General features: G+C 32.5%; 2 protein-coding genes across 4 annotated transcripts; one reads left to right on the top strand and one right to left on the bottom strand.

Moving 5' to 3' along the window:
- Positions 1-68,314: 68,314 nt before the first annotated feature.
- Positions 68,315-105,559, top strand: LOC127715241 (RNA-binding protein 41-like). The gene is made up of 6 exons (XM_052221264.1): positions 68,315-68,448; positions 98,001-98,168; positions 100,160-100,352; positions 103,292-104,026; positions 104,527-104,674; positions 105,357-105,559. Exons 1-6 carry the CDS (start codon positions 68,375-68,377, stop codon positions 105,443-105,445), a joined length of 1,407 nt encoding a protein of 468 aa, XP_052077224.1. The 5' UTR covers positions 68,315-68,374; the 3' UTR covers positions 105,446-105,559.
- Positions 105,560-106,472: 913 nt separating this feature from the next.
- LOC127715238 (uncharacterized) lies at positions 106,473-133,637 on the bottom strand. 3 transcript variants are annotated; one of them, XM_052221257.1, is made up of 16 exons: positions 133,395-133,637; positions 122,117-122,332; positions 121,583-121,680; positions 120,469-120,612; positions 118,137-119,916; positions 116,876-116,969; positions 116,494-116,655; positions 116,018-116,179; positions 115,369-115,407; positions 114,202-114,333; positions 113,359-113,493; positions 112,188-112,355; positions 111,576-111,911; positions 109,280-109,373; positions 108,734-108,890; positions 106,473-108,362 (listed from the first exon to the last, which is right to left on the bottom strand). In XM_052221257.1, exons 1-16 carry the CDS (start codon positions 133,467-133,469, stop codon positions 108,234-108,236), a joined length of 3,921 nt encoding a protein of 1,306 aa, XP_052077217.1. In that variant the 5' UTR covers positions 133,470-133,637; the 3' UTR covers positions 106,473-108,233. The 3 variants fall into 3 exon arrangements, with proteins under 3 accessions (XP_052077217.1, XP_052077218.1, XP_052077219.1); XM_052221258.1 differs by lacking the exon at positions 115,369-115,407 and adding an exon at positions 115,065-115,097; XM_052221259.1 differs by lacking the exon at positions 115,369-115,407 and having other exon boundaries at positions 133,395-133,636.
- Between the last annotated feature and the right edge of the window lie 1,272 nt (positions 133,638-134,909).

Here is a 134,909-nt window from a genome sequence, read left to right as displayed (position 1 = left end):
ACTTGTATATGCAGTTGCATCATAGCCTGATTCTTTACATTGCTTATTCAGCATTAACAGCAACGCTGCTACATTGTTGCATCGTCCTAGGCACGATACTGGACAGGTATAACTAGCATCTAAAACAGCACCACTAATTGATGACAATGTTATGTGCACAATTATGTGCTCTTTTCTCATAGATGCATCAACTTTCCTTTTTATGTAATATAAAACTGAATCTTTGAATTGTCCTTTATATTTGTTACACTTCTTTCTTTGACATATTGTTCTCCTTTTGTGATAGGCTTTGAAGTCATGTGTGAAAAGTCCGTATCCTCCTGCTTCCGATCTTCTCATAAAAGAACCACGCTCTCGAGTAAATAATGGTATATATGACCATAATTGAAATTGGCAGGTATGGGTCTAGATGGAAAAGATTTCCATCCTAATACTGATTGGATAACTGGTTGATTTGTTTTAACACTTTCAGGTTTTAACTTTCCAAATTTTATACCGTACCACTTCCCTTGATCAATGTTGATATCAATTTAATCTACTAGTAATCTGCCGGACTTGATTACATCTTTGCATCTGAAAACAAAAAAATGCAATTTACAATTTTGAACCTTTAGAATGTAAATTCTTGTATTAATTGCATATTAAAGATCGAAAACAAATTATGTTGATAGAGACTTAAAATAGGCTCACTTCAATCGGGAAAAGAGAATCAGTAATTATAATTATAATGGGCGTAAATCTCTTATTGTCAACATTGTTTGTCCTCCAATGAAATATGATACCCAAAATGTTTGTCAACCAGGATAATCGATCATTAACTGTCATTCTCTCAGGTAAAGAGGTTGGCAAATGACAAAAGAAGAAGGCGTTGTTTTCGGGGTCACTCACCTTTTTAGTAGTTCAGTTGGGTTTCCCGATGATTTAATACCTCTGCATTCTAACCATCGTTTTAGTTGCACATTGTCGTTACTTTGTAATTGATTAATGTCAATTTTAGCCCCTGGAACATCATCAGCGGTAAGATCAATTTTTATAAAATCTCGTGTGGAAGCCATTATTATTGTTGATTGTTTGCATGAACATCGACCACGAGACCGAGACATATATTTATGTGACGGGGTTAAACATTATTGCTAGCACCTAACCCTCCCTTAACATGAGACAGTGGTGTAACAGCATAATATAAGAAAAACTATAGAATCAGTTGAAAAGGCCTAGGGCTTTTTCATCAATAAAAATATATAAGAATAAGGAATCGTGCTTTATATTGCCTTTTAACTTTTTTGATTCGAGAGTCAATAATGAGTCTTATGTAGACGAAACGCACGTCTGGCGGACTAGACTTTAAACCTGGTACGTACGATGAGTTTATCCCCATGACGGATATTGATCTACTAGAACTAATGAAATATATTTGAAAAAAAGTTGCCCACAACAGGACTCTTGGTGTTTTCTCTTTATGTAAATAATAATTGTATACCCCTTCTTCTGCAATCTAGCATCTGGACAAATAAAATAAAAAACTTTACTAATATATAATATAACAAAAGTAGCAATGGTTCAAAGTAATCGAGACGACCTGAAGTTTTCTTAATGTCAAATCTATAATCTCTTTGTCTGGTGACCACATTTTGTGAACAACGGTATGAGCAACGTTGGTTGAAAATCCAGCACGAGCGAAAATATTAGCGAAGCATCACAATTATCTAACCAAAACTAGACATCGGATTTAGATTCCTTGCTAAATATAACTGTGTTGTCCATGAATCTGGATGTGGTAATCTGTTTTAATATATTTCTGCTAATAATTTTAGATATGTTCCCCATGCTCGACAAAAAAGTAATATTCTTTCTTGTTATCGTAGATAACTTCCAGACTGTCAAAGAATTTTTGATTGCAGGTGGTTCTTAAAATATTTTTTACATCTGTCAAATTTTATTGTTGGGTTTCTAAAGAACAACAGAAACTATCACAAAGAAAACCTAACCAAGAAAGTGTTTTATTGGGCTCCCAGATGCTTTTGACTTTGTTAATGAATAAAACCTCCTGATAAAAGATCATTTCTAACTTAAAACCTAATAATCTAGAAGACTATAAAAGGTGTGAATGAAGGCGTCAAGCCTTTATCTAAATACATATCTACCTTTTGGCCTAGCGAGATCAGTGTATTACTGACGGCCTTAGAACTTAAAAACAAAATCCAATGCGATGGACAACCAGAAGGTAGAGCACAAAATTGAAATACCAAATTACAGAACTTTCATGGAAATCTCACATATTTACTGTGATTTTTGTGTATTTCAATATGTTGATAATCCGATGTCAAATAAAATTTTAACATGAATGTATTGTTTTGATTGATTAAAGATTGCTTAACGTCCAGTTACAAATATTTTATGCATTTCAGGACGAAAACAAGTTAACCCAAAATACAATAGGTAGGTTCTGTAAAAGGTACCGACCGGGATGAAGAGCGGGAAATTAGGACTGCCACTGGAAAATAAACGTATACTTGATAGGGACATAAATTGAGACAGGCCACCTACGGACCTCTCATTAAGTTGTTGCAAGGTTTCTTAACGTGCAATAATGGTAAATATTTCATGTATGTATACGACGAAAACAAATAAACCATTAATATAATTGGAAGGTTCTTAAATAGAGGGTCGTCCAGAATGATGGACGGAATTTGGAATGCCACTTGAAAATGCGCTTTTATTGGATAGACACAGAAATTTAGCTTTGTAAAAGGCAATCTACGGACCACTCATAGATTTGTTGCAAAGTTCCTTAAAGTACAGAAAGCGTGAACTCTTTCTACACGAGGTATTGGATTTAACGTCTCTATTCTGACTGGAAGTGTATGCAAATTTATACATCCCGCACAGTCTTATGGACGAGGGTTTTATTGCCGAATGGAAGACCAAAAGTGATAATATTTCTATTACCTAGTCACTATTGGGGGTAAAATATGAATCCATGTTCTGTCATAAATTGCAAATCCTGAGGCACGCCATCTAGTTTAAAGGTTTACCAACAAACCATGCTGCTGGGCACATGTTCGGGGATTTTTACAAAAAGCATGAACCGACATAGTTAGAGGTTGACAATGAAAGGAATTTGTAACAGCCCCTGTTATAACAGGATGTTAATGGCGTGTTCGACAAACTAAGCATGCAAAAATGGCAGAACAAATATTTGAAATAACTGAAGACGGAATGTTAAAACATTTAATTATATAAACACTTAAAATAACATTTAAAACAAAACTGTTGGCTTACAAAATGTCTTTCCAAAAAAGTTGTTTTGTTTTTCAAACTGGTAGGAAACTTTTATTAAATGAAACCAAGTGTATTCATAAGTGTTTAATCATGTTCATCAAGCTGATTGATTTCTTGTTGAAGTAGGCAGTTTGAATATCATGGGAAAATTGTAATCCTAGTGACTTCCCCATTCGAGCGGTAATCATGTTTCCTATCCGCCCCGAAAATACACACCAGCTTTCCGAATTGAGATTTATATCTAGGGGAGGTTTTCGTATGTGTGTCACTCCGCCCATGCTAAGGCTCATTTACTCCTCTCGCATTAAGACAAGAAATCGTTGCTTTTCCACGCGTTTTCTCTTCTTTTTTTTGCTCGATATTCAGCTTGCCTAAATTTTGTTGCGTCGTCGGCATATCCGTTAAAGGGTAGTCTGTGTCTTCTTCTGCCATATCCTATTCAGACTTATCCGCAATACGAATAATTGCGATCCTGAATCAGATGTGGATACTGAAAAAATCCAAAGATCTTTTACATTACATACTATCTAAGAATATTTCATCCTGCAATAGTATTAAAACATTTGACTTTTCTACACTTTACACAAGTATTCCCCATTCCAAACTAAAAGACAAATTGAAAGAGTTGGTCCTGCTTTGTTTCATAAAAAAGAATGGCCAACGTAGATACAAGTATCTGGTCTTAGGGAGGGATAAATCCTACTTTGTAAAACATCACTCTGATTCTAACAAAAAAATTTCTGAAACTGACATAATTAAGATGCTTGATTTCTTGATTGACAACATATTTGTTACGTTTGGGGGACGTATTTTTCAACAAACAATCGGCATTCCCACGGGAACCAACTGTGCATCTCTTCTTGCCGACTTGTTACTTTATTCATATGAGGCTGACTTCATACAGGAACTTCTTAGGAAGAAAGAAAAGAAGTTAGCAGTATCCTTTAACTTTACTTTCCGCTACATAGATGATGCTCTCTCACTAAATAATTCAAAATTCGGTGACTATGCTGAATGCATCTATCCCATCGAACTTGAGATAAAGGATACAACAGATACAGTTAAGTCTGTCTCATATCTTGACTTACATCTAGAAATCGACCATGAGGGTCGGTTGAAAACAAAACTTTATGACGAAAGAGATGATTTCAGCTTCCCAATTGTGAACTTTCCATTTTTATGTAGCAACATTCCAGCAGCGCCTGCATACGGAGTATATATCTCCCAGGTGTTACGATGAAAGTTGAAATCATTCCTTCGTAAATTTTACGGACGCCATCACGAGTTGGTTGACCGTTACGGAATATCCGTTTCACAAATGATATCGGATATGATCATAATGTCGTAACAACAACCCCTTCCCCTTTTCCCGAATGTAATCCTACCGAATTAGACTTATTACCGGGTTTGTACTGACATGAGCAACACGACGGGTGCCACATATGGAGCAGGATTTGCTTACCCTTCCAGAGCACCTGAGATCACCACAAGTTTTTGGCTGGGTTCGTGTTGCTAAGTCTTTGGTTTTCTATGTTGTGTTTTGTGTACTATTGTTTGTCTGTTTGAAACCCACTGGATGTAAACGTCTTCAACATTAGTTAACCTATTACAAAAGCGTACATTTGAAAATGACCTTTTCTCTTTAGCACTGAATGGAAAAAATATCACGTACTTGTATAACAATATTAATTTGACATATGTTAAACATATTTTTCTTTGGAGATAAAACTCATAACAACATTTTGAAATATTTCGTTACTGCAGTTTATACAAGGGGGTAGAGATACCAGGGAAAGTCAACACTCACAAGTACACTAAAACACAGAGTACCTCGGCTAAAATGACAAATTATGAAAAGACAAACAATAATTTGAGAAGATACACGGAGGTCCTCATTCGATCTTCAACGTTATTCCATCTTGAATATAAGTGTAACATTAAGATAATTAAAAGGAGAAATATTACCTATAAAAAAAATGCATTAGCACATGGGTTATAACATTTTTTTTTTCTAATCGGATATAGATTTGTTCCTAATTTTTGTAATTATTTTGTTACTGTCAGGCAATGGAAGATATCATATTTTTTGCAGATAATAAAATCTCGGCTGCGTCAGAAGTTAACACAATGAATAATGTTAAATCAGTTGAGCTTATGTCAATAACAGAATCAGATCGTTTAAACAATTTGTTATATGAACAGCCAGAAAAGTTTGACGAAAAACAAAGTACATGTATGATTTAAATAACTATTTGAATAGTAACCACGTGCAAATATCACTTTTGTGTTGTTTTTATTTATTTAAAAAAAACTGATCATTCATCAACCTGCCAGATATCGATGTGGTAAATAAAATATTTTTGCAAAAACCAACCGAAGATACTATAGCGCAAATTTCTTTCAAGTATGCAAATTACTTTCTGTTGCAAATAAAAGTTTCAAAAAGCATTTTTAAATTTTTGCGTTGATCATGTCCAAAATTCCGCAAACGTAACTATTTAAATGTAGTATAGATTTGTACATTCAAGTCCTGTTTCAAATCCTTGTGGTTACGTTTGTAACTTTTGTTTATACTAAAAAAATTATATTATGACTTCTACTTCGGACAGAATATTCGTCAATTAACTTTTTTGATACACTGATATATTTCTGTAAAGTTCATTAAAACTGATCCATTCTGATATTTTAACTAATTATTTTTTGAAAGAAAACATGTTGATCTTAACCTTTTCCCAAAATTGATGTTCATTTATAAATGTAAAGAAAAGACAAGAAAACAAGTACCATTTCTTCGTGATTCCGGATTGTCAAATAACAACACTGAATAATATATAAGGACACATTTGTCAAATTGATAAATGAAGAAAAAGCAATAGGGTAGATACTTAAATTATTCTTAATCTTTTGATGGGTCTGGCGTACAAAATCAAAAGTTTGTTATCTTTGTTTGTATAACAGTTGTGAAATTTCCCTATCAAGAAAACCACATTAAAACGAGTTTTTCAGGATATAAACACATTGTTGGATGTTGAAAACTTACTGTAATTATTATTTTCTCCATATGTTTCGCTAAAAATGAAGTTATTTTCTTAAAACGTTACGGACAATTCGTGGCGATATACACATCAAACTTGCACAAACTTGAACCAAATAACTCCTTTATTTCGTATTCATGATTATATATGATATTTTAGTTGTTTTGGGTTTATTTCTGTAGTTGCTTATTTCTATTTGATATATTTTTTTCTTTACTCTCATAAATATAAAGTTTGGCAAAACAAAACAAAGAGTCAAAACTACTAGTTATTATAAAACTAAAGTAGTGCGTTTATGTTGCGAAACTTAGATATTAAAAGGTTCTCATGTTAAACATTGTGACAAACGGGTAAAGCTAAAAAAAAAAATAACGGTATCCAAAGAAAACTTATATTGTTCTCCACAATTTAAAAAAGTTTGTATATGATATTGGAAAAACTTAAAGTTTAATTAAGCTTTAGAGGTTATAGATTTATCGTGTTTATAAATTATGCTAAGAAATAAAAAGAAAATTTTTTACCAGGTTGTTTGTATCATTTTCTCGTGTGAAATTACCTACTTTATGGGCGTTGTAAATTGCATATGGATACCAAAAAAAGTCGAAAGATATTTTATAGTGCATACAATCTTAGTCTATTTCCTCTTACAATAGTATAAAAAATAAAAAAAATCAGTTTACTTCTTTACCAGTTACACTAATATTTCGACAAATTGAAATAATTAAATGTTCTGTGTAGGTTTTTGAAGACAGTTGTTTGTCTTTTCGTTGTTTTTCGAGATTTTTTTTGCCATGGAATTGTTGATATTGCATGACTTATAAAAATTTTGGAATTGGTTCACTCATAATTTTGGCCCTAAAATTTGTGAATTTTTTTTTTCAGTCCGAAATTTGTCGAAAATTTGATAAAAACAATGTCCAAAAGTTTCGCAGCTGAAAAAGATTTTTACCAATTATGTCATCAGTGACGTATTTGTTACGTCATAATGTAGTTGATTTTCGTAAAATCTTGATTTTGTGCAGAATTCTGCAAAATATATGACAGTTTTCTGCAAAAATTAACAGTGGCACCATTCTTCGCCAACAAATATATTTGCTTACAGCTCTTTTCATAATGCTAGCAAGACAAAGGGTTGTTTGGCTTGCTTGCTTTGTTTGTATCAATGTTTGCTCAAGCATTGTAATTAAGATTGACATCTGAAAACAACATAAAAAGGCGAATTTAAACTTGTATACATTATATTTAAATTTGATTGGACATTGTATCAAATAATAAAATTTATCTAATACACAGGTTTAACTCCGCCTACTTATATTGTTACAAATATCATACATTTAGCAATACATACACATTAGATTTACATTGATAATTGAAATTAAAAAAAAAATCATCTACAAGGCCGTTTATTGGGGTTTCTGGCTCTTTCTTTTTTTTTTTTGTTCCAGCTCTTTGTTTTAAACCTGCTAGTTAATGATACCCATACCCCAAAAAATGACATATGTTTTATACTCAGTGTTACTGTTAGTATGTTAATCAATTTTTATCACATCAATACAAATCGTAAATATTTCATATATTTTCATAATTTCATAATACATGTACTTTATCGTCATCATTATTTGCCAATCTTTGCAAGAAAAATAAATGTATTAACTCCCTTTGTTCGATTCTCCCCTGAGGCATTATTTTGGATAGTTACCTATTGTAAGATTATGATTTGTTAATTACACTAGTCATATCTGTTTAGATATAAGAAGATGTGGTATGAGTGCCAATGAGACAACTCTCCATCCAAGTCAAAATTTATAAAAGTAAACCATTATAGGTCACAGTACGGTATTCAACACGGAGCCTTGGCTCACACCGAACAGTAAGCTATAAAGGGCCCCCAAAATTACTAGTGTAAAACCATTCAAACGGGAAAACCAACGGTCTAATCTATATAAAAAACGAGAAACGAGAAACACTTATGAACCACATCAACAAACGACAACTACTGAACATCAGATTCCTGACTTAGGACAGGTGCAAATAAATGCAGCGGTCTTTTTCGGTCATATAGCTCTTCAACTGTTTCTTTTCTTAAACATTCATGACTATTAAATATTCAACTTTGAGCGTTCCTGATGATGGTAAATCCAGGAAAGAGCTTCGGACGCATGCAATTTATAGGTTGCAATTCTGTAAAAATAGACAATGCAATTTCCCATAGGAACTCCCTTTGCGGCTAAAACTGTGCCACTTTTACTATGAAGTTTCGTGAAAAATTATATCCCAGAACGGAAAGTTAATATGCACTACTATTTTATTGAAAGGTCAAAATATAGGGCTGTGCGGCATATTTTCAACATTTATATGCCCTCAACTTCTAATAGTTTAAACTTAACTAAAATTCTATACTACCCCAACCTCCACGTTTGGACCTACCTCCTAAGAATTAAATTTTAGGCGCTACCATGTTTTTCTATACTGGTAACATTCCCAAGTTATATCTCTATGAGATGAAACACAGAGATCATATCTGGGAACCAGTACGTTAACAAATTAACATATCTATGAATATTATATATCTCCCCAAAATAGGCGTGGCTTGTGAAACAGCTGTATTTACAAAGTGCAACCTATACAAACATTTATTCAAATAGAAAACTCTTGAAAAACACTTTTTCTCACAACAATACTTATTTATCAGAATTATAGCCTTCAAGAAATCACTGCATATACTCTAACTTTTCTTTTTCAGTACATTTTATACCCCCACCCTTGTTTCAATTTTTTTTTAAATTTGAAAACAAGACTTTAATTATTGTCATCTTACCCTATGTGCATGTTTTCTGACATGAAATGTCTAGAACCTGTCTGAAACTATTCTTATAAAAAATATTAAAAGCATTTCAGAACAATATAAATGTAAAGTTTAGTAGTTAAGCATTCCAACATTCAAGATTATATAAAGTGTCCAATCCTGCCTTTGTCTCCAGTCCACATCTTACTGTATGCCTATTTGTCAATTAAAGTTAACAATTTCTACCTCAAATGGTCAATGTAGAAATTTTCTCACAACAATATCATCTTTAACCATATATCTAACATAATTTAGCTAATATATGAACTAGAAGTGTTTAAACAAAGCCATATTTTCAAAAGTTGTATGTATAAAGTTACCAGTCTAATGTATGACTTCACTAAAAGTTGTATAGAACTGACTGCTTACATCTGTTTTTTTACATAATTTTAAAGCACATTTATTGTTTTCTATTCAAAAGACCTTTAAAATAATAAAATCATAGCATTTATAGGTTAAATAATCTGATTTGTGACCAAGGGGGCATGCATTTTTCTGGTTTTTTTTTAACATTGGGGCCTCATATATGCTAAATTATTCTGCTTTTTCTGTGAATATGGAATATTCAGTACATATTTAGGATAGAACACACTATTGTTAGTTTTATTGAGGTATTTTTGTATTTCTAGCTTGTATTTTTTTATGCCGCAGTCACAAAAAAGCACATTCAGGTGTTACGGCTTACTTTTTTGTTATCGACAGAACAAAAAACACCCCAAAAACAATATTCAGGAAGGACCTATGAGTGTCAATGACTGCGAAGAGTAAATATAAGCACTTCTAAACAATACAAATTATAAATATGCATACATTTAGAATTTAAATTTTGAATTCATGCCTTTAGGTAAACTAAGCATACTGTAAACTGTGAATTTATGCTGAGTCATCATAGTTAAGTCTCAGGATATTCTCAAACTTCTTGAAATATTCATAAAACTTTGTCTTTGAGTTAATTTCATTTAAATCTCTGAGGTAAACCAAATTTGGTGAAATTCTATATGTTCTCTTTTTTCGCCCTATATAGGTTGCAAGTCTGTAAATATAGACAATGCAATTTCCCATAGGAACTCCCTTTGCGGCTAAAACTGTGCCACTTTTACTATGAAGTTTCATGAAAAATTATATCCCAGAACGGAAAGTTAATATTCACTACTATTTTATTCAAAGGTCAAAATATAGGGCTGTGCGGCATATTTTCAACATTTATATGCCCTCAACTTCTGAGAGTTTAAACTTATACTAAAATTCTATACTACCCCAACCTCCACTTTTGGACGACCTCCTAAGAATTAAATTTTAGGCGCTGCCATGTTTTTCTATACTGGTAACATTCCCAAGTTATATCTCTATGAGATGAAACACAGAGATCATATCTGGGAACCAGTACGTTAACAAATTAACATACCTATGAATATTATATATCTCCCCAAAAGAGGCGTGGCTTGTGAAACAGCTGTATTTACAAAATGCAACCTACAAAGTGTTGTTTTCCTTTTGATCATGTTGTTAGAATTATGGGACTTCAACCATATGTAGCTTATTTGGGAACATAAAAACTTTATGAAAACTTCTCTTCTGAGACCATATACTAGTATTGGATACCTTTCATATTTAGTGAGGAAGTAATACTATTATGTACCAATTCCTAAATGCACTATTTGTCTACATTTAAATTAAAGTGCCGAGGGGATATGCGAAATCAAATATGGGAGGCAAAGATTATGTGTTTAGCTGCGCTCCTTCGATCAACTCCTTCATTGTTAAAGGCTAATATGCACAACAAGGACATTAAGCTAAAAATATAAGGTCTTTATTGTTCAACTTCTGTGAATGTTTTGACAAATGAAAGTTAGTACCAATTTATGATATTGACATCACTGTTGTGAATTTCTTCATTAAAAAAATACTGTTTTTATGGTGAAAATCGAAAGAACTATAGATTTGCCTTTTTTTCTCTTTCAGATGTCTCAAAGTATATTTTTGTGAGTGGTTTACGCTTTTTCCAAAAGAGAACATATTGTTATGTTAAAATTTTACTAAAGACCACAAGTAGAAAATAAAACATTTCTTATGCGTTTATAAATCAAAGCTTTTATTGCAGATAAACTGAATCTCACATGAATGTCAGCCAATTAGCCCTTTATCAGTTCTGTCCAAATGCAAAGCAAGAGACCATAGTTTGGTAATGACTAATAACTAAACATTGATCATCTGGTGCACATTTATTTCATAAGTCCATAACGGTCAGTAGCAACTCCAACTTTATCATGGAGAGCTCTTATATCCTTAGCTTCCTTGTCAGAAGCATCTTTCTGTCAGGGAAGTTATGAAACACAAGCCCTGTGACATATTTACTCCACATAGAAATGCTGCTGATTCAATGACACGAAGAGTTCACAATGGAAAAATTGAACTCATCTTTTTGTACAGAAATTACGGTATCAAATGACTTCCTTCTCAATTATTTCTAGATATAAAGCAAGGTATGATGCAGACGGGCCTGTATCTGGATTATCCTTCTTTTCCAGTTCAATGGGATAGATTAATGTATATTGTTTTCATGATACTTTCTTGTCGAGTGTTTTTGATTTTTGGTTAAGGTCATGGTTGACTCTATCGTTTTTCGGCATTTGGTTTATGATAACCACTTTTGTATAATTTACTTTCATATATGGACTAATGTAGAAAATGTATTCTGGATCAGTTTTGTTTGATAATGATTTTAAAAATTCCGCTTCTTCAGTTTCATTATACATTTTTATTTTCTATGTTTTTAACAACCACGGCTTTTCCATATTTTGTAACATTTTAGTAAAAGATTTTATTATACCTTTTCTGTTAATATAAATATTGATTTATTTTATTGTTGTTGTCTTTTTTGATTAGAAAGACGGAAGATACCAAAAGGATATTCAAAATCACAAGTCGAAGACAAACTGACAACACAATCGCAAACAACTATAAATTACAAAAAGTCAAACAATAGTCTACAAAACACAACATTAAACACTAACAAACTGTGGTTCTCCGTTTAATGAAGGATAAATAATTAAGCATGATAGAATTTATGCAAACTCAAAAACATGTATATGATATGGTAGCGACATTAGCGATTATTTAGAATAATTTATAATTTTGCAAACAGTAAATTTTATAAAATGACTATATAATAGATATACATGATAAAACCGAAGTGGGGACTAACTACAGAATAAAAAAGGATACATTACATTAAACAACTTAATCCAACACATAAAAATACACAGCCGAGTTAGCCAAAGCCTCAACGCACAAAGTGACGTCACATTTGAAATTCTAAAAAAACAAACAAAGTGACGTCACATTTGAATTTGTAAAAATATTTCCCAAAAATTAGATAAGGATTAGGATTGATTCAAGATTAGATTTGTTATACTGACATTACATTTATTAATAACAATGAAAATTACCATTCTTATTAATATCAAATTGTGGTAGTAATTAGATAATTAATTGTATTATCTAGCTATGTCGGTGTTTCTTCTGAATCAAACTGTAAACCAAATATATCGTATAAATTTCGTTGAACCAAACTAAAATCAAATAAATGAAGGGGTGATTAATTATCTTTATCATAACACACGAATATAACAGAAAAGACGTTAAGACATTTGACAAAATCCGACGAGAAAAACAAATATAACATCAAAATTAAATACATGAATTTGGGATAGAAAAGTACCGTGACACGTCATATAGCAATGAGGTTTCACACTCAGCAAAACAGTTACAATCGGGAATAAGTCACGTTCGGTAATTAAAAGATCAGACGACGTAATGACAAACCACAATCTAACACGTGGTAAAAATGTCCTTAGTTAGTTTGGACAAAGACACATCGTATGGATCAACCAATTCGTGATGGTGTCCGTAAAATTTACGGAGTGTCATTTTTAATCTGTCCTCATAACTTTGTTGGAGCAGTTTCTGCGTAAGGAGCACACGTTTTTTGAGATCTCAACCTTTCCCATACCTCTAGCCAATGTGGATTAAACAAACACACAGCAAAACGCACAGAAAAACTTAGCCCGAGTCCGATGTAACAATAGGTAACAGAACAAATAATCTCATCATAAATATACTAAGATTAAAATTTTACATCCCAGACGCGCGTTTCGTCTACAAAAGACTCATCAGCGTAACTTGAATCAAACAAGTTAAAAAGACCTAATTCAGTACGATGTTTACAAGAATTGAAGGGCCCAAATTCCGAAAGATTTTACCAAATACAGCTAAGGTATTCTAAAGTTATTCTTGCTTGAACTGAATGAAATAAATTGCTGTTTATTATTATACAATCTTATTTCCCTTTATTTTATCTCGCTGTAGAATTTTTCCGATCCGCGCAAATGTAGAATTATACGTAACATGAAATCAAGCAACTGCAAACAACATAAATTGGGATTCTTCTTTGCGGTTAATTCCCATTTCTATCGGTTGAACTGCAAAGATAACTGTTCTTATTTTATGTGTATCAACGCATAACAAGTATATAACGCAGGTTTTTTTTAAATATTCTGGTAGTTAAATTTCAAACTAACGGCAATCACAACTGACATTAATTTCTGACTTACAAATAGTTTAAAATTCGAGACTCATGTTCCAATTGCAGCTTTGTTTGTGATTTTGTTTCATTCTCAACTTTTCGGGGATTTGTATGCATCTTCAACAATGGGTTCTAGTTTAGTTATATACATTGTAAGTGCTGAAGTTGAGTATCTTTTTATTTACTTTACATTTTTCCCTTTATTTGTCTTCGTGCTTTTATGTTTCGTTTGGTCTTATTATTTTTAACGTGACTCAGTATTTATGCATCCCAATATCGGGTTTTGACTTTGGGCGTTCTTGATGCGGGTTGATTCTAAGGAGCGATTTGGTCCCTGAAGGTTCTTATACTGTGTTGTTTCCATTTTGTTTACCCTTGTATTTATATTTTACTTGATTTATACTTTATCGAGAAGGTATGTGCTTTATATGGCATGTACCATTCATCAACTACAAAAACTTTTTTATCGGCGTCGTTGTCAATATGCTATCGACAACAAAAAATATTTGTTGTTGTCGTGATTGTCAAATTGTCAAATTTACTATCAACTACAACTTCTTTTTTGTTGGCGTCTTTGATTTATTTGAATGTCTCTTTGAATCAATTGTGATGTATGTTTACGCAATTTTGGCTGCAAGATCCCGATTATTGTCACATTTACCTTATTATATCTGTTTTGGTTGCTTACACAATTTTGTTCATATAACGGAACTATAAACAACTGTCATAAAATTGGAAGGTTTAAATAGCTATAAAATCCAGTTTTAATCCACCATTATCTTCGGAAAATGTCTGTTCCAAATCAGGAATATGAAAGTTGTTTTTCACTTGTTCCGTTGATTGATAACTTTAGATTTTGTCAGTTTCTATGGACTTCATCTTTTTGAATTTACCTTGAAGTTTGGTATTTTTGTTATATGTTTTGATGCAAAAATTTTTACATCATAAAACAATTTTGGTTAGCCATGTAAAAAGTTTTATTTTTTTTTTTAAAACAAAGTAGAACTAATCTTTCGCTAATTACAACAGGTCATAAAATGTCCTCTGTAGTTTTTTCATCCTTTACCGTTAGTTTTCGTTGGATGATAGTCTCATAGGCAATCACGTAATATCTATTATTTTTGTACAGAGTGATAACCAATTTTACTAATCTATCTACTTTGGTATTTATGTCACCTCATTTGTAGTACTTGAACATGTAAAAGTGTGCTTCCTTTTTCTTGTCAAACATTAGACATTGCACTTAGTGATAACCATAAGATAAAGACGTCAACTGATGTCTAATATTTATCGGTATGTCAAGGTACTAGGCATTCAGTTTAAACTCCAAAGTTGATCATTAACGTAACTAGTTCAGGACAAGACCTTTTCGATACATGTTATATGATTATCAAAACAACTTTGTTTAAGACACAAAGATTCGTCGTTCATACGCGCTAGATAATATTTCTACGCGTTTATACATCCCTGGCGATCAATGTTTGGGTTTGAGCAATTCTGATGGTGACAAATCCAGAAAGCGTTTCAGATGAACGAAACTTTTAGGAATACTTCTTAGTTATTTTCAATTCATATAAAACGGTAATATGAGTAAAATAAGTCTTCAAACTTGACACAATTTTTCGAAATTCAAGATGCCAATTTTGCTTAAACTTATAAATGCAGTTTTTGGTGGGGTTCGTGTTGCTCAGTCTTTAGTTTTCTATGTTGTGTTTTTTGTACTGTTGGCTGTCTTTTTTTCTTTTTTACCCATGGCGTTGTCAGTTTATTTTCGAGTTTGAATGTCCCTTTTGTATATTTCGCCTCTCTTTTTTAAGCTCTATTTATTCCTTAATACGTCTTTGACTTGGATGCCCTTCTATCTACTTTGTCACTTGTTCCATTTTATGCTTTACCAGATACAATATCAATGTGTGTGAACCATTGCATAGTAAATACATAACATATACTACACTAAACGTAAATAGGCGTACTCTATACACTTGACGAATCGGGGTCGATATCATTTACTGCATTTGAAATCCTTATGTTTAATGATATGACTTTCTTACAATTTTGCTTTAGTTCCAAATCCTGAAATTTGAGTCATTTTATAATATAACAAGAAAAGTAGAAGATACCACTGAGACAATAATGGTTAACAAGTCCAACTGAAACCGACAGTATCATGTAAAAAAACCGAGCATGCAACAAAAACAAACACCGGCTAACAAATCTACAATAAAACTATAGACTGAGCAATATGAACCCCATCAAACACCTGGGATGATCTCAGATGATCAGCTCAGGAATGGTACGCAAATCCTGCTCCATATGTGACACCAATACTATGATGTTCGATGTCAATGGAAGACATAACCTGTAGAGGTTTTTGTTATATTATAATATAGTTAGAATATGTGGCCCTGTGTATTTTCTGAAAGAAAGAAAAAAAAATATTTGTTTTTAATCATTGTAACGATTTTTCTAATTAGGATTAAGATTGTTCCTGATTTTTACAAACTTGTATAGGATATCACAGATAAATTGAGTAGGCCATGATATAGATTTATGCAAGATTTTGCTCCAAGCTATAGGTTAAATGTTGCACTTCATAATAAATTTGAGATAACGAATACAGAGCTGATTATTTTTAATCACATTGTCAAGATATTTTGCCATTTAATTCAAAAATCAAAGTTCAAATTACAATAGTCCCTGTCACAAGAAAACAAATATCAATTTAAGAACGGAAGTTAGGTAAGCTGAAAATATTTTCATTACATCTTATAAACAGGTCATGATTAATGTATTTACTGTTCCTTTTTCATTGTTTTTCTTCAAAAAAAAAAAAAAATATTTTTTTACATATATACCTTTATTAATATTTAATAAAATAAACAAGCAAACGTTTGTAGCACGTCATGATAAAAAAGGTATTAGAAATTGCAAAATTCCACACGCTTGTGGCCATTCAGTGGCATTTGTCTTCGTGAATTATGATGTATTTGTCATGTAGGTTTACTCTACAGTATGTCCGTGCAATCTCATTTGGTATATGTAAATTAACTATGATTTTTTTGAGTGTTAAATAATTTGTTTTCAATTTTTTTCACTAACTGTTTATAAGTGAGGTTTCAGAATAAAACTAGACTGTTAACTCTTGAAAACAATATACTTTTAAATCTGACAAATATATGTTGAAATTGATGCTTACATGTTCCTTGTTTAGGTCAAGTTGAAATCATCTGGGAAAGATATTTGACTGGAGAGAAAATAATGTAAAGGGGGATAAAGTTCTTATGAGCATTCATGGAATATAGAATTAATACATTCGGAGGAAGAACAGCAATTAGAATGATGATCCTCTACTTTTTATTATGTCAATTGAGTTTACAGATGTCATGAACTATTTCAAATTTCAATGACAGTAAGAATAAGTTACATGCATTTGGTTATTTCTACTTGTCTTAATGGTTAAACATTTCATCAATTTACATAATTTGTAAAACGTATTGAGATGTACATAAAGATCCACTAGTAAACCAATTTTGATCTGAACAGCTCTTAAAAGACTGAACAATAAATCATTAAGTAACTTTCTGTTTCTGTCAAGCGAATTGTCTGAACAGTATTGAATTTACCACAGTGCATAGGTCTGACTGAAAGAACATGACTGAATGATTTATTGTTCAGTCTATTCAGATGATGTAAGGATCAAAATGACCTTTTCAGATTATGTCAGGATCAAAACGATCCGTTTCATACTAAAACTCATTTGCTAGACAGACAAAATGTTTAGTCTACAACATCTTTTGTTTTCACAAAACACTTTCAATTTAAAAAGCAAACCTTTGAAACTATATATAAGTACAATCATTGATCACTTTTGTTTAAATCCAAATGTTCAGTTTATTAAATAGATCGTCAGAATTTCACTTGATACCAGGCATAACTGTGTATTAACATGATTAAAATGTCCTTACTGAGTTAATGGTATGGTTGCTTTCTTGAAGTAGTTTGATCATCGGTTGTCCGCTTTTCCAATTCTATACGGTTTTAATTTCATCAGCAAAGTTGCAACATGGATGACAAGGGAATATTTTACACGTGAAATAACATTATTACTACAGTATTACTTGTGATATATCATAAGGATATGTGGTATGATAGTCAATGAGACATCTATCCACCAAAGTTAAAAACTAAAGATAGACAAATCTCTTACAAACAAAAAATAGACAATATCATAAAGAAGGCAAATAATTTCGTATCAGCCACTTCCATATCTCTAGATAATGGTAACACTTCGCGTCTCTGATCGTATTGTTAGTCAATTTTCCCTTTCGGTAAAGGAATATGAAATATGCATCAATTGTTAATGAAGCAATGTATTCATTTAACATAAGGAAATGCGGTAGGATTGCCAATTGGACGACTATCCAAATGACGCTGATCTAATTAACTATATGGCACCGTACGGCTTTCAACAATGAGCAAAGTTCATACCGTATAGTCAGATATAAAAGGCCACGACATGACAAAACGGAAAACAATTCAAACGAAAAAACCAACGACTGGATTTATGACAAACACATATACGAAAAACAAATATTGCATACATCAACAAACGAAAACCGCAGAATTACAGGCTCCTGACTTTACACACACACATACTGGCTAAATATGTTCTTGAGCACTCAACCTTCTCCTCCCTGACCTGGGACAATTGTGTAACACCACAACACTAAAACAAATTGTAAAAATCAGTTGGAAATGACTTGACTCATCAGATTAACAAAAACAAAAACATCTTACATAAAGACAACAGACACATAGTGTCAATCTGAGAGTACTGGCAACTACTGAAAGCTAGTTCAAAATAACAACTAGATTTGTAATTGCTAACAATAACGGATGGCACCCTTCCCCCATTGCCAGGGTAACGGCAGCCATTTTTAAATATCCAAAGTCAAAGAGTGCATTTACACATGCAAATTAACATGTTTGTAAAGTTTCATTAAGTTTGGAGCATTTTGAAATTTATGACATTTTTGCGGTTTCCATGGTAACGGCACCCATTTTGAAAATTCCGAAGTCAAACTGCAAATCAGCACATGCAAGTAACCATTTCTGTGAAGTTTCTTTGAATTTGAAACACTTTGATTTTTTTCGCATTTTTGCCGTTTCCATGGAAACGGCGGCCATCTTTTACCATTCCATAGCAAGGTGCACAACTTCACATGGGGGTCCTCATTATAGTTGAGTTCCATCAACATTGGTCCGTTCAATTCTGAGAACTAGCGCGGACAAAAATTGTGGAAGAAAAATAAGAAAAACTAGATTTGCCATTGCAAGTAATAGCGGATGGCACCCATCCCACATTGCCACTAAACTGCAGCCACTTTGAAAATTCCAACATCAAATATCTTTTCCTGACATGCCAGGTAACATTCCTGTAAATTTTCAGAAAATTTGGAGTATTTTGAAATCTTTGAAATTTTGGCTGTTTCCATGGTAACGAGAAGCATTTCCTAAATTCCAAAGACAGATGAGGCATTGATATATGCCATGGTACATATCCATAAAGTTTCATTAGGTTTTATTGAAAATGCTAAAAGAAAATACAGCTTTTATGTGTTTTCCCATAGGGTCAATGTTAAACATTTCTCCTGTTTCCATGGCAATGGCAGCCATTTTGGAATTTCTAAGTACTGTAGGTACCTTGGGGCACCACCACCAACATTTGCACAAAGTTTCATCAGGTTGGCTCTTATAACGAAAGAGTTAGAATTTTGATTTTTTTTTACATTTTTTTTGTTTCCATGGTAACCGTGGCCATCTTGCACATTCCAAAGTCAGGTGCACAACTTCACATGGTGGTCAACATTATAGCATAGTTCTATCAAGATTGGTCCATCCAATTCCGAGAACTGGCGTGGACAAAAAGTGTATAAACAGAATAAAAATAAGAAAAAAAAGAAGAAAAAAAAGAAACGAACAATAACAATATGTCACCCCAACTCCGTTGAGGGTGCCAAGATAAGAAAAAAAGAATCGTAGAATAACAATATGTCACCCCAACTCCGTTGAGGGTGCCATGATAAAAATAAATCACGCTTTCCCAGACTAAAGTACGCATCTAACGGATTTAGTGTAAAGTTGTCATTAACAGTCCGAGAAAAGCATAACTTGTATTCACTTAGTTAAATCAATTTTTACTATGAAATTAAGAAACCACCACAAACCATAAACAAGAAAATGTGCATTTATTCGAAAGAAATTGATAATAACAACATGCAATTAATTGTTGGTTATTACGTCATTTCCAGCAATCTTGTATATTACATGCATATTACATGCATGGCTACCAGTGTTTATTGATGGAGGAAATTTGAGAAGCCGGAGAGTACTACCAACTTTTGGCGGGAAAACTGTCATTCCTGGTCAATTTAGATCGGAGTATAAAGCACCTAGCCACGGTCTGGATTCTAACTCAAGACATCAGTGTTAACAGACTAGTAATAATTTTAGATGAATAACTTAGACCACTCGATCACAAAGACCAAAAGGACCAGAACCCTTTGTAACAAAACATCTCTTTTTGATTTTATTGACAATATTTATGTCTCGTGATGTATGGAGGCCAAAGAAAGCTTCTTTAACCTTTTTTACAATAATATTACGTAAGAAGTTTTCTTTGTGTACTACTTCACTGTTTTTCTTCCAGTCTACTGTTTGTCGAAATTGTTATACAGTCTGTCCGCATTGTTTGCCCTATTCATAACCTTTCCGGTAAATGTTCCAATCCACATCTTCATGTAATAGTATACATGTGTGCACTGTCTCTGTTTTACATAGATACTTGGGCAAATAATATTGCAGCATTTGTTAATTGTCTTTACACTATGTTATGAACCTGCATTGGTCTTCACCAAATGCATATCTGTTGTCTAATCACAAATATAACAAATGATTAGGTGCACAACGGGGATTGCAGTCCTACTTAAGTTGAATTAGGTGTGGTATTTTGTTCCGTTTTGTTGCTCCACTGTGACGTTCAGAACAACTTTTTGTTTTTCAATTTTACTTAAATTCATAGTATCATACATTCATGTGGGTACTTTGAGGTTATTGCAATATTTTGGTATATTTCTAAACAAATTACCAAATTATAAACGCCTCCAGTTGGCAAACTCCGCAATTTTGACAACATGTTAGTAAATTTTGAGTATTTATTCAATATATATAAATACGAATGATAATACTGTTATATGTAATGATTTTGTCATTTTTGCTTAGAGATGTACATGGCTTCCGATGTAAACAGCAACAACATGTGGCCTTGAAACCTGATTTGATTTGTAAAAGGAAACCATGTTAAAGCCTTGAAAAAGTTAAATGTATACCATATAAAGTTTTATTATTCCATTTCAAGAAGGATTTTCCACTACGTTAAGATTTTATATAAGATTATATTTTACAAAATTTGTGTTTACAAAATGTTTACACGTATATTTATAACTATATTTGCAGTTTTATGCTTTTTTTAATAACAGTTGAGCTGCTCATAACAGATATATGTTAATAGTATGTTACAAGATGAAGTGTGTGAAGATACTTGAAGTAAGTTAAGTAGTATTGAACCCGACGATTGAATTATGACATGATCCGAAAGAGTAAAAAAAGAACACGAAAATGTTAACAGATCAACTATGTTTCATGTTTAATAGATAAACATGTATATCCCCACAAAATACTGGCCTCTGTTGTGGAAAGGATGTCCTCCCCTGATTAAAGGAAATAAGGTACAATTTTACACTTCGACGTTCCTAGCAGGTTAAAGGCAGTAGAAGTATACTAAAAAGGGAGAACTCCTAAGTAACAAGACAATGCAACACTCTAGAATGGAGTATAAATCGACTGAAATCAGGAAACAATCGAGAAATAAAAAGCCACACAATACCTTCATGGAACAAACCACACAAAGGTACCAAAGTAGGAAACTCATATATCGAAATTAAGGATGATTGAAATACTGTAGATGTATACTTATAATAGCAAAATCAGCCAAAATATCAATATCCCTTAAAAAAGGTGTCTTTGTTGCTCATTCATAATAGAAATATACATTTAAGGTAAGTTCAAGTTCATATCTTCATTTGTCATTTTTCACAATTAAAGTTAAAACCAACTTGTAATTCTTGATTCATCGATGTATTATGCAAAATATTCTGACGTGAGTAAAAATTTAAGTAATAAAACTTTATAATTAATTTCAGTTTTCAACACTTACAGTGTTTGTAGTCATGATGCGAGTAAATTCATCAGCCAAATTTTCTACAGAACAGTATTTGCCTCAGCTAACAACAAAAATAGCTGTACAATCGGAAAAAGTATTGAATTCGCTCGTTAATTCAGCATTAGTTTTGGAATCCTCCTTCTTGAGTAACGATTTAAAACATGCCATTACCTCCTTATCGGATTGCTTCTCCGGATTTTCATTGGACTATGGAATAAGGAAAGTAACTTCTGTTGATCGTATTTCTACATTAAAAAATAGTTTGGATACTTGGAATCATGACATTTTTGAGACAACCAAAAAAGTAAATAGACTGTTTAATTTTCTCCATTTATTTGAATTACGTCGGACACTTGATGCATATGGCGAAGACATTGAAAATTGTTTCAATTTGTTTGAAAAATATCTTTTTGATCCGTCATCATTTAGACCATACCTTATGTCGTGTTACAATGAGATCTCTACATATACGGTAGACATTGGTAAACTTTTGAACGGTCAGTCAGCTACATTTTTCAATGGGAACCTTTTCCGTTACATTTTAGACGAGACGGGCTATTGCGATGGTACTCAGATTTCGGATATGTTTAAGTACATTTTAGGCGTTTACTCAAAGGGATGTTTGGTAACTATTGCTGCTGAACATTTAAAACTTGGAACTGATTCTGACAATTCCAAGCATCAGTGCCTACAAGTCATCAAAAGTTCATTCACCAAATTCACAACCATATACGAAAATTGCGAATTTCAAGCTTGCGATACAATTATAAATGTACTTAAGACACATAGCAATGAATCAGATGTAAGTGTTCTCAGTAATCGATTTCGTAATATATTTCCATGGTATTATTTTATTGTCATATACTTCAATGACGAAGATATTTCCAATATAGAATTTTTCGGAGAAACACTTAACAGACTTGTTTTACCTGAGACCGGTAAAGTGAAGAAAATAATAATGTGGTCACAATTTGCAAACAAATACACACATGGAGGACCCGAGTTTTATGACTACGGAATAAGGTATCCAAAGACCTTAGTTAAGGCAGAAAATAATCAAATGAACATGACAATTCAGTATACATTAGGAAGCGCGAAGTGGAGTCTAATTGGATATAAAAAATATTCCAAAACAGGCAAGATACATTCTCGTTGTGTTTCCGTAACTTCTCCAGATGATGATGAAGATGATTTTGTTATCAAAATGCCAAGATGGGAAATGATGGTTATATTTGGAAGCGTATCTTTGTTTTTCACCGCGGTTAGTTATTATATTATTAAATGTTAGATATCGTTATAAAACAAGAAGAGACTGTTATTAACTACACATCAATTCTTATGAATTTGTTCAATTGTCATTTAGAATGTTCATTACTGAAGTTTGAAATAAAAACGTTTTGATTCGTTCAAAATAGAACTATCTTATATGTAAATTATTGACGATACAATAGTTTTATTATAGGATTAAACACATTTTTTCTAGAAGTTATTGGTGTGTTAACTGGGGCGATAAACTGACAAACTGAATAAAAGTCCAAAAGGACTTTTATGTAAAGTTTGTGAGTCAGCGACCCAGTTTGCACATCAATAACCTCCAGAAAAAATGTGTTTAGTCCTTATAATTCTTAGCTCAAACATTTGCAATTTTTAATTAACAGTTTTAAGTACATTGGCTACTATTTATCATCAAATGCACAATTGACATTTCGTAACTAAGGAGTAAGCCGCCATATTAACTGTCTGAAATCCATTAATGTTCGATAAATGCAATAGAATCTAAAATGAAATAACACACACCTCAAAAACTTCATTTTAATGAGATATAATTAAAATTTGAAGCGTACAAGTAACGGAATGACTTCATCTTGAGAGTTTTCATTCGTATGACGTCAAGTTTTCCCATGACGTTAAGCGGCAAGCTTATTCATGAAATTTTATTTTATTGTAAATTTATACATTTTCGAAGCTTTGATGTATTATTTCTTTTTATTATTCATTAGAATAGAAATAACAGCTATGTATTTGTTTTGTTTTTTTCAAACTCCATTTGCTTGCACCCTTTGATCCCATGCATCTGTATCGCGCATGAATAGATCACAATGAAGGTTACGAAAATAGTTTCGGCAACATGGTCAAACGAAGTGTAAACCAAGGGAAAAAATTCTAACGGACCAATCAAATTTTAGTATCTGTAGATATGCAAATCATATAAGAATTATACGTGTATCATGTTTATCGCGTTTTCAAAATTCTGAACAGTAAATCAACTTACAAAACTGTTAATGATTTTGTTTCAATCTAATAATGGATTTAACTCATCTGTGGTACATAAGTCGGATGCTTGATAATGTCAATTACAGTTTTAAAGTTTTTATCTTTCCGTTTATGTTTCTTTAGTATTGTAAATAAAATTGACTCTGAGTTTAGCTATCTAGTTTTTCATAATGTAAGAAAATCATCAGGCCATATAATTAAAGCAGTTGCCAATAAGATAAGAGGCTCTAACGAGCATGTGGGGACCATTTTGATCTAAGTGTTTTTTCAACATTGCATACTTTAAAATAATTCACGATTCAGATATCTTGTTTGTTTATCTTGTCTTACTGATAATTTTTGCTGTTTACAGTTTTATTTTATCTATTAATCTACTATATTTCTGGTTCAAAAATGCCAAAACAAATTGTAAAAATGTCATTTAGGGATAATTATTTCTATAGGGAGTCGACCGACGATTTCATACATAGTGACAAAGTTCTGATCATTTCTCCTTTATTTTGCGCTCTGTATCTATTTTAGTTTTGAAGATAATATTAAGCAAAAACTTAAAAAAAATCGTAATTTAGGGCTAAACACCAAAAGATACGGAGTCGACCAACGGTTTCAACTATGTCGTCTTATTTATAAATCTTGTCTTGCTGATCATGTTTGAAATTTCTATCTATATATTATTTTGGTTTTCGAGATAGTAGGTAAAAAAACGTAATAACTCATAGAGGGAGTTGACCAATGATTTCCGCCATTGGACTAAGGTGTGCTGCTTCCGGTGGCGAAGTCGTCAACAATATTTTAGTTTGAGATTTGGTCAGTTTAAGGGGAACCACAAGTGGTATATCAATGGTATTTGGTATGCAGTTGTATTAGCACTAGTTTGTCTCATTTCCATGAATATTATTTGGCAGCACCTCAGTAATGGTCTTTTAAGTATAAATTGGTTTAAAGTTTGTGATTAAGTCAGTTTAAGGGGAACCACTAATGGTTATTCAATAATATTTGTTATGTAGTTGTACTAACATGTTACATCTCATATCCATGGAGATTATTCGGCCCTTTGCCCTCAACCATGATCTATTGACCTTGAAACTTTTTAGTTTAGGTGATTAGGTATGCAAAGAGTCATTCCTTGGCCCCTAGAATTAAAATAAAAGTTAACTTATTCAAGCCTTTGACAATTATGTCAATGTCATTCATGAATAAACAGGTTAATACAATCTTTACCTGTTAGTGCAGAAATATCAGTGTACGTATTTGACCTAAAATAACCATTTTACTTTGGACAAAATTTATATGAGTAACATGTACAGCTTTACCAAAAAAGACATTTGATACACATTAACATCTTTGTAAAATGCATTTTGTAGCAAAATGTCTTTTTGGTTAAAGCTGTTGTTCATGTCCAACATAAATAAAATGGTCTCAATATACGACTATTTTGGCAGTTTTTACTGTTTCCAACTACATGTAAGACGGTTGAAGCCCTAATACTTATATTTAAGACAAAATTGAAAAATATGAATACTAATGTCAGATAGGTTTAAATTAAATTGGCCTTATCATTTCTTCCATTTTCGATTTAATTAAGACGACAGTAGTTTACCTATGACCAAATCTCGTAAATTGATTAAGAAGAGACAATCAAGATAACAAACAAAAACTAAAGGAATAGCATGAACTCTAAAAGGAGAGATACCGGGTGCGTGGAGTGGGTAAATGTCTCTTACTATGCATACCACTTGTTCACTCGATAGGATAGTAGCTTAAAATGTATCTGTGTAAAGACTGCATAAAATTCTCTTTCGATTGATGATTTTAAATTTTAGTTACATGTATGGATTAGGTTTAGTCGCGTCAAAATTGCTTTCAAAATTGGCTATTGGAAATCCCTCTCTTTTGTGGCTTACAATCTATGTCTAGTGAAGGGTACTCTAATTCAAAGTAAAATGTTATTTGAGAGGGAGTATAATTTTTGAAAATGTGTATCTTACTGGACTTTCTACATAAAATTCTCTTTCGGTTGACGTTTTTAACTTTAGAAGTGAGGCGAAAGATACCAAAGGGACATTCAAACTCATACGTCAAAACCAAACTGACAACGCCATAGCGAAAAAACGAAACATGACCAAAAGACAAACAACAGTATACACAACACAACATAGAAGAACCAATACAGAGCAACACAAACCCCACCAAAAACCGGAGTGATCTCAGGTGCTCCGGAAGAGTAAGCAGATTCTTCCTTCTCCATATGTGACGACCTTTACAATACGTTTAGTTAAATCAATTGATTACACATCCAAAATTGATTTTAAAGTTGATTCATTCTAACATTTTGAAAAATAATTCTTCTGGTTTTTTTTTAAGGATATGTATAGTAGATTACTACACATGCTTGTCTTACTGATACAATATATGTAATTGAAATTTGGCATTATACCCAAAATAAAGTTGCAAAAATTACGAGAGCGAGTAAACCTTCTGAAAATATTTAGCTTGCAGAAAACAACGAAATATTGTTTTAAAATAAAATGGGATTTATTTTCAACAATCATGTTTTTAATATATCTCGTTAATTTTTATTCGAGTTCTTTGTTTCTTGATGGCCCATGAACTTTTTGTTTCTAGTTTCGTCATTTATCATTTTCATGTGAAATGTCTCTTTCAAAAACCTTTAAAATTTAATTTTGAACAACTGCATTATTTTGTAAGTGTATTTAATTCCCAAATGCTTCTAACGATACTTGAATTGAAAATCTCTCCGATAAAATACACTTAAAAATTATTAATCTTCCAATTTCTCTATTAAATTAAATAGTATACCTTTCAGTGCTAGTTCCTTTATTATTAATAATTTGTATATCTTATATCAAGAAATACCGTGTCATTTTGGGTCAGCATCTCCAATTGACATTTTTATGGCAGGATGTTAATTCATAAGATATTTAATATATACCTGTACGGAGATTAATTTTTAGAACTAATTGACGATGTTTACAATTACCTTTTCCCTTTGTAATATTTTATCTCATCAGCTTTATTGAAGAAGAAAAATGTTTGATAGAAAAGTAATCTTTTTGTTAAAATTAAAAGGGGAGAAGCAGATATAAAATAACTTAGAGCACTAGAAACTAACATAGAAAATAAAGAACACTGTACTATTTGTATTTATGTACAAGAAACGAATAAACGTGTAGGCCATTTGTCCTTTTTTTTAAAAGTCGAGCTTACTAAAGAGTAAACTGTTCAACATAATGTTTTACTCTGTGTTCTATTTAATACTGTGAAAAGATTAAATATTTGTTTTATTGTTTATTAAGATAACTGACATTTATGTAACATTTTCAAAAAAATAAACAGTAATCAAGAAATGCCTAAACCTTATTGGCAATTTTAAAAACGTTTATAATTAATTAACAAGGTGCATGCAGACAATGTGTCGTCCGTAGTTACCTCCCTTAAGTCCAACCATTATAGTTGTACATACCACGCAAATTCACAACCAGTCATGTCAGTTTAAGATGAAATGGTACTAATGGTAAGTCAGTGATTTAAGGTATGTCGTTGTTTTAGCATCTGCACGTCTCATTTCAAGGGAGATTTATTGCCCTGGTCCCTTAGTCATGGTTCATTAACTTTGAAACTTTTGCCTAGTTCACATGCTAATGTTTGTGTTCAGGTCAGTTTAAAAAGAACCACTTATATCGACGAGGATTATCTGACCCTGTACTTTCAGTCATGGTTTATTGTGTTTGAATGTTTTGCATGTTTTACATGTTTAAAAGTATTGCCCTTTAAATGTTAATATTTCCATTAGATTATCAAAATTACAAATAGGCGATACATATCTCTATCTCAAAAGTTTATTGAAACAAATCGTGATGTTGTTAGTTAAATTTATATTATCAAAACATATAAACTGAAGAAGTGCAGTTTTATTCAGAATAAAAAAAAATTTAATTGATGCAGATAATAATTTTTTTATTAATAAGACACAAAAACGGGGGATGCGGTGCGGCTTATCCTAACAAGTAATAACTGAGAAAAACAGGCACAAAAAATTAGAATATTTGAACTGCATGAGAATGAAATACATGGATTCTGGAAATGCCTCACACTGTACAATGAAAACAGGTAGCACTTGGCACCTAGGTTTAATTAGTTATAGTGCTTGCAAAATGAAATGGCAATCGTATTAATCATTATCTCATTAATCAGGTTAAGGTCTATGGTATGCAAGTGGCATACGTAATCAAACGAATCATACAGTGTTTATGTTGTTTGCACGTTGTAGTTTTTGGCAAATCCTTATTCGTACCAAACTTTTGTATAAGTTATCGGCATTTTGAAATCCTAACTAAAAGGGATAACTCATTGTCAATGAGTTTTATTAAGAATATCGCTGTCATATTTGCATTTATACATGCGGTCATAAAATCTGGAGTACGGTTATAGTACTCAGAATTCAACCAATCAAATGCTGAATTTGGTGTTTCAGCACAAATTTTGTACTCCAAGTACTAGGTAAAGTTTTAATGAAAGCAGGCCTTGGGTCTAGTAAAGGGAAAGCAGATCTCTTTCTCTAATGGCGTCGAGCTACTCATGTAAAACAACTCATCAAAGATACCAGGGTTATAATTTAGCACGCCACACACGAGTAAGTACACATTCGGTGAAAAGTCTAATTCGGTAATGTAACATTCAAGTAACGTGTAGAAAACGTCTGTATAAATATACATTTTAAATACCATAAATAAATAAATTACTCAGAATACGCCAAACTAAGCATCCTGTAGTTCGCAATGAAATATCAAAGCACGGCATATGGATCGGGATAAAATACGAATATAACAGCACAGCTCATGTAACAATCTCCAACAAATCTTTGGTTTGCATGAATTATTTCTAAAGTAGGACAACATTTTGAATTAGACATGCAATTACTCGAAAATTCGTTCAGGGAATTTTGATTAAAAGTTATATGCTAATGCTGTAATCATTTCAGTTCTTATGGTCTGGGGGCCTCGGTGGCCGAGTGGTCTAAGTAGTAACTACTGTAATCACTAGCCAGTCAACACTGAGGTTGTGAGTTCGAACCCCGCTCGTCCGGGTGCACTCGACTCCAATCTTAAATGACTCGGATTGTCAGTTTTCCTATCGAAGGTCGGTGGTTTTCACCGGGCACTCCGGCTTCCTCCATCAATAAAAACTGGCCGCCACGAAATAGCCCAAATGTGGCGCTAAAAAGTGGGGTTAAAACACCAACAATCAATCAATCAAATGGTCTGAGCATATCAGGGATCACCCGATTCTTCTCAATATGCAGCGTTAAATAGGTTAAAGACGACAAATTAATCGTAACGTCGTGAAGGCATTACGCCGCAAAATCGTATTTTTCATGTTTTTCAAACATCACTCACACTTTAATCATTACGACAGCAAAAACGAATTATTGTGACCCTAATGATTTCATTGCAAAAATCAATGTTTATTTCATTTACCTATCATATCGGCTTTTGACAGTTAAAGAAAACCTAAATAAAAAAAAAAGGCAACGATAATCGACTATGATCGGCCAGTTGGGAATATATGCGATGTCTTCCGCTAGATTCCAAGTGCCGTGCGAATTAAATGAAGATCTGGAAAGAATGTGCTGTCTGTATCATTTCAAACGACGACAGATTCTTTTTGTATCTAATTCGATTTGTAATCCTCCGCTTTTTCAAAATTTCAGATTTGAAGTCATGAAATAAGATTCCTTTATTACGATGTCATCTTCGTAATTTTTTTTTTTTTTTTTGCCTTTTTACCTTTTTGATTCGAACGTTCGTGATGAGTAGTTTGTAGACTGGCGTACAATTTTTTTTTAATCATAAACAAAATGAGTAAAACCTCATTGACTCAACTTGAACTACAAGAAAAAAAAAACATCAATTAATTTGTCTAACGATGGTTTGTCTTTATCGCGGCTTGCCATGACGACCTGGGACTAATATGTCTTTAGGGTGGTGAAACGGTTAACTTTATATTTATTTACGTTTAATATTGGTTTAAAATTTCTTTTCAAAAATACAATGTCTCTATCACTGCATCATTTCGCATGCATTTATCATCCAATGAAATTTATCTGTTGTTTTGTTATTTCTTTGTATATTTGATGATAGCATTTGAAAGAAATCAAAGATACGATCTCTAGATACGAGGAAGAGGAACAATAACACGAGATTACAAGGAAAATGTTAAAAGATTTGAAACACGCTTTTAATTTGTACAGGAATTGGCGTTTATTTTACTTTATTAAATAAGAAAAACAATACATCACAGTTACTAATCATCATCATCATCACTATCAAGGCTTTCTTTGCAACCCGAGTGCTTTTTTTTGCAACGTCGAATTGTTACTCCGAAAATTAATAAAAATGCCACTATACCTACAATGATAAGGCCAAATTCCCAAATTGGCATTTTGATCGTGGCTAGGAAGAATTTTCTATATCCCTTAATTTCTTTAATATACTTTTCAATATCATCATCATCGTTTCGCGACCTTGTGCTATTGTTGCCACGAATACATTGCGAAGATATCTTATTTTCATAAATTCTTGGTAAGTTTCCTACTAATCCAATCTGTCCACTTCCAGGGAGAAATCGTAATGTCAGATTCAATTGGTCAACATTAGATGACAAGGACCTTTGTGTATATTCAACTCCATATTCATAAAGGTTAGATTCAGAGTTGAATGGTACACTTTCATACTCGGACCACAAAATAATTTGTTTGACATATCCTGTATCAGGTAAGATAAGTCTATTTAATGTGCCCCCAAAAAACTTAACGTTCGCAATCTCTTGATCGTTAAACAGCAGAACAACGAAATGATACCATGGAAATGTAATATGCAGGTTCTTGCCAAGCTGAGTGATATCGGATTCCTTTGATAATTCCTCAATCACTCTAACCACTGTGTCACAAGGTTCAGTTTTGCAAGTGTCATAGAGCAAACGGAGATGGTTTAATGATTGTTTTATTACTTTCGTACACTCCCTGTGAACGGTATCAGATGAACCATTGTATTTTAAAGTTTCAGCTGCTACTAATGCAGTACAACCCTGTGAATACAATCCCAACAAATAATTAAAAACATCGTTTATTTTTTTTCCGTCGCAATGATCGGATAATTCAATAATCTTAGGAAACAGTGGTTTTTGAAGAAAGGTTACGGCTTCATCATTTAGAATCCTCCCTATTTCTCTCACGTTACTTATAGCGCCATAGCATTTTAAAAGACTATCTCTTTCTGATTGTCCTGCAGATTCTTGAATGAACGATAGAAAACTTTTGTAACAGTTCTCGATTTCCCTTATATCTTCTGCAACTTCTTTTTGAAAAATCGATAATTGTAGAGCATGTAAGATGTTATCTACCTTATTTCCAATAGTTTTAATTTCTTGTTCGATTATTTTCAAATTGTTATTGACTTTTGCAATTCCTCTTAGAATAGCACCTTTTTGAATAAATGCAATTACTCTTCCGACGTACGGAATCTTATCAAGTAAATCTAAAATAAGATCTCCAGAATCTGACAGATCGTTGTCACCACCCCCGAACGAACCCTTCAGTTCTGTAGATGTCGTAACAAGAACATTGAGAATACTTTGTAGACTATTTGATCCAGCTTTTCGTCGAATTATTTCGTTCTGTTGTTGATTGTGATCTCGTGTGGTAACTGGTAGGCATTCTAATAAAAGACAGAATATGAAGACCAGGAAGAACAGTGTTCTCATCTGTAAAAAAATTATATCTTTCAGTGGTAAACAGATTTCATTGACAACAATCGTAAAAACTTAGATATGGTTATGCACACATTTATAATGTGTATCGGAAGAAAACTTATTAAGATACTCATATAGAATTTCATCCTTGTTCAAAATTCATATATATATTTTGATATTAATACCCTTTATATATATATGTAACACTCAGAAACGTGTCTATCCCCCAAACGTGCCCAGTTCCCTAAACGTGTCCATATGACGTTATTGAACTGCCAAACCATATCTAGTTGCTGAAGGGCGCCAAACGTGTCCTTTTTAAGAACGCCCAATCGTATCCATTTAGTTAAAACGACCAAACGTGTCCAATCCCCCAAACGTATCCAATCCCTAAAACGTCCAATTGAAACCTAAACGTCTCCATTTTTGTGAACGCTCAATTGTGATAATATGTTGTCGTTCATAACATGCATGAAATATTTCCCACTGGACGATGTATCCAACAATCAACCAATCTTTAGTCCTATATATGCATGAAATAATTGCCACAAAATGTTAAGCAAGCAACAATCAGTTAATCCATTATTTTCTGTTAGTCGATTATTACCTCTTTAACAATAAAACGTAACATGACAGTTAAAAAGATACGAAAGCCTATAAGGGTCACAAAAAAAAAATATCTCGTAATTACGAGATAAATATCTCGTAATTACGAGAAAACTATCGCGTAATTACGAGATAATTATCGCGTAATTACGAGAAAACTATCGCGTAATTACGAGATAATAATGTTTTATCTCGTAATTGCGAGATAATTATCGCGTAATTACGAGATAATTATCGCGTAATTACGAGATAACTATTGTAATTACGAGAAAACTATCTCGTAATTACGAGATAAAAGTACATATATATATATATATATATATATAGATATATATATATATATAGATAGATATACAGATCATGATTACCCTTCCGAGGCACCTGATAAAACGCCCGTTTTTATTAGCTCAACTGACCCAAAGGGTCAAGTGATCTTTTCCCATCACATGGCGTCCGTCGTCCGTCGTCGTCCGTTAACTTTTACATAAATCTTCTCCTCTGAAACCACTTGGCCAAATTGAAACAAACTTGGCCTTAATCATCCTTAGGGTTTTTAGTTTAAAAAAATGTATCCAAAGACCCCGCCCACCAACCAAGATAGCCAAGGGGGGGGGGGGGGGGTAAAATGTAGTTTATAGTTTTTTATCTCTGAAACTAAAGCATTTAGAGCAAATATGACAGGGTAAAATTTTTCAGACGAATCAGGCTTCCCGTTGTTGGGATGCTGCCCCTGAATTGGTAATTTTCATGACTATTTTTCAGTTTTTGGTTATTATCTTGAATATTATAATAGAAAGATATAAACTGTAGGAGCAAAAATGTTCAGCCAAGTAAGATCTACAAATAAGTCAAATGACCAAAATTGTCAATTGACCCCTTAAGGAGTTATTGCCCTTTAAAGTCATTTCTGCAATTAAGTAATTTTTTTTAATCTTTTACAAAAATCTCTCTCCTCTTAATCTACTTGGCCAAATGAATTTTTATTTCGTAATTACGAGATAGTTTTCTCGTAACTACGCGATAATTATCTCGTAATTACGAGATAAAAAACTTCTTATCTCGTAATTACGCGATAGTTTTCTCGTAATTACGCGATAATTATCTCGTAATTACGAGATAAAACAATGATTATCTCGTAATCACGAGATAAAACTATGATTATCTCGTAATTACGCGATAAATTACGCGATAGTTTTCTCGTAATTACGAGATAAAAATATTTTTTTTGTGACCCTAATAGGCTTTCGTAAAAAGATGATACACATTTAAAATAAATTAAATTCACATCTTGTTAGTTACGCACACTGTTTTTTAACGTATTATAACGTTTCCTTTTAATTAATACATGTTTTTCTAACGATTATACATTATAAAGCTAGTATCAGGGATGCTTATGATACATGCAAAGTTATTTCTCCTGTTTATGTCTCTTTAGTGAATGTCTACTGAGGACATATTAACTTAGCGCTAAAAGTTTTGAGACGTTCTGGCGTTTTGAAGTGGACACGATTTGGCGAATAACAATTACCGGACACGTTTGGGGATGTAAAATCGGACACGTTTATGCGAAATGGACACGTACGGGGGAATCGGACACGTTTGAGGGGATTGACACGTTTGAGAGTGTTACATATATATACCGTTTCGATTCCTAACATCACTGATGAGACATCCGGATATGGTGTACCAATTTTTCCACCTCATGTTTGCGGTATATCATCTTTTCTGCAAGTTTATTGTTTTCTGTTTGGTATTAAATTAAAATTAAGATCCATTTTGTTACAATTGGTGATCCGTTTATTTGGCAATCGCCATGGCAGTCAGCATGATTTAAGAACATCCGTTGTTCGACCTGCTAGTCAAATGCGTTTTGTTAAAATATACTTTTTAACTTTTTTGGTCTTTTGGAAAACGTTGATTGTGCTGTATTTAGTCCCCTCTTCCAAAAACTTGTTTTGCATGCACACGTATAAAAATTGCGTTTTTTCTCCACGCAATAATAGGTTTGAACGTTGTTTTCAATTTAGACTTGTATATATATCATATATACACACGTCTAAACATGTGACAAGTTTATGACAGACTTTTTCCATCGGATAACACGTGGTTATACAGGGCTAACACCATAATATATATATAATTCGTCTCAAATTTAGCCCAACAATGTTAGATCTGCCCTCAGCGGGATTCGAACCTTAGCGTTTGTGACATCGTGGCAACACCGCCTGCACCGTGTCCAGCGCACTAGACCACTCGACCGCCTAGGCTATATTACAATACAGCTTTCGGTGGTCGATGTACTGCCTTTCCTCTTCGGCTTTATCTAAGGTTGTAACACAGTACATGATGTATAGTGGCAAGTAGATGGTGTACCTTTCAGATCAGCTATTCTGTCTGTCGTAAAGGATGATAATGTTAATTACCATGCCGCCACATCAAATTTTAATTTTTATTATACACGTCTAAACATGTGACAACTTTATGACAGAGTTTCTCCAACGGATAACACGTGGTTATACAGGGCTAACACCATAATATATATATAATTCGTCTCAAATTTAGCGCAACAATCTTAGATCTGTATAATAAAATTAAACTTTGATGTAGCAATTTTTATATGTGTGTATGCAAAACAAATTTCTTGGAAGAGAGGTCTAAATACAGCACAAACAACATTTTCCAAAAGACAAAAAATGTGAAAAAGTATATATATAAGAGCATTCCTTACAGCCAGGCCATACGAATAAAAAGGATTTGCTCCATCAACGATCGCGATATTGCAAAAAAACGACAACAAGAACTTCGCGGTCACCTAAAACATCGGGGATACAAAAGAAAAGACATTGATAAAGGTTTTTCTCGTGCTAACAACATCAGCCGAGATGAACTTTTACAATATAAAGTCAAAAAGGTCAACAGGAGGGTGCCTTTCGTGTTGACTTACCATCCAAAATTTGACAACTTATCTCACCTAATCCGCGAAAATTGGAAAGAAATCGAAAAACATCCTAAACTATCCAAGATCTTTCCCGAGCCACCTTTACTGGCTTTCCGTAGGCCCAAAAGCCTTCAAGACTTGCTAGTGAGAACTGATTTATCCTCTCAAGCAGGCTCTTCGTCTGTGGGCTCTTGCAAGGGTTGCGGAAATAAACGATGTCTGACTTGCAAACAAACACTGGTTACCCAGACTTTTAACAGCCACTCCACTGGTACAGAATACACCATATTTTGCAATGTTAATTTCAAGACTACACATTTTGTGTATCTCCTACAGTGTAAATGTGGTAAACAGTATGCTGGCGAGTCAGAACAGCCGTTTCACAAACGAATGAACGGTCATCGTAGCGACTACCAATGCAAGCCAGACCTCCCTCTCAGTCGACATTTGAGATCCCCTGGCCACACTAAGGCAGATCTCAATCGACTGACCATTACAATCATTGACCACAACTCTGCTTGGTCTAGGGAGGATAGACTCACTCGGGAAAGATTTTGGATAAGAAAATTAACAACTTTGGCACCAAATAGGATAAATGAAAAGATGTAGTTCGACTCCATGCAGTGCTTCATATTTGGGTTATATTACTTATTATTACAGTCTCTGTTTCTATTTCTTTACCTTACTATCTCTAAAATAAATCTGTTGAATATACCAATTTAAATTGCTTAATTTTTTGAGGGATGTAAAAGTACCAAGCCACGTTCACTAGTTAACCTTAGTCAAAACTTATTATTATATTTTAACGGCCGTTTGTTTGCGATGTTTAAATACGCAGACTCTGTTGTAACTACTCTACCGTTGTCAAATTTGAAATATTTACAAATTTAGATCGTTCAGTGCTGTTTATTTGGAATTCTTATTGACGCAATCGTTCTTGTAACATCATAACTGTCGTCACCGTTAAAGCTTTAGAATTGTGCTACTTCATATCGCACATTATCATTTTTATTTAAAGCATATATTTGAATTTCTGTTGTAACTAGTCATATAACCTATGTCGTGTTTAACACATATTTAGAATTGTGCAAGCGTCTTACCTGATGTTCGGTTGGACTTTTTTATTGTATAAATTTCAAGATTGTTATAGTTTAATCTAAGTAGACTGATATATGATTCATTTAACATCACATTCATATTAACTGATGAAGGATATCTGTTATCCGAAATATTTATAAATAATTACATTTATAGTTCCTTTTTTTGTTATTGGTGTTGTTGTGTACACTTTTTAGGCGTTTATATATATATATATATATATAAAACGTCTAGATATTAGTCAACGATCTTTCTTACGAGGGCACTGGATCGATACGAGTAACGATACATGTACACAATAAATAAATTATATAAACGCCTAAAAAGTGTACAAAACAACACCAATATTAAAAAATAAAACAATAAATGTAAGTATCAATAAATATTTCGGATAACAGATATCCTTCATCAGTATGTTATAGTTAAATCAAAATGGATTAACATGATTCATTTTACATCATAATTATACTGATGAAGGATATCTTTTAAAATGCACAGTTTGATAGTGAGGCTGGGTCATTGGACACATTTTTTAAAACTAAATGCCCCAATGATGTTTTACTAAAAATTCTATAAAAGTTTATAACAAAAGATTAATATGAAAAATCACAGCGAATTGAATATTTGACCGACAAACTATGATATTAATACTCTAAAGCCTGTAGATGATATTGTTTACTTTATCTTAATATTAACTACTTTCATGTTAACACATTGTTCTTTCTATTTCATAATATCTTCTCTTCTCATCACCCATATAACAAAATTTACCTAGAAGTGTTATCATTTATCAGCAAAAAGTTCAGATCTTAGCATTCAAACCAGAAAAGGACAAGATAGTACAGCGATTCATATTCCAATACAAAAGTAGTGACAAAGTATCAATTTGATGACAGAAAAAAAGACGCAGTTAAGATTTCATGCCAAATCCATAACTACAAAACATCTTCTGAAAGTGTTACTGCATCAAGAAAATTTAAGATAATGACACTTTTCCTGTTTTATCAAAACTAATCTTTCTTTTTAGAACAAGAAAAAAGATAAACTATTTATTTATTACCTCTTTGTAGATCAGATGTAATCGTAATGAGAAGCTTTCATCTAATACATGTAAAAATGGACTCAATCATCACGTTTTTATTTAACAACACTAAGAACTGTACAAGTAGTATGCGTTTGTATATGCTAAAGTGACATATTTTGAATACAAAGCGCTTTAATCTTTAATGCAATGAAATTCTGCATAACTGTATCAGTGTCATCAAACATTTGTTGACCCCAAAATGAAAGTTTTGTTCTACTTAGTTTGGAAAATGAGAATTATCAATTGGTTTTAGCTGTCAATGTAATTAATCAATATAACAGAAAGACGATTAAGTTATATAGGCATATAGGTAAAAAAAACATCTGAAACAAGTTCCTGTGGTTTTCATACATGATCGCCAACAAGAAATTGTAATACATTCTTTCAGTAGGAAAACACGACAGTATGTGAACCGTATCAGCAAAACACATAGATGAAATCGAAAAAGTATCTAACAAGCAGAAATAGATAGAGATCAAGTGTCAGCAATTTGATAAATGGACAAGGATGAAAAAGCTTATATACAAGACGAAACGAATTTTTCGAAGCCCGAAATGATCATCCTGTGTTACAAAACTAACAAACGACCTTGTAGACATAAACAAGAGTAAATGACTAAAAAACCAAACAATTATAAACCAATTGTTCAGAGAACAATTGAAGGTCTTTCCAACTCAACTTCGATAATAAAGAATTAAATTTAAATGGTGTTAGAAGATGTCACTTCTGGTTCATATGATTTGTTACTTCAAACTGATTCTAAAAATATAAGAGTTCTAGGTACTTTGTCATTAAATTAGTGTGTATAGGCTACTGTCGGTTAAAATAGTGTCACTTCCAGTTGACCTTTTTATAGTTCATATGTCTACCAACCTGAAGCAAAAGACCTACTGGTTTTATAATGAACCAGTATGAATTTTTATCAAAGGTCAAAATCTAGAACGTAAATTGACCTTTCACCTTGACCTCAGTTTCGTAGGTCAGTGATCTCTAATCGAAAGATCCCAGGTCATTCACTTGTATGGTTGAAGAGAAATATTGATTTTAAATACATAAAGGGAGAAAACTCCTATAAAGGGTGACCGAAACACTTCGACGCAAATAGGTTGAAGTTGTGCCATGTCATGAACAATTATTTGGAAAGAGTATCTTATTATTAACTGTTACGGTTTCGTTGGTATAAAGATAACAAGTAAAGTTTAAAATGAAGAACATGACCTTGACATATAACCTTGACCTCAATTTTCTCCAAATGAACTAAAGACTTCATATCAAAAGATTTTGATGTATGAATTTGTTCAACATATCACCTATGTTAAATTTGAAAAGGGAAACAACTCCCATAAGATGTCATTTGATCACTTCGGTTAAACTTAACCAAAACATCCTTAAGAGTAGACAAACAATTTGGAAAAATATTTTTGTCTATATGATTTACGGTTACAGAGAAATAAAAATAGCAAGAAAAAAGGGTCGCGAGTAGATAAGTCTTATAAGAAAAGGTGTTTGGTCACGCAGGGTGAATGGTGAAATCGTAATCAATGTACAATATCATGGGCCAAAAATCCTTTCGATATGTCTAGTAACAAAAAAACATATCAGACGGCAGAAGAAAGAAAAAATAATCAGAACAAAAGCAAAAGGTCTTTCCACCGAAAAATGGAAAGACCTAAAAAATAAAACAAAAAGAAGCTCCAGTTGGACAGGACATCTTACATACATATTACAGCCAGCAAAAAGATTGTAGGAAATGGTTATTCTTTTTAAACACCGTCAAGGACTGGAACAAACTGCCTTCGGATATCGCCACAGCCAAATTCTTGATATATTTAAGTTTTAATTAACCAACTCCTCTAACTAACCAATTCAACAATATTGTTTTAAACAGTTTTTAATGATAAGCATCTTGCCAGGAAATTCAACACGTTGAATGTGGTAAGTATATTGAAGAAGAAAGAAGAAGGAAGTAGATATTTGTACTTGTTTCTTGTCGTCCAATTGGTACTGGAATTATATACTATAGAACTTGCACACACGTTCATGTATGAACTTATCTTTTTCTTATATGTCGGTCACTTGTTTTCAACATATTCTGATGAACTGTTGAGATGTTTATTTGATATACCAAACCATTCACTTTAATTCATATACCGTAAGTGTGAATACAATATAGAGCAGTCATCGCCTTTAAAGTATGAATAGATAATCATGTTAACTGTCAATGAGGCAGGAATTAAAAACAAAACAAATCTGAAAACAACGAGTATATCATTTTAACAACATAAGTCTAGGTCAGCATATTACGTTCGTCCATGGCGGACCACAGCCCACAAATTTTGGTTTGCACTTAATCGCTTCCAGTGGATATCAGTTGAGATGTTTTTAAACAGATACGACCAGATATCCGAAAACTTATTTCCAATAGGCAGAGTAGACAGCAACAAAGTTTCTTTCTTTGGACTTTGTTACACATGTGACTGATTTAGGTACATTTCACTTCAAAATTGTTTCATTTCAAGCGATTTAAAAGGTGATTAAAGTTGATGAATGTCATGTAAGAAAGTGAAATAGAACTATTTGTCTAGCTTTTCTTTTGCAGCGTTGATAATTACCACCCACATGCATTTGTAGGCTAAAAATCTATAGATTGGTGAAAATTGACAGGATCGTCTGGATTTTAACCAAATTTAGGCTTAGGAAACATAGAGCGCAGGGTTCTACAAACGTAAGTCGTTTATTGCTGTATATAATATGTGTTTTCGTTTTTTGTTTTGTACATGAATCAGGCAGTTAGTTTTCTCGTTTGAATTGTTTTACATTTGTCATTTTGGGGCCTTTTTAAAGCTTGCATGCGGGACGGGTTTTGCTCATTGTGGAAGGCCGAACGATGACCTATAGTTGATAACTTCTTCGTCATTAGGTCTTTGGTGGAGAGTTGTCTCATTAGCAATCATACTACATCTTACTTTATATCAATATTCAAGTTAGATATGTAGTAAGTTAAAACAAACATATTGTCAAAGGATCTTATATGTCGACGTATATCTTGAATGTTTTCGGTTCTGAAATCAATGGAAATTGGATTGATTTCATTGCAATTTGAGGACAATCTAAATGTGTGCTTTTATGAAGCGATAAAGGAATGCTAATTCGTAAACTTTCAACAAAGTTACCTTTTTCCTATCTTGTCATTTTTTAGCTATAATATCATTATCATAATGGTCAATAAATTTGTATTTTAAATTTAAGTTAGAAATAGGGGCCATATTGGCTCCTTATCGAACCTATTCCCTTTTTTATCATACGAAAAACCTATGGTTAAACATCGCTGAACCAGCATTTCAACAACTCCACCTCCCCCCCCAAAGCGCACAATGTTTACATACACCATCTACCCATCTTAATAGTCCGGAATGTGATGAGAGGTAGATTTAATTTCCCCATTAAAAACACAATAGGTATATTTTCAAACATATAAATAAAAGATGATGTGGAGATTACGCTTATATACAAACACAAACTCAAACAAAACCTAGACTGTAGAGGTCAACATTAAAGTCTCCTAGTCCTTTAATACTTACTAAAAATACACGTACACACCTTCATGTGTGTACGTTGAGGTTCTTACAACATTATAACAAAAGGATATTTTAAGTTGTCACAGTTACCGGTAGTAGAACAGTGCGATAGCAGTGGACGTCATTTAGCGCAAAGTTGCTGTCAACAGTAATTCATATTCAAGTACATTATCGTTTGTTTTCAGTATATACTGTTTACAGGATTCAGAGATTAAGAAAAAAAAGGTCCATGTCATATTATGCAGTAGGGCAGATCACCTCCTTTCATGAATACTTCTGAAATCAAATCAAATTATTTATCTGTTTTTGTTTACTTTAAAAGAATCTTGGGCAAGTCGACCTGAAGACATCACGGCACGAGACAAGTCAGCCCGCCTTTACAGTAAATTTGGAACGTCTATAAAGTTATAAATCAAGCCATTTATATAGAGAGTGCTAACCGTTCTTAAAAATACACATATGTGTTACTGCATTTTTTTTGTTCATCGTGAAAATTTGTATTTCACTTACAATACTTATCAATTAGTTTAATTTACTTGAAACAAACACAATAGGTGAGAGTATAATAATTGTACTTACTATTTCGACTTCGTTTAAAATTTCGGTCTAATTTGTGTTCTTCCTAATTCTTACATTAAATTGTGATAAACAGTCAATCAATAATATTTTACATTGATATAATAAATTATCAGGGAACTGTTCATTAATACACCACTTACATAACATAGTTATATTTTACCCTTTCAAAAAACTTTGTTCGAGCATTATATTCAGAAAAATGTCTTGGTATTTATCTGAATTTTAACGATGAAAATTTCCATTTTTCAAAATATTTCTTTGCATTTTGAATCTGATTAATGTAATACAACATGCTCAAAACCCTTCCAAACACTACGGATATTGGCGTTTTTGATCAATTTGTTCTAAATAGAACACAAACTTAGGTATGTTTGGCAACTTGAATTTCAAGTTTCACCAAAATGTAAAGTCTTTTAAACAAATTCATTTTGAAATTGATGAACAATTATATTCAATAACGAAAGGAAAAAGTATCAACATGCTTTCCTTTCGAGTGGTTTGATTAGTTTGAGTAAAAAGTATTATTTAAGCTGCCGGAATAGAGATGTTTTATATATGGACGGATAGGACGTGTCAAAGAATTATAGAAGCTAACATAGCATTGATATAGTGTTTACATATTTAGTCCATTATAATATAGAATTTGTACTTACCCTGGTGCAGTATTGTAAGTCTACTGTATTGATCTTATAACTTATCTCATACTATGCAATATTGATAAATAATTGTGTCAAGTATTATAACATTGAACTTACTATCTATACTTGCATTCAACGAGATGTATTTCTAAAAATTAAGATATGGTATACAGTAATTTAAATGGAAATATGAAAAGCGCAGTACAATAGCATATATATAAAAAGAAGATGTGGTATGATTGCCAATGAGACGACTCTCCACAATAGACCAAATGACACAAAAAATTAACAACTATAGGTCACCGTACGGCCTTCAACAATGAGCAAATCCCATACCGCAGACTCAGCTATTAAAGGCCCCGAAATGACAAATGTAAAACAATTCAAACGAGAAAACTAACGGCCTAATATAGTCGAGATGAATTAAAATGTTATAATTCATTGAAACAATACATTAAAATTCAAACTCAAATATGAACGAACAATATTTGCCATTATACTGTATATATACATTATATAGGGGCATATACCACTTACTAGATATGTCTGGATGAAGGCGATTACCGATACATAAAAGGGTATTAGGACACGTATGACAAATCATGCAAATAACACTGGATTTCCCATTAACATGAACGCTCAAACCTCAACATTTGAACACCAACGATGTATACTTTAATACTTTTGACGCTATTTGACCAAATGGAACATAAATATATAATCAAATCCACCGAAGGTCTACTTTACACGAGGGAGTTTCTAATTTTATCTAAGGCGAATTTAAGAAAATTTCTTAATGCACAAAATGTATCTAATAAAACATACCTGTACCAAAACACTGACTATTGTGCTGTTGAATAATTCTGGACTAACAGTCCACCAGAAGTAGTATCAGACAAATTCTTAGATGGCGTTTGTTTTTGTAGCAGTTCAGTGTTTATGTTGTTCCGTTGTTTTCCTCTTATAATTGATGTGTTGTCCTCGGTTTTGGAATGTGACCCGGATTTGTTACAGTTAATTAACCAAATGCATTCACATCACATATTCTTAGTTTAGATAAGAAGTGTTTTCCAGCTGCTGATACTCATAGTAAAGTACTAGACTTTCAGACATATGACTTATTGTAGTCGATATGTTTTTTCATTAAACGAGCGATAACTCAAATTTGAAACATATTCCATCTAAGCGTTGGAATACAGATGTTTTGTAAGCCCAATACAGAACTGAAGTATATAACTTTTGTTTTTCCCCGGATACTTCTATATATATAGAGTATCCACAGTAAAAAATACAATGTCTAATGTAAATAAATCTAATGAACATCTACAAGGTAACGATTAAACTTTTGATATTTTGCATTAAAATAAAGATAAATAAATCTTCGAAAGGTTTGAAGTTATTTCAAATATGACATTAAAAGTTAACGATCTGAATCTCTGCTTTTAACGACTAAGTCCAAGTTTTTGTTTGGTTCAAATTTCTAGGTCGAGTTAATTTTAAAGTTCGATGAAATTAAAATCCTACTCAGATTTAAGCTATAATCTGGCAATACCTTTCTGAATTGTGGGTCCTCAATGCTCTTCAACTTTGTACTTTATTTGACCTTTTTAACTTTTTGGATTCGAATGTAACTGATGAGTCTTTTGAAGACAAAACGCACGTCTGGCGTACAAAATATTAATTTTGGTATCTATGACGAGTTTATCGTGAAAAGTTGTGACATATTAATCCCTTCAGTCATATCCTTTAGATCGAATTGATTGTTGACTTAAAATTTTAATTTACAATTTGAGTTGCAATTTCAGTTTGTCTTAGTTGAAAATCAAGTTGGATGTCGCGTTGATGTTTGCGATATACAGTCCAGTAGCTAATTGAATACCTTAGTTGTTGCAATGTATCACTGTGCGGTCTTCAAAAATGAGCAAAACAATCACCGTACATTAATCTATAAAAGACATCGGCATGACAAAATGTGAATCAATTCAAAAGAGAAAACGAACGGCTTGATTCAAGCTAAAACAATAAACTAAAAACAAATATTGCAGACAGTAACAAACGACAACTACTAAATCACAAACTCCTGACTTGGGACAAGCACATAAAATATGTGACGGAGTTAAACATGTTTGTAAGTGCTCAACACTCCCCCTAACCTGAGACAATGGTGTAGCAATACACCTCAAGAACACGCTGTTAGATTCAGATGGAACTGGTTTGACTAATCAGGTTCACTCGAAGCACAAAACCAGCTAACATAAAGACAAAAGACACAGAGTAACGATCTAAGAGTTCTCGTGCTTACTGAAAGCTAGTTCAAGCCAATAGCAACTAATGACGAAATCATGTTTGTGAGCGCTCAACGCTCCTTTACAAAATGTAACCTTAGACAGTGGTGTAACAACACAAGATATAAAAGCAAAAGGTATATATATAAAAAAAACAGTCGGAAAAGGCTTGAATCATAAATCGGCACTTACACAACATTTCTAACAAAAAGACAAAAATACAAGGTTCCTATCTGAGAGTAATCACAGTTACTGAAAGCTAGTTCAAAACCAATTCGACTAAAATATCAATCTATTCTGTACTATTCCGTTTGACATAAGTTTTCTACAAGTACAGCCAAACATGAAAATCAAACTTTGTATTTATGGAAGAATTTAGTAAGGTGTTAAGTGATTTGTGGTAACGAAATCACTGACTTAATAATTTACCAGTATTACATAGATTACGCTCATTTGAATCCAAAACGTCACTACAGACACGATCATGGCGAACAAATTGGGATATATAAAACCGGAAGACGGTGATATAGGTACATTATCGTCCAAAAAAGGAAAACTAACAATAGGGAAAGAAAAATCGTTCCTTTTGTCGTAAGTGTTTGTGTAGAATGTCTCGTGTAAGACTGAAATATTTAAATCTAAGAAAGGACAGATATTGCAGATATTTTATTCATTTAAAGTAAGTTCCTTTGATTAAATTTCGGCAGTATATTTAGAGAATTCTTGATTATTAAACGAACAAATATCATCAAGATATCGGTAATTGTTGTTGAATTTATCAATGAAATGGAATTAAAACGGGTCTTTTGTCTTTTGGTTTGGATATTCCAAACTGATTTACTGATTTTAAAAATTGTTTAACAACTGTATACTCATACTGATATCATAACATCATTTCAACAACATATGATATACTGCGGAATTAATAAATACATAGATGGATAATCCATATCCTTCGTTTTTCAATTAATGATCATTTAACATCATACTTGTCAAAACCATATGTACTTGATTTTATTGATAAGATAGATAAAATGACATGTAAATAATGAAATGAAAAAGGTAACAATTATTAGCATATTGCATTATTTAATCATTGTTTCGTCGATACCCAACCATTGCACATCATATCAACTTTTTACAAATTTGAGATACATATAAATTTTCATCAGAGTTGAATATGTCATACTTTTGTCTTATAACTTTTTTTAGGCCAACCAGAGAGTTCTACCTTCAAGAATTATTTAAATTTCAGAAGGAATAGTCTAGGAAAAATCATCATTTAAGAAAACAATCTTAACATGATTTCATTTTCGAAGAAAAAACATCCCTAAGCTTTTCGCTTATGGTTACTTAAATTATGAAATTTGAAGCACATCCTCTGATCATTGAAATCTTCAATATTTCAGTTAAAAAATTTAAATCTTCTAAACTAATATATACATTGCCCCATGTAATGTTTAAAATATAGTTGAAAGATTCGGAATACGGAGAAGATCCTAAAATTACAAACGGCAAATTACTGTACACTTCTCGATAAACAACATCGTCACACATAAGATCTATGTACTTATCATAAAAAAGAAGTACAATGTCATATATAATTGCTTCACTTAGTTCTTTACAATATAAATGGGCATAAAACAGACATTAGGACTCTTTGGCTTTCTTCGTATAAAAAATACGTTTGTTTTATTTTACCTTTCGGTTCGGTCTTTAAAATTGTCAAGTAATGCCTTCTTTATGATAATATATAACCCAATCTGTTTTTCCTTTTTGAATCCTTTCCCATTTAAATATACTCTCACAAGAAGTATTCTTAGTATTCAGATCCCATCTGGATATCATTGATTCTTCAATCCTATTGAAACACTGTGTTAGTTTATAATTCATTTCTCTACTGATTTTGTAAGACGCAATGTTCTCATTATTCATATCTGAACTAAAGGTTCTGAACAGAGTTGCATTTATGCAAGGTCTGGGCAGTTCGGACATCATAAACACAACCATCACACAGAGAATTAACATACAAGATCGTCTTTCATTTTTAGCCATTGACTTCTGACCTCTGATAAGTTTTCGTCGATTGAGAATAACTATAATGATGCATGTAGACAGAACCATTACAGTTACAGCGCTTGTCAGAATTGTTGCAAAAATAATGGGATAAATTATCAATACATACTTTTCAACGGTTTTTCCAGGATAAGACATACTACAGGATTTTTTTGTATCCGAATTGAACCTTGCCACGCTCATTCTGGGTATATGTAAAGCCATTGAAGAAGTAAAACAAACGATTTTCGATTGGTTACATAAACTCGGCTCCATAACGGACACATAACAGCTAAAAGTTTTGTATGTCGAGTAAGGTTGTCAATAGAATAGAAACCAAATGAAAAGTGTCTGCAAAGTGACTTAAACTGTAATGTAGGATGCAGTACGGGTACACTAACTCGGCCAGCTTTTTTTCTGTGATTGATATTTCTACATCGGAACCATGAAAATGCGAATAGTATATTTGTACCAATTGTGGCCCTTTTAATAGCAGACTTGTTCCGTTATTGTTCTAAAACAAACTCAGTAAAGACCCGTATTAATTCTATCTAATGGATAAATTCATCAACACCTATCGTTTTCTTGATTAATTTTTTTTGGCAAATTACTGAAAAATTCTACAAACATACCGCCAAGATTTACTCAAAGGAACTTAATTTAAATAAATCAATTATCAACAGCAATAACTGTCCTTTCCCAGATTAAGATATTTCAGTTTTACAAAAGAAACTCTACACAAAACTTTACTACAAAAGGGACGATTTTTCTTTCCCTATTGTTAATTTTCCTTCGGATCGTGATGTTCCCTTGGCCACGTCTTACGGTGTTTATATATCCCAACTAGTTTGCTATTCCCGTGTCTGTAGTGACGTTTTGAATCTCAATGAACGTACACGAGAGGCAAAAGATACCAAAGTGACATTCAAACTCGTAAGTAGAAAATAAACTGACCATGCAATGTTTAAAAAATAAAAGACGGATAGACAAACAAAAGTACACAAAACACAAAATAGATAACAATAGACTGAGAAACACGAACCCCAACAAAAGCTGGGGGTGATCACAGGTGTACCGGAAAGATAAGCAGATCTTGTATTACTTGTAAATTATCAAGTCAGGGATTTCGTTACCACAAATTACTTAAAACCTTGATTAAATTCTTCTATAGATACAAAGATTTAGTTTACAAGTTTGGCTGTACTTATTTCAAAGGAAACATCACATCATTATTATTACGGTGGTGTAGATTACCTAGTCTGGAAATTTAAATACGATCCGGGTAAACTTATCAATCCTTTAAATAAACTTATTCTGAAATGATACCAATTCAACACTGTAATTAGATCTTTGAATATTGTTGTATTGGTACAAAAATTAATTTTTTTATAAGTAAATTACAACCATACTAAATATTATTGTTATACACATATGTACATTCTCAATACCACAATCTATCTATATAAAAATATGAAGATGTGGTATAATTGCCAATGAAACAACTATCAACCAAAGTTAAAATGGTGTTGATGAAGTGTATACCTATATTTTGACATGCACAAGGTAATGTTTTTCGATGACTTTTAATGATGTCTTTACACTAAATCCATTGGAAGTTGGGTGTTTACTGATTTGTATTTTAGTCTTAGATACATAATTTTTATCAGTTATTTTTGACTTTGAACTAGCTGTCAATAATTGCGAGTACTCTCAGATCTGTACGTTGTGTCTTTTTTAATAAGAGATGTATAAATATCCTGCCACGTCCAATCTGTGTGTTTGTTAGATGTTTTATCTGCTTTGTATCAATCTGATGAGTTAAGCCCTTTTCAACTGATTTTTATAGCTTGCTCTTAGGTTGTATTGTTTCACGACTGTCCCAGGTTAGGGGAGGGTTTAAGCCTTTAATCATGTTTAACCTTGCCACATTCTATATGTGCCTGTCTCAAGTCATAAGCCTGCAGTTCAGTGGTTGTTGCTGGTTCATGTCTGTCATATTTGTTTTTCGTTAATTGTTTTGTAATTAATTAGGCCGTTAGATTTCCCAATTGAATTGTATCACATTTTTAATGTCAGGGCCTTTTATAGCAGACTATATGGTAGTTTTTCTCATTGTTGAATGCAGTATGGTTGCATATAATCATATAATTCCTAACATCCACTTCATTGAAACTTTGCTGGATAGTTGTCTCATTGGCAATCATACCGCAATCATACCGCATCTCCTTATTTTTATCATAATAACGATCGTCTAAATATTTCTAAAGAATTATTTTTAACCAAAGCGTACGTTTTATTAAAAGCATGCTTAGCTTTACCAGCAGTTAATTCAGAATAGTTTGATCAGACTGTTAAAAAAACGTCGATATCCTATGTATGGGTTTTTAAACGTATGACGAATGACTCTGTTTTGCTCCTTTTCGATGCAATCCTTCATGTTTTCCCTTGTTTCGATTTTTCTTTCGAAATTGATTTACGAATTAAAGCTTCGGTTAATTGTTATCTTCTTTCATTTGGTATACAAACTTCAACAATATATCAGAGAACAGATAAAACAATTTTCATTCATTATCACACAATGTGTTTATAACAGTCAAAAGCTCACTCTATTTTTTTTTTTATTTTTTTTTATTATTTGAAAAAGTACACCAAAATTTACATATGAGGTGACATAGGTATTATTGGTGTGCATATGGCATGATGTAATTTATGAATTGTTCGATATTAGTAATATTGCTTAAAATGAGCATGACAGTGTTTTCTAAGTTACTAATGTTCAACTTTTTAACATGTTTACATGTCTGGTATTATTGATGAGTTTTACGATACTTCCCAAACAAGATATACATTCGAGATAAAGAAGTTTTAATTATAGTTGTTTAAGACTGTACAACTGATAATCGTTTTTACCAACCTAAAGAATAGATCCTAACGAATTATTTATTAACCCTAACGAATAATTTTAAGACCAATCTTAACATGCTTTCATTTTTGAAGATAAAACGTCTCTAAGCTTTTCGCTCATTGTTACGTAGATAATGAAATTTGAAGTACATCCTAAAATCATTGAAATCTTTAAAATTTCACTAAAAAATTTTAAATGTTCTAAACTAATGTTTACATTGCTCCATATAATGTTTAAAATATAGTTGAAAGATTCGGAATACGGAGAAGATCCTAAAATTAAAAATGGTAAATTTTTATACACTTCTCGATAAACACTATCGTCACACATAAGATCTGTGTACTTATCATCAAAGAGGAGTACAATGTCATATATAATTGCTTCACTTAGTTCTTTACAATATAAATGGGTAATAAATTTCGTTAAACTCTGTGTATAACAGTATTCAACAGCCGTTAGGACTCTTTGGCTTTCGTCGTATAAAAAATTCAAATACGTTTGTTTTATTTTACCTTTCAGTTCGGTCTTTAAAATTGTCAAGTAATGCCTTCTTTCTGATAACATGTATACCCAATCTGTTATTCTTTTTTGTATCCCTTCCCTCTTAAATATACTCTCACAAGAAGTAATCTTAGTATTCAGGTCCCATCTGGATATCATTGATTCTTCAATCCTATTGAAACACTGTGTTAGTTTATAGTTTATTTCTCTACTGATTTTGTAAGACGCAATATTCTCATTATTCATATCTGAACTAAATGTTCTGAACAGAGTCGCATTTATGTAAAGTCTTGGAAGTTCGGACATCATAAACACAACCACCACACAGAGAATTAACATACAAGATCGTCTTTCATTTTTGGCCATCGACTTCTGACCTCTGATAAGTTTTCGTCGATTGAGAATAACTATAATGATGCATGTAGACAGAACCATTACAGTTACAGCGCTTGTCAGAATTGTTGCAAAAATAATGGGATAAATTGTCAATACATACTTTTCTACGGTTTTTCCAGGATAAGACATACTACAGGGATTTCCTGTATCCGACTTGAACCCTGCCACGCTCATTCTGGGTATATGTAAAGCCATTGAAGAAGTAAAACAAACGATACAAACAAGAACAGATTTTCGTTTGGTTACATAAACTCGACTCCATAACGGACGCATAACAGCTAAAAGTTTTTGTATTCCGAGTGTGGTTGTCAATAGAATGGAAACCAAATGAAAAGTGTCTGCAAAGTGACTCAAACTGTAATGTAGGATGCAGTACGGGTACACTAACTCGACCAGCTTTTGGGTTTCTGCGATTGAAACTTCTACCTCGGAACCATGAAAATGCGAATAGTATATTGGTGCACTAGTTGAACCGGGTTCACCAATATTGATATAAAATAAGTTGAATAAAGGCTCAAAGCCATATGTGCATATAGACGTTAAACCATCCGCGATAGCCAGTCCTTGCATTAGAATCGTTGCTGGTGTAGTAATTTTCTTATTGAATAGAGCCATAAACACAATAAAGTTCACTGTGAATGATAAATAAGATAAGGTTGGTCCGGTCACAATATTTATTTCAAAAGGAACTCTAGCATACAGTGTGAATAACATTATGAAATTCCAAACTAATCTCTATGTTTTGTGTTATGTGTTAAGCATTTCAAACTAAGTAATGCAGATTTTTGTATTCAAACCGTTACCACTGAAGTAATTAAACTAAATACTCGTTAATCTTTTCGTAAAGATAAACAAGCAGCAGATTGTATCTTAATACAATTGTTATGTAAAAAGAGTTAAAACGCAAATGTATTAAAATCTGTTTGAACCTGAATCATTAAATTCCAAATCCGAACAAACCATCAATGAACAAATACAATAATGTTTTCGTTCTATGAAGTCCCAATTAATGCAATTACGGATTTGTTTTAATCACGTAGATTACGTAAGAACGTATATTACTAGAGCTCCCATAGATATGTCCTTGTAATAAATCCAGCAACTTCCAAAAAGCGCTGAAATGAGACGATTATCAGTCTGAGAACATTAGCCCTTTTTACACAAAAGTTTACTGATCGAAGTAAATCCGTTTGTGATAGGTATGGAAATGAAAACCAGCTGATAACTGCTTCCTGTCCAGTACCGGATTTTTTTATGCTACCCAGCCTCTTTCTCAGTATCGTTTTAACTTCTTATTTTATATGTCTAACTATACGAATGCCATTCTTTGCTCTTAATGCAAATATTAAGTACTATTGCGAACATTAACACTATTACAAGACCATTAATGTGATTTTATACAATTAATATAAATGTTCTGTTTTATCTCACTTGGCCCAAAGAGCCAGTTTGGGCGATTCCATTGTTGGCTTGCTTCTGTTATCCGCCGCCTTCGATAATCGTCGTATGTTAGCTTTCAACAATATTTTCCCTCTTAATCTAGTAGCTACTTTAAACCATATTTGTGATATCCAGTTATAACAGATGTATCTGATGATTTCGCCTATCAACCAATATGTACGCAATAGGTAAAATAGAATGTAATTATCGTTTATTATCTTTTATAAATACCATTATTAATGTAAAGAATCTGACGTGACAGGAATGTTTGGAATGTAAAGATCTTCTTACTTTGCGTTATTATCAAGATAATCACAAGCCTTCTTTTTAGGAGTTGTGACACTTGAATTTATGTCCATTATTACCAATTTGTACAAAATAAGATATTTTAGATAAAGAAGAACAATTAGTTGCATAAATTATCTGCAGGAAAAAATATATACAAATAATTCAAAATTTGGGAAATCGTCAAATCGGCAAACCTTGAAAGGTGCAATTGTCCTTGACATATATATTTACTAATTAGATACGTGTAAGGCCGTAATACGTAACACCAGATATCGTGTTAATGAATGCAGATAGCTATTAAAATGATTCAGTTGTAGAATTGGAGATGATTTTTGCTTATGGATAGATATTAAAATGGTTATTTTTGGATGACAATGTTCCTCTTACCTCATCCTATGGCTTGTAGCTTCACAATAGGTGTAGATTTGCTAGAGTATGTAACAATATATCTGATCGAAATTAACAAACGTAACATTGTATTAACACAAAAGTTATTTTTACAGGTTAACAGATTATAATTGTGAATATTTTCATAAAGACGCTTTCAGCCTCATATCTGTAACTATAAACTTTTTTCGTTAAAAGAGTATAAGACGTTGTATTTGTATTTATTATCCTACTCGGAAATTTCTTAAATCCTTCAAAAGAAATTGTTATAGGCGTAATGATGTAAAAATAAGTTAAAATGGTTCTTTCGATCGATCGTCTTGTGATTTTGAATACTTGCGGACCTCTCACAAATACTGCTGATTTCATACAAATACTATGATGAGATTCATGCAACCTGTTAGCAATGTTCTTGCATGTATTTTATCCTTAAGCGGTAATATTCAATCTACAGCCGTGGCTTCCTTGATTTGCTTCATGTAGTAGAGGTGTAGTACAGCACACATTTTGGCCCCTTTTCCAAATTATAACATGTCTTTCATTTCCTGACTCAAGTAGTCACTCTATTGGTATCTGCACTGCAGAAAGATTGTGGATATTTTTTTTTGTGTTTAACGTCTACGACAAATAGTAAATGTATAGGTTTCATATGTTGTGCGTATACCAAGTCAGGCTTTTTAGACCATGTGTTGTTCTTTGTTGTTTGTACGTCTATTTTTTAAGGAAAGGTCGGTTGTTCAGTGGTGCTCTACTGTAAAAAATTTGGTAATTGGTGTTATCTTTTTAATGCATTCTCAAATACTGTAAAATGCATTCAAAAGCTAAAATCTATGATAGTTTTTTTAAATGTAGAATGTTGAGGTTAAAGGACATTGGGCTAAGTAACCAATCTAGATTCAAATTTGTTTTGAACTACTATCCTGCTGTATTTTGCAAACCATTTCGGAATTTTGGGTTCTCAATGCTCTCCAGCGTCTTACTTTATTTTGGCCTTTTTGACTTTTCTATTCGAGCGTCACTGATGAACTTTTTGTAGAAGAAACGCTTGTCTGGTGTACAAAATTGCAATCCTAGTATCTGTGATGAGGTTATCTAGACATACTAGCTATAGGCTCAGTAATAAGATTTGAATAAGTTACAATTTAAAGCAGTGCCCAACCTTTAGCTCTTGGATTTCCGATTCAAGGTTTACACAAACATGCCAAATAAATGCATCAAATTTCAGAATGTTTCACTGTGAATAAGCTATTAAAACAGACTTTACTTAAAATCTAGTTTGACAACTCTACGTCTGTTTGCTTGTCTCAAGTCGGGGAGTTTCCTAGTTTTGTTGTCTTATGACATGCCGTTTTGTTTTTGTTATTTGTACAATTCGGTTTTGATAGCAAATTTTAATAAAAATAAGGTGATGTGGTATGATTGCCAATGAGAAACTATTCACTAAAGTTCAAATGAAGTGGAAGTAAGCAATGATAGGTCACCGTACGGCTTTCAACAATGAGAACAACCCATAGCGTATAGTCGGCTATAAAAGGCCCCGACATAAAAGATGTTAAACCTTTCAAATATAAATATCAACGACCAAATTTTTAACAAAACAATTTACGAAAAACAAATATGAAAGACATGAACCAACGATAACCACTGAACTTCAGGCTCCTGGCTTTGGGCATAAACATAAAGAATCTGATATATTTTGTTAAGTTTATCAAACATTATCAAAGAATTGCGGCGATTTAGAGCTTGATATAAAATAGACGCTGGTCTATTTTTGCAGATTGAATTTTGACATCTAACTAGATGTCTTTGGTTATGTGTAGGCCTTTGTTTGATGATATCTCCTATTATTCATTTAACGTTTTATTTCATTTATCAGAGTAGTCATGGTAATTGATACACTTTATATTTAAAAGACAAATAAAGTACAAGTCATTGATAATATCTAGAAACAGTCATCACGAATAATCTTATTTAATGCTAACTGATGCCATGATAACATGGATCATAATTTTTTCATTATCAAAGAACTTTGTTTAATTAGTAAATACACTTTAAAATGAAAAAGTAATTACTCCACTCCACTCAACGTAAAACCGATACAATCTACGTTTTACCTTCTTATCTGTTCAGTAACAAGTCCATTGTCGACTGTGTATCTTCTCTGGTGTAAAACACAATTATTTTTCGAAATGACATTCTTGGTTATAAATTTATTTCTTTTTTACTGTAATGATGGGAATGGAACTTTTTAACAAATCACATTTTATTTAATATAAAATTCTGCAACCAATATATAAAATAATTAGATGCGGAATATTGCCAATGAGTCATCTATCCATAATAGATGCAATTTAAGGTTAAGCCCTGAAGATGTTAAGCCTAGCCCTTGATACGTAATCTTAAGCTCTACTAATTTATATCATAGATCTGAAAATATTAAATGTATTTGTTTGGTCATTGGTGGTTCATAAGTATAAAAAAAAAGATGTGATATGGTTGTAATTATAAACTATACATTTTTAAAAAAACCAAAGAACTAAGAGTTGAAAAAACACAGGTAATAGTTTGGCCGTCAACAAGGACTGATGGGGAACGAACGAGGAACGCATGTCAATGAGTATGCAGGGTCATAACTGCAAAAAAAGTCTGCAATCTACAAGTTCTCAAAGACTTCTCAATGCTCAAAGGTGAATCTTATCTCAACATATTCTTATTAATAAATATATTGTATTCGTGAAACTGTTTTATCAATCTTAACATTAAAAACACTTGTGTGTTAGTGGTTTCAATATTTAAGTTCCATCAGAGAGGGAAAAAAACATTTTTGATTCCTGTTCAGTAATCACCACAATGCGACATTTTCCTTTGTGTTATGATGTATATCGTTTTGGTCCGCTTGAAATTATGTTTAATTCTCTTACCTATCTTTTACCAAATATAAGCTGTCATCAGTCAGTGCTTTGAGCTTGCTTTCAGTAATTGCAAGCATATTGGTATACAGTTAAATGTCTAAACATTCCTCTTTAAACAATTTCTATATAACATGTTTCTTTTTTTTTATATGTAAAAGTATAAATTCAACTGCATAACTAAAAAAACAATAATTTGAATTTTCAATTTAATGTTCGGGACTAACCAAAATATTTCGCATTCTGTGTCATAGGTTGTCCCTCTCAAGTTAAAATTGAAATATGTCAAAATTTCTGACATTCTTTCATTTCGTGAAAATGGCTTTAGACAATGAACATAAGTAGCAGTTAACACCAAAACATTTAAACATATTTTTTCAAACCACATTTTCACATGTTTTGGTAAAACAGGATTAAACACTTTCCCATCAGCAAAATAATAGTAGTTTACATCCTAAAATTGATTGTACTTCCAAATTCTATTATTACATCAATTACTGAAGTGGTTCATTTCTTTAAAGTAGTTAAACGCTTCTAACCGTTTGCAACACTTACATTTCTTCGATATTGCTTCTGTAAGCTTTCCACTCATAAACAATATAAATCACAAAATTCGAACCACATCCTAAAATCATTGAAAAGTTTTAAATTTCTGTACATTATCTAAAATCTTGTAAGCTTATATTCACATGACCCCAGTTAATGTTTAATATATAGTTCATAGGTTCGGAGTACGGTGTTGATCCTAAAATAAGAAAAGGCAAACGGTTATACATTACAGGGTAAATACGTTCATTACATGAGGTTGAATATATACCTTCAAAGTCAAGTACAGTATCATAAACGCCATCATCCGTTACGTTATTGCAGTACAAAGTTGATAAAAAATTATGGTATCGCAGTGAGAAGCCAAAATCTAGTTTTGAATCGACTTTTTGGTCTAGCGTCCTTATTAAATCTACATAGCTTAATTGTAGTTTATCTTTCAGGTCCTGTGTTATAAGTGACTATAAAATAGTCAACCCATTCGATAATACTTGCTTGTATTTCAGGATCTGCTGATACTTTTGCACAAGATGACAATTCTCTCGTTATATTCAATTCCGATACATACTTTTTTTCTATATTTTCGAAACGGACTGCCATTTGGTTTTGTATTTCTGTGTAGACTTTGAACGATGCTATGTTTTCTTTATTTATATTAGACCTATAAGTATCAAATATGATCGTATTGAGATGAATTCGAGGTACTTCTGACAATAAAAAAAACAATCATCACAATAACAACCAACAGACATGATTTCTTTTTCATATTTTGAAAGTATTGTTTGACCTCTAATATGTTTACGGCGACACAAAATTATGATTATAATACATGTGGACACCATCATGACTAATTCGGCACTTGTAAGGACGATTGCAAACAAAATTGGATAAATAGTCAATAAATAAGTTTCAATCATCTTTTGAAGTTAAGACACTATACACGAATCCTCCATGTCAGAATTTAGACTATCTACAAACATTCTTGGGATATTCATTACCATAGAAAATAGAAAAAAATGCACAAACAAAAACCGTTTTTCTGTTGGTCAAATTAACTTGACTCCAAAAAGGCCGTACTATAACTATTAGCTTTTGAATTCCGAGTGAAGCTGTCAAAAGTATAGACACTGTGTGAAAGTTGTCGGCGAAGAGATGTAAGAAATAATGTACCGCACATAACGGATATTTCAGTTCAATCAGCTGCTTGACTTCAAAATAGAAACTTTTAACTCAAATTCATGCGCATGGGAATAGTAGTCAACGGCGGTAGGTGAACCAGAAATATCAATGGTTTTATAAAATAAGTTGAAGAATGGTTCCATGACGTACGTACATAATGCAGTTAATCCGTCTGTTAGAGCCAATCCCTCCATTAGAATGGGTGCTGGCGATCTTAATTTGCGGTCAAAGAGAGCAACAATTAGAAATATGTTCATCACTGCTGACAAATACTGACAAATACGACATAACAGGTCCGACAACAATGTTTAATGCAAATGGAATTCTTGAATATAATGTAAATAACATGGTAAATAATAGCATCAACAGTATTATAGAAACTTAGCAAGTATGGAACTTATTTCATTGCGCATTAAATATGAATAGGGCTATACTTTCATCAGTTGTTATTTCCCTACAGATTTCGCCTAAATTACTGAAAACAATTACAAAACTAACAACTTTGACTTTTAATTGTCGCATTAAAGCAATTGCCTGTTAATACTAATTATTCATTCATAAATATTCTATATAATAATAGAAATTACATAACTTATTATCATTCTACAACATGTTTTGCTCATGCATAACAAACTGCGAATCGGAGGACAATAGTATGAATGTGAATAAAATGAGATGTGGGGTATTTCGACGAAAATAAAATTTAACTGACTCGGAAAAAACTCAAATCCGGAAAAGCTTGTGGTATTGATTGAATTCCTAACTAATCCTTAAATATGGTGGCGATAATCGTTTTGACACTTTAGTATTTTTTACAAAAAATACAGATTTTGAAATAATCACAGACGAATGGCAAAAAAAAAGAATCGCCTATTGTATTTGTTCACAAAGGTGCGTCTACACATTCCTTTAGTAACTATACAGGTAAAACTCTCACATTTAGGTCTTTTAGTTGTACTGCAAGCTAATTAAACGTAATCTTATGAGTTATATTGAAGACCTTTTTAACTTCTTGATCTTAAATCGGCTTTAAATAAAGTTTGTCGAGATGGACTGTTCTATCTCCTATGGAAAAAGGATATCCAGGATAAATGCTTGAAGATTCTCCGTGCACCATATAAGCATGTTGGCAATGAAGTCCAATTTGGTAATTACGAGGCTGATTGCTCCGATGAAGAATTTGGTCTTCAACAGGGGTGACCTATGTGATATGTTGAAGGAGGCAAATGTGAGCATAAACATCGCTTATGAATAAAAAAAACTATTTTCTATTCGCTGATGACATTGTCTTGTTACGAAACACGGAAGATGAGCTACAAACTATTTCAATCATCGCACATACATTTGTTTAAAATTGGAGCCCAAAGTTTAACTCATCAAAGTCGAAAGTTTAGGTTTCTGGTAGAAAGAAATTACCTCATTGAAGAAATAAATGAATATAAATATTAAGACGTATATTTATTAAGATCCCTTAATTCTACATACCATACCAAGCAGTACCTGAAAGAAAATTTTCTACGTAAAAGAAATCATGTAATTCGTATTCTAGGTAAACATGGAAGTTGTATTCGCATAAACTTTGGAGCATTTCTAAATGTGCTCCATTGGCAGAATTTTGCTGGGAATCAATACATAATTTATGGATTGACAAAGAATTGCATTACTAGTATACGCCAGATTAAAAACCTGCCTGATAATCTATTATCTTAAATCATCCTAAATGAAATTATTTTTTTGTATTAAAATGTAATGAAGGGAAATATATAGAAAATATCGATATTATTCTGCAGACTGCGGGCCTTCACATTTATGCAAAATGTGATCTATTCCTGAATATGACTGTTTTGCTGAGTGTTAATTCGCATTGCTATTAGACGAGTCATAGTATTTGTACATCCAACATTCATGTATTTAGTTATGATGTTCCATTTGTAATTCTGGTTGGATGTTGTTTTATGTCTTATCGTTTGTGGTTTTAATTCTATTTTTATTTTTCTTTACGTATGTAAAAGTAAAGATATTAATCACCTAGTTCATTTATGAGCTTTTTAGGTTAAAAGCAACTATATGCACAGGATTCATTTGTTTTTTCACAGTTTGATTTAGAAGAAAAACCATAGATATAAAATCCATATAATTACACCATTACTAACACAATTCCTGACTTGATACAGGACATTTTAAGAGAAAATGGTGGGTTGAACCTGGTTTGATGGCTAGCCAAACCTCCCGCTTGTTATCATAAATGCAAACAGATTACTATAGTAGGTTATAATTTAGTTAAGACTAGAAAGAAATATTTTACAGGCGTCATGAAAGAGCGTTGTTTTTTACTCGATAAAATATCTAATTTATAGTATGAACTGTGTTCGATAGAGTTAGATTTTAAGTTTTTATGTCTTTTAATGGATGACAGACAGATTTCATACAATAGATATGAACTTGTTATTGCAATGTAATTATACGACAAAACCAATGTATTGTGTTATTTTAGCGTTAATGTAATTATTAGACTTTTAGATATTTGTAACCAACTTGTTACATGTTTTACTACAATTATATAATGTTGCTTGTACATACTATGTTTTTCTGTCGCAGGTATTTCTATCCCTCAAGCGCTTCTCCTCGTTTGTAAAGGGTAGTTTCACATGCATTAATACGTCAATTTGGTTTTAAACCATATATAATATGCAAAATGGTATGGTCATAAATAATTAGATTTAATATGCCGGCCTGGACAGTGTACGCTTTATAGTAAATCAATGGCTATTTTGTACCGTACCTGACGTAAAGGCTCTAACTTCAATAAGAATAAATAGTATATAAACTTGCTTTCTATTCATAACTGGAACTATTCATTATCAAAGATGGACTTTTTTCTTCCTATACGAAAATTTATTTTCAAATACACACATATATATATAGCCGATATAACCTTTTCCTGACCTGTTTAGTATCTTTATTTAATCAACGTGGGATTCGTATGATCTCAGTTCTTCATTTGTCAAAATTAAATGACGTCAAATTGTCAGGAATATGGCAGTTGTTTTTCACTTCTTCCGTTGATTGATAGCGTTTGATTTTGTAAGTTTTTATTGACTTCCCACTTTTTTAATTTGCCTTGAAGTTCGGTATATTTGTTATATTTGTTATACTTTTTTCTTGCTTTCCTGGGATTTCCTATTGTGACGTCACGAAAGAAAGCGACCATGCCCGAAGACGTAACATAGAAAGAATACATCTTTTGAAGATCATTGGAAAAGAAGGATTAATTTAAGTTTGTCTGCATATTATCTAAAATCATTAGAGAAAGATATATTACCACCAAACCTCGTGCAGTACGATATTTCTCCACTATCGTCAGTTACATTTTTAATATTTAACTGTCTCGAATGGAGAAATATTGTATCATACTCGATGCTGTGGTAGAATCTATCTATATATATTATTACGAGTAAACATGTGACAACTTTATGACAGACATTCTCTTTCGAATAACCCGTGGTTATACAGGAATAACACCATACTATATATATAATAATAATTCGTCTTAAATTTAGACCAACAATGTTAGATCTGCAAATTAGCGTAAACATTTTTTGTTCCTCCCTTGGCGGATTCGAATCCTTGCTTCTGTGACATCGTGGTAATACCGCCTGTACTGTCTCCAGCGCCATAGACCACTCCAACAACTACGCTATATAAAAATATAGCTTTTGTTAGTCAAGTAATGCCTTTCCTCGTCGGCTTTATTTAGGGTTGTAACACAGTTCATAATGTATATTGGAAAGTAGTAGATGGTGTACATTTCAGATCAGCTATGTGTTGTCTGTCGTAAAGGATGACATATATATCAGAAATATAAACAGTGATGTCATATTCGTAAGATGGGAATATCAATATGACGAGCATCAATCAGTCGTCAGTTAAATGCACAATATATTGTTAATCAATTCATTGTTTAAATGATTTTCTTTGAATTACGCATGTATGAGGATTGGTGTATGTCGTTGAGGACTGTGCCAGTTAGGGGTACATTTTTCCTTGGCTCTTAGAGTCTTTGAAAGAGAAGAAATAATTTTCTTATGAGACTGCAAAAGATTCGACATTCCTTTGGCTGTACAATTTTTGAATACTGCATGTTCGTTCCCTAAACTGACAGTAACCTCACATCATTGGATGAATTTCCATTGTTTAGGATGTGTTTTAACAATCACAACGTTTTGGTGTACGCTTTTGAAAATATTTCGATTATAATCGTAGTAAAAAATGGTGAGTTTTCTTTAGAAATATATGTGCAATATTATATAATCATACAACATCTGATATAAGAATGCTTTTTTAAAAAATCACAATTTCAATGAATGCTTCAACAATCTCCTAACTTGTAGTTAGTGCTCGACAGGATTCATAGTATCCGTCATTAAACTAATATTGTAACTCCCTTAGAAAAAAATGGCTTTTAATGAGACGGTCTTTTGTTTTAGGAGGCAAGTTTTCTAAGTATCTTTTAAGATAACTTTTACTTTCATGATTTTTTCTTGGAAGTAGATGCAAACTACAATGTACAACAAATATATTCTGAATAAAGATGGACTTCGAGCATTAAATTAAAGATCATCACATACTATATCCAACTGTGCAGCGAAATAACAGACAACACTTGCAACTTAAGCTTACGATATTAGGCACTTCTCGTGACTAAGCATGTCTAATTGCCTATATTTTGTATTATTTCGTATCGGTCTTCCCTCATATTTAAATCATGTTCAACCACGCCGCATTTTGCGCCTGTCCGAAGTCAGAAACCACATCTATCATTTGTTAGTCTTGTGTTGTTTTGTGTTTTTTTTTTATTTGGTTCATTTGTAAGTGTTAGAGATTAGTGTGGCGTCCATTTCGCTGAACTAGTATACTTTATTGTTTAGGAGTCAGCTGAAGACTGTCTCCGGGGGAGAGACTTTCTCGTTGCGATAAAGATCCATTGGTGGCATTGGGCTGTTTTCTGCTCTTTAGTCGGGTTGTTGTCTCTTTGACACATTTCCTGTTTCTATTATCTACTTTACAATGTTAAATTAGCTATGTTGAAAGACGTTTATAATTGCAAATTATAAGAAAAGATCTGTTTAGTCTCTAAGAAAACCTATAAGATTTCTTCTACTTTTTTGGTAAATGGATGCAATTTGGGTATTGTGACATAACCTTGGACAGTCTTTCACGATAATACCGTTACATGTTTTTAAAATTTTTTAAAGTTAAGTTTCATATTTCATTCATTCATGGCTCCTTATAGAAAATAATTAACACTTAATTCCAATGTGTTCTACTTTTATTAAATAAAGGCAACAGTAGTATACCGGTGTTCAAAAGTCATAAATCGATTGAGAGAAAACAAATACGGATTACAAACGAAAACCGAGGGAACACATCAACTATAAGAGGGAAAAAAAGAAACAACAGGAACACTGAAGTGCAACAAAAACAAACGCCAACATACATAGAAACGAACTATTTGATAACAACTGCCATATTCCTGACTTTGTTCAGGACATTTTAAGAAAAAATGGTGGGTTGAACCTGGTTTAATGGCTAGCCAAACCTCCCAATTTATGACAATGTTAAAAAAATATCGCTAAAATAACAACACTACGTGACAGAAATACACCACAAACACATGTAAGAACATTCATCACAGAGAAATGCACAAACAAATAATATAATAGTCGACACAACATGAAAATCACAGAACAACAACGAACATATTCCATCAACGACAGACACCACAGGATATGGAAAATAGTGACGCGCTTCCGTAACTAACATGCAATCTCGAACTTTATACAATTATTTTCACAATACTTGTCCAAACAATTTATTTTCATGACAATGATGGTATTGAAAGGCAATTTTATAATATATTAAAGTTATTAAATCTGTTTTTGATTAAAGCATTTGAAAGATTATTTTTCGAAACTGACTTATGAGAACAGATCAAATCAAAGATAAAATTCCAAATAAATTTCCAATTAATACTACTATCTGAACAAAACAAAATACCAAAAATATTTATATGTAGGCAACAAACACAATAAATGAATTAGATTAATTGTGGTACTTCAAAATCATCCTGACATCAATAACTGAAGTGATGCATATCTACAAAGTACTAGCAGGTAAACTCCTTTTACCGTTTGCAACACTTAAATTTCGTCGATATTGCTTCTCTAAGCTTTCCACTCATAACAATATAAATCACAAAATTAGAACCGCATCCCACAATCATTGAAAATTTCAAAATTTCTGTGAATAATTTCAAATCTTCTAAACTAATATCCACATGACCCCAGATAATGTTTAATATATAGTTCATAGGTTCAGAGTACGGTGTTGATCCTAAAATAAGAAAAGGCAAACGGTTATACATTACAGGGACAATTTTTTCATCGCATGAGGTTGTATATATACCTTCAAAGTCAATTATGGTATCATAAACGTCATCCTCGGTTACGTTATTGCAGTACAAAGTTGATAAAAAAGTATGGAATTGCAGTGTGAAGCCAAAATCTAGTTGTGAATCGACTTTTTGTCCTAGCGTCCATATCAAATCTGTATAATTTGATTTTAGTTTACCTTTCAGGTTTCTTTTTATCAGCGACATGTGGACAGACACCCCTTCTCTAAAATAGTCAACCCATTCTATAATACTTGCTTGTATTTCAGGGTCTAATGATACTCTAGCACAAGATGATAATTCTCTCTTTATATTCAATTCCGATACATACTTATTTTCTATGTTTTCGAAACATCCTGTCATTTGGTTTTGTATTTCTGTGTAGACTTTGTACGATGCTATGTTTTCTTTATTTATATTAGACCTATAAGTATCAAATATGATCGTATTGAGATAAATTCGAGGTACTTCTGACAGTAAAAAAACAATCATCACAATAACAACCAACAGACATGATTTCCTTTCATATTTTGAAAGTGTTGTATGACCTCTAATATGTTTACGGCGATACAAAATTATGATTATAATACATGTAGACACCATCATGGCTATAACGGCACTTATAAGTACGATTGCAAACAAAATTGGATAAATAGTCAAAACATAGCTTTCAATCACCTTCTGTGGTTGAGACACTATACACGAATCTTCTTTGTCAGAATTCAGACTAACTACAAACATTCTTGGGATATTGATTACCATAGAAAATAGAAAACAAATTGCACAAACAACAGCTGTTTTTCGATTGGTCAAATTAACTCGACTCCAAAAAGGCCATACTATAACTATTAGCTTTTGCATTCCGAGTGAAGCTGTCAAAAGAATAGACACTGTGTGAAAGTTGTCGGCGAAGAGATGTAAGAAATAATGTACTGCACATAATGGATATTTCAGTTCAATCAGCTGTTTGGCTTCCAAAATAGAAATTTTCAAATCAGATTCATGCTCAAATGAATAGAAGTCAACGGTGGTAGGTGAACCAGGAACATCAATGGTTTTATAAAATAAATTAATGTATGGTTCCATGCCGTAAGTACATAATGCAGTCAATCCATCTGCCAGAGCCAATCCTTCCATTACAATAGTTGCTGGCGATCTTAATTTGCGGTCAAAGAGAGCAATAATTACACAAATGTTCATCAATGCTGACAAATACGACATAACAGGTCCGGCAATGATGTTTAGTCCAAATGGAACTCTTGGATATAGCGTAAATAACATCTTTTTATTAGATAATAATCAACCGTAATCCAGTAACTTAGCAGGGTATGGATTGTCAACTTATGTCTTTGTACATTATATATATATATGATTACGGCTATATGTTCTAGAATGTATTTACTTTAAAGTGGTCATTCCATTTCGAAAAATCATGGTTTATTTACACCTTAATTAACTGTTAATTCTCTAAAGAATTCGCTCAAATTACTGACAATAAAATCCAAACTAGCAACTTTGGCTTTTAAAAATCGCATGAGAGCCATCGCCTGTTAATAATAAATCATAAATACTCTATAATAATGAGAATTATAATAACATATTATCATTCTACAACATGTTTTGCTGATGCATAAGAAAACTGTGAGTAAGAGGATTATAGTATGAATGTCAATAAAATGAGATGTGGAGTAAACGTCAATTTTGTATAAAATTATTATATATAAAACAATATGGTCATCAGTAATTAGATTTAATATACCGGCCAAGATAGTGTAGGCTAAATACTTAACAAATGACATTTTTGGACCATTCCAGACGTAAAGCCTCTAACTTCAAATAAGAAAAATAGTACCTTTACTTTTTTTTTATTCACTATTGGAACTATTCATTATTAAAGATGGGCATTTGTTCTTCCTATACGAATCTTTTTTTTTCAAACATATATATTTGATGTTACGGCATGAGAAATATATTAGCATCATTTACGACGGACAAAACATAGCTTTATTTATGATTTATGCATGTATAAGGATTGCTGTATGTCATTGAGGACTGTGTTAAGGAGTATCGTTCCTTTGCTCTTAAGGTCTTTAAAAGAGTAGAAAAACAATTGGCTTAGGAGACAACAAAAGATTCGACATTCCTTTGACTGTACAATTTCATGTGTACTGCATGTTTGTACCCCATAATGACAGTAAACTCGCATCATTCGTTGAATTACAATTGTTTATGATGTTTTAACCAATCACAACGTTTTGGTGAACGCTTTTGAAAATATTTCGAGCATAATCGTATTAAAAAATTAGGATTTTTCTTTAACATTTATATGTGCAATGTTATGTAATAATACAATGATATAAGAATGGTTCAAAAAGATTACAGTTTCAATGAATGCTTCAACAATCTATTGAAGCACTTGAAGTGCTTTCGTATTGTCATGATGTTTTTAGTATATGTCTCAAAGCTAAGGTTGTAGCTCCCTCAGAAAAATTGGCTTTTAATTGGCGGTTTCAGAATCTAAAAGACTACGCCTAAAATGAAAATAACGTCACGTCATTGGTTTCCATTGTTCATGACATTTTTAAACAATCACGACGTTTTGATGTACACTTTTGAAAATATTACCCAGTATGCATAAGATTCTAAAGCGGCTAATTAGACGGTTATCTGTTTTAGTATGCTTGTTTTCTATGTATCTAAGTCCCCCTTGTTATAAAAACAAAAGAGATAAAGGACAGGCAACAAGTCTACAGTTTTAGGTCCTTTCGTTTATTTGTGTTATCTAACGTTTTTTTATTGTTACTTTTTAAGAATTGAATTTGGCATTCTAAGCATTTGGCCTCGAGTTATCTGATGAAGATTATTCCAGTAACACCTGTTGTAAAACCGGCATTCATATCTATTGATTTTCAATATTTTCCTTACTGTAACAGTTCAAATTTTAAGACATGATGACGTGTGCTCAATCTGAAGTTAAAATCAGATATTTCACTTAGTTCCAATACATTTGTTTGTTATATGCGCTGAACACCGCGACAAACAATCCTAAAGGAGCAAGGCGAAAAAGATCGTTTTTAAACAATCAAAACAATTTGATGTACGCTTTTCCCGTACCAAGGAATGATTGGTCTCACGGAAAGCAAGTTCAGAGTACTTATCTAATCAGCTTATTTGAAAGAAAATCGTGTCTTTTAACACTCCAACATCGGTGACTATCCTTCTAAGTAGATTTCATACATCAGCGTTATAAAGAGTGGACAAACTTGTGCAATTGTATAATAAGCGATTCAATATATGTTCAGGCTGTTTGCTGTTGTTATTCAATATACCAATATTTGCATAAATTACAATTCTTTTTGAAGTTTAATAAGGTCAATGCAACCGTAACGGAAGCTTATAAAGAACGATTACCATTTATTTTTGTATATATTATTATTTAATGGTAAATACATGCAGTATTTGCATATTATTCCATAACTCTAAATAAATGCTTAACTTATTTAATATTGTATTTCTTATTTCTTTTAAAACCTGTAAAAGTTGACAAATCATTTTCAAAATTCTTTATATTTATCTTCATGATTTCCCGTTATCCAAATCAGAAGAGATTTTTTATCAACAGAAACATATAATACAATAAAAATATGTACGCACTGATCTTCGTCTGATAAACCTCATCTTTGGACACGGGAAACTCATATACCAATAACAATACTCTTGACAAGACACACTGCTGATATATATATCCGAACCTTGTATCTTCCAGGCAGGCATATTATTTTTCTATCTTCGACAGCCAATCGGCAACTGTTTACGCCTTTTGTATTTCTTTGATTTTAACACTGTCTGCTAGTGAAGCACCAAACTTCCAACCGTTGGTATTTTTCCCTCGCTTCCTCAAAAGTTTCATCTTTCATTTTGCATTTTCTCACAACCAAAATATTTGATTTACTAGGCCCGCCAGTTTGAATTTCATTCTGGCCCTACCTGAGACTTCTATAACACACACGTGTTATTACAAATGTAAGAGATAAATTTGTCCGGGTAAAATATGTCCGGGCGGACATATATTGCTATTATAAAAAGTCCATGGTTATAGAATATATATTTTTTTATTTTCATTAAATATTTTGCCTGTTAAAAGAAAATGAATCTCATCTTCTATTTCCTCATTACAGAGTTTGCATAATACTTTCTAATTTGATATCATATTAAAGAATTTCAAGTTCATGAGGTCTAAAATATACAATCTGTGTATGAGTATCTGCAGGTATTCCTAAAATATCTGTAAAAAAAAAGATATCTGTATTATGAAAATTCCGGAGTAAGTTCATGCCTTTTCCGATTTGTAAGCAGTCATTAGTTTTTCGTCACAGAAAATGACATTTTGTGTTCACTGACAAATTTATAAAAAAAATACGTTTGTACAGAAATATATCATGCCCGGTGGTTCTGTAAACGGCAGGCCTTTCAGAGAAAGCAAAGACAGCTTCGAAAAAACTGGAATTCCATGGTATTTATTTAGTTTTATTCATAACCATGCATCAACCTCTAAATCCACACGTTTAGTCTTGGGGAATATTTTTCCCCGATGTTTTCATTGCCATGTGATAGAGAGCATATTGCGTTCTGAATTAAGAATCCCTAGGCCATGTGTTGCACTTAAGATTTATGGATCTACTATCTACACCCCTGGCTCTATTGATTCAATCATTTCCTATCTGGATTCTGAATTATATTTTCAATTTGACTGCAGATAACTAATTTCAGAATTCAGTCAAATTGTAATCTCCATCCTGTTCAGAAATAAAAATAAAACTGCTCTGAATTCTGAATCCTTGATAGGAATAGCAGTAATCCCCTTTGGGATTCTGTATCTGCAGATATTTTCTTATGCAACCAAATCAGAAAATCACTCCAGACAAGAAATCCCTTTACAGGTCCACATGTCAACGTATATTTGTTCCGCATAACAGAAGTTCCACTGGAAACTTTGTTATAAACAATGTCATAATATCTGTTCCTGTTGGAACAAATATTCTATACCATTTATTCCGTTAGGAACATTTACTGTAATATTTATTCCAGTGGAAATAATATTCCAGAATATTGTTTCCATTTGGAACTTATATTATGAAGGAACTTCTATTCGTGACACACAAACAAAATGATTATTGTTTGTATAATGTCAAGGGGGAAATGTATATCATGCATATTCAGGACTGCATGTCATTTGACTTGGAATAAAATGGACTAGAAGTGAAGGCTTCAGTTTTATCAAAAAGACATTATGGCTATTTTTGGAATCGGCTACACTTGAACTATTGACGTCATACTGATACAAAAAAAAATCATTTTTCCTTTGTGGCGTCGTACATATTCTATTGTGACGTAAAAATTTTAAGGGAAGCTTTCTGATGTCCAGTAATGGCAGACAAACAACAAGAAGGGGTATATGGGTCCGTTTGCCTACAAACATGTATCTGTTTGGTGCAGACCCAACCTGATATTTAATGATATCATTGTGTAGAAAACCCATTAATCTACAAATGTATACATGTATCATGGGAAGCAAGTTAACTCGTACCAAAAAAGTTAACTCGTACCAACGTAAACTCGTACCACTGGAAGTCGTACCATTCAGAACTCGTACATGTACCACTGCAAACTCGTACCATTAAAAATATATTCAAAAATACGAATGTTTTATGATTTTTTTTGTAATCTTAATAAAAAAGTTGAATTACTTACCATGCTAACTGATATATTAAATTCCTTTGATTGTATGATTATTGGGTTATTATTAACTAATCAACTTGTTTAATCATATTATTAAATTGGATTGTTGTTATATAATTTAACAGTTTGGAATTAAAAACAACACGAAACCCACTTGAAACTGAGGGTGATCTCAGGTGCCTTTTCATATATCAGTTACTTTCCTCTGTTGCTGGAGCGAGGTGTATCTTCGGCTACAGGTGTTATACATGTATATAAATCGGGAAAAATTATAATGACTTTTTGATTATATGAATTAAAGCATGGTCTTATTCATGATTTTGTGCAACAATTAGCTGAATATTGTATAAAAATAAATTTCATACTTTCTAACTGTTTGTCATAACCAATTTTGAACCTTTAAAACACAAGAAATAAATTCTCTCATTAAATAAAATTCCTTTTAGAAACAATAGAAAAATACCCAAATCTATTCAATGTTACTTATTTGGAATGATTAAAAATTAAATCAAATAGTTGTCAATAAAAGTTAAAAAAAGGGTCTGTTCAAGGGAGACAACAAAGCCAATCTGCCACGGTTTTCTCTATCCAATTAGACAAGGAAAATTAGCACAAATTGGTCATTGTAATTTCAAATTATATACATTTTACAGACTTAAGAGGTATTGAGTGAAATTAAACTATATATTCATCATTAAACACCATTTGGATGCATTTAAATAAGTTGGTACGAGTTTACAATGGTATGAATTTACCGTGGTACGAGTTAGCATTGGTACGAGTTGACATTGGTACGAGTTTACAATGGTACGAGATAACCATATTGATCTGACAATAAATGATATATATTTTTAAAGAACATTTGTTGTTTATATGTGTCATATATATCATGTATATATATAAACATGTAGCATTATGCTACATTTCTATATTAGCATGATTAACAAAAGAGTATTGTACATGTGTAATGTTCATCAACGATACAAAACTTCAGTTTACATCCATGTGAAAGGCCCAGCGACTCTTTTCACGAAAAATCTTACGATTAAAATAAATTGATCGTAAGTTATACTGAAATGTTCATGACTTACGAGTACTTTTACTCTTAACATTTTTTGTGAAAAGAGCTCCTGATGTATTGGTCTCTCTCATCATTTAAGAATTGGTGGTGATGCACTGATTTTCACCGAGGGTTGAATTGGCAAAGTATTACCTGGGCCATGTGGGCTGAGAAATACTTCCTGAAATGGGTAATACTGGGTAATATGATTTTTTAAGCTTATTTATATACAAAATAGTAGAGAATTATTGTACTTTCATAGTATTATTGCTAAATATATACTTTTTAAACAGATAAACATTCAAAGTCATTTTTAGAGGATAAAAAATTCATTTCTTCCTTTTCTCGTGTTATATATCATGTATATATATTTATTCAAGATAAAAAGGCATGAATTTGACAGATACAAAATATTAGAAAGACACAGATATAGCACTAGACATAGTTTATAGACACTAAAATGATATACATGTTTACTAAAAATTTTAATTTAAAATAAAATTATGAAAATTTTCATGATATTTTGATAATATGAATAGATTAGATTAAATAATGAGTGAAATTTAAATTGACTAGATTTTCACTGTAGCTTAATATCTTAGGATGAACCACAAAAGTTATTAAAACTTATTTCCAGTGGGGTCCTTTTAAAACGAGACTTCCAGTTTACACCAAGGGTTGACACATAGGAAATACAAGCACAAATCATTTGGAATTATCACAGATATATGGTCAAAGCCCCAGTATAATTAATAAAAAACAAATTCACTATTAAAGATGGAGTTAAATTTATCCATCAAAAACTTTTTCACTTGTACTTTAACATTATATTTTTTAGAGCAACTTTTAATCATGTCTGGTAACGAATTCCAGTCTTTTATTCCATTATAAAAGAAAGTGGTGGATTCACACCCTTTAATTCCTGGTATATAGAAGTTTTTACTACTAGATCTTGTATTGAAAGATGTTTTATTTTTAACAAAATTAGTATGTAAATAATTTGGGCATATATTGTTAAAAATGTTGAAAACATGGTTGAGTCTTAGTTGTTTGACTCTATAACTAATATTTAAAAAGCCCAATTTCTTAAATTCAATATATGTCACACTCTTTCTGGGATGTAATTGCAGAATAAATCTCACAATCTTATTTTGTGCCACTTGAAGTTTATTCTTCATTTGTTTTGATATACCTTCATACCTGAATTTCATAGAGATCCATTCACTTAAACTAAAGTCAGAGTGTGAAAACCAATGTGTCTGCGGACGACCACGACGACACCGCCAAAGTTATACCAATATACGACCCCAAAATTTGTTTGCGGTGGTATTAAGCATGCACATGCATAGTCAAAATGACATTGAATCAGGGAAGAGCACAATGTTTTCCTAGATTGAAAATTTAGACACTCTTTGTTTCTATATAAAAATTTAAGCCTTTGATTGACTTTTTTCACTATAGAGTTGACAATAAAATCACCAGTTAGAAACTGATCAATTATTATTCCCAAATATTTTACAAAAGTTTTGGATTCAATATTAATACCATTACAGGAGATAGCAAAATCACCCGGTATTAAAGACCGAAGTTTTCGAGCAGGACCAAAAATTATACTCTCCGTCTTTCCCAAATGTAGGGACAATTTATTGTCAGTTAACCAATCATGGCATGATTCCAGCATTCTGGATAATTTGTGCAAGATGACCCCAGGGTCTATATGGGAAAATAAAATTGCAGTATCATCTGCATATATCAAAACTTTACAATATGAGTCGATGCTAGTTTGAACATCATTGACATAGATCAAAAACAAAAGTGGACCCAGTAAGCTACCTTGAGGGACACCACATGTAATATTACACACTTCTGAAATCACCCCATTTACACTTACAACCTGTTTTCTGTTTGTCAAATATGACTCAAACCAAGGTATAGATCTAACCCCAATTACTTCTAATTTGTCACATAATATCTTGTGATCTACTGTGTCAAATGCCTTCTGTAGGTCTAATAGGACCATGCCTGTAAAAAGACCTTTGGCTGTTTGAGCTTTAATGTGATCTATCAAGTGAATGAGACAAGAATCAGTTGAATATGAACTTCTAAATCCTGATTGAAACTCAAATAATAAATTATTTGAAATCAAAAATTTTTCAAGTTGCTTATAGGCAGCTTTTTCTAGAATTTTAGAAACAATACTTAAAATGCTTACAGGCATGTTTCTCCAATAACCAATAATGTGATAATTGAAAGAATAATATTAAGTTATGCTTATTATTGGATATCTCATTTAATACCCAGTTTTGTGTGAAACAATCCAAAGTTTGAAAAAAATATTTAGTGTACACACATTAGTGAATAGTAAAATTTAATTGCTATACATTCATATTGTTAAATAAAGTCCCTTAAGGGAAAAGTTGAAAAAGGTTTATTGTTGCAAAATAAACAAATCTGTGTTATAATCTGAATAATTACTTATTAATTAGTGTAACTGCCTTGACCTTTGCATGCAAGATAATTTGACCATAAAATGTCCGAGTTTTAGGTTGGGAAAGAAATTTTGTATTATCAACAGTACAGCTCATTGCATCGTTTGATGTTGTCAATTTTCTTGCCCAAATTGTCATTGTTTTTAATATTTACTCTTATAAAATTTTAGTTTTCTACAACTTTTTCTTTCAAAGTAAGGTAAAGATTGTAACTGAAGCCACTTTTTATATAATTATCAATATTTAATATTGCAAAAGACTTTTAAACAGATTTTTGTTAAGCAACTTAGGGTCCTTGGCAAACAGATTTATTTAGAAGTGATCATGTTTCACCTGGAAGTCACATAAATGTACTTAATGTATTTTTCTGTGCCCTTTTGATTATGTCATTACCCCAGATGGTACCTGAATGATGTGCAAGAATAATAAGGAAACCACGAGTCACTTCCTGTTGATATGTGAGGAACAAGAGTGCATACAAAAACCACTTATTTTGAAAATAATAAGCATTTGTAGTATGCTTTGTGCTGATCATAAGCTAGACGCTGCATTTAACATTGCAACAATATTAGTCAATCAATATTTCTATTGCACATAGTAGAATTCTCAACTTGTCATATCAGACATGGATACAAAATTAGAACTGCTATGTAGAAGCTTGTGCTATAAGCTGCATGTGAGACGATAAAAGCTGCTAGATATCACAAAGAAGCCTAGATCTCCCGTACGAAATAGGTAGTAGGATTCCACCTAGACACTAGTAGGAATGTAGTAGGATTCTACCTAGAATCAAAGATTCTATATAGAAAGTAGGCGGACATGGAAAATGAACAAAATTCTGACTGGATTTTTTATTTTCTCACTGGCAAAATCCTACCATCTAGCTGGAATTTTAAAAGTCTGTATGGATTTTTTTCTGTTTTGAAAATATGAAGTGGGAATTTGGACAGAAAATCTTATTAGATTATTCATTTTCCTACTACTAGATTCCTACCAGAATTAATTTATTCCTACTAGAAAATCTTTCTACATGGAATCTTTTTAATTATCTTAAACTGGATTCCGGTTTGCTAATGGCACACATTTTGCTGTGTTAAATGCAACCAAGTTCCAGTTCATAAATTCAAAAGTTTAAGGATAGAAGAATGAAAAGTTGTTGGAACACAATGCTGCAAGGGTCAAACAACTACATTATTTAAATATGAGAAAATATGGCTCATGTAGATTGATGGTAATTTTTATACTTTAAGATGAATTTTTTTATCTGTTTGCCAATATATTTAGTAATCAGTTAATTCTACAATTAAGTGCATAATTTTACTCATTATTTGTTCATTATTCTTTTAAAATTCATCTTATCAACATTTTTGCCCATCTACTTATATAACACAATTTCTAGCTTGGATACATGTATATATCACAGCTTCCTCATACATTTCAAAAGTCAACTTTTTTTAAATGAATATATTGCAGGCATTTCCTTTGTTCTTTGTTGTTGAAATTCAAACTTAAATGATTGAACCAGTTGTGTATTTGTGAATATACACTTATATTTTGTATATTTTTAGATTCCTACTAGGATTTTTTTTTTTTTATGTGGAATTTTGAAAAATTCCTACCCTGTTTTCTAGTAGGAATTTTATTTTCCCGCCAATTATTCCTGCTAATTTAAATATTCCTGGTAGGAATATACAATATTCCTACTAAGAAATTCCTGCTAATTTAAATTTTTCGGCTATTTTCCATGTGGATTCCTACTACTGTCTGACTAGAATATCACTCTTTTCTGGTAGTATGCAATGCAATATTCCTACTATATTCCGTGTACATTCTGTGTGGAATATTTCACTGATACAGGCTGTGAAATAACATTCCTTAATATAGACTGATCACATCTTGGTACTGTCCAGTTTCCCATAAACCTGATCTGTTTCAATTTTTTTTAAGTATATAAATTATCTTACATGTCTTAACTATTTCAAAATCCCTGCAATTTTAATTTTTAAGAGTTACTGTAGATAATAGAGACATTCTGCTTGGTACACTTTAAATTTTATAGCAGTTAAAAAAGTTCCCCTAACAATTTTTCTTATTGGTGGAGGATTGGTGCTAAAACTGTAAATATTTAGTGGATTTTACTGTGTAGGATAGTTCTATTAATTTATACTGGTGGAGATTCGCATCTTACTCCTAATGTGGAGGTGTGCCTATAGATTGGCTGAAGTTAGAAAATACAAATACAGATTGCCCCTTCATGAATTGTGCAGGAAAGAGTTTAAGCATACAATCTGACAACCCTTGCATGCTTAGGGAGCTACCATTTGATTTTTATGGAGGGGCTAGGATGAAAAAAATGTTGTCCTGCATTTTGTTTTAGTTGTTATCTCTGTCCTGCCTTTTTATTTTTCACTCTATTCGGTCCTGCCTTTTTTTTATTAGTTTATCCTGACTTTTTTACATGAATTGTCATCCTGCCTTTTTTTTTTTTGCCAAGTTCCCCGTATGCAGTACTGTGACCATTTAAAAGAATGGTGATCACGTTTGGCTTGTGAATTCCATCACTTTCTGAGTTTCTGTGAACTTTTAATGAGTCATGACAGTGTCCCTTTTAACCTCTGTAGCCTTTCCCATGATATCATTGTTATCCTCTATTTTTTTTCTGTGCCCTTTTTAATAACTATTAATATGGACTTCTTGATGTGTGACCTAGTTTAATTTCAGTTCATCGTGACCTTTTTGTCTTAGTAATTGTTACGAGATGAACTTGTGAACCTCATTAGTTAGGGAAAAGGTAAGTAGTGACAAATTTGCAACTATTTACCAAAAAGCTTTAACCCCTTAATTAGAGTAAAGGAGGGTTTTTCCATGGAAGATTCTAAAAAATGTCATAAGGTGCCATTACTCTGAAACGATTAAACATCGTGACAGAAAAAAAAACTAGATGTACGATAACATATTATATTTGAGGCAAACTGATTACCATCTAATCTGTACAGTTTTGATCACCTCAATGGTCTCATTTGGGCGAGGTTGTGGGTTTGAACCCGGTTCAGGTCGAACCAAAGGCTTGAAAATTTGTATTTGCTGCTTCTCGCCTACACACTTGGCATTTAGGAGTAAGAGCAAAGACATAATAATGTGTCTAGGTAGGGTAACAAATCTTTCTCTTGCAGTCTGTTACCTGGTAAACTAGCACATTTTAAATACAGCTCAGCATGTTGGGTCTAGTACAAAGCAGGGATTATATTCTTATCACATTATCGTATTCATGTCCTAAATATGCATTTTATTTGCCACTGGACGTTAATAGACAGCAATCCATCATCATCATGACATGGATGATCATCATACACATGCTTTTATGATAATTTTTTCAAACTGCTCCACAACCCTGAACTACATACAAGGTATTATATACAAAAGGGTCATCATCTTTCTCGTTTATCTTATCTTCTTTTGAAAGGACTGGTGTTGATATCAAATATTTGGTTGATTCTGCAAAATGCATTCACCGTTCACGACTAGCATGGTTAGTCCAGGATCTATAATATTTGGACCAAAAAGCTACAACACCTCAGAAAGGGAGCTAATCCCTAATGAAGGTTGCTGAAATATTGTTAGTAGCCATCACTCAGAAACTATTAGTCATGGGAACTTAAGGTCTTCACCATTGCACTCCTTATCATGTGACCTTAATAAGGTCAATAGTTAATAGTCACCATCACCATTCCATATCAGACTTTTTTAAGATATATTTTGGAAATCATAGGAGATAAAATGCTTCGCTGAGCACAGCCTGATACGACCGCAATTTGACCCCCCCCCCCCCAACTTTTTGAAACCCTCCTTGGAGCAATAACCCCATTACTCAATCCCAGCCTTTCCTTTGTAGTATGGAACCTTGTAGTACAATTTTAGAGAGATCCATACACTTAAACACAAGTTATTGTCTGGAAACTAGAAAAATGCTTGTTTTTGGCCCTTTTTGGCCCGTAATTCCTACATGTTTTGGGCAATTGACCCCAAACTCAATCCCAGACTTCCCTTTGTGATATGGAACCTTGTGTTACAATGTCAGGGAGATCCATACACTTACACACAAGTTATTGTCCAGAAACTAGAAAAATGCTTGTTTTTGGCCCCTTTTTGGCCCTTAATTCCTAATCTGTTGGCCCCATAACCCCTAAGGTGAATCTCAACCTTCTACTTGTGGTATTAAACATTGTGGTACAATTTCAGGGCAATCGAAATACTTATACACAAGTTATTATCCTGAAACTAGAAAAATGCTTGTTTTTGGCCCCTTTTGGGCCCCTTATTCCTAAACGATTGGGACCATCATCCCCAAAATCAATCCCAACCTTCCTCTTGTGGTATTGAACCTTCTTAAAAAAATTCATAGAGATCCATTCACTTAAACTAAAGTTATTGTCCGGAAACCAATGTGTCTTCGGACGACGACGCAGACGACGACGACATCATACCATTATACGATCCCAAAATTTTTTTTGCGGTCGTATAAAAATGTTCAAAAGTAAACAATGTGAAGGGCAAACAAATTTTGGGACATCGGACTCTAATTTCATAAAGTCCTGACAGAAAAGCTTTAACAGCGATAATTCCCTTCGAAAACTTATTACATTGTAATTTGTACAATTTTCAGGAGGGCAAACTGACGAACAAACTACCTCACCACTATAGTGTATACCACCTGCTTTAGAAAGCAGGGATATAAAAAGTACCTTGCAACCATTTATTTTTGGATTCAGTAGGGTACATGTATGAGCTATCACATGGTGCAATTTTCAACAAAACAAGCAGCTTCACAACTGCCCATTTACAAAAGTACTTACAATGTAGTAAACAAATGAGATCACCAAGGTATACACCCTTTTACAAATAGCTAATAAAAACACAAGACTTCCTATTTGTTCTCTGTACAAATTATCCAGGGGCGTAGCTATGTATCCAATAAACTGTTGGCACAAATTGCGGCAGGGTCTGGGGGCCGCTTAAGGCCCCCAGCAGGTCCAAGGTAGAGCCCTGGTAGGGGGTTCAGCCCCCGGACAGAAAACGGTTTTCAGCTTTTTTAGTTGCAAAATGTTTTGTACAAAAAAGCATAAAACTTACTGGTCATTTTATCATGAAAATATACATGGAGAAAAGTCCGAAGAATTATACATAATTTTACAATAACATCGATCTGACTGATGAATTAACCGTCAGTACAAACGGAAATATAAAAAAAAGTATCTACAATATGCATTGCCAAGCGTAGATCAGCGCAGCCCTTTTATTAAGCAGAACATCCTGTTTGGTATATTCCTTTCTGATTGGGGATAATTGATAATACATACTGACGATCCTTCATTAAAAAAAAACCACATAAACACAAAGACAACTATATAATAATAATATCCTTTGGACTAGGCATCGACCATTCATCTTCTCCTTCTTCTTCTTCCAAGTAAGGAACCGGATTCAATAATTGAATGTATTAGGTCCCGCGAAAACTCTGCACAGTGTCGGACAACACAGAAAGTTTTCTCATGGCTATTTACATTTAAAACGTTCTCTATATATATACAAATAAAACTATGTACAGGATGTTACTGTCTAGGCTTTAGCAGAGCATGCCTTCAGGGCAGCTCTGAATCCTTCGACTGTGTCTGCTGCTGTCGCTGATGTTGGCAGTTGGTTCCAGTCCCTGATGGTCCTTGGAAAGAAGGATTGGCCGAAGGCGTCTGTTGTGGCCCTTTCTTGGTAGAATCGGTTTTTACCTCTGGTCCGGCTATCGTTTGGCGTCAGATATTGGTTCCGATCTATGTCGATTAGATCGTGTTGTATTTTGAACAACATGCATAGCCTATTTTGTTTCCTTCGGTCTTCAAGGCTTTCCCATTTTAATGATTTTACCATATTTGTTACACAGCCAGGTGTGCGGTCTGTAGGGGGTCTCATTGGGGGGTTCTGATCCCGGATCCCGCTTACTGTTTTGTCAGATTCCCGTATCCCGCTTACACTATGTACGTAAGCAATTCTCATTTTTTTGTAATTTCCCGTATCCCGCTAGACTTCATTTCCCGTTTTCACGGCACAATAATTTTACTTTCACGTGTCACGCTTACAAAAAATCGGCAATCCCGCGTCACGCTTAGACCCAATGAGACCCACTCTGTATAGTTGTTGTTTACAAATCTGGCTGCTCTTTTTTGTACTTGTTCAATTGCCTTTATTTTAGTCTGTTTTGTTGGGTCCCATACTGTGCATGCATATTCAACTGAAGGTCTTACTATTGTTGATTATCGCACCGCGGGTAAATTATTACGTTGTGATTGGTTTAACGCCGTCACGTGGTGACCCCCTATGGATCCGTAGGGGGTTAGTAAATTTCATAGTGGGTTTATGACGTCACGTCTACTGTTAATGGTGACGTCATCTATTGATGTTGTTGTATTTCATTGCTTATTTTTCTACAAAACGCTGCAGAAAAAGTCTCGCGTGCGATAAATTCGTTATACGGTTCACTACTGACCCCATACGGACCATAGAGGGTGAATAAAATCCACAGGGGATTCGGCCTTCGGCCTCACCCCCTATGGATTTTACTAACCCTCTATGGATCCGTAGGGGGTCAGTAGCGAACCATATAACTTATAATATGCTGCTGCTTTAACTGGTTTAGAGCAATCTTTTAAGTTTCTTCTTATGAAGCCTAGTGTTTTGTTGCCTTTTCCTACTATGTTGTCAATATGTCTGTGACAGGTTAGGTTATCACTGATTGTTACTCCCAGGTATTCAGTGGTATTTGCTGGCTTCAATGGTATAACTGGACGGTCCTTGGGTTGTATTTGAATTACAATGCATTTTTTCGCATTGAAGCTCGTTTGCCATTTATTTTCCCAGTCCTCTAATGATGTTAGGTCTTTCTGTAGTAGGTCGCTATCTGCTTGGTTGCTTATTGTTCTGTAGAGGAGGCTGTCGTCCGAAAATAGTTGGGTCTCTGATGATGTTGCTGTTTCTGGCATGTCATTTATGTAGGCCAGGAACAGCAGGGGTCCAAGAACTGTACCTTGAGGTACACCAGAGAGTACTGGTACCTGTTCCGAGACTGCTCCCTCTAGGATAACGCTTTGCCTTCTGTTTTGTAGGAATGATCTTATCCACTTGTTTGTTTTAGGGTTTACTCCGTAATACTCCAAGTTTATGTAGTAGGCGATTGTGTGGCACTTTATCAAACGCTTTTGCGAAATCTAGTAGGATGATATCTACTTGGCTGTTACTTTTTAATTTTGATGCAATATCATGAATGGTGATGATAAGTTGGGATTCGCAAGATCGTCGTTTGCGGAATCCATGTTGTGCGTTTGTAAGAATTTTGTGTTTGTCAAAGTGGTCCATTACGCTGCTGTGTACAATGTGTTCTAGGACTTTGCATGTAATGGAGGTAATCAGTTGATTCTTAAACCTCCACCCTCCCCGGGCCACACAAACACATACACACACACACACAGTCGATGCCTCATGCAGCAGTTCTGTTCTGTTCATACTATCTAACAAAATTCAAGAAATTCATATTTTCTGATATCCTGTACTGTAAAATCCCTACCTGCTTAGGAATTTGAATAACATGAATAATTATGGTCATTACAGTAGATCTGACAGTACAGGAAGTTACTGAAAGCTAGTCGATTGATTGATTGCTGAACATCTAGTGGCAAATAGTTCATGCGTATTCAAGACAAAAACAAATTTACAATAAATACAACAGGTAACTTAGGTCCTGTAATAGGGGTCATCCAGTATGAAGGTCTGGAAATTTGGAAATGCCATGCATTGGAAAATGAGGGTTTATTGGATAGGAACAGAAATTTTGCCTCTCAAAGACTTGTTGCAAGTGTTCTTATGGGCATACGATACAGTAACAGGTGAGATAATTGCTAAGGTAATGTTATTTTTCACGACAACAAATCGCTTCTTATCGGGAAAAGATGCATTTTTCAAGTGATTTTAATCATTAGCTTGAAAACGAGTACATGGACCCCTTTTTTAAAAGGACATTTGATTTGATACTGTATGAAGATTATTTGTTCCAATTTTTTATGAAAAAATCACCGATATTTTTTTTTTAAATCAGATAACTATGCAGCAAAAACTGTCGTATTTTTTTCCTAAATCATGAAATTTTAATAAAAATGAATTATTTTCAAAGAATTGTTACACAAATTACAAAATGAATTAAGAGCATACTTTTGTAAAGCAAATATACTAATCTTTTTACAGAAATCTGCATGTGTTTATCTTTTGAAACAAAAAAGTTAAGTTTATCCGTCCAAAGGATAGAAATGTCCAAGAAACCGAAATTTTTAGTAAATGTCTAAAATTTCTACCCTATTTATCTCTAAATTTAGCAAATGAAGGTATATTTTTTATTACATATTTGAACAAGAAATGATTGTAACAGGATGCTGTTACGAAGTCTCCCAAACGAAGCTCCCATAATTCGTAATTCCCAGGGTCGACTGACATTGGGCAACTTCCAGTGAAAATTGGTTTGGTCCAGTAAAGTTATATGCATTAGTGATGCCTGGGGACTAACCTTGTATATCATTCGTCATTCAAATGTTCATTACATGACGAACAGGAATATATATGGTTTAGGGGTGGGGATCTCAACCATTTACAAGATATTAGAACATTGGGGGTGGGGGGAACCCCTGGGGACTGACCGTATACGTCATTCAAATGTTCGACACATGACAAATAGGAATATATATGGTTTAGGGGTGGGGATCTCAACCATTTACAAGATATTAGAACTTTCTCAAATGGCAGGGGGTGGGGGTGACCCCTGGGGACTAACCCTGTGTTTCATTTGATGTGCTTTATCATGACAAACCAGAATATATATGGTTTAGGGGTGGGGATCTCGACCATTTACAAGATATTAGAATTTTCTCAAATGGCATGGGGGTCGGGATGACCCCTGGGGACTAACCCTGTATATCATTCAAACCATCTTAGCATGACAAACCAGAATATATATGGTTTAGGGGTGGGGATCTTGACCACTTACAAGGTATTAGAACTTTCTTAAATGGCAGGGGGTGGGGGTGACCCCTGGGGACTAACCCTGTATTTCATTTGATGTGCTTTATCATGACAAACCAGAATATATATGGTTTAGGGGTGGGGATCTCGACCATTTACAAGATATTAGAACTTTCTCAAATGGCAGGGGGTCGGGATGACCCCTGGGGACTAACCCTGTATATCATTCAAACCATCTTAGCATGACAAACCAGAATATATATGGTTTAGGGGTGGGGATCTTGACCACTTACAAGATATTAGAACTTTCTTAAATGGCAGGGGGTGGGGGTGACCCCTGGGGACTAACCCTGTATTACATTTGATGTGCTTTATCATGACAAACTAGAATATATATGGTTTAGGGGTGGGGATCTCGACCATTTACAAGATATTAGAACTTTCTCAAATGGCAGGGGGTCGGGATGACCCCTGGGGACTAACCCTGTATATCAATCAAACCATCTTAGCATGACAAACCAGAATATATATGGTTTAGGGGTGGGGATCTTGACTATTTACAAGGTATTAGAACTTTCTTAAATGGCAGGGGGTGGGGGTGACCCCTGGGGACTAACCCTGTATTTCATTTAATGGACTTTATCATTTAGAACATTTTCAATTAAAAAGATTGTTTCTATCACAAACGGTTTTCAATTTATAATCATTTGAAAATTTTAAAAAATAAAATCCGATAGGGTTCTATAGTAAAACCCTCTTTTCTTTTTGCCCCTCAAAGTACCCCTTTATAAACCCCATTGCACAAACAAAACCCTGATTGCACCACTAGACATGTTAGTCTAACATATTGTGAAACCCTAAGTTAATCTGACAAGCGGTTTTGGAGAACGGGTGCGGACAAGTTCAAATTTAAAAGCGGCGGAAGAAGAAGAAGAAGAAGAAGAACAATAAGTCTTCCCAAACTTCGTTTGGGAGACTTAATTAAGTGAAAATAGCTTGTATGAAAATTTTCGTAATAAAATCATTGTGTGATCAAAACTGTATTGTATGCCCATAACGTGCAGAGATCGTGGCATTTTCTCTACACTAGGCATCGGATTTAACGTCCCAATTCTGACCAGACGTGACTGCATATTTATACATCCCACACAACCAATTGGACGCCCAACTTTGGCAAGGGTTTTATTGCAGGTCGGATGAAGACCAAGTGAAAAGCTAGTTAAAAGCTAACAGCAACAAATTAAAAAAAATTATGTATCTATAAAGAATAAAATGTCAGGCTTTTGAGCATGTTGAGGTTCATTCAAGTTTTTGTTGATAGAAGTGAAATGATCTGAACCAAAGTTCTACATTTTGGTTTCTATATAAGGTCACTGGTTGAATATAATGACATACAATTCTATCCAATACTCCATTCACTAAGGATGATAGACTAGTGTACAAATGACATTTGATAATTAAAGAGTTTTGAAGACTTCACGTGCATCTACAGATAACGTTGTTTATTATTTTTTTAATAAAAAAAAAATATTTGTGAACAAATTATGTGTAAGCACGTGCCTAAAGCATTTGTAAAGTGTCTAATGGCAGATACACTGTCTTGAATGATTTTTCCCTTTAATAATAGAATTTATTCAACCACTTCAACAAAGAGACCCTTGTAGTTAATCATCTAAACATTCCAATTTAAGAAATGTTTTGACTTCAAGCTATTCAGTCTTTGCACTGTACTGATATGGTTAAGCATTCCTATTTAAGGGTCTTCAGTGTCAATCCACGTCTATCCCTAGTGTAAAATGAACAAACAAAACTACTCTAATACTGTTATAAATCTAAGTGTAATTGGATGATATATTTTACAATTTATTTATAAAATACACAACAAATTTCCAATCAAAAGTCAAATGTTATTGTCAGTTGTTCTGTCAGGAACCTCCAGAGGCTGCTTTCTCTGAAAAAGAAAAAAAAAATACATTGGTTATGTATTCAAACAGTCTTTTTATTTGAATTCAGTTATCATGGGTTATATTAGGCCACACCAATTTAATTTCTTGTTCTACTGATTTTTCCTCTCCAGAAATTGGGGCAAGCGAGCGATTTGAAAATCATGAAAATGTTAATAAAAAAAAAATTTAATTTGCAAATTTTTGAGGCCAAGCTTGAAAAGTGAAGGCGAGCATTATATTTTTTTTTTGTAAACATAAAATCATAGGTTCTGACAATATTGACCAAAACAAAATAGTATGAAACTTGATTTAACACTTGTACTTTGACATTTCTTTAATTAATCAACTGCTGAAGTGTGTTTTTTTCCCCTGTTCACCAAGACATGTAATGCCCACTTTTAATTGCATGACTTCTTGTATTATTGATACTTTCTGAGGACATCAGAAATTGAACTGAATAATTCAATAATTATTTCAACTGCCTTAAATGATATCCATTGAATTGTCATAGATCTGTCTTTCCTCATTCATCAGACATGACATATAACTAGCAACACGGCAGGTGTCTTGCAAGAAGCAGGAAATGCTCATCCTTCTGGAACACCTGAGTTCCTCAGTTTTTAGAGGTTCGTTGATGTGTGTACTTTTTAATTTTTTTGTGTTATATGTTCAATGGTTGTTTGTGTCTCCGTCGTTTTGGTGTTCTCATTTTTGTTCATTGTCTTTTTGGCACTTTGTATATAAATCAGATGGGTATGAGTGCAAATGAGACAACTCTCCATCCAAGTTACAACATATTTAAAGGTAACAATTATAGGCCTTCAACACGGAGCCTTGGCTCACACCGAACAGCAAGCTAAAAAGGGCCCCAAAATGACTAGTGTAAAACAATTCAAACAGGAAAACCAACGGTCTAAACTATATACAAAACAAAAAACACATACGAACCACAACAACAAATGACAACAACTGAACAACAGGCTCCTGACTTAGGACAGGTGCATAAACAGTGGGTACGGATAGTTTTGCTTAAAGGTGTCTGTATTAGCACATACATCTCCTTAAAATTTCTTTATTTTAACAACAAAAATCGGTATGAATTTGTGAAGAATCGTCCTTGACTTTGATAAGAAATCTGTGTTAATGCTCGAAACAGTTTAAAGGGTTGTGATTTGACGTTGACTGAAAAGCTCTGGCGATAGCTGCTAGCTGAACATTTTTGCCATTTACACTTTCTCTCTATCTATTACAATATTAAAGATAATAACCAAAAACAGCAAAATTTCATAAAAATAAACTATTTCAGACAGTAACCTGGGTGGTCCAATTGGTCTGAAAATTTCATAGCAGATAGATCTTAACTCCATGTCACTTTTGCTGTAACTGCTATATATAGTTTTTGAGATAAAAGCCAAAAACTGCATTTGACTCCTATGTTCTATCCATGGCGGCCATGTTTGTTAATAAATCAAAACTTCAGATACAATTTATAAACCAGTTACCCTAAGGAACATTTAGTTAAAGTTTAGAAGTATTAGGCCCAGTAGTTTCAGAGGAGAAGATTTTTAAATGTCAGCAAACATGATGAACAAATTGTGTAAAATTGTCTTTAAAGGACAATAACTCCTTAAGGGGTCAATTGACAATTTTGGTCAAACTTTTATGTAGATTTTATGCTGAACATTTTTGCTGTTTACAGTTTATCATTATCTTCAATAATATTCAAGATAATAACCAAAAACTGCAAAATTTCCTTAAAATTACCAATTTTGTGGCAGCAACCCAACAATGGGTTGTTTGATTTCGTCTGAAAATATCAGGGCTGATAGATCTTGACCTGTTGTACATTTTTACCCAGTCAGATTTGCTCTACATGCTTTAGTTCTTGAGATATAAGCCAAAAACTGCATTTGACCCCTATGCTCTATTTTTAGCCATGGCGGCCATGTTTGTTGATGGATCAAAACTTCCGATACAATTTATAAACTAGATAACCTAAGGAACATTCAATTTAACTCTGAAGGTATTTGGCCCAGTAGTTTCAGAGGAGAAGATTCTTGAAATAGTTTACGATGACGACGGACACCAAGTGATGGCATAAGCTCATATGGGACCCTTTGGGCCCGGTGAGCTAAAAAGTAAGGAATTGTCTTACAATGAGATCACTTTTTAACTTCTATAACTTTATGTGACACATTTCATCAACATTGTCAATAGAATTTTTTTATAAAATGAAAACCTAGCTAATCATGCTAATGTAGCTGTCAGTAATTATTGATAAATGTACATACTAGCTGCATCTGAAGCAATAGGTTTTCCTTCTGACCATTTGAATGCTTTGATCACTGATTCTGATCTCTTTTCTGAATCAGCTTTAAACTCTGGCTTTAGACATTTTCTTACAGCATTAGCACATATGCTTGAATACTGGATGTAGCTAAAATGTAAAAAAAATAACTGTAAATAGAAGACTGCGTGAGTATTGCAATAAGAACTTGCATTCTGATACAGGATACATATATTGTATGCAGATTTTCCTGAAACCACAATAATTAATCTCATAGTTTTGTTGAATCTTCAAAAAATCACAATAATAAATGCACATGCACAAAATAAGCACATGTAGCAATGTGTAGTGTGAAGTACAATGACAAGTGCAAAATAATATGCAGGAGCAGATATATAACAAATCACATCAAACTGCCTAGGTAGATAGGCCTATATATAACCATGATAACTAAATTGAGTAATTTTACTTGTACCTCGTGATTCTCTTGAATGCTCAACATAATTACCAAAATTACAACCATTATCATGTTTTCTTTATTGACATGATTATATTGACAAGCATTGTACAGGGAGTTGTAACACACATCAGTAGCTATAGTTTGATATGTAAATTTAAATTGTTATGTCAATCTTCTCTGGATCTGTTGGGATGCTCACCATGCTGACCAAGAGTTCATGAAATGAACATCATGAATCTAATATTCAATTTTCTTTTTTTCTTCATCCTTGTAACTGATTAAGAATTTTCAGGGTTTTTTTTTTATTGTCTTATACATGTTTATGCGTTGGTTTTTTAGATTTTGCACAAAAATTTCCAACTGGAACATAACATTAACAATTAATATAAACTGGTCTGACATACATTGACATACAAGTTTATTTTAATCTCCAACAGACAGTCAGACAAAATGTCAATAAACAGTTTTAAATCAAGTTTTTATGAATAAATCAAAGGGTATTGCAGGTATTATTTTACAAGTTTAAATATTTCTGTGGTTTTGTACAATTTTAATCTGTTTTATAACATTTCTGAAATTTTATAAAATATTCATGAAAATATTTAACATTTAATTTGGTTAACATGGTTAAGATCAAGAATAACATAGTTTATTTAGTTTTTTTTTTTTAAATTTTTGGCATTAAAAAACATGAGGAGATACGCCATGTATGCAGGGGCAACTTATTAACTTCACTATAGAAACCTGTCGGATGCACTGAATTTGGTATACATACATTTATTGATTTATTTATCACATTCTCCATGTTCTCTGCAAATAGTATTATTTTCATGATTTTGATTATCTGATTATAGGACTTCAAATTGTAAATGTCTCAGGTTGATGTCAACTTCATTGTCAAGTTGCGGAATGACATCAAAATGAAGTTAAAAACTCTTCCAGGATCAATGGAAAGTTTTGAAAAAAATCAATTCATACTTTTATGCCTTTATTTTTATACATATTTAGGGTTCCAATTCCCCCAAGCAAATTTGACCTTGGATGTATTTGGGTATTACAGCCTTCACGCTTAACTTTTGAGTCCACAAGCCAGACGCTCAATATATTGAAAATTTTAGTTGGCTTGTAGAGGAGAATTTTACAAGCCCGAAAGTAATTTTACAAGCCATGGCCGTAGGACTCGTGGTTAAGCGTGAAGACTGGTATTATTTTTACAATGTAGGTCCCTTTTAGCATGTTTAGTTATTTTCAACTATAGCTTTTAATGTGCTTTGCTACTAAAGTTTCTAACAATCATGACAAATGTTTCTGATGAAGGTTTATTATCCAGGAAAGCGCTTTGAAAATTGATAATTTATTTCAAATTCAGTTTCTCATGTTGTTTTATACTTATCAGCAATCTATGGCACCTGGAGGACACCAAGTGGTATAAAAATTGGGTAAGGTTATTCCGTCTAAAGGATCAATATGACTCTCACCATCATGACCATGCTCACACACTGACACAAGAGCTGTGAATTATGGTGTTTGGAAAGCATAAATACGTAGTCACTTCAGGTGGGAATGGGAATTATATTATATCCAATGCACCATTTCAGGTGAGTGCTACGTTAAATTATCCTTGTATTTTGTAACAAATCTTTTAGGGGTCAGTTGGTAGCACTTTATAACAGTAACAAGGCAAACTCTGTCCCTATCCAGCATAAACCTCATTTCAAGTGGCAGCCTAACTATCCTGCCCTTCAACTAGGTCGACCCACTAAGGAATTGTATATGTTTTAAAATATATTCAATGCATTGGATAAACATGACAAAGAAAGCAAAACTTCAAATTGTATCGGTTGTTTTGTTCTCATCCTGAATAAGCATGAAATATGTCATTTGACGTTAAGCAAACAACTATCATACATATTCAATGTTCCAGCTAGGATTTCAAAAGGGCAGGGAGCCAATCATGAAAAGGGCATATCAAACATTGTCTTTTATTATGTAAACAGCAGGGTTTCTGTTAGGATTTTGAGGGCTTTAGATGAAAATCAATCTTATTTTGGGTAACAGCAAGGGACCAAGGACGCATATTATTAGCTATACATATGTCTAAGTCCTTCACTTGAGGACCAGGATCTTTGAAGGCCTTAGGCATGCTACAAATGTAGGAAGTTATTGCATGATTTGACTGATGTGATGCTTAAATATGAAGATTAGAACATGGATCCGGAAAATAGTTCACTTCAGTTATTTTCAGGGAACATTCCTGATCAACGAAAGTTCCTCTTTTGTAAAACCAGGAATCACAGCATAAATGAAATTGGAATGACTATTTCACTGTATAATCATTATCCCTGTAAAAACATTTAAATCCATATTTGGAATTCATTTTTATAAACTTGGAACAATTATAATGACTGTATATTTAAAATTTATCAAGAATAGATCACGTTTACTTTCGATTTTTATACGAAATGAAAACGGGAAGTGACAAGAGGGTAACAAATTCAGAATGACTCAGGATTCATCTACGGATTGGATCATGTTTAACAAAAGGCGCTGGAAATTATCATTTTTTTAAATTTAGTTGCTGAGTAAGAAATATGTTTGTCTCTCTCGTTTAATTTGATACTAAATAATTTCATACTTTTAGTCCCCTACCGATGAAGTCGAAGGGGACTTTAGGTGTGCACTCCGTTTTTCTGTCTGTATGTCCTTCTGTCAGTCCGGCAAATCAGTTTTCCGCACTTTTTTTCTTCATGCTTGAAGATATTGATTTGATATTTGATATATTGTTTTATCATGACAAGTTACAGATCAAGTTCAAATTTTGTTCCAGTCAGATAATTTTGTGCAGAGTTATGGTCCTTGGACTTGGAAAATTCACTCAAATATTCAGTTTTCAACACTTTTTTTCGTCATTCTTGAAGATATTGATTTAATAATTGGTACATTGTTTTATCATGACAAGTTACAGATCAAGTTTGAATGTTGTTCCGGTCTGATCATTTTGTGCAGAGTTATGGTCCTTGGACTTAGAAAATTCACTCAAATAATCAGTTTTCAGCACTTTTTTTTGTCATGCTTGAAGATATTGATTTGATAATTGGTATATAGTTTTATTATGACAAGTTACAGACCAAGTTTGAATTTTGTTTCGGTTTGATGATTTTTTGCAGAGTTATGGTCCTTGGACTTAGAAAATTCACTTAAATTATCAGTTTTCCACACTTTTTTTCGTCATGCTTGAAGATATTGACTTGATATTTGTTATATAATTTACATGATGACAAGTTTACATGAAGTTAGCATTTTGTTCCAGTACAATTAATTTTTAACTGGTAGGGGACTATGTATTGCCATGTAATACTCTCAGAATGCTTGTACTTTTTAGTGTTTTTTTAAATTTATAAGAATACTTTCACTCATGCGCACAGTACATGATAAAGAAAGCACTTGTTTGACTTGATAAAATATTTTTGAACATTTTGAATAAATTTTATCTTTTTAATCAAAATTGTTGAAAGATTTTGTTACAAGTTATTTAAGTAGTGACGAAAATATGTGCATAAACGAACTGCAAATTGTGGTCGTTTGAGAAATATTGAAATTGAAATGCCGACTGACCAATTTACTGGATTACCAATTATGAGGTTTATTAATTAATTGATTAGTGACCCATCTGATGGCGATAATTGGATTACCTGTAATCAGAACTTATAACACCTTCTATAAATGTTAATTAGCTGAGGATCAACAACTTGTCAGAAACATGAAGATAGGCAGAACTACAGTATTTTCATCAAAAATAATACGACAATTAAGGCATGGACTTGCGAAAAAGGGCAGGGCATCTTAAAAAGGGCACAGGGAATCATAAAAAGGGTACAGGGCGTCAGTCGGGAAAGGATGGGTGGACCGCCCTGTGAAAACAATCAAGCTGGAACACTGATATTCATGATATTTCTATGATGTTTTTATTGTCAAGCAAACTTCAAATAACTTTTACATGAACAAGGTCGCTCTTAATAATAAATTTTGATGTAGTGCCAGTACTCAGTAGATATTATTTTATCATGTTTATAAACTTTATTTTCATTACATCCCTTCTTACAAAATATTGGCTATGCTCACAAGACAATGATGGTATTTAATAGATTTGGTATAATATAAATTTTCTTTGTTTATTTTCTTCAATAGATGATAAAAAAAAATTCTGACAAACCACTGACACTGTCATGACTGTATATTTTTTTAAGAATAACAGTTGAGACCTCTAATAAATCACAATTACAATCTAATCAGTTTGACATGGCAGTCATAAATGATCGTTACCACCTTCAATGATGGTATAAATGTATTTGTGGGGGATCAAGGGCAAATACAAATGAAACATATACACTACTGACATAGTTGTATTCATCACAGACATTTTTTTTTAAATAGAGTCATTTTAAAAATGCCGATTTGTATAGTTGGTTACAACTTCATTCCTCGATGTGGGTAGTTAACCTCGAACGGTAACAAGGCCTTGTCAAGTGTTGGCCAGGTCGAGGTGAAAATTCAGTGAACAAATCAGCCAGGGCTATATCTCATGTGGGTTTCTGTCGGTTCACTTGGGTTGCAAAAATGCAACAATGTTTTGTAAAACACATTTAAATTCATACTTTATCCCAGCTCGCTTCCAAAAAGTTGACATTTCTGTTGCTGAGTGGTGTCCTCGCCGGTTGAAATTTTGCGATTTTGGTGAAGGTCAATTTGTAACGGAAGTACAATGATGGCCGTTTATTGACGGTAACGACTCTGTCGCAGATTACGGATACATGAATGTTAAAGAAAGGAAGCAGCAAACGTTTGTTATTTATTAATTTCAAAAGATATGCTCTGAAATAATATTGTAACCAATGTTTTGGTAAACAAATGAATTCGTTAGTACTGATTTGAAAGCAAATTATATTCTATAGCTACCACAGGGACTCGGTTAGGAAATAAAAAAAAAAATAATAATCAATGTTTTTTACAATTTTTTTACGTATCTCCTGTCTATTTGTATTACTTAATTAACGTAATTAACTTTTTCATCAATATTTCTTTGTTTTCTAGCAATTCGCAGTTTAATATCCATATCCATTTACTGATACTAATAGAGTTTCTGTGTGACATATTTTTTAAATTGATGAAGTTGATTTAATTGTTCCAAAAAGACTTCAAATCACATAGTACTCGTATTGCAAATTTTATTTGGAAAAAAGGGGGGGGGGGGTTACCTTGTTATTAACGTTCTATTAGTTATAATGTGCTTTTGGAAAATGTATATATGTGCATGTTTTGACCATAGTTAGAACTTGAAGATGTACTTAGGGGCTTATCATTTTTTATCTGGGAGGGGGGCTGGTCAAAATGCAGGGGGGATCAAGTTTTTTTCTGTATGTGGACAAGGGGGGTTCAAATTTGTTTATAAATTCAAAGTGGGGGGATCAATATTTTTTGCACTTGGAAATAAGTAGTTCACATACTTCAAGAGACAAAAGAGGGGGGGCAAGGGGTTTAACTGTTATGCTGTTTTGGGGCAATTTAATTCTTTGTTATCTGTTATTCTGAAAATGTATTTACTGTTAGCTGTTATAGGACTATTATTTTTTTTTGTTATCTGTTATTGTGAGAATGTATTTGCTGTTAACTGTTATTGAAAATTGGAATTTTAGCATTTTGACAGCCAATCTTCGGTAGAAATTGAAAATCGTTGAACATTTGGGTCTAACCACTAGTAATATGGTGGTCCCTTATTCGGAGTAGGATTCCAGTAACATTCACATCATACAAACATATTAAAATCAGTCGGGTCCAGCACCATTCCAGTATATCTTATTATAATCCTGTTGTAATAAATTCCATTTTCTATGAACATGTATTTAGTGTTACCTATATTTTGTTATGAAATACTTTTTTTCAGCATTTATTTTTGTGCCTTAAAAGAAATGTCGAGGCACGCAGGCTTGTAATTTAAATAGTGTGTGTATTCTTAGAAAAAGAATCACAGAGCTGAGTCTGTGTTCCTTATTGTATAAAATTTATACAATAAGAAACACAGACTCAGCTCTGATTAAAAAGGTGTTTCTGTTGTATGGACCTAGGCCTATCCTGATCAGGTATCCCCCACCATATGTTTTCCTTTTTGTAATATAAAGAATTGTTCAAATTCCATTTTCATGTATATATGGGGATAATGTTCCCTATATCCCCATACATATTATATAAAAATTAAATTCGAACAATTCTTAATATTACAAAATGGAAAGCATATGGCCATTATATCATACAATATCTTAATTGCCATATAAACAATTAGTTTGTGCAAAAGACAAAAGCAAAAACAAACATTATATAGCAAAGAAATAACAATTCTAAAAGAAAGGAACATAAGGGAAAAATATATATATAGCTAGAGGATACATTGTATCTCCGTGTTATGATTAAAAACTGGTTGAACTTCTTTTATATATCAAAAAGATTACTAGAAATTTCTATTGGGAGATTTCCCAATGAAGCTACCTTGGCTTTAACCAAAAACATAACTTTTCTTGCTTTTTCGCTAGGTCGTCTAAACTTGAATAAGGTTACCATCACTCTTTATAAGAGTTTCTAGGAATTTATATTCTAATACATTTTTCATCATATTACCATTGTAGTTATGAAATGAGCCTACACTTTTGGCAATATGTGGCTGTAAAATCATGGTTTTGGTTTTATTTATATTTATAGTAAGTTGCCAATTTTCACAGAAACTACTAAATCTATTTATACTGTTCTGTAGACCTTCTTTACTCAAAAGTAGATCATCTACAAAAGATAGTGGTCCAAGGGTTGAGTCTACTAGTTTTGGATAACAAAAAATTATTACCATACATTGAGTAAACCATTTCTATAGATAACTCTAAATACATGTTCATAGAAAATGGAATTTATTACAATTTATTAAAATAAGATATGCTGGATTGGTCCTGGACCCGACTGATTTTAATATTTCATTTACTGTTATCTGTTTTTACCCTTTTCAATTCCTTGTTATCTGTTTTAAGCCAAATCAATTTGCTGTTTTGCTGTTATTGGATCCCCCCTTGCCCCCCCCCCCCCCCCCCCCCAACAAAATGTCAAGAAGAACATTACAACAGTCAAATCGAAATATATTTTTAACACCATTCATATACAATTAAGTAAGACATCACAAGACTTTGGTGCCATTTGTGTCATTTTGTCCTATATAAAATGCATAGGTGCTTCATAATCCGAATAATTCAGTTGTTATATTTCATTCACGTCGATCACTAAATTAACAAGCATTATTGCCAATGTATCTTTTTGTTTTCATTACAAGAGCCCTTTGGGTCCACTTATACCACTCACTTCCTCAAAATTTGTACTTTTTATACGACCGCAAAAATTTTTTTGTGGTCGTATATTGGTATGACGTTGGCGTCGTTGTCGTCGTCGTCCGAAGACACATTGGTTTTCGCACTCTAACTTTAGTTTAAGTGAATGGATCTCTATGAAATTTTACCACAAGGTTCAGTACCACAAAAGGAAGGTTGGGATTGATTTTGGTGGTTATGGTACCAACAGTAAAGGAATTAGGGGCCAAAAGGGGGCAAAAAATAAGCATTTTTGTAACTTCCAGACATAACTTGTGTGTTAGTGTATGGATCTCTCTGACATTGTACCACAAGGTTCCATATCACAAAAGGAATGCTGGGATTGATTTTGGGGGTAATTGCCTCAAAATTTCAGGAATTAGGGGCCAAAAAAGGGGCAAAAAACAAGCATTTTTCTAGTTTCATGACAATAACTTGTGTGTAAGTGTATGGATCTTTCTGAAATTGTACTACAAGGTTTCATATCACAAAGGGAAAGCTGGAATTGAGTTTGGGGGTAATTGTTCTAAACGTTAAGGAATTGGGGGCCAAAAAGGGGCCAAAAATAAGCATTTTTCTAGTTTCCAGACTATAACTTGTGTTCAAGTGTATGGATCTCTCTGAAATTGTACTGCAAGGTACCATACCACAAAGGGAAGGCTGGGATTGATGATAGGGGTAATTGCCTCAATATTTTAGGAATTAGGGGCCAAAAAGGGGCAAAAAACAAGCATTTATCTAGTTTCAGGACAATAACTTGTGTGTAAGTGTATGGATCTTTCTGAAATTGTACTACAAGGTTCCATATCACAAAGGGAAAGCTGGGTTTGAGTTTGGGGGTAATTGTTCTAAACGTTTAGGAATTTGGGGCCAAAAAGGGGCCAAAAAACACATTTTTCTAGTTTCCAGACAATAACTTGTGTTCAAGTGTATGGATCTCTCTGAAATTGTACTGCAAGGTACCATACCACAAAGGGAAGGCTGGGATTGAGTTTGGGGGTGATGAATCATAAGGGGGTTCAAAAAATTTGGGGGGGGGTTTCCTTTTTTTTCTTTTTTTCCTTTTTTTTTTCTTTTAAAATTTTCCATTTTAAGTTGGTTATTTCTGATTTATATTTAAAAGCAAGTAATAATGATATGGTAGGAGATACACACCAAACAGGATGTGTAAATTATTATATAATAAGTATTGCACAATAGCAAGAAATCTTCAATTGCACAGTATTGCGCAATAACAAGAAATATCCAATAGCACAATATTGCGCAATAACAAGAAATTGTCAATTGTACAGTATTGCGCAATAGCAAGAAATATTTAATTGCACAGTATTGTGCAAAAGAAGATACTTCGTATAAATTGCTTATTTCTTGACCAATTTCAATGGGGTTTTATTCTTGAATTCTTGGGGTTCTTTAATATGCTGAATCTAACCGTGTATATAGTTTTTGGATTTTGGGCCCCGTTTTTAAATTGGTCCACATTGAGATCCAAAGGGTCCAAAATTAAACTTTGTTTGAATTCATCAAAAATTGAATTATTGGGGTTCTTTGATATGCCGAATCTAACCGTGTATTTAGATTCTTAATTTTTGGTTCCGTTTTCAAATTGGTCTACATTAATGTCCAAAGGGTCCAAAATTAAACTTAGTTTGATTTTAACAAAAATTGAATTCTTAGGGTTCTTTGATATGCTGAATCTAAACATGTATTTAGATTTTTGATTATGGGCCCAGTTTTCAAGTTGGTCCAAATCGGGGTCCAAAATTAAACTTTGTTTGATTTCAACAAAAATTGAATATATGGGGTTCTTTGATATGCTGAATCTAACCATGTATTTAGATTTTTGATTTTTGGGCCCCGTTATCAACTTTGTCCACATTGAGGTCAAAAGGGTCCAAAATTAAACTTTGATTGATTTCATCAAAAATTGAATTCTTGGGGTTCTTTGATATGCTGAATCTAACCATGTATTTAGATTTTGGATATTGGACCATAATAGGTGAATGTCCAATTTAAAATTTTTAAGTTCTTAGACCACATTCATTCTGTGTCAGAAACCTATGCTGTGTCAAATATTTAATCACAATCCAAATGCAAAGCTGTATCAAGCTTGAATGTTGTGTCCATACTTGCCCCAACTGTTCAGGGTTCGACCTCTGCGGTCGTATCAAGCTGCGCCCTGCTAATAAATCAAAAAATTGAGGTTACTATCACACATTTATGAATGAAATGTGACAATAAATGAGTAATTGAATTGTTCAAGCTGAAAGCATGAACTATCCATATAAAAGTTTAGCGACTCAATAGAGGTTTCAATAAGGCCATACTTAAAACTTAAGTTTAAGCAGCGTTCAAGAGAGGGAGATATAAATACTGTGTTGTTTCTGTTTCAAAAAGTTTACTTTTTAATGTACATTCTTTACAGAGTTACTCAGAATCAAGTTTTTTTTAATAGCCCAATATAGGAAATTAGAAAAAAAAGTCAGAAAAAGCTACTCAAAGCACTGGCTTGCTCTACATACTAATATTCATGGAAGAGGCCTCACATTTCAAGGCAATTTTCCCTCAAATAAGTTTTGGGACTCAATCCACTGAGAATATTTCATTTTCAATATTTCCTTGAAATAACATGATAAGTGATTTGCGTATTAAAATTTTGGCATGTTTAATAGAGGGGGGATCACATTTTTTAAATGTTTTTACAGGGGGGATCAAATAAGAATAGTGAAATATTATGGGGGGGATCAAGAAATTTTGTATGTATGATTTCAAAATGACCCTCCCAGGTAAAAAATGATAAGTCCCTTAGGTGAAATTAAAAAAATCTAGAATTTAAAATTGATACTATAAGTCATTAGTTAAGGAACAAAATAAGCTAAAAATATTGATAGGTTATGGAGCTCCTTTTCGAGATATTTATTTTTTTTAAATGGCGGGAAATGGCTGACTCGGACTTTTACCTTATATTTGCATTGGTATTATTTGGGTCTCAAATCGAAAGAAAAGAAATCTAGAATCTGCTTAAATTTAGGTAAATGACCTTTTATGAGCTATTGAGGTCTTATTTGAAAAGAAAAATGGGTGCTATTGGGCAGAATATTTTACCCTGTATCGTAGGGAAAAAAAAACAAGAGGAGTCCGAACATCTGACCAAAATTCCTAAACCTGACCTAAGTGCATCCTTAAACCAAGGAATTATATATCTAAATTACAATTGTATGCTCAAACTAAAAACAATTTTGAAATGATTAATTTTCACATTTGTTTATAATATTAGTACTAGTATTTTCAAATCATAAATCTATCGTTTAGGTAGAAATGCAAAGTAAATGCATTCAGAGCTTTTTGACCTATAATCGATTTGGTATTTTTTTTCACAGTGTCATTTGTTTCTTTGTCTGTTACGTTTATTTACAATTTGATCCAAAGTTGGGGTCGAATTAGAGCTTGTCAGGCATACATTTTACGTTCACGAATATCATTTGAAGACCTTTTATGATAGATGTCTATAGCTATTTGGAATTACTAATATATGACCTCATATATACACATGGTGCTGTTTTTTTTTTTTCCTTTTTCATTGGAATAGCCTCACATATACTGTTATTTATATTAAAATTTGTCCTTTATTTTTAGTGGGAATCCTAAGCGATTTCACAGTCAGGATGTGCTCAGACTGTCAGGTCAACAGACGACTAAGATCAAAGACTTATCTGGTCCCGTGGAAGATATTGAAACAGAAGCACAGAGACAGCTAAAGACATTATTGGACAAGCAACTCAGAACACGAACTACACTCAAAGAGTAGGTTTGAAAGATTGATATCAGATGCAAAATTTTGCAATTTGATATGATCTTCTCTGTTTTTATTTGAGAATACATTGAGGCTAGGCTTAAAAATTTGAATATAGTATAAAATGTCATGTGTAAAACATTTTTATAACGAAAAAAGAACTTAAACAGAAATTAAAGTTTGGTTTTAGAGATCTATAGCTATGTCAAACCTTCATGGAATTTCATTAAACTTGAACAGAAGCTTCTTCATGATCAAGAAATATATTTTTGAAGGTAATATTTCGAAGAAAATCATATTTCAATTCTTCCGTATTTCATTGATAACTGGTTAACATTTTGGCAGATAACATTTTTTCGATAAAATTAGGTTAAAGTTTTTTTTAGAAATCAACAACTTTACCAAATCTGTATAGAACATTGACAGAAGCCCCGAAGAAGTATATAATTATATTTTTTTTATTTCGTATTATACTGATGGATGGACTTATTTTATTTTACAGTTATCAGTTAGATACAGGCTGGGTTTAAATTTTAGGCATCAGTTACTTTGAAAAACCTTAATGGAATTTTACGAATATTGCATTTTTTTTAAACTTTTCTGTGTTTCATTTGATTAATGGAATTACATTGTTTCTTTGGAATTTACGTATAGAGACAGTCGAGGGTTAAACTTTTAAAAAATCAAATCTCGTGTAATTTCAAGAAACTGAAATATGTTGAGCAGGATCTGCTTACCCTTCCGAAACACCTGAAATCACTTGGTTTTTGGTGGGGTTGCGTTGTTAAATCTTAAGTTTTCTTTGTTGTGTTCTGTGTACTGTTGTTTATCTTTTGATTGTTTTTCTTCTTTTTTTTTTTTTTGCTATGGCATTGTCAGTTTGTTTTCGACTTATGAGTTTGAATATCCCTTTGATATCTTTCGCCTCTTTTTTTTGCAGTAGCCGCACTTCTACAAAATCAAGAGAATCCATCAAGGGAAAAAGAATATTCCCTTCAATTTACTGATTAGTGGAATTTTATGCGTTTTTTTTTTCTGATGTGAAGTCACCATTTAAGTACAGTTTGATTAAAGGTTGAAACTTTATGAAACTTTTCAGGAATTTAACGAAACTATGACAGAAGTTTCTTCATACTTACGATGGCACTCTGAACAAATTTTCTTTTTTTCTTATTTTCGATAAATAATCTGAATTGTTAGCGATCAATATTACACAGTTACACCGATTATTTTTACATTTTAACAAGACAAAGCAGAAGTTACCTGATCAAAATGTTTGCTTCAGCCATGTTAATTTCAATTGCCAAAAATATTTTTTTTATAGCTCATGATGAAATTTAAATTTAACTTGGTCAACATAATTATGAATAATTTATGAAGTTTGAAAATCTATTTATTATACCACAACAAAAGGAGGTTTTATATTGCACTTACCTTGTCCGTCCGTCCGTTCGTCCAACGATTATATCCGGCACTCGTTTCTCAGATACAACTGAACAGAATGAATTTATTTTTGTTCAACAGCTAGATATAGTGATGAGTTGTAATGCCAGCAACTTCCAGGTCTGTCAGATACCTAAGTCCTGTTTGCCGATACTTTGAACTTTACAATATGTTGAAGGAACTTAAAATTTTTCGTCATTCTTTTCTAAAAAAAATTATTCAACAGAACGACTTTATATTTATTAGGTCAGCAACTTGGCAGTGATGAGTTGTAACCATGGTAACGTGTCAAATGCAAACTTCCTGATTTCTGATCCTTTGAATAACGAGTGGGGGTATGCTTAGCCCGACAACGCGTGCAACGTCGTAATGATCAAAATACAAAATAATGAAGTATAGAGAATTTTATTCAAACACTATGACCCATCTGTTGTTATATATTGAAACATACTTGCCATGCCAGAAAAGATACACCTCTTTCATATTACATATTATAAATGCTCTCATATAAATGCACTTATTCCCAAAATTTCCTTATGAACAAACATATTATTTACAGGCAGCTTGCACAAAGTCGTAAGTTTACCAATAGTACCTTGTATGAACCATCTACAGATTCTGTAACTGGTATTATAGATTTGTCTGATTATAAAGCACTTGAAGAGCAAGACAGTCGGGTTAATGAATTACGATTATGTGGTCTTAGTGATGAGGAAATTAGACTCAAACTGGAAACAGAGGATGGAAATGTGGTAAGTGGTAATGTTTTTGTAAACAAACAACATAATTAGCAAAAAATTATTAGTCATCTAATTTAGGATTTGAAAGCATTTGAGATGTAAGGCTCATCAAAATTGCTTTGTGTAATTAAACTGTTTCCGCTCCCGTGATTTTGAAGAATTAAAGTAAAGTAATAATATTAAAACTAATATTTAGTTGTAATTTATCAAGATTCAAAATGTTGTGTTATTAATATTATTCAATTTTTGACTTCAAGAGTAGACTGAATAGAAATATGGTCACCTGGACTTACTCCATCCTAGTGACTAGTGTAAAACCCATGCTGAAAAGAGATGTCCGTTTGGCTGTGCGGGATGTAATCTAAATACATAGCCGCTTCCGATTGGAATGGGGTTAAATTCCATGATTCGCATAGGGAGAGTGTAAAGCCCTTGTAATTACTCTTTTAAGGATCAGTAGGATGTTTATGTTAAGGTAACATGTATACTCAATTATTACTCATACCCAACATTATTATACCAAATATATTGTTACCTTCTGATTCCATTGGATGTGAAAATTACCAGCCCTTCATCCGATTTGACCCAAACTGCAGAACCTACTTGCTTGATTTACGTACTTTCTGGATTTACTGTTAATCTGTTGTTTGAAATATTTACCACTGTACCTCAAAAATAAATCTTTCCACATTTTTAGTTTGATTTTTAGAAAATATCATTAAAAATTGTTTAAAACTACTCTACAGTATGCATTTAAACGTTACACTTATTATAATGATAATAACTGCAATATAATCAAAGGGAGTTGCATAGTTTATATGATTTTGACAGACTATAATATATTGCATACACTACTGAAACACCGTGACTGAAATTATGTACACACAAATGTTTTATTTTATGTCATTAAAAAAAAATCTTCTTGCAAACTTTATCTTCTTACCTGTAAGTCCGACATGGTTTAGATATCGAATAATTATTCAATTTGGAATTTGACTGAACTTTAAATTATGTCCTACCTTGCTGCATTTTTTTTTATAGTTTTTCATGTTACTTTTCCGAGTATATTATTGGCAAATGAATTTCAAATTCCTAGTTTTCTAGTCGAGCAAGAAAATTTATGCATACCCTTCCAGAGCAATTTGTGTTCTACCCCGGTTTTGGGGGGTTTTAGTTTGGTCAATCTCAAGTTTTTCTGTGAATTTTTTTGTCTTTTCTCCTTTTTATTTTGGCCGCATTGTTACTTAAATTTAGCAGATCGACTCTCCTTTCCTTTTAAGTGAAGCGTGGACATAGGATCTGTATTTCAATCAGATTGACGATAATAGTAGCCTTTTCTTCCATTCATCTGTCCATATCGTAAACTTGGATATGTTACAAAAATGTATATTTGCCGTTTCCGAAGCCGAGACATTTTCTCCGATGTGGTAAAGTTTTCGAGTTACTAAGTGTGATTAGATTTTTCGCGAATTTGGTAACACCGATAGGCCCCGTATGATGCGGATTCAGCAAGTAAAAAATCCATATTTTTGCACAATTCAATTGAGTTATCTTCAAACTCAGTTTTTTCAAAACATTTGATAACTCAAAAGTTTTTAAACCTTTATTGTATGGTCTTCCGCTCTTCAAAAAAGCTCAAAAGGTTTAGCTCAGCCAAGTATTAAAAATAGCATCATGTGTTATATCATTGTACGATAATTTTTAATATGCAGACCAGAAAAAACAATACCCCGTTCTATCGTAGGCGGTGCACAAAGCACACACGCTTAATACTAAATAACATTAAGGTGATTCAAACTTATTTTAGTTGAAATTAGTCCATTGATTTTATAGAAGATTTTTCACAACGTATACAACGACGACGACGACGATGGACGCCAAGTGCTATCATTAGCTTGGTCAACATCCCTAATGCGTCTCAAATTGGAGAACATAATTATAATTTATAATATGTGGGCGCACCTGTCCGTCTCTCATCAAGTTAAATGATTTTTAGTCAAGGTGGTTTTCTATTAAGTTGTGGTCACATCAACTTGAAACTTCGTATGCATATCCATTATGATGTTAACTTTAGAAAAAATAATAGATAGATAGAAACTGAAACAGCAATCAAATATCAGCAAGATAAGATTTACAGATAAGGCAATATGACTGAAATTGTTTTTGGACTCCTTTAAAGATTTATTGCCCTTAGACGATGATATGCATCCCTGTTAAGCTGTTATCATTCGCATTGTAATATACTAGATCTATGTAATGGATAGAGAGAAACTGTAAACAGCAAAAAGGTTCCGCAAGTTTATATGGTCTACAAGTAAATCAAATAAAGGAAATTGACAGCCGACTCCTTATAGGAGATATCGACTATAATATAAGACTATTTTTACCAAAACTTAGCTTTTTTGTTTGTATTTTGCAATTCTCTTGAAAACTGTTATACATTTGTTTTGTACATACTAAAGAGAAACTGTAAATAGCAAAAATAAGCATGTTAAAAAAAGCAAGATAGAATCCACAAATTAATCAACATGGCTTAACCGAAATCATCATTTGATTTCATGTAGGAGATATTACCGTAAATTAAATGCTGTCCTCTTTTTAGCATTTTGTCATATTTTTTTTTATAAAACCGTATATAGATAGAGAGAAAACTACAAAACAGGTCATCTAGATAAGATCTGCAAATAAGCAAACATAACCAATTGCAATAAAGGTGAAAATAAATATCAAAATGATATATGTTTGACGGTTGAGCAATTCATACGCTTAGGAACCTCTAGTTTATCTCATACATTGACTCTACATTTGCGTGAATGTCTGTTTAAATCATCATTTATGTATTTAAAAGTTAATTTCAATTGGAATAAAAGCATGTTATGCTTACAAAGGGGGATCGGCCTAGTAGGATGTTTATATCTCAAAACAATCTTCAATTTCTACTTCGATTTTAGGGAGGCAAGAAACCAAGACTTGGACAGGAGCCATCATATCTACAAGATAAGCTTGCAGAAATTGACAGAAAAGTAGAGAAACACAAAAAGTCATTGACAATGGCTGATACATTTTATGGTCAAGCAAATGTTGGTAGGCATGCTATGGATTTAGAAAAGTCTCTTGTCAAAGACAGTACTGATAATAAACGTTTAAGTTCTTTGTTAATTAAAAACAAATTTTCTTCGGATTTTCCTCACCCTGGACATCCCATGAATCATATTCCAGAAATTTTAGAAGAAATTATAGGGAAGAAGTTATTTAATAAGAAGCATCACAATTCGAATAGGCGTAATCATACTGATACTAACAGAAAATCTGAAGAACTCTTTACTTCTGATGCTGAAGGAAATGATAGTCTCGATAATGTTTGCAGTACGGTTGAGGGAATTAAGTCTACCTCGTCGTGGCTAAGTGAGCAGTCCACTGAAGTGATTGGTTGTAAAACCAAAGAAGAAGTAATAGATCACGTTTTATCTGGTGATGTTGAATGTAGTGATGATAAACAATCTCAAAATTGTACTGGTGAACTTCAGACTACTAAAAAACCCGAAAATACAAGTGTTAATAACAAAGTTGTACTCGGTATGGTAAATCAAATTCCTGAATGTGATATTATTGCAAATAGACTTTCAGTCGATGAAATACGAAAACTTCCAAAGTTTGAAAATTATGAAGAAGGAATCCAAAATAGTGTAAGTATGATTGTCTTATTAAGTACCGAATGGACAAGACTACCCAGCATATTGTAGATACACATAAACATCTATTTCCTACTAATTTTGCATTGAATTTATATTTTATTGCTGTCAAAAGGAAGAATAAACTAAGTGTAAAAAAGCACAAGCCAAATGATAGATAGACAACACAATGACTATAACATTCAAAAATACGAAAAGACAAACAATAGTAAAAAAAAAACAGTACACAGGAAATTCAAAATTAATCAACACCAAATTCTTTTGGGTGAACTCGGGTGTTACTAAAAGATAAGCAGTTCCTGCAATTTTAAATTCAGTCTTGTTAACCTTTATTACAGCATTTAAAACCATTTGAAAGAAAGCACACGGATATAACAAAGGAAATTACAAAAATAACTTGCTTTTGCTTTTGCTTTTTATTTGTATATTTTTATACAGAAGAAATTTATATTTTGTATCATTAAATGGAGAAAATTTTTTTTTCATCTTTTCAGGTTTTATATTTGAAGAACCTTCCTAATAAAATATCAGAAAATGAACTAGGCTCTTTGTTCCTAAGGTTCCAAATGTCCAACTGTTCTCCAATAAAATTTAGAATTATGAGTGGAAGAATGAGAGGTCAAGCGTTTGTAACCTTTGATAGTAAGTACCTATACAAAATAACAAAAAAACTATCAATTAAAAAAATTCTTTTGACTTCTATATATAAATTAATTCTTTGTTCATAATTTGAATTTCATAGATGCAATATTATTCTGCAAAGCAACTACATGAATTTGTCTTACAATTGTCGAATTTACTAAACAAATAAACTCACCATAGATACCAGGATTAAAATTTTGTATGCCAAATATTGTGTTCAAATAAACTACTGTACTGCTCTATTGTATATAGAAATATCGTCTTTTGATCCTCCTATTATAAATGAATGTTATTATTCAAATTACTCTTTACGTCACAGTTTATTTTGATGTCCGGATTTTCATGTTCAGTGTCTATATAACTTCAATTTCCATCAAAACTGGCACTTTATAGCATTTGGATTTGTAATTGTAGGAATAGGAAACAAGCAATGTACGTTCTGTGTTGGAAATCATTACATTTATTTTTAATCTATATATATATATATATTTAAAAAAACTATTTAAGGATACATATATGCTGAAATCTAACTATTATAAGAATCATACTACTCATCCAATGGTTTTTTTCTCAGTATTTAATAACTCAATTCTGATTGCTTTTCATATAACAGAAACATTTGAATTTTCAAATAGATTTGTTCTAACAATGTATTCTGAAATATTAATTCCTTAATTTTCAGGTAAAGAGACTGCTTCGGAAGCCCTTGGTCTTGTAAATGGATATAAATTACACGATAAGCCCATCATTATACAGTATGGAAAGAACTGAAAAGGCTCAATGGAAAAGCTTAAAAATTATGTTCACTTTCCTTACCTTACAACGGACACCAAACGTTTAAATTATTTTGTGTTATGTTGGCTTAAATAAACTCATCATAGATACTAGGATATTAAAGTCCTTTGTAGACTTTGTGACCTACATACAGATACTGGTCAGTTAAATACATACACTTATCCACCATTATTGTTTTTTTACAATTGTCCAAACTCTTTTAAATTATGTGGTTTCATGGCAATCTGTGAGCTGTAAATATAAATGTGATCACTTACCTGGATAATTTGATGTTATGGTATTGTGTTGAATCCATATATTAATGATCAGTTGTCTTTCCATGAATTTTAGCTGTATGTTCTAAAACCAAGTTAAATTCTTTAATCTTAATTGATATATTTCTCACCAAAACTATATACCAAAAAAGGAAACAATACTAACTGGGGGATACAAAATCATAAGTTGAAGGAAGAACAGAAAACAAATGGCCATAAAAAACGATTAAAGCAACAGTCATCAAAACACTTCATAGGAAATGAAAGATTCAGTAACACAAACCTATCTAAAACTGTGGGTGAACTCCGATACTCCAGAAGGGTAAACAGTTTCTGCTCCAATTGTGACATCTATCATGTTGCTGATTGGCAGTGAAAATTTACTGATAAGTTGCATTGTAATAAGATCTTTTCAAATTGAAACATTTAACAAACGATAAGTGAGGATAGGAAATGCTTTTACAGTTCAAAATATACTTTCTTCTTGACTTAGCATATAGGCTCAGATATTGTCCAATACACAATTTATCAAATAAGTTCGGATTTCAATTGTACAATTTGGCTTATACTCCCAAATGAGCACTGTTCACTCTGAAGTTTTTTGAAACTAAATAGACCGTTTCGTTATGAAAATACAGAATATTCATATCAAATGACAACTTGTCAGTTTTTATTATTTTTCTACGCAGGTAATGTTGTTGTATGTCAAAGGTTACGTGGCAGTATAGTATAGAAGAGTAATTACACACTGAAACTGATTCAATTTATTAAATATTAAATCAAACAATGTGTTTATTATGTGAAATGTGTTATTTCATCATACCTGAAACCCATATATTATGCTAATGCTAATTCAACTCCAACCAATGTTTTTAGGTGTTATATAACACTACAGGGAGATAACTCAGTAAAAATCAGCTGAACGTTTTCATCACATTCTATTGTTAAAGAAAATATAAAGCTTCTCAATGATTAAAATTAGTGTTTGTCAAACTGCTATATATCCAATGAAATTGTAGTTCAAGTTTTTTGAAATTTTTATATTTTTGTAAAAGGGTCAAAGTAAATATTTTGTCAAAATTTTATGAAAATTAAACGAGCCAAATTCATTTTAGTCAAAGTGTTTGGTACCACCTTAAACATGTTAAATAAACTTGGGCAATGTGTTTGACTACTGTTTCTTAACGTGATATACATGTTCAAACTAACAAAAAACTATAACAAATACACGAATATACCACAAATTACACAAATTTGTACAATACATTTTCAACAATAATAATAACAAAATATCACAGATAATTCACTAGTCACTGGGATAGTGATGATAACAACTAATACCTAAACCCTGATATTCTGAGAAAATAAAACCAACAATAATATACTAATTAAAACACAATGTAATTTGTCTACCACTCATAAACTGCCGGAAATGCAATTATGTACACAATTTAGCACTTATTATGCTGATGGAAATGCTTACAGAAATCGTATTCAATTTGGTGGAAATAGTGAACATGAAGAAATGCCTTAAATTGCAACAATACAAAGATATTAAGCGGTTTTTTATGCATGCAAAACTAGATATTTAATTAAATGCAGCCTTTAATGATTTAGGTCATGCTTATTTGCAAATTTCATCCGTTTATTAGAGAATAAAAAAATGCAGATGCTTTATTTTATGAAGATACTGAACCTGAATTGCTGACTTATAAGTTGAGTAAAAAAGAGTTGAAAGGGCTTCGACAACGTTTTAAAAACATTGCAATTGAAAATTTACAATGATTTTTTTTAAAGCAAATAATTCTAAGTTGTATGTGTAAAATATATCTCAGTGTACATTGAAATAACATAAAAAGGTAAAATGTACTGCAACAGCTGAGCATTTTGACACATCAAGTCTCCCCAGTAATGTTCGAGGTAAAAATATTTAAATTTACAAAACTTCGAGCTAAGTTGGATTGAAAATAGAGTTAAACACTAAAAGACATTTTTTTTAGATTTTTACAACATTATTATTAAGTTTAATGTATGGAAAAATAAAAAGCACTTAAACTTTACATCACGAATCAACATAGTATCTTCAAAAGATTGTTGATATATTAAATATTCATCCCTTATTTTACTTTTTTTCCCCCAATAGTGCAGTGCCAAAAAGTGTACATGTTCTATGTTAAAAGGTCCTCTATCGCTTTATTTTTACAAAGTATCTTATACTCGTTATAAAAATACTCTCTACTTGTGTACCTATAGTAAAATTGCCGTAACCTAGACTGTTTTAACGGTTAACGATATTTTTAACAAATATCTGATCATATCTAGTTACTGTCCTGTTTCTCGATTATTCTTTTAAATTATGACTAGTCCATCTCTTCACAAGTCATTTTCAACTGTTCCACTCAAAAATTAAATAAATCATACAATCAAACAATAATACCTAACGTTAACTGATTTCTTAATACTGTTCATATTTTGGATATGCAAAAAGTCGAATCACAACCGACAATCATTTACATTTTCCATGAAGACAGGAAATCCATTGATACATCGTGTTCATTCCGCGAGTTATTTCCCTTACTCGTCTGCACTTCAGCCATTTTCTTGTGAAGACCGGACAGATTTTTTCTTATTTCTTCCTCCTAAAAAATAATATACATACATCTATACTTAACAAGTCATTGAATATCTAAAAGTGAGCAGACAAAAAATCACCACTTTAAACAGGACTTAACAGTAATTGCCTTTTCAGAAAAAAATAAATCTTACATATAAAAGACTCATGATATTACTGAAAATTCCGAAAAATTGTGCCACATACGATTAAAGCAATATATGCCTGAGGGTAAACGACCGTAGTGTTTCGAGTTATTCCACATTCAACATTAATACACTGTAAATTCAAAGAAAAAGAACATATCAATGATAAATTCCTGACAACACAAAAGTGCGGATTATTGGTCTGGTGATATCCCCAGAGGAAAACCTTTGAATAACGAGATGACTATATTACCGTTTCAGAATTCGTTTCCTGGAGGTCTTCTAGGATGTTGTTGCGAAGAGCAAAGAATGAGGTTCTAATAGCACTCTGCTTTGATTGCTGTCCATAACCTCCAAAACTAGGACTACTTCGGTTTCCATACAGTATTTCTTCTGTTTCCATGTCAATTCTTAAATTCAATAATGAAAATGCTACATATTTAATTGATTGATTGATTGTTCCTTACTTAGTATCCAATACATGTTTGAATATTCAAATCAAGAACCAAACAATTAATCATTTCAAGCAAATATTGTCAAACTACTTGTTTCTAATTTAAAAAAAAATTAAAGTATAATAAAAATTCAGATTATAAATTTTTAAACAAACACGAGTTTATCTAGCTTTTGCTGCTTGTATTAATATATATAACCAATGTCAAAATAAAATAAGATGGTGTATGATTGCCAATGAAACAACAAATGAGATTCTAAATGAAGCAGATTTAGGCAAACATGTTTTCCCTGTAATTTTGAATATAATAGGATATTTTATAAGGTTATATTTTTTTTAATTTACCTGGCTTTTTCGAGATCTCGTGCTGCAACTTCTGCCTTTGATACCATATGGGTACAAAGCTTGTCAATAGATTTGGCAAAGTCATCAAATGAAGCTAAAATGAGATATAAAGGCACATTTGTTAAGGCTAAGGCTAAAGTGAAAATGGTGTTTGCCTATCTTGATTAAAAAGGGCAAAATTAGAAGATGTAAAGGTCTTATTTATTAAATTCACTACACTAAGCATAAACAGGAATAATTAAATCTCGATGTACATTTGAAGGTGTTTCTGGTTTTTTTTTATCGGTGAAATGCAATATATTCTACTGAACTTTTCTTTATGCATATAAAAATATATGTCCAGTACAAAACATTGTCTTTTATAATTACAATAAAAATAATTATTACTATAGTGCCATATCAATATTTGCCCATAAGTTAAAAAGTCTCTTTCCTTAGTGATACAATAGAAACAAGTATTCCTTTTTAGTTAATATGAAGCTACTGTTTTTGTAGGTGACATGATCGTTGAGACACTTACAGTCCCTTTACCGGTAATGGGAGAAATTGGGGTGACGTGTTTTTTTTCTTACCACCCCTCCCCCTAAAACAGTTGACTTAGTATTTTCCTGTAAACAATGATCACAATCATATTATTTGCACGATACTGCATTATCCTGTTCGAAGTTATTTTTCTTATGTGAATATTTTGAACTGTGTTGTGAACAGAAACTGTTAAGAGTGTTGACACGGTTATTTGAATACATTCAAAGTGTACCTGTCATGAAACATGCGTATTTGATTGCTTTTAAGACTGCTGTGCGTGGTGAAATTGCTCGCAATTTTTTTTCAAATAAAATGTTAGTCATTGCCTTGTCATGTTAAGAAAAAATATTATGTATTTGTGACGAGAAATGTCGATTCTTATAAAATCAGAAAATATGGAAACAAAAAAGTTCGATTTCCGTCTACTTTTTGTTGGAAATGTTAAACTTATTGTTCAATATCGTTCAGTTACTTCGTTTTCTTTCCGTTTATTGACACAAATTATGTTATACTTGTATCCGTGATGACAAAGTAAAAATAAATGTGTAAGTTAAGCAATAGTGATAAATGTTTTAAAATACCTTCGGATTCTGTAAATCACAACATATAAATTTAATTTTAAAGTACTATTGCCAATAAAGATCTTCAATTTGTAAAATACATGAAATACAATACATGTACAAGATACAACTCTAAATTTCTCAAAGGATATTTGTTTGGGGTCTAAAATCCTGACAAGCCATTTCCTGTATGTGTGCACATATAATATTGATTACTTTGGTTTCTAATTTAGATTCATTAGTTTGCATTGATGAACACATTAGATTCAGATTATACTTTTTAAAATAAGACAGGTGTTCTTGCAGATCAGAAAAATATAAACTTTTATTACAATTGGTGTTATCCATGTTTTCATATACTAGCAGTTGACTTATTGGTAAAATAGTTCTTTTAATGTATTATAGTTCATTCAATTTGTTTTAGTAATACAAATAGTGGTTGGCGTTTGGCAACCAATTAAAACGACCATTTGATAATCTGCAAGAGACAAGGTTTTTTTCTAACGGAATATTAAAAAAAAACCATCACAAATACCATGCTTAAAATTTTGAACGCCAGACGCGCGTTTCGTCTACAAATTACTCACCAGTGACGCTCGAATCAAAAAAGTTAAAAAGGCCAAATAAAGTACGAAGTTGAAGAGCATTGAGGACCCAAAATGCCGAAAGGTTTTGCCAATTACAGCTAAGGTAATCTATTCCTAGGGTATAAAATCCTTAGTATGTCGACAAGTTCAAATTTTATAAACAGTTAATTTATAATTATGACCATATCAATGATAATTCATGTCAACACAGAAGTGCTGACTAGTGGGTTGGTGATACCCTCGGGGAGAAACCTCCACCAGCAGTGTCATCGACCCAGTGGTTGTAAATAAGCTCATCATAGATACCAGGATTAAAATTTGGAAAATGTTTTAATATTCACCTATGGCAGCTCTAGTTTATTTTTTTCTCACTTTTAAGCACTTATACATCATGCATTAGGTTGGGCAAAATATTAATCTTTTGGTAAGACAAGGTTATTTTTCCCAGTTCTTACCAGAATAAAAGTTCATTTTCAAAATCCTCCAGAATATTGAATGTCACCCCCTAATAAACAATACCATAAGAAAACAAATTGACACCGAAAGTTTTCGAAATTCAAAGTCGATTTCATAATTTATACATAAAGGTTTTCGAAAGGAAAAAATAGTGTTTAATGTACTTACCTTTCATAACTCCTTCTACGCCTATGAGGTCTTGTTGAGTAATAGATGTGTTAGCTAGTTCCTCTCCCAAACTTTCATTCAGGTCCGGAATATCCCCGAGTAATTCATGGAACGATTTCTCGCTGCTTATTAGAGTTCCATAATTTCGACCAATCTTCCTTGCGGCTTGTGACATTTTTCGACACATCGTATTAATATGTCGTAGCCTCTGAATCTCTTTCTCAATGTCATCATTAAGTGTTTCCTCTGAGACTTGTGACTTTTCCTTCATACTGTGCCAATACTTCTTAAAAACATTCATAGTTCTGTTTTTCCAGCTGCGACGGCCTCCCCAGTCTGTAAAATTTAATACTACAGTAGTCTCCAACGAAAATAAAAAATAAGACACCAGCTAATTTATGATTCATTATCATATGCAAATATAATTGTATTAGTAGGATATCAAATGTTTTCTTTCCGTTTAAAAAGTATGGTGTCAATTAGAACAATCACAGAAAAGGGATAAAATAATCAACTAAATCTTTACTTTTCTGTTGTCATATATTGCGGAATCCTCAGGTCCAAAATTTACTAGAATCGTCTGATATATACTAACAAATAGATGTTACTTACCTTTTGAAATGTGTTCCTCTTTTTCTATTTCATCCAGTGCAGCTTCAACCTCGTCTTGATCAGGTTCATCATCCAACTGTCGTGCCATTTTACTTTTTAACTGTGCTTCCCTCAATAATTCTGGGACTCTAGCGCTGCTTTTGTGTGGCTTTCTAGGTGTTGACGTTCCTGATAATGTAAAGCAAATATGAGTGTCGTCTGCATCATTTGTTCTTTCTGGCATTCTATGGCGTGGCATAGTGGTTTAAAAAAAATTAATAGATGTATATACCAGTACACAAATTTAATTATGCATGTACAGACATAATTCTGTATATGCGTAAATCGATTTCTGTATATACGAAATTATTTAATTATTTTTAAAACCTTTCTAAAATTGCCTGTTTATGAATTTATTAATTTTTGAGAAACTAAGGTTTCAACTCTCTCAGGAAAAGTTGGCCTTAGATGGATTTGGCTATTGTTTTTATGTCCTTTTTGGTCATATAGCTCTTCAGCTGTTTCGGTTCTGATACATCCTTGGCTTTCAAATATTCGGCTTTGGGCCTGATGAAGATAAATCCAGAAAAGCGCTTCGGACGCATGCAATTTATAGAGTGTAAAATGCATTGTTACCATGTACAGACGGAAAAAAATACTTATAAATTGCAGCTAGTTTATACATATAAAGCATATACAAATGTATAATTTATACATATTTTCTTGATGATATTGTATTTAGGCATTCTATAAAAAAACAAAACTCATCAGAGATTTTGTACGCAGACGCACATTTCGTTTACGTAAGACTTATCAGTGACACTCGAATTAAAAAAAAGTTTTAAGGTCAAATCATATACGAATTTGAAGAGCATTAAAAAAAAGAAATTCAAAGAAAAAACATATACTAGTTATGTCATGAATAAAACACAGGGTGACATTTTAGACCGAATACTACTATTTAATAGTCATGGAAACAAATATGTATTTTGTAAACTGTTACAAAAGATAATTGAACAATATCCCTGTAATCAAAATTTATTTACGTTACACGACGGAATGCGCAAACTAAATTTGGTCTAAAAGTAAAAAGTAGGATTTTTACTTTATTCTAGCAATGGCCAACCTGATCATAACACCCATACACACAGTCCACACATCTAAATGTAATTTAGAAATATTTTAAAATTACCAAGCGTAGGTCCACTAAAGTGATGCGATGGTCCGGTGAAGCTATCGTCTCCCTTTGATTCTGGTATTTCCGAGAACGTGAGCTGAGTCGTGTCTTTGTGTAAGGATCTCATACTGTGGTGCAGGAAACTTGTTTCTACGTTTTTAAAACGACACAACATGTTGTATTATATGTCGAGTTTAAATTTTTCTTCAGTTAGAAAATATAATTGCAGCAAACAAATCTGTTGTTACATTTCTATACTAATAGCAAGATTATGGAATATAAATCTAAAGCTATAAATACTGTTACAGAAACACAGTGTGTTATCTTATAATTTTACTGGAGAGAGCTATGCTCGTAGTATAGACTATAGATCTACTACAAAATGACCAAGAGACAATAAAATAAAATAAAACCGGATAAAATAGACTATTGATTTTGGTAAAATATTGTCTGGTTATGTTTTTATCTTCTTTCTTTCAGTTTTAAAAGTTGTTAAATTTACAATACCTAATTGAATTTCCAACAATTTGACTTTTAGTGTCTCCTTTTTCTAAAACTGACTTATGAAAAACAAAACTCATCATAGATACCAGGATTAAAATTGTGTATGTAAAGAATCTCCCAATCAGTACAAAACCAACCACCACAGTGAAAATAAGAGACATCAAGTGAGAGTGCACTCTCACGAAGAGATGAAAGGCGTTACTCTAAGGGGTGAATAGACATACCAAACACACACAGCTTACACAATAACCTTTAGATATTAAAAAAAGAAGATTGAATATTTGTAAGCAGTTCTATTTTTTTTTTCTTTTCAGTTGAGCTACTTTATTTTATATGTATTTTTCTTTTTCTTACCTGCTCCAGTGAGCTCTTGCTGTTGCACATGTCCGTCAGGTAAAACATATATATGTACCCCACCTGTATTTCTACTATGGAAAAGGTTTTCACCAGTGGTAGTGTGCAAGGTTACATCTTTCTTAACATCATCTTACAAAACATAAATATTCTAATTTCATGGCAAAATTTAAGTTTTTAAGACAACGAAATTGAAAATTATAACATACAAGAGGTACTCATATAGTACATAAAACGGAAAGCAAGGTATCTAATAAAGGAAAAACAATAGAATACAATAATAATGGTAGTTCTCAAAAGCATTAAGTCACACGTTTCTAAGACTAATTTAAGACTAAAAAGCTAAACACATGAAAGGTTAAATATGCATGGTGGCTCTCTAAAGGTGACAGATCAAAGCGTTTACATGTATTTTAATGTTATATGCATCAAGATCATTAGTCTTCTTATGTCACTATATTTCTTTAAATTTCATATGCAATGCAGATTAGAAATAAAATTGGGTTTTTTTCTCTTGGTTTATTGAAAAAAAAGTCATTAAATCAAAAAAGGAAAGTGTTATACATGTAAGCTTATCTATTCATATCAATCAATCATAATTTATAGTATCTCAAAAGTTTGTATAGCTTTGAATTGCTCTTTCAGCAATGTGCTAACAATGTTGCAAACATAAGGAAAATACGAGATCTGATTGGAAGATATAGACTCAACGAAATTCTTACATAACAAGTATAGAAAATATTTTATGTTTTGAGAGAACAACTACACGTGAAATATTAGATTTTTCATCAAACACTATTTTGAATAGAAATACAGAGTGAAGTTTGTGAGGGTTATTTCAGAGTACCGATTGTAAAACTTACCGTCAATAATTATTGAGGGAAGAACATAATCATCTGAAATTCATTTACCACCAAAATGACATATAAGAGAGAGCCTTTGTAAATGGTTATAAAAGTATTTTTTCTGATTTTACTTAATTATGTATATGTCAATGATGTATGCAATATATTTATGTGAAGATTAATGAACTGCTTATCATTGTAAAAAAATTATTATAATCCGATTCTTCCTTTATATAATAAAAAGTGAACAATAAACCAAATCGTGCTTAATAATTGTTATGGATTTATGCATGACGACCTTCCACCGTGATTTACAACATACGTGTTGGTGGAGGATAGCGCAATGTTCCTTTTGGTGAACCTATCGAAAAGTAAATAAGAGAGTGATCCAAATACTTATTCAGTATAGGAATACTACAATATCTTTTTTTTGAATTAATATTAAAAACATTATTAGAAAACAACATCCAAGCACTTCATTTCTTGCGCTTTGATAGTTGTTCAGAATCAAGAGTGTACCGATGGCATATATCTATTGACTTTTTGTCAACAATATTCTTAAAGAATTCGTAATACAACAATTGAACATATATCGGGTATCTTTGTTATTTTTTTTAGTATAGTAGTTCCTACTCACAATAATTCCAACTCAGTGTTTCGTTCGTATAGCTTAAATATGAGGGTTTTTTTTTGCACCCCAAAAGATGCATTGGTTATTTTCAAAAGTTGTATCATATACTTACATTGATTTAAGTTTGTAAATATATGTTGAGGTGGGTTGACGCGAAGACAATTTATCCTTTGAACTTTTGAAAATGTAGTTTGAACGCCTACTATTAAATGGTTGTGCTTTTAATCTCTGTAACATACACGAAAGGTCAAAATAATAAGGTTTGATGAAGGTGAATCCAGAAAATCGCTTCGGACGCACGGAAATTAGTAAGTGTTATTTTCATATCTTAGATATCTACCTTTTTTCTCTAACAAATTACGTAATACTTCAACAGCTGCTGAAAAGTCTCCATCTTCCTCAACCATTTTCAAATGTTTGAATTTTCTTACAGCTGCCTCTAAAGATGGTATATCAGATATTCTGGTAGCTTTTCTTAGTTCTTTTCTAGCAATGAGTTTTCCTGAAAATGAAGGATACAAGTTCGTTTAAATAGGAATATCATATCGTCTTTTTCTAGTGGTACACCAAAGCTTAAAGTCATACTTTAAAAGCACACTATTTTTCTGTTAATAAAATAAAATTGTTGACAGAAAAAGAATAAATTATTCATTCATCAATGCATGATCTATAGAAATCAATTTTCCTAATCTTTCAATAATGTTCTCTTTTATATAACTATTTACATGCATAATCATTTAGTTTTGCAAAATATGTTTCACTTATACTTTAGAAGATCAAGTTACATATTTCGATAATATCATTTATTTACTATACCTTCTTCATCTAAAAGTTCACGTAGGAGAACCTCGGCACGAGTTATATCTACAGTAGCACCCTTGGGATTCAATTCCTTAGCACGTGCAAGACACTTTTCCAATTTTGGCCGGTTTCTGTCCTCCACCGCCTGATTCAAACGTGTTATTATACGGCTTTGTTCTGAAAATGAATGAAAATAACACAATAAATGCAATGTATAAATATTGCGTTGATATGTAATATTATCTCTCTCTCTCTCTCTCTCTCTCTCTCTCTCTCTCTCTCTCTCTCTCTCTCCTACAAATTTATTTCTTTAAATCTATCGTGTTTCTACGCTCCATTGTGTAATACTTGTTTTATGATGCATTACATAACTTTGTGTGTGTCTGTGTGCACTTACTTTCAGCTTCCTTAGATTCTAGTCGGTTCAATGCTTCTCTGAATGTGACTTCTTGTTTCATTTCCATTTGCAACAAGTCCTCCTTGGACACAACCTAAAGGGATATATATATAAACAAACATGAAAGACAAACTTAAAAGAACATACACCAGTGACCTTACAGCCATAACTATCTCAAGGTTATCTTTGCCTTGGAGAATTGTGTACATTTAAATATTCTATTGACTGCAAGTATACTGTGATATTATCAGAGACACCCAAAATAATAATTCTCGGATATGAGCGAATGATACCTCGGTAATTGAAACCAAGAGGTCGTTGATAGCTGCATTAACACCAAAAAAATAAAAAACGGTAGGGAAGGGTATTGTACAAGCCATTATTTTTCCCCTTGTATTGTAAAAATTATCTTAGTTCTAATGATAAAAGATATAATCTTGATACATGAGTTCAGAAATGTCCGTTTTGATTTTGACTTATTTGACCACTAATTGTTACTTTGTACATTAATTTACGTAAAATTATATTTGAGCCAAGGCCTAACCAACAACGATATTTTGCCCTTATCAACATCTTTCTCTTGTCAAAAACATATTGTAGCAAAGAGTCTGGGTAAAGCCCGACTCATATCTAAATATCAATGAAATAACCAACATGATGTTATGTGGCCTTTTAGGCGGTTTTTCATTAAATGCATGAAGTCTGAAGCCCTAACGCATCTAAGTAAGACACAAATACTCATATATCTGACAGACAAATGTCTTGTGAACTTCTGATGAATGTTGTATGAAAGATTCGTGATACCTTTTTTTAAATATTCAAGGGGCCAAAATTAGTGAACTTATTTGATATTTTTCTTTGCATTGATGAATAAATCAGTTAAACATAAAACGTATTTCATTTGCATAGGTTTGATAATGGGATGAATAGAAACCTCCTGTACAAACCTAACATAGAACGCATTCAAAGATACATATGATTTACTTACATTTTTTTTTCGTACAAAATTTGATTTATTAATTTTATCATTGTCTTCATTTTTGATATATTTATTTATGAAAATTAGAAAAAAGTAAATTCAAATTATGTAAATTTATATGTTAGTACAAAATGTTGAAAATCTAGATTGTATAATTTTGACATGACATTAGTGGGAATAGGTTTACATGATTTTAACATTTATAATCATTTGTTGTGAAAGACTGGTATTCATTTCACATGCTTTATGCTGTAATAAAACAAATGCATAAATTACACTTACTTCGTATGATACTATCTTTTCTGCTTGATCCCTGTTTGTTTCTTTTGCCATGATATCTATAACACTGCCCGGCGGCCCAGTTTTAAGTAATCCCTCCCAATATCCATTTTCATTTTTCTTCATCTTGCATTCTGGGTGACCTTTAACTAAGACAACGCTCGCTTCAGGAATTGCAATCGATATCATCACTTTTTCATTGGAAGGTAGACAGCAGTGTTCAGGTTCTTTTATGCTATATCCATGGCACCAGACTGGCAGCAGTGCAGTTGTAGGTACTGGAGTTCCGGTCAAGGTTGGTAACACGACTTCAATGACTTTGACGTATAGTGGCAAGAATAAATCAGAATCGTCAACTGCATCTGCATTTCGTGCAAACACAGTTAAGGTGTATGTTCCCATCTTTGGGAAAGTGGCACAAATCAAAACCAGTTCTCCTTTTGTATCGACTGTGACATAGTTATGGTAATCTGTTGTTGTATCACCCTCTTCCAGTTCCAGCGATGCGGCAACCAGTATGTTTCTTGTTCGTTTGATAGTCATTTTATATTCTCCCGTAACAAGATTAGTAACAAAGGACGGCCAAGGGTCATCTTCAGAAAATCCCAATTGAGCAAATGTTGCAGTTGGACCTAATTGTTTTCCATCCGTATCAGGAAAGGGGTCAGATTCAAGGGGGTCGTCCTGACAGCTGACAAGATAACTACAGGCTGGAGCAAATCTTGTTTTCTTGTTCTTTTCCTTTGCCATTACATTTAATGCGTACTCTCCTGCTTCCGGAAGTCTCACGTTAATGGACATTTCTCCATTCTCAATTGTATGGAGAATATGACCTTCGGTGACAGGTACATCCACTTCGCCCTTCACTAAATCATGTTTGAATTCAAGTTCTCTATCCAATGAAAATTTAATTTCTGCATCGCCATCATCAGCTTCGATTTGACCCTTACGATGAGTTAACGGTACCATTCCCATATCTGTCGTATCCTCCCCTGGTCCCCATTCTTCACGAATATTTGGTGGAAGTGGTTTACAGTCTTCCTTTATATCATGGCAAGTGAGGAAGTATGTCACAAGCAATGCATGATGCGTGTCTGACTTTTCACTACCATGAAGTTCAAACAGAAATTGTCCTAGAAATGGAAATCGAATAACGGCTCTCATAACTCCTTCGTCGAGGTCTCTTTCCAAGAAAACAAATCTATCTAAAGCGCTTCTTGTCGGAATCACTTGCTCTCTACAACCTTTTGACCTGTACAGTTTGTAAGCAAAAGTCATACGCTTGCTAGTGTCAAATCCGATTTCGAATGTTACTTGTCCGTCATTACTTGATACATTTGACTTTGGATGTGATTTCAAGGTCAATTTTTCTTGAAAAAAGTCAGATCTTATTGCTGGTAAATCTTTTGCCTCGTCGTAAGTTACAGTTCGAGCCAACAACTGCCATTTGTCGTCATCTGGGAAATGGTCAAAAACAAATATTTCTGGGTCAGCTAAAAAGTAAAATTCACGAAATCGGCAATGCGTTTTATATGTTCCTCTATTTTCTTGCATTGCGCGCTTTGTGCTAACTTTTCCTTTTTCGTCTTCAATCAGCCTCCAATTGTTCTTTGTAACGCCATAAGCTGCTTCACATATCCAGCGAACATCAATCAGACGCCATTCACCATCTAATAAGGCCGCAGTCCAGGTTTTTCGTTGATTTTTAAAATCAGCGCCAACCTCATAATTGATCGTGTTACGTACACAACCTCTTACTAGCTCAAATTTTATATCTGCATGTCTGAAAAAAAGACAATTGTATGAGAGGTAAATATGGGTTTGGATTGTTAACATTTCTGCTTGTTGTTTTCTAATTTTTTGTATATAAAAATAAGGAGATGTGGTATAATTGCCAATGAGACAACTATCCACAAAAGTTCCAAAAAAATGGATGTAAGCAATTATAGGCAACCGTACGGCCTTCAACAATGAGAAAAACCCATACCGTGCAGTCGATTTTAAAAGGCCCCAACATGAAAAATATGAAACAATTCAATTGAGAAAACTAACGGCCTAATTTATAACAAAACAATTTTTAAAAAATACCATGCTTCTGTATATCCTCAATAATAAACCAAAAAAGCTTATGTTTACAATTGTGCTATCTGAGTAAAAGATCGTATGTTTGGAAAATGTATTATAATTGAACTTATGTACATTTGATAATATTTCCACAATGATAAACGATACAATCGTTTTCTGCAATATGATCAAACTGGTAAAAAAAAAAATTCACAACAAGCTCATTGTGTACAAGAGACTTAAAAACATTCAATGAATGCAAACAACATACTCGCAAAGTACATGGAATAGTTCGTCGTAATCCATTGTCCGACGTCGAAGCTTCCACAAATAACTTGCGGTAGAATCGTCTGTCGTCCATTCTGTTCTTGGTAAATAGCGTACATAGTCATCCTCCAAACATCGGGCAAGCCATCTGTCAAGAAAGGTCAATACATTAAAACCCACCTAAAAAGAACCCTTCAATACTGGTGAATTTGTTCATTTATCATAATAAGATGATATTTGATGAGTTTTTACTGAAGGCAGGAGTCTAGTTTACACGTGTTTCATTTTTTAAGAAAATTCAACAAATGTCTTGATACAAAGTTCTCCTCGGGCAGGTTTCTGGTAAATGCAATGTTTTATCAACACAGGTTGCAATTACATATGGCATATACATTTGACTTTATACGGTTTTGTCTGTGACAGTCCTGTTCTGGCCTATTTGATGTTAATGCTCTCCAAACATTTCATATTTTGCATTCGAAACTATTGTTCTCAAACTTACCTTTTTAATAACATTAACGGTACCAATTAATTTTATTGCATCAGATTTGCATTACGACAAATAATGTCTCTTCGGTGATGTTCGATGCCAAAATATTTGAAAATCAAAGACCTTGAAGAACTAACAAAACCAATAAGGACCAAAAGTAAAGCCAAACTCGGACAAGTTTATTCCAGAAAATAAACCATGTTGTACGTACGAAAATAAGTAGAATGTGGTTTAATGCATCAAATATTGGCATTTTTGTTAATTACTTTTTATCCATTACTTAAGAAAAAAAATTGTACTTTATTTTACTTAATTTCTAATCTTTGAATATAGTTTTGATTTTAAAAAAAATGTGATGATTTTGAGACTAGAATTAAGGCAGTGGCATCTTGTCAAGTACATCTATTGACACAGTAAAGGTAATACTGTAAATTCAGAAATTATTGCGAATAATGCGACTCCTTGAGTATCGCAATAATAAGAACTCGCATTCTGATATTTTGTACATATAGCTTTGTGTAGCTTTTCCTAAAAATCGGAATAATTAAAATCGCATTTTTGTTCATTCTTCAAAAATCGCAATAATAAATGCACGCAATAATTTCTGAATTTATATATGTTACAGTACCTTGTCAGGACTCTGGCTTTGTCTACATCTGTGTCTGTTGGTTGGAGGAGATAACTTACTAAGTATCGAATGTGCTGATTGATGTATGTAAATGGTGTCTGTAAGAATAAAGTGCAACATAAATATTCATAAATATTTTTGGCTAATCATAAAACTACTTGAACACCTTGTTTTATTATTGCAAAACAGCTCTCTGAACTTGATTGGGTGACGATCTGTGATTTCAACTTCATTTTGCACAGTGGACCTAAGATTGATTTGATAAACACTACACTTTTCTGTTTTCAAGACACAATGGCATTAAGACTAGTATTTACAACAAATCTTCGAATTGATATGTAATCTATGTAATATTTTTGTTTCAGTCAAAAACATATATATAATACACTACTATTGCACGACAAGCAATAAAATAAAATAATAAATGCAGGTACTGTAATGTCTTTAGACATTTCAAATTTTTTGTCACTATTTCACTCAAATTAGTCTATTGATTAAGTTGGTAGTACTGGACTGATAAACATTTACACAAACCTTAATTGCGTGTTCATCTAAAACTGCACATGCTTCCTCGTCCAGCACATCCTCTTTAGATGTCATAGGGGGAGAGGGTAGCACGTTCCCGTCGTCATCAACTGGCCGTTCCCAGTCCAACCTCCGGTAAACATCTTGAGCTTCCTTCAACAATTCAGGGGTAGGAACTTCTCTGTGAAAGCCGAGTTTTCTAAAATGTTCAGTAAGATCTTCTCTCTAAAAGAAAGATAATTAGGTAATGATTGAAACACGTTAATGTCTTCTGTTAATTGTCGATCTGAATGAAGGATAAGTGTCAACACGGAATCACATTGTTTAAAAATGATGAGTATGCAGAATTTATGACAAGCCTTAACCCCGGACTGAAAAAAAGAGGAAGGTAAATTCAACCAGTCGTTTATTTGTTCATGAATACCAACTACTTTACGCTTTTATATAATTCTTATTAACGCTTACTTTCCCTTTTCATATTGTCGTCGTATTTTTTCATTCTCCTAAGTAGTACACAATTGATTGTTATTGATTCGCCCTTGTTTGTTGTTTATCTCTATAAAATAATGAGGTGTGGTATGATTGCCAATGAGCCAACAAACCCTCAGAGTCCAAAATGAAGTGGATATAGGCAACTGTATGTCCTCATACGGCCTTCAACAATGAGTAAAATCCATATCGTATAGTAGGCTCTAAAAGGCCCCGACATGACAAAAGGAAAACGAGAGGCGAAAGATACCATAGGGACATTCAAACTCGTAAGTGGAAAATAAACTGACAACGCCATAGGAACAAAGAAAGACCAAAAGACAAACAACAGTACACAAAACACAACATGGAAAACTAAAGAATGAGCAACACAAACCCCACCAGTGATCTCAGGTGCTCCGAAAGGATAAGTAGATCCTGCTCCACATGTTACACCAGTAAAACAATTCAAACTAGAAAACCAACGGCTTTACCTATGCTAAATCAATAAGATAACAACTAAATATGTCAACAGCAACAACTAACGATGACCGCTGAATTACAGGCTCCTCACTTGCGATAAACACATAAAGAAGTATGGATTGTCGGGGTTAAATATGTTTGTGAGCGCTCAATCCATCCCTAACCTTGGACATTGGTAACAGCACAACATAAGAACAAACTAACAAAAACACAATAACCAAACGTATCTACCTAGTACCCACAGTCATTGAAAGCTTGTTCAAAGCCAATTAAAGCTCTGTATTTTAGTCGCATCTCTGTTTTGTACTCTTGTCGTGATGGAAACGTGTCACTAGCCAACTTTAAACGCAGTTTTTCGCGATAGTGGCAATTTCCTTATTGTGTAAGATCCTAAGTATGCCTAAAATATTTAAAACTTTACGTTTCGCAAACAACTAGTTTTGTATCTTCATCATATGTAATCACATAAGAACAACTTTTTTTCCTTAATAACAATGAGTTGCTCTGTTTTGAAAATCTATTTGATTTAAATAAATTGGTGTATGCTAATGCCAGACGAAAACGAATTCGTGTTCAATTGTCTATTTTTATGATACAAAATCTGTCAGAAAGATTGTCAAACTGACAAAAAAATAATAACTACTGAGATATCAACATTTAGAGCGAATGCCTTAAGGACTGAAATAATTGTGAACCGGTGTGTGAAGTTTCCATCTATATATTTGTACGCGTACAAACACATTGATTCCTGAAAGCTTCAATCTTAATTGGCGCTAAAATTATTTATAATTTTAAATAAATAAGATATTCATAGATACATTTGTAGCAATATAAAAGCAACAATTAGCAAGTAATATTTCAACAAGATTTTAATTTATCGTAAAATTAACTTTTGAACAAATATTTGGCGTCAATATTTGTAATGGCCGAGATAAAGTTATGAACATATCCAGTATCATTTATTCAAATGATAGGGATTTGTGTTTTACGAAATTATCAGCAAGTAGTTTTTAAAGAATACAAACATCCACAGATATATTAAGATGAAAGGATTAGGCCACATTTAAGTTGGAAAGTAAAAAAAAAAAAATTCAAATAACATCCTGCATAAGTGGATCTATACTGTCTAAATAATTATTTTTTTAATCTGTCATACTTATTTGACTAAGGCCTCCAAACCTTACACTGAATGAATAAATGGGGGAAACCTGCAGAAAACAGCATTTTTTTCATATTTTGTCATTTGTCATTAAACATTCATATTACCCAAAACTATATATGTCTTATGCAATGATGTAAGAAAAAATCTGTTTTGTATGGCTGATGCTCATATTTAATTAAACTCAAACGATGTGTGTAAAATAGTTATTTTAGTTCAAATAAATGTGATCGAATTTATGCATGTTTTTTACACAACGATGACATTTCTGCACAAAAATGACCATGCTATATTATATCATTCATTTACCAATATTTTTATTTGAAAAAAATAAATCTTATAGTCTTTGCAGTTTCAGGGGTAAATAAGCGCATTTTATTAGTTAATTGAATTATATTTTTTTACTGATAGTAATACTGATTGTTATAAACAAGACAACTTCACGGTACACAGGCTTATTTGTGAGGGAACAAGAGTGGTACATATATGTACTAGTTAGACAACTACCAACTAAAAAACTGCCATTTAGTTAGACAACTACCCATTTAAATATTTATTGACAAATTTACCTTACATTGATCTGTATGTAAGTGTGTGCATTGACTGTAAATATTATCAACAAAAATCTATTTGAACACTAAACTAGCACTTGTCTTTTCGCTATTTGACATATAAATAAAAGCTTGCTGTCTAATTGCACACAACATGTATTGTGTAGAAATAATGTATTTAACCTGAGACTACTACATTTAATTTATCTATTGGCTCCAGATTTGACCGAATAAAGATTTCTCTACAATTTTAAGTTTTAATGTGTTTGAATCTCTTTAACGAAATGCCATTACAATTCAAGTTATGTTAATACGGTGTATATGTTTTCAATACCTTTATAATATGCTGTTGAGCATTTTAATTCGTTTTAAGTAGGTCTGCTGTGTTAGTTATTTTATTTGAATTATTGATAAAAATATTCAATTTAAATACGGCAATAACACTTTTAATTACCTTCGATTGTCATATTTCACAATATTCAATTTTATCGTTTTGAATAGAGGAAATTTTAAAACCTTCTTTAATGATTAATATTTTGCGTTCCTATGTTAAATAAATTGAAAAGTATTTTTTTTATCATAAATGTTTAAGAGAGATTTCGTGCTTCGGGCAAAATTTTAAATAAAAGTTCTGTAATCCGAATGCATCGCGTTTTTCGTCGTTTTGGAACGTGAAACAAGAAAACAATAACTTGTACTAATCAGAGCAGCCAAAACCGTCATATCCCAAACACCAAATACCACGAGGGAACAATTGAAACATTTCTTTCAATGAATAACATCATCAACACTTTAAATTTTCTGTAAAGTTCTAGAACTCTTTAAATCAAATGTGTCCCTTTAATATTTTACTGAAAGTTGTTTCTGAAGAATAACGATACAGCCAAATAATGCATATCCATTAAGGTAGATCACAAGCTGTGTTTTTCTACCGGGCATTATTAGTTCACAACTATTATTTTTGAAATACCAAGTAATTAAAGTTTGGACTGCAATTTACAATTTCATTTTATTTTAAAATGTCCGAAATATGACAATATAAGAAAATTGTATTGTATTATTATACAAATGCATCTGTTTTTAAATTAGTTCAGTTATTGTCAACAAAGAATGTATCGGAATTGTCTAATTTAGGAAAATATTTGAAATACGCCACAGATATAAAATTTTCAAGACAATCCTTTGAATAATTTGTACTTTGTAGAATATTTTATAGTGTGTCTTTCTATGTTGTGATGTTACACTATTGTTTCAGATAGGGTGAAGGTTGGCGCCTATTAAAACGTTTACACCCGCTACATTTGTTTGCACCTGTCCTAAGTAGGAATCAGATGTTCAGTGGTTGTCGTTTGTTGATGTGGTTCATAAGTGTTTCTCGTTTCTCGTTTTTTATATAGATTAGACCGTTGGTTTTCCTGTTTGAATGGTTTTACACTAGTCATTTTTGGGGCCCTTTATAGCTTGCTGTTCGGTGTGAGCCAAGGCTCCGTGTTGAAGACCGTACTTTGACCTATAATAGTTTACTTTTACAAATTGTGACTTGGATGGAGAGTTGTCTCATTGGCACTCATACCACATTTTCTTATATCTATTGCCTCCTATTGTACTTAAAATGTTCTGTAACAGTTATGATATACATGCATATATTTATGATATACCTATCAGCTGTATTGCTTCTGGTTTGAAATAAACTATTAAACAATAATTCCCTTAACTAAGCAGTTAATCTTAGGATTGAAATAGAAAATCGAACGTTGACCTTAAAGTCAATAGTGTTTGCATGCTGTATTCTCGAAGGGACTTATTATATCCACATCATATCTTGGTTTCACAAAGAGGATTTTGATAATACATAAAGTTATTCCGTTTAATTCAAATATAGACCCTTTAATTGGGTTGTTGTATACTATAAAGAGCCAACGGTCTTAAATGGAAACAATATATCATGATTTTAAAGCTTAGACCATATAACAATTGATTTAAACTTCATCTAACACAATGCATTTGGAAACAAATAAGACATTCACAATTGTATCCATGATGTTTGCTTGTACATGTAAGTAAACGGAGATGTACGTCAATGAGACAGCAACCAAACAGCATAAAAATTCCTAAAAATCTATAGATCAACATATGGTCTTTAACAATAGACAGGTGGGTGTCTAGAATAGCAGTGAATAACAGACAATCAAAGATCTGCTGTTACACCAACTTTAACAAAATGACTCGAAAACAACCTGATTACATGTCAAAATACAACCACTTACAAGTTTCCAGACATGAGACAGGCAGATGCAGATGTTGCAGGGGTACATTAGTCTCTGGGAACGCTCAAAACTAAACATTTGAAAGCCAACTCTGCATTGCATACGTACCGAAATACATGAAGAGATATACGACCAACAAAGACCTAACAATAATAGCTAATAATATCCATCTTAAGTCAACTTGGGAATTATCCAATTGAACGTTGGTATAGTGCCATTGTTATAGAACTCTGCCTCTTACGGCTACAAAGTATTTAGTTACTCAATGGCATAAAACAGTACAATAAATGTATTCATATCATTTAAAGTTGCTGGCATGAAGCCTGTAATTCAGTGGCTGTCGTTAATGGCTGTCTATCATAACTGTTTTTCGTTTACCATTTTCATTTCTTAAATTGTTTCACATTTGGTCATGTCGGAGCCATTTTTATATCTCGCTATATGGTAAAGGTTTCGCTCATTTTTGAAGGCCGTACGGATACCTTCATGATTATTTGAATCCTCGTAAATTTGTAACTGGTATTTATCATACTACGTTTTCTAATTTTTGTATATTTTCCTCCTCATACCCTTAAAGCAAACGCAATATCAATTTAAATCACATCTTTCATCCTTGTTTATACATGTATCGTTTTAATAAAAAAAAACAAACCAGAGAACATACTTTACAAACTAAACTTTTTTTAAAGTATTTAATCCACTAGTTTAGCCTTAGTACGTATTCGCTACTCTACATTTTTGTATATATATACGCACTATGGGATATTTCTTCTACAAAAACATTAGGTAAAACTTGCAGTTTCTTGTTCCTAATGTAAATTACGACAATAGTTAACTTAAATCGACAGTTTATTTCAAGTATTAAATAAATATTTAAAAGATTAGTTCGGTGATTAGGATGTCTCTGTAAATAGGTGCAAATTTCTTTATTTTGGCGTCCCAAAGAAGAATTTTATTAGTCGACGTATACCTGATATCTTTAAACCAAGCAACTAATGTCCTTGCAATATCTTTATGTTTCGACATCATACATGCAATAAGTAAGTTAACATACGAAGTTTTCAAATCAATGCTATTGTACAATCCAAAAACTATCTGTGATATTGTTACATGTAATACCTATAGAATATCATATATCTATCGAGGCCAAAAACCGAGGTCAATATATTTTCATATCGTTTATAACCCTGTAGAATATATTTACATTTTCATCATGTTTTAACGCCTTAAGTAAATTTGCATTTTGTATGTTTTTTGTTGTTTTTTGGGTTGTAGTTTTTATTTCTAAAACGTTATTTATAAAATGAATCGCAAGCAGAAAAAGAAAAACGATTTGTTTCGGGGATTTGAAAAAAGCTGACGCAATATCTAAATATGCAGTCATGTCTAACAAAAAAAAGTTTCCTTTGAATTATTCGTGGCAAGATGCAGTGGTGCTGTCAAACGTCTTTTATTTCGAAGTGTGTGTAGAATGCATCTTAATATTTTAGTGCAGATAAATTTGAAATTAGCCCATAGCTGTTACGTGACTTGACATGGCGTGATTCTTTAACTCGTACTTTAAAAGAACTAGTGACTGACATCAACTATTCTGGGATGTACTTTCAAAATATTCACCCGTTACACGAAGCAACTTATTATGCTTCGACTGTCAGAAATGTTTTCATGCGTGACATGAAAGTAAGACATACCACTTTTTTGAATTTCCTTTCACCAGAAAAGTTTAGAACCAAAAGTATAAGAGTATAAAAGAGGTGTAACAAATTAAGAGCTGAGTAAATAACAAAATCATTTTTTTTTTTTCCATATGTAACTGTTTTTCTTTTATGAAAACCTTGTGTATGCTTCAATTACCTAAAATCAAATACTTGTAAATAATTTTTATCCGTTAATGTTTCTTACTTGTTAACTTTCTTTTTACCTGCTAAATGTAGCGTACTTTTATCCATTTAAAAATACAAAAGCAAGTGTGTTGAAAATGTCTTAAATCGACATTGTAATCCGTCTAAACCCATTTCTAGTAATTATTGCTTTAAATTAAAATAAGTGTTAATGATTTTAATCTTGCAATATTTTTCTTCAGTTGCAATGACATTCCTGATTTAATAAAATGAGCATTTTTGAAAATTTCGTTTTTCAATAGCTCAACTAAATCCAATACGACGTCGGCCGAAAGTTTGTACGATAACAGTCTTTCTAATATACTCAAATTAGCGTGTATTTTCAAGATTAAAAATATTAATAAGTTATTTTAAATATTTTAAATCTTTGTTTTGGTAGTCACATCATAAAAGGTTAGATTTTGAATGTGATCACCCCTATCAAAAATATTCAGTGTTCGAATAAGTTGAATTGAACTGTAACACTGTTAATGTTAAAACAAAAAGACATTTTCTTTCGAGTCCCTTTCTTATATGTCTATGTATACGCATTTTCCGTAAACACAGTAGGTTCAAATTGTTCATTTGTCTTTCAAAAAAATATGCGTGCTCAGCCTCATGTTCCATACAACGGAATAGAGAATAGAATACAATTTTAGGAATTGAAAAATTAATATGTAACTTGACTACTGTAAGATTTTTACGTTAATGAATCGGAATGTTGATACAATGATTGTTTCAGTTCTTTGAACCACCATGTTGGTCTAGTCGTAGCTGCTTGCCTCAAGTGCGAGAGGAAAGTCTCATGTATATTTAACGTTCTTGCAAAACTTGAGATACGGGATCTTGTGTAAATTTTGCAGGTGATGCAAAACTTTCAAACCGTGCTTACCTACACAAATCTCTGATCTATAAGTTTCATTAAATGAACTCGAGTATGTGATTATTTTCGGCCGCGTGCCTCAATTGATATTTTCAGTTACTGTGTAACATTTTAATTTACATACCATTTTTAAACATCAATATGAGAGATTTCAAGGAACTGTTGGTAGGAGGGAAAACTAGGACTACCAGTCACAGGGATATGAGTATAAACATTTATTTGAAAAAAAACACGTCCTCAACCAAAAAGACTTGGAAGACAAAAAAGAGAAACACGAATAAACACCTCCGATATAAAGTAAACATCAAAAGTCACAGAAAGTATCAAATGTCATTAAGAGTTCAACATTCTGTCTTCATCAATGGACAAACATCTATGCATATGTTGTGATGTTACCATTTAGATTACTCTTACTCGTAATGACAGTCTGTTTGTTTCATAATTCATTGATGATTTAAGGTAAGGTTGATTATAATATATAGCGCCATTAATTTCTATTTCAAGCAATTTTGGTTGATCAAGGCTCATCTATTACATTTTAAAGCTCCTTAGCTATAACATAACAATCCTAACCAACTATCCCCATTTGGGAAAACATTGGAAGTTTCATATACAGTCATACAGGAAGTAGTGAACTTAATAAATGGGCTTAAAGTTAATTGTCAATGGCGAACAGGGCAGTAAGTAAGTAAAGTTAATTGTTGTTGTACATCATGCTTCCGTGGTCCAGTCTTCCGACCCCTTCCACTTTATTTAGTAGTTATATATGAGCAGTGTGCCTTGGCAAAAATGAAATAAAGATAGTTCAAGCTTTGAAGTGTTGCTTCAATGTTAATACTATAAAAGTAGTAATGCCATTTGACGTCCACGTTTTATCCACCACTACCGCATTCCATCACAAACGATGATGATCGCAGTACTCTGTATTAAAACAAGGAGATGTAGTATGATTGCCAAAAAGACAAGTGTCAATAGTTTATTACAACCATCCGCCAAATACCGAATGACAAGGCCTGTGTTTTTGTCTGATATTATTTAATTACAATTGTTTGTAAAATGTATCATGATTACAAGACAAACTGTTATAGTATTGATTGATTATTGTCGATGATAATGTTTTAATTGAACTATGTAACGACAGAATTTGCCCATCTTGTAACCTGGTCCTTTTATCAGAAATGCTTCATCAGCAACAAACAACAGGACGGACCAGTAATTCATGTTTTATCTGTATCTCTTGAACAATAAAAACAAACAATCTGACATTTCGGAGCGTCACGGCACCTAACGGTTCAACTAGGGAAAGATAAAGACCTCACGTACCCGACATTTTCAGTAGTTGATCGTTCGAACTATTGATCCGTTATAAATCAGAGTTAAATTACAAGATATGTATTGTTTACCGTTATTCTACCTATTTGTCAAAGATCGATACGAACTAATCCCATTCACCTAAATCAACAATCCGTACAAGATCAAGGTAGACCTTAAATAAATAGATAATTTGTAAACGTTTCATTGTTCCGAAGACAAATGGAATGTAGCTTCTTGAATATCTTGTGTATTCGGTCCTACATAGATATCGTTACATGGTTTCTTTTAAAATGTTCGTTGCTTCACTTTTTCCTTCGCTAAGCAGATTTTAAAAGGTGTCAAATGTATTGACACTTTTGTTTTTAATCAAATTTTATACTGTATATAGATCAACGTTATAGTAAACGAATTTGTTTTATTAAATTTCAAGTCTTTAGTTATATCTTAGATGTTGTCGTCGTTTTGGGAATTTGGTGTAAATTGATGGCAGATCTTTCATAGTCTCTCTTAAAATTTAGTCAAAACTCTTGTTAGACGTTGGAGGTTTAGAGTATATATTCTTGTCTATTGTTAAAAATTGTGTGTTGACCTCCATAAGGATTTTGTTTTTATTTGTATTGTTGTCTCATTGGCGTTTACCCAACGTCTCCTTTGATTCGTTTATGTCCGACACAGTAGTTTTTAAATCAACCAGACTTTATAAAGTATTGACCAAGACTCTGGAGTACAGAAAACGTACAACGTTCAGTATAATTGTGCATGGTGAATACTTATCATAATACGGGCTCTTCCATTGATCACAACATATTCCACTGGGAGAGGATTGAGTTTTTAAAAACATTGCCGTTAAAGTTAAAGTTTATCCCCACCAATGATACAGCATCCCAACAACAGAACTTTTCAAAAATATATTGTATTTACGTATCCCTCCCTGGCTTTCAAAAGTTTAGGTTAGAGCGTTTCAAAATGTATAAAGTATGTTTTCATTTAATGTCATAGCACTGTACCAACATTTAGCAAGTGTTTATATAACGCACAAAAAAAAACTACACTGCACAAAGTTCAAAATGGCTGCATTATTATTAAAAGAATAGATTGTGAAATACGGTGGTCAAAATTATTTTTGGGAGGCAATTGATATCTAATGCAAGTTCTAAATATTAAAAAAATGTCAACATGTTAGAATTATGATATGAAAATATGATGGGATATGATTGTCAATGAGACAACTATCCACCAGAGCACAAATCGCGTTGATAGTATCAATTATAGGTCACATTATAATGCACATTAAAATATGCCAAAGCATTTCCACTCCTGTAGTATTTATTTGGCATTCCTCAATAGTCAGTATAGCTTAAAACCAAATCCATAAATCTGGTCGTAAATCTTTTAAAGTAAAACTTTATTTTTTAAATGCATTCTACTTAGCCTGATTGCAGTATAATATAAAAGAAGGATATGTACGTATTTAGTAAACAAAAATTTTATCTTGGGTATTTGAAAAGGTGAAATCCCTCCAAACAATGTTTACATTCAAGCAATTGAATGCACAATAAAACATATGATTTGAATTTGTGCCAAATGTGCAAGATAAATTAACTCATAATTTTAACTGTCTTGAAGAATAATATTTTAACTATATATTGGCAAAGTTGCAAATTGGCATATATCAAACAGAATTATTATTGCTTAATTATGACCTTCATACATGTACAAATTTATTTGTTTCGACTCAGCATTTTTTTACCCTACTCGATTGGGGGTTATTATTTGTCGTAACTATGCAATATGTATTACAGAAAGAGTTATTAATTTGTAACGTAATTGTTTACAATTTCCTTTGACAGTTTGAAACAATTACCACATCGATTTTTTGTCCATTGGTATTATGTTCATGACATGCACTTTTTCAATAAAACTGAATAGTTCAGAAATTCATTTGTACTTCTATAATAAATCATGCTGTTCCAATACAACAACGATAATGCAATATCATTATTTAGTTTCTTGTAAGAATAATCATTAAAATTATTAAATAAAAAATGATTAACTTATAACGGTCAATCAATAAAGAAAGTTCAACATCTTTATTTTTAAGGATAAATAGTTCATATTTAATTTCTCCAATTGTCTGGTATGGAGTTAGCAAACAAAGAGATAACACAAACAAATATCTTTTAGATAAGAAGGTATTTAATTTGTCAACATGTAAACAAACCAATATTGTTGCATTAATTTGAATCATCTAATTACATAATTATAGGTAAAATATTGCTTACCCATCTGGCTTCATCAGACTTTCTCTTATCTGAATAATCTTCAACAATTAAAGATGAATCCACAAATTTTGACATTTAAAGTCGATGTTTAAAATTATAACAATTACAGTAGTTTGGTTAAATTGTCATAATATGCACTGCGTTGTAAAGTAATTCCACCCTGAGATTTAGTTTACATACTTCAAAGGAATTATACCGTCTTATTGTAATTCTGTCACAGTTCAAAACACTCCGGGAATATATTTTTGTTAATACACAGAGGTCCGTATAGGGTAATTAACTAAAATAATAGGAAAACGGTAAGCTATAAAAAGTAATTCGTCGAATTCGGAAGTGTCAATAACCTTACCATGTTACAACTATTAATGCTGCCTGACCTTTTGAACTTGGCAGTCAAATCCAGGTTTGGATAAATATTTATTTTGCTTATCCAGTTTTATTTTATTTTCTCTTTCAAAAGATCGATACGAAAATGAGATACCTATATACAACAAATATTGATTTAGTTTAATTTTAATGGGTAGAACAATAAATAATTTGTGTTTAAATGCTAGTGGGGTATCAAATTGAAATAAGTCGGATAACCTTTATTGCTTTTTATACAATTCATAATTCAATTTTACTTATTATGATTTTGATTTGCAATAACTATCAATACATTGAATTGAATAACATTTGGCATGAATTCAGAAAATATTTTTGCAGTTAAAATTTTGTCACGAATACTTAAAACAATTATCATTTGTTGCAGCGAACTAGGGTGGCTGTTTTTAACTTGCACAATTTTGTTAACAGGATTTCAATCTTTGTATATAAAGAGCATTTATATGATAACTTGTTACCCAACCCTGTGACACACTGCCCCTAATTCAAAAGTTTAAAGTCTCAAAACGATTGAAAAAAAATAGTGAAAACTGATAGTTAGTAAATTTATGTTAAGTAAAATTATGATACTTGATATATGGAATAAATGCGTTAAAACCATAGTTATTCCTATTCAGGAACGGGCACTTATTTATTTCGAGTCGATTTTAGGGGTTATCTCTTTCTACAAGTTAAACTTTACTTATGTAAGATATTGCTACCAAGATAGAAAAGTTTGTTTTTTTCTTCTGTTGCATGCCACTGTCAATTCAGCTGTGCTTTAGGAACGTAGCAATTTTGATGAGCATTCAGACAATTTAAGCTAAATAAGAAGTCCTTGTTCAAGGACTGGAGACTATTATATATGTAGGACTCTAATGTGCGATGTTACTCTAAAGTGCGAGGGTCACGCTAAAGTGCGATGGTATACGCTAAAATGCGATGGTGTCAAACGCTTAAGTGCGATGGTATGACACGCTAAAGTGCGATAGTATAGCACGCTAAAGTACGATGGTATAACAGGAATGGGGTTCAGGCAATGGTTTTCGTTTGTTTCTGTGTTCCTATTATTGTAGTTTTTCGTTTATTATTATGTTTAGTAATCAAGCCGTTGTCCTTCTCTTCTTATTTGTTTTACACTGGACATTATGT

This window comes from Mytilus californianus, unplaced genomic scaffold (assembly GCF_021869535.1).
Source record: "Mytilus californianus isolate M0D057914Y unplaced genomic scaffold, xbMytCali1.0.p SCAF_9, whole genome shotgun sequence".
Classification (NCBI taxonomy): Eukaryota; Metazoa; Mollusca; class Bivalvia; order Mytilida; family Mytilidae; genus Mytilus; species Mytilus californianus.
Note: the sequence above shows the minus strand (reverse complement) of the source record. Positions and strands in the feature narration are given on the sequence as shown.

Coding starts and splice junctions, on each gene's coding strand:
- LOC127715241 (XM_052221264.1), top strand. CDS start 68,375: ATGCCCGGTGGTTCTGTAAACGGCAGGCCTTTCAGAGAAAGCAAAGAC. Junction 98,169..100,159: donor ACACGAACTACACTCAAAGA/GTAGGTTTGAAA, acceptor TATTATTTACAG/GCAGCTTGCACAAAGTCGTA. Junction 104,027..104,526: donor AAGAAGGAATCCAAAATAGT/GTAAGTATGATT, acceptor TCATCTTTTCAG/GTTTTATATTTGAAGAACCT.
- LOC127715238 (XM_052221257.1), bottom strand. CDS start 133,469: ATGTCAAAATTTGTGGATTCATCTTTAATTGTTGAAGATTATTCAGAT. Junction 122,333..133,394: donor AGTCTGATGAAGCCAGATGG/GTAAGCAATATT, acceptor TCTTTCTTTTAG/AGAGAAGATCTTACTGAACA. Junction 109,374..111,575: donor CGTAGAAGGAGTTATGAAAG/GTAAGTACATTA, acceptor ATCTCATTTTAG/CTTCATTTGATGACTTTGCC.